Raw genomic sequence first — 144,179 nt, 5'->3', positions numbered from 1 at the left:
AAAGGTCTTCTAACAATCTTGAAGAAGTTCCCAGAGATACTAAGCACTTGTTGGCCCTTTTGCCTTCACTCTGCGGTCCAGCTCACCCCAAACCATCTTGATTGGGTTCAGGTCTGGTGACTGTGGAGGCCAGATCATCTGGCGTAGCACCCCATCACTCTCCTTCTTGGTCAAGCAGCCCTTACACAGCCTGTAGGTGTGTTTGGGGTCATTGTCCTGTTAAAAAATAAATTATGGTCCAACTAATCACAAACCGGATGGAATAGCATGCCGCTGCAAGATGCTGTGGTAGCCATGCTGGTTCAGTATGCCTTCAATTTTGAATAAATCCCCAATAGTGTCACCAGCAAAGCACCCCCACACCATCACACCTCCTCCTCCATGCTTCAAGGTGGGAACCAGGCATGTAGAGTCCATCCGTACACCTTTTCTGAGTCGCACAAAGAGATGGTGGTTGGAACCAAAGATCTCAAAATTGGACTCATCAAACCAAAGCACAGCTTTCCACTGGTCTAATGTCTATTCCTTGTGCTCTTTAGCCCAAACAAGTCTCTTCTGCTTGTTGCCTGTCATTAGCAGTGGTTTCCTAGCAGCTATTTTACCATGAAGGCCTGCTGCACAAAGTCTTTTCTTAACAGTTGTTGTAGAGATGTGTCTGCTGCTAGAACTCTGTGTGGCATTGACCTGGTGTGTAATCTGAGCTGCTGTTAACCTGCGATTTCTGAGGCGGGTGACTAGGATAAACTTATCCTCAGAAGCAGAGGTGACTCTTGGTCTTCCTTTTCTGGGGCGGTCCTCATGTGAGCCAGTTTCTTTGTAGCACTTGATGGTTTTTGCAACTGCACTTGGGGACACTTTCAAAGTTTTCCCAATTTTTCGGACTGACTGACCTTCATTTCTTAAAGTAATGATGGCCACTCGTTTTTCTTTACTTAGCTTTCTTTCTTGCCATAATACAAATTCTAACAGTCTATTCAGTAGGACTACCAGCTGTGTATCCACCAGACTTCTGCACAACACAACTGATGGTCCCAACACCATTTATAAGGCAAGACATCCCACTTACTAAACCTGACAGGGCACACTGGTGAAGTGAAAACCATTCCTGGTGACTACCTCTTGAAGCTCATCAAGAGAATGCCAATAGTGTGCAAAGCAGTCATCAAAGCAAAAGGTGGCTACTTTGAAGAACCTAGAATATAAGGCATAATTTCAGTTGTTTCACACTTTTTTGTTAAGTATATAATTCCACATATGTGTTATTTCATAGTTTTGATGCCTTCAGTGTGAATGTACAATTTTCATAGTCATGAAAATACAGAAAAATCTTTAAATAAGAAGGTGTGTCCAAACTTTTGGTCAGTACTGTATAGACATACATATATATATATATATATATATATATATATATATATATATATATATATATATATATATATATATATATATATATATATATATATATATAAAGCTGAATATGTGTGTGTGTATGTATGTGTGTGTGTATGTCCGAGATTGGCATCTGCACCGTCGCAGCTACAGCCACAAAATTTTGCACAGTCACAAGTCTGGACCCCGAGAGCGTCATAGGCTATGTTGTGAGGAGAAATTTGAACCCCGTGCTTTCCAATTCACCAAACAATTTTGCCCCTATCTACATAATGGGGAAAAAGTGAAAGGAAAAGTGTTGGAGGCAAACTGACAGCTGCCAGATGTGAACAAGGGGGACTTAAAGAATAAGAGCGATGGTGCCAAAGAATATATACCATACAGTTGCTAAGGTGGAGCCCCGACATGGGATACTCACCACACACGGGGATATGAACACACACACAAAATGCACCACACACTACCAAGTGCTTGAACACATATACTACCCTCAGCACACATTTCACGACAAATACACCAACCTCGCCACATAAAAGACAAAACACAAAAGTCAGCGCTCAAAACTCAACACGCGCAAAATTTGCCACATGCAAAACTAGGCTCACGCAAACCTAGCCACAAGTCTAAAACTCACCTCATGGAAAACTCGCCACACGCAAAACTTGCACACGCGGAAAAATTGCCACATGCACAAAAGTTGCAACACATGCAAAAGTTGCCTCACACAAAACTTGCACATGCTCAAAACACATCACACATGAAACTCGCCATGCACAAAACTCGCCATGCGCAAAACTTGCTGCACACAACTTGCTACACTAACCTGTCACATGCAACTCGACACACAATAAGTTGCTACATGCATGTCGCCAAACGCAACTCAGCACACACAACTTGACACATGAAACTCGCCCTAAAACACACACAAGTCTGGTATTATCCTTCAAAAATAAAAATCTGATTAATAAGCAGATAAACTACAAGAGCAACAAATGTACCATATAGGAAATACGGCAGCTGTCAGTCACATGACCTGTCTATTATGTGTATGTGTGAGCTAATATATACTGACAGGGGGTGGGCTTACTGTTGGCTGGGGATTTATCAGGCTGCCAATTTAGCTTACAAATACTGAGGTAAAAATACTGACCAAATAACATATGAACGAGGTCTAATACAGGAGGAGATGACATACAGGTACATACTATATACAGGGGAGATGACACACAGGTATATACTATATACAGGAGCAGGTGACACACGGATATAAACTATATACAGGAGGAGATGACTTACAGGTATATACTATATACAGGAGGAGATGAGATACAGGTATATACTATATACAGGAGGAGATGACACACGTATATACTATATAGAGGAGGAGATGACATACAGGTATATACTATATAGGAGGAGATGACATGCAGGTGTATATTATATACAGAAGAGATGACATACAGGTATATACTATATACAGGAGGAGATGACACAAAGGTATATACAATATACAGGAGGAGATGACATACAGCAGGTATATACTATTTACAGGGGAGATGACATATAGGTATATACTATATACAGGAGATGACATACAGGTGTATACTATATATAAGGGAGATGACAAACATGTATATACTGAGGTGAAAATGAGAGATGTGAGGTGAAAATGAGAGGTGTGAGGTTAAAATGAAAAGGTGTGAGTGCAAAATGAGAGGAGTGAGGGAAAATAGTGGAGTTATCGGAAAATGACAGATGCGAGGTCGAAATGATAAGTGTTAGGGGGGAATGAGAGGAGTGAGGGGCGAATGAGAGGAGTGAGGGGGAAAATGAGAGGTGTGAGGGAGAAAATGAGAGATGTGAGGGAGAAAATGAAAGATGTGAGGGGGAAAATGAGAGGGGTGATGGGAAAATAAGAGAAGTGAGGTGCTATAACTAACCACAGATATTTACTATGCCCAGGCAACGCCGGGCTCTTCATCTCTTCAGCTATGAAAACTAACTATGAAAAGAACAAGTTGTCCCCTTGTCCTGTAATGCAACTAGTTAAGTCCAAGAAAATAACAAAATAAGATTTTCTAGCACCATGTGCAAAATGGTCAATGCTAATTAAAAACACAAATATCTATCCCATAAAATAAAAACTGAAATAAATAAACATCAAAATAGCAGAATAATTTTTTTTGCAATATAAATGGGAAGAAAAAAAAAATTCATAACTTGTATGGACCCCAAAATGGTAACAATAATAACTAAAGATTGCCTCCAAAAATAAGAAAAAGAATGGAGATTTTAGACAATTAATAGTTTTTAAGTATTTTTAAAGGTAAAAATAAAAAAGGTAACCGTACTGACTTGTAGTGCAAAGGTACTTTGTATTTTAATGTAACTTAAATTGTGCACAAACATCAACAATATTTTTCAATGAAATACAAATTGGATTTTTTTCCATTTCTTTTGCACATTATATGATAAAACAAATGAGCTCATTCAAAACGATAACTTATCCCACCAAGAACAAGTCCTCATATGGCTATGTCAATGAGAAATTTTAGGAAAAGATCTGAAAATGTAAATATTATAAGTAAAAGGGGAGAAGCCAGCGCTGCTTGTGTTCAGAACGCAATACAAAAGAGCACATGCACATATTAATTTCTAACTGTATATCAAAATGAGACATTTAGCAAACAATTGATCAATTCTTTGAGCCACCCCGCCGCGCCAAGGCATTCTCATAATGGGGTAGTCCTACTCTACAATTTATATATTCAGTGTGCCATTACGGCCTCCTAAATGTGTTGGAAGCAAGACCACATTAATCCCACTTTATGTTTTTTATATTCGCTGTGCCATTACAGCCTCCTAAATGTATTAAAAGCGGGTCCATATTGAATGAGAACTGTACCTGTAGCATTTCGGAATCACTCCCATGGTGCCAGAAAGGGTATGCGCAGATAAAGGTTGACCAGGTCCAAACATAGACATTTCAGATATGACCTTCACAATGCCTGACCAGTGCACTGGGTTATGCACGCCATTCTTTCTGTGTTCAGTGTGACTGATCTGGACTGCTGTACACAAATACAGCAGCCCTGCTCTGCCCTAGGCTCTGTTTGATTGTCTAAAGTTCACAGAACAAATGCGGCAGCACTCACCGATCCTGTAGTTAGAAGTACCTTTATTCAAGCATAGAAAAACATCTTCACGGCTTGGGGGAGTGTGCAGGGAGAGACGACGGCCGTTTCGCACTAGGAACAGCGCTTCTACGGGTCTGTTTGATTGTCTACCTGGGTCTAAGCCTGTCTCACCCTTCATCTGTGGTGCTGTTTAGGCAGTGTGGAGGTTGGACCTGAAATATCTATGTCCGGACCTGCTCAACCTTTACCTGCGCTTGCCCTTTCTGGTGCTATGGGATTGATTCAGAAATGCTTCAGGTACAGTTTGCATTTAATGTGGTTTTGCTTTTAACCCCTTAAGCCCCAAGGGTGGTTTGCACGTTAATGACTGGGCCAATATTTATAATTCTGACCACTGTCCCTTTATGAGGTTATAACTCTGGAACGCTTCAACAGATCCTAATGATTCTGACACTGTTTTCTTGGGACATATTGTAATTCATGATAGTGGTAAAATTTCTTTGAGAAGACTTTGTGAAAAAGTGGAAATTTGGCAAAAATGTCGCAATTTTCCAACTTTGAACTTTTATGCCATTAAATCACAGATATATGTCACACAAAATACTACTTTACATGAGCACAATTTTGGAACCAATTTTTTTTTGTTAGGGAGTTATAAGGGTTAAAAATTGACCAGCAATTTCTCATTTTTACAACACCATTTGTTTTTAGGGACCACATCTCATTTGAAGTCATTTTGAGGGGTCTATATGATAGAAAATAACCAAGTGTGACACCATTCTAAAAACTGCACCCCTCAAGGTGCTCAAAACCACATTCAAGAAGTTTATTAACTCTTCAGGTGCTTCACAGAAATTTTTGGAATGTTTAAATAACATTGAACATTTAACTGTTTTCAAACAAAATTTAGTTCAGCTCCTATTTGATTTATTTTACCAAGGGTAACAGGAGAAAATGGACCGCAAAAATTGTTGTACAATTTGTCTTGAGCACGCAGATACCCCATATGTGGGGGTAAAACACTGTTTGGGCGTATGGCAGAGCTCGGAAGGGAAGGAGCGCTATTTGACTTTTCAATGCAAAATTGACTGGAATTGAGATGGGACGCCATGTTGCGTTTGGAGAGCCCCTGATGTGCCTAAACATTGAAACCCCCCACAATTGACACCATTTTGGAAAGTAGACCCCTTAAGGAAGTTATTTAGATGTGTGGTGAGCACTTTGACCCACGAAATGCTTCACAGAAGTTTATAATGCAGAGCCGTAAAAATAAAAAATCATATTTTTTCACAAAAATGATCTTTTCGCCCCCAATTTTTTTATTTTCCCAAGGGTAAGAGAAGAAATTGGACTTTAAAAGTTGTTGTGTAATTTGTCCTGAGTACGCTGATACTCGAAATGTGGGCATAAACCACTGTTTGAGCGCATGGCAGAGCTCAGAAGGGAATGAGCGCCGTTTGACTTTTCAATGCAAATTTGACAGTAATTGAGATGGGACGCCATGTTGCGTTTGGAGAGCCACTGATGTGCCTAAACATTGAAACCTCCCACAAGTGACACCATTTTGGAAAGAAGACCCCCTAAGGAACTTATCTAGATGTGTGGTAAGCACTTTGAACCACCAAGTGCTTCACAGAAGTTTATAATGCAGAGCCATAAAAATAAAAAATCATATTTTTTCACAAAAATGATTTTTTGCCCCCAATTTTTTTCCCAAGGGTAAGAGAAGAAATTGGACCCCAAAAGTTGTTGTGCAATTTGTCTTGAGTACGCTGATACCCCATATGTGGGGGTAAATCACTGTTTAGGTGCATGGCGGAGCTCGGAAAGGAAGGAGCGCCGTTTGACTTTTCAATGCAAAATTGACAGGAATTGAGATGGGACGCCATGTTGCGTTTGGAGAGCCACTGATGTGCCTAAACATTGAAACCCCCCAAAAGTGACACCATTTTGGAAAGTAGACCCCCCTAAGAAACTTATCTAGATGTGTTGTGAGAGCTTTGAATTATTTTTTTCCCACAAAAATTATTTTTTAGCCCCCAGTTTTGTATTTTCCCAAGGTTAACACGAGAAATTGGACCCCAAAAGTTGTTGTCCAATTTGTCCTGAGTACGCTGTTACCCTATATGTGGGGGGAACCACCGTTTGGGCACATGGCAGAGCTCAGAAGGGAAGGAGCGCCATTTGGAATGCAGACTTAGATGGATTGGTCTGCGGGCATCACGTTGCGTTTTCAGAGCCCCTGATGCAACTGAACAGTAGAAACCCCCCACAAGTGACCCCATATTGGAAACTAGACCCCCAAGGAACTTTTTTAGCCCCCCAAATTTTTATTTTCCCAAGGGTAACAAGAGAAATTGGACCTCAAAAGTTGTTGTCCAATTCCTGAGTACACTGATACCCCAAATGTTGGGGTAAACCCCTGTTTGGGTGCACAGGAGAGCTCAGAAGGGAAGGAGCACTGCTTTACTTTTTCAATGCAGAATTGGCTGGAATTGAGATCGGATGCCATGTCGCGTTTGGAGAGCCCCTGATGTGCCTAAACAGTAGAAACTCCCAATTCTAACAGAAACCCTAACTCTAGCCCCAACCCTAACCCTAGCCCCAACCCTAACACTAACCCTAGCCCCAACCCTAGCCCTAACCCAAGCCCTAGCCCTAACCCTAGCCCTAACCCTACCCTTAACCCTACCCCTAACCCTAACCCTAACCGTAGCCCTAACCCTAGCTCTAATCCTAACCCTATCTCTAACCCTAACCCTAATGGGAAAATGGAATATATACTTTTTTTTATTTTATTTTTTTCCCTAACTAAGGGGATGATGAAAGGGGGTTTGATTTACTTTTATAGCATTTTTTTAGCGTATTTTTATGATTGACAGCCGTCACAGACTAAAAGACACTTTTTATTGTAAAAAATAGATTTGCGTCTCCACATTTTGAGAGCTATAATTTTTCCATATTTTGGTCCACAGAGTCATGTGAGGTTTTTTTTTTTTGCAGGACGAGTTGACGTTTTTATTGGAACTGTTTTCGGGCGCGTGACAGTTTTTGATCACTTTTTATTCCGATTTTCATGAGGCAGTATGACCAAAATATAGCTATTCATGAATTTCTTTTGGGGGAGGCATTTATACCATTCCACGTCTGGTAAAATTGATAAAGCAGTTTTATTCTTCGGGTCAGTGCGATTACAGTGATACCTCATTTATATCTTTTTTTATGTTTTGCTGCTTTTATACGATAAAAACTATTTTATAGAAAAAATAATTATTTTTGCATCGCTTTATTCTGAGGTCTATAACTTTTTTATTTTTTTGCTGATGATGCTGTATCACAGATCATTTTTTGTGGGACAAGATGACGTTTTCAACGGTACCATGGTTATTTATATCCGTCTTTAAGATCGCGTGTTATACCACTTTTTGTTTGGCGGTATGATAATAAAGCGTTGTTTTTTGCCTCGTTTTTTTTTTTTTACCACGCTCACTAAAGGGGTTACCTAGCAGGACAGTTTTATAGGTGGGGTCGTTACGGATGTGGTGATACTAAATGTTTGTACTTTTGTTTTTTTTTATTATTTGATTAAAGAAATGTATTTATGGGAACAATTTTTTTTTCTTTATTAGGATTTTTTTTTTTTTTTTTTAACACATGTGAATATTTTTTTTACGTACAACATTGCCCCAGGGGGGGCATCATGTTATAGGGTCAGATCGCTGATCTGACACTTTGCACCAGCACTGTGTCAGATCAGCGATCTGACATGCAGGGCTGCAGGCTTACCAGCGCTTGTTCTGAGCAGGCGCTGGTAAGCCACCTCCCTGCAGGACCCGGATGCAGCCCCTCAGCCATTTTGAATCTGGGGCCTGCATGGAGAAGAAGGTAGGAGACCCTCGGAGCAACGCGATCACATCGCGTTGCTCCGAGGGTCTCAGGGAAGCACGCAGGGAGCCCCCTCCCTGCACAATGCTTCCCTGTGCCGCCGGAACACTGCGATCATGTTTGATCGCAGTGTGCCGGGGGTTAATGTGCCAGGGGCGGTCCGTGACCGCTCCTGGCACATAGTGCCGAATGTCAGCTGCAATAGTCAGCTGACACCCGGCTGCGATCAGCCGTGCTCCCCCCGTGAGCACGGTCGATTGCATATGACGTGCTATCCCGTCACTGGGAATTAAGTCCCAGGTCACCTCGACGGGATAGTTCATCATATGGGATTAAGGGGTTAATACATTTAGGAGGCCATAATGGCACAGCAAATATAAAAAACGTAGAGTAGGACTGCCCCATTATGAGAATGCCGTGACATGGCGGGGTGGCTCAATTATTTGCTAAATGTCTCTTTTTGAAATACAGTTAGAAATCAATATGTGCATGTGTAGTTTATGTATTGGGTTCTGACCATAAGCAGCGCTGGCTTCCCCCTTTTTGTTTAAATATTTTAAGTACAGAACTAAGTTTGTCAAACTAAAGTTCAGTATAGAAAAGCTGGGTTTGTCACAGAGTCTAATATCACAGTATTAGTGAATATTATTTGGTTTTTTAGAGAGAATACTAAAGTACATTTTATATATGTGGAAATCTTTCCTACATGCCTTTATTTCATGATTACACCTGAGACACTGAGTTTCCCCAACAGATGTTCTCTGCTTTGATTTATTGTTTGCATGAGAGGTTCTCTAATGACAAACTAATAAGTGTGTAACTGGAGAATCTCAGATTTTTCTTCTCATTAGTGTAAATGGATATTGCTAATTCTGTACTATTGTACAGTTGTTGTAATGGCAGGTTATCATGTGGTTAAAGCAGAAAACGGCATGAAAAATCTCTCAAGCTGAAAATGTTCTCATAATGTCTTAGTTTTACTTGTACAAATTGCTTCTTTAGAGAGGAAGAAGCCTAGAACTTTAGTGCCAGCTATTGGAAGTAGCCATCTTAAAATTCAATATCGACCTTTTACCGAGACTTGCCATATGACTTAGGATAAAATCCTAACCATAATCTCAATTTTCAGACAGTGTTTTGGGGTAGCAGGGCTGAGTGGCCACATCATGCCACCACTCAACAGTGCACCCAGAGAAACCAGAGTTGGAGCTTGTCATGGGACATATAGATTATTGGTGGACAGGTGAGGAATACTGTGATTTTTCATTTTTATTTTATTTATTTTACATCTTTTTCCAATAGATGCTCATTAAAGGATTTAACCACTCATTCAAATAATAGATCCTCTAAGTTGTCATGTCTTGCAACATCAACTGCTGACTTAGATGAGGAGTGGTTAACTTGCGTGACTGCTGTCTTACTTGAATATGGTACCCATTTGCCTGCCACTTCAGATTCAAACCCTGATTCACTGTACTCCAAGGACACCATCTAGTAACGGAGCCCATGCAGCACAGGGGGCTGGGAAGGGAGAGCGGCTTGCTGTACAGGGTGGGGTGAATGGTGTCTAGAGGATATTTGGCCACCTTGCATTGCAGAGGTGTATCTAGTTCTTCTGGCAACCGGGGCAAGAATTCAGTTTGGCGCCCCTCTCCAAGTACATATGTACTTAGTATATATGTACTTAGTACACACTTAGTCATGTACCAACGAGCTCCTCTCCCTAATGCTCTCAATGATCAGTGAAAAACTTAGAGCAGCAGGAAGAGAAGCTCGTTACCAGAGGACCATAAGTATGAAAATTGCATATGAGTGAAGAAGCCATGTGATGACTACTGGAACCAGCAAGCAGAGCTGAATCCTGACAGTGAGGATATTACACTCTGTTAGGATTCACTACAAGGCTTCACTTTATAACTAAAGGGATCGTCAAGGTTTGAGATGATAGTCTGCAGTCTCTCTATGTGACTGCAAGCTTCTGAATTCTTGCAGCACATGCACTGCACACTTTTAGGATTCTTGCTTGCTGATGGCAACAGTGGGTGGTTATGTCAGCACAATTGTGTGATTTGTGTACTTCTGGCCACATTCCAACTAGTCATGTCTGGCATCGCTCAGTTAATTTTCAGTGAGTGAGGTAATGCATGTCGAGTCGGCACCTGACCGCATGTATGCAAATTGCCGTCATCAGATAATCCTCACAGCATGCAGTGCCCACTGAGAAATCAGAAGTCTGCAGTCACATAGACTTATTACAAACTTGAAAGTAGAAGATAAATGGAACTACCAATCCAGAAATAGTAAACAGCAAGGTAGTGGTAAGATTAAAAAATAACTTTTATTTAATCCTTAAAATAGACCCTAAATCTCAATGAGATAAAAAGACAAACATAACAGACATGTAAACATATAAAGTGTATAGTATAGGGATTAGTATAGGACTCCAAAATTAGGTGTATAGAAGGGGGGGGGGACATTTGACCTCTTTTAATCTACACTGGGGAGACCTGTATGTCAATTGGACAACAGGAATCCCTTAGAGTACCTAATTATATCCCATAAACCCGAATGGAAAAGACCATATCGTTGTATATCAATAGAAACTGACAATACTCGTACCAAATCTGGCTTTTGCTATTAGAATGTCTGTGCAATGAAAATCACAGTATGCTACGCAAAACAGTATACCAGTGTTAATATACCAATGTTCACTCTCATGCAAAGAAAAAGAAACGTTCTGAAAAAGGAACAATTTCACTCGGTTGCATTCATAGATCAGCCAAGCTATGTTCCAGACTAAAAGAGGTCAAATCTCCTTCTATACACCTAATTTTGAAGTCCTATACAAATCCCTATACACTTTATATGTTTACATGTCTGTTGTGTTGTCTTTTTATCTCATTAAGACTAAGGGTCTATTTTAAGGATTAAATAAAAGTTACCTTTTAATCTTACCTTATTACAAACTTAGACAACCCCTTTAATGTTCCTAACATAAATAGCAATATGCGAATTAGTCAGTATCACAAATAACAATTACATCCAGGTACCTTATAGATGATTGTTATGATCACCTGGTGGTTAGGAGCACTAGGAATGACCTGATGAGCAAACTAGTAATACAGGACAAGCTCTGGGAAGTGGGAGCTCTGCTGACCGCAACCCCTAATCCTATCACAACAACTAGAAATAGCCGTGGAGCGTACCTGACTCTGCCTAGACGCCTCTTCACAGCCTAAGAGCTAACTACCCCTAAGATAGAAAATAAAGCCTAACTTGCCTCAGAGAAATTCCCCAAAGAAAAAGGCAGCCCCCCACACATATTGACTGTGAGTTAAGATGGAAGTCACAAACACAGGAATGAAATAGGTTTCAGCAAAGGAGGCCAGACTTAACTAAACAGATTTAAGGATAGAAAAGGTATCTTTGCGGTCAGCATAAAAAACTACCAAAAACCACGCAGAGTGTGCAAAAAAGACCCCGCACCGACTCACGGCGTGGAGGTGCCACTCTGCATCCCAGAGCTTCCAGCTAGCAAGGCAAAATCATGATAGCAAGCTGGACAAGAAAACAGTGGTAAACAAATAAGCTAGCAGGGACTTAGCTTTTGCTGGAGTAGACAGGTCATCTGAAAGATCCAAGAGAGAACTGAACCAGTACTAGGACATTGACAGCTGGCATCAAGTAACGCTCTAAGTGGAGTTAAATAGAGCAGCCAGCCAGGACTAAACGAGGTCAGCTGAGGAAGGAACCTCAGAACCAGCAACTCCACTCACAGCCACCAGAGGGAGTTCATGGACAGAACTCGCCGAAGTACCATTCATAACCACCAGAGGGAGTTAGAGAACAGAATTCACAACAGATGATGTCATCTTTGGAGCCATCCTCTTACTTTTCTTCATCTTGTACAGACCCCATGATGACTTTTCTCATCCACAGTTTGTCTTTGCAGACTTCCATCTTCATCGGTCTTCTGCAGCACAACCCCACACAATGCCCTTAAAGACAGCAGTGTGATTATTCTGAATAAAAATATCTGCTCTATGCTGAGCCCCTAATAAATAATTGCCCCTCACTATATTCCTTGCACAAAGTATGACTCCAAACTCTCCTTCTTATGGTACATAGGGTAGAGGCTGCCCCCTCCAGGATATGCCTCTGATGCATTGTCAATTAACATTTCCAAGGCAATGCACAAGGTCACTCGGGAGAGAGGTCTGTGTGGCACCTTTGTCAGGCTTTCCATGCATTCCTTTATGGATTCACAATTTTATGGCAATCTATAGCCAGAAATTCTAAAAATGTGATTCTTTATTAAAAGTTTCACTGTAAAATCCGTTTGTCCGTGGTGGTTGTGGTACAGGGCCTCATCTTCAACCCTTTTTTTTTTTTAATCCAATTCACTTCAAACTTTTTATATTTGTCCAAAAATGTGTCGTATTTTGGGGGTTTCTATGTTATTTTAAGTAATTTACCTATCTAAATTTATTTCCAGGGCACTTGTTCTGCTTTTACCCCCATTTCCCCCCTTTTGCTCCTTAGCCCTTACAATGCCCATTTTACAACCATTTTAAAGCAGCGAAGTTCAGGTCGCCGCTGACTTCTATTGGGTTCAGGTTTGGGGTCAAATTCGCATACTGAACCAAACTTTTAACTTTAGTTTTCCCGAACCCGACAGACCCCAACATCCACAGGTCTGCTCATCTCTTGTCATAGTTCAACAGGCAGGAGACACAACCACAAAGCAACAGGTCACTGGATCGAGCCCCCAAACCAAGCCATGATGTTGGTAGATGAAATTACTAGAACCAACACCATTACATGACTATGTCACCAGAACCACCACCAGTACATGAATATGTCACCAGAGCCACCATCCGTACATGAAAACATCATTAACTTAGTACAACAATCAATTGTCATGTCAAGTCAGCCCACAAACAATTGTTTTGCATGAACATGCAACCCCAAGACTACCAATATTTGCCATATTACCATAATAATAGCAAGGAGGTACTGGGAGTTGTTGTTTTTATTTATTTATTTTACTCATTTATATAGCGCCATTAATTCCACAGCGCTTTACATACATTATTGGCAATGTCCCAATTGGGGCTCACAATCTAGAATCCCTATTAGTATGTCTTTGGAACATGGGAGGAAACCCACGCAAACACAGGGAGAACATACAAACTCCTTGCAGATGTTGTCCTTGGTGGGATTTAAACCCAGGACCCCAGCGCTGCAAGGCTGCAGTGCTAACCACCGAGCCACCGTGCTGCTGTTACCTGTTATCATCAGACTGCGGACCATACATGTACCACAGTACTGATCAGATGCAATCAGTATCACAAACATTTACATCCCGTTACCTTATAGATGACATACTCTGTGGAACCTTTTTCTTGTTATTGTGTCTTGACGCCATGAGGACTTTTCCCATCCAAAGCTCGTCTCTGCAGACATCGCTCTTCTACGTTCTACTGCAACACATCCCCAAACAGTAACATGAAATATACCATATTTTGCAGGTTAAAAGACGCACCGGATTAAAAGAAACACTCCAAATTTTGAGGAGAAAAATAGGTAAAAAAACTTTTTTTAATAAAATGGTGCGCTTTATTGCTTACCGGGGGTGGTGACTGCGGTGAAGCGGGGTCCCAGGGTAACTGCTGGCAGAGGCAGGAGTGGGACAATGCAGCGGACCCCTGACTGGAAGAATGGGGTGTTTGGATGTGCAAACCTGCGGGTGTTGGGTGGTGCGGGGGCTCCACCGACATTTTGTGAAAGCTCGGAGCCCCCGTACTTCCATGGTTTACTTTGCAGTGGACTCCGGGAAAATGGCTGCCGGGACATTGCATGCGCAGATGGAGATCTTGATGCTGAGATTTCATCTCCCGAGATCTTGGTGCTGAAATTTCCTTCTGTGCGTGGGGTGCCCCCTCAGCCATTTTCCTGGAGTCCGCCGCCATGTAAACCATGGAACTGCGGGGGTCCCGGGCTTTTACAAAATGTCGGTGGGGCTACCTCCAAGCGTCTCCTTATCCCAGCCTGCGGCCTGCAGCAACTTGCCAATCTTGCCTCCTCCAGCTGTCACCCTAGGACCCTACTCCCCCGCATCCGGTAAGGTATATTCAAATTATAAAGCGCAAAACCATTTCCCCAAAAATTTGAGGGGAAAAAAGTACATCTTATAATCCGAAAAATACTGTAAGTATTTTGAAAATGCCTACTGCGTAAAAAGATGTCAATACTGTACTCTAAATATGCTTCCATTATCAGCATAAGCATCCCACCATCCACCTTTATGAACCATGGCATACACCACTGCATTCCATTCTCAAATGCATGATATCCACCAGAAGCACCTAACTAGTATGGTCACTGCAGCCCCTAATATACTTTGCTGTTGCGTGCACAACCCTTTTTTTTGCTTTTCCCCTCCACAGCCCCTCATTTATGGACCTCCCCCACACAGCCCCCCTTTCATAGCCTCTGTACAGACCCTCATTTCATAGCCCCTATGCATATCCCCTCATTTTATGGCCACCCTTCACAGATTACAGCTCCACTGCTCCTGTCCTGGTGGATGCACAACCATTGTATTTGCATATTATTGATGCAAATACAACTGTGTGCAAAGAGGGAGCGACATCTGGGGGGCAGGCAGAGAGAGGGAAGAGCAGTGTCAATGTTACTACTCACCTCCTTGCCTGTACCCTGGCCATCACTGTGCTGAATAGCTGAGTCCGAAAGAAGGTGACCGTGGCAGCAGGTTTACAGCCATTGAGTGCTGCTGCTCAGCTTACTTGTAACCAGAATCCCCCGTCCTTTTTCTGTTCTGTAGTCCTAAGTATGGTCCCATCTAATGTATGTGCAGCAGTAGGAATATTCCATCCTTGGTGCATTGCTTTACATTTATCTACATTAACTCCTTTGAGACGAAGCCTATTTTCACCTAAATGATAGGGCCAATTTTTACAATTCTGACCACTGTTACTTTATGAGATAATAACTCTGGAACGCTTCAATGGATACCGGTGATTCTGAGAATTTCTTCTCCTGGCAAATTGTACTTTATGACAATTGTAAAATTTCTTCGATATGACTTGTGTTTACTTGTGAAAATAATGGAAATTTGGTGAAAATGTTGCAATTTTCCAAACTTACATTTTTATGCTCTTAAAGGGAACCTGTCACCTGAATTTGGCGGGACCGATTTTGGGTCATATGGGCGGGGTTTTGAGGTGTTTGATTCACCCTTTCCTTACCCGCTGGCTGCATGCTGGCCGCAATATTGGATTGAAGTTCATTGTCTGTCCTCCGGAGTACACATGTCACGGGGGTACTGGGCATAATAAGGCTGGTTACCCAGGCTCCTGCGATATCCCTCAGACTATGGAAAACGCTGTCTGTCCCTCTCCCGGAATTTACACTAATGGTGTGCTTGTCTGGGCCACCAGGCCTGGCCCTGACTCCTGTTTCAGCCCTATGCTGAAACCTCCACCCACCACCCAGTGATTAGACCACACACCAACCTCCACAGAAAGCACAGACAGGGAAAACTAAAAATGCACCACGCCGCAGACACACAGGAAAACACTATAACGTGCACCGGGCAAAACAAATACAAATATAGGAAGGAGAAATATGACAAAGGATAATACACCACCAGATATGATATTTCTACTCCAAGACCACCACTCCAGACCGGAATCACTAGGCATGAGGCATAAGCTATAATCGGCGACGCCCAAAGTCCAGCAGAACTATTTAAAGGCAGTGGGCGTGACCCAGCCTCCAACCCGAGTACCAGCTAAATTAACCCCGGACAACCTAGATAAAATCTAGTAGGTGCCACTGAGCGTATAGTGGACAAATGCGGAATTACCGCTGTCTGTCGGACGCCCTAGTGTGAATAGCGTCTGACATGACAGTACCCCGCCTTCTACGAGGGACCCCAGGGCCCTCACGACTTATAGGACCCGGCTTGTCCGGATGGCGGCGGTGAAACATACTGACCAGCCGGTCCGCATGAATGTCCGAGGCTGGTACCCAAGACCTCTCCTCCGGCCCATAACCATGCCAGTGTACCAGGTACTGTAATGTGTGGCGCACTACACGAGAGTCAACCACCTTGGAGACTTCAAATTCCAAATTGCCATCCACCAAAACTGGAGATGGCATCGGTGTCGCATCCACGGAACCCACCACCTTTTTTAATAACGATCTGTGGAACACGTTATGTATCTTATAAACCGTAGGAAGCTCCAATCGGTAGGCTACTGGGTTAATGATGGCGGTGACCCTAAATGGACCAATAAACCTTGGACCTAATTTCAGGGATGGTATTTTGAGTTTCATGTTTTTTGTGAACGACCACACCCAGTCACCCACACTCAGTCCGGACCAGGCACCCGTCTACTGTCAGCCACACGTTTGTACCTAGTACCCACACTCAGCAAGCACTGTTTCACTCTCCTTCAGACAGAAGACAGTAGTGCTCCTAACTGGTCCTCCCCCGGGACGCCAGCAGAGCCCCCCTGACGCAGAGTACAAAATTGAGGATGATGCCCGTAAACACAAAAGAACGGGGACTCCCCAGATGATTCCTGGCGGTGATTATTTATGGCAAACTCCGCCAAAGGAAGGAACCACTCCTCCTGATTATCAGAAACAAAGCAGCGTAAATACTGCTCCAAATTCTGGTTCATACGCTCGATCTGACCATTTGACTGAGGATGAAACGCCGAAGAATGCGACAACTTGATCCCCAGCCGTGAGCAAAATGCTTTCCAAAACTTTGCCCCAAACTGAGTACCCCTATCAGACACTATGTCAGATGGGACCCCGTGAAGTCTGACCACCTCCTGCACAAAAACCTGAGCCAGTCTTCGCGTTAGGCAATGAAGGCAAGGACACAAAGTGCGACATCTTTGAGAACCGATCAACAACCACCAAGATGACCGTGTTCCCAGCTGAGGAGGGCAGGTCTGTAATAAAATCCATGGAGATCTCCGTCCATGGCCTACTTGGTACCCCTAGAGGATGTAATGTGCCAGCAGGACGAGAGTGAGGCGTCTTAGCCCTAGCACACGTGGTACATGCTGATACATACGAGACCACGTCCTTTCGAATTTTGGGTCACCAAAACCGATGCGAAACCAACTCCAAGGTACCCCTAACTCCTGGATGGCCAGCCAGAACAGTATCATGATGCTCATCCAACACCTTTAGGTGAAGATGGAGAGGTACAAACGATTTGTTAATGGGAAGCTCTGGTGGTAGTTCCTCCTGAGCCTCGGCAATCTCAGCCTCAACCTCTGTCGTAAGAGCCGAGACCAATACAACCTTTTGGAGGATGGGTACTGGATCTTCCCGAGGTTCTCCCCCCGGAAAACACCTGGATAAAGCATCTGCCTTAGTGTTCTTAGACCACGGTCGGTAAGTAACAAAAAAGTTGAATCGCGTGAATAACAACGCCCAGCGAGCCTGCCTGGGGGACAGACGCTTAGCTGACTCTAAATAAAGCAGATTTTTATGGTCGTGATAACTGTAACCTGGTGGACCAACCCCACCAAGAAGTGTCGCCATTCCTCAAAAGCCAACTTGATAGCCAAAAACTCCCTGTTGCCGATATCGTAGTTACGTTCGGCGGGCGACAGCTTCTTGTGACAGCACCGCCCCCACTCCAACCTCAGATGCATCGACTTCCATGGTAATTGGTTTTGATACGTCTGGTTGCACCAGAATGGGGGCTGAAGCAAAACTGTTCTTCAGAAATTCGAATGCGCGCACAGCAGCCTCAGACCAGGCGGAGAAATTGGTACCCTTTTTCATCATGTCAGTAAGCGGTTTAGCAATGGTAGAAAAATCTTTGATAAACTTTCTATAAACTTTCTATAATAGTTAGAAAGCCCAAGGAACCGCTGAAGTGCTTTTAGGTTATCAGGCTGTTCCCAACGCAGCACTGCTTGCACCTTAGCGGCGTCCATTTTAAACCCTGAAGCAGACACATTATAACCCAAGAAAGGCAACTCCTGAACCGCAAATACACATTTCTCAAGTTTTACATAGAGCTTATTCTCTCTGAGTAGCTGTAACACCTGCCTCACTTGCTCTAAATGAGTATCACGGTCGCATGAATAAATGAGAATGTCATCTAGGTACACAATAACGAATTTCCCCAGGACATGCGAGAACACATCATTTATGAAATGTTGAAATACAGCAGGCGTGTTTGTCAACCCAAATGGCATCACCAAATTTTCAAAATGACCCTCAGGAGTATTAAAAGCCGTCTTCCACTCATCACCTTGATGGACTCTTATGAGGTTGTACGCCCCCCTGATGTCAAGCTTGGAGAACCACTTAGCACCAGCCACCTGGTTGAACAAATCAGGTATCAGTGGCATAGGGTATGGATCACGAACCGTAATCTGATTTAACTCCCTGAAATCCAGACACGGGCATAGTCCTCCATCTTTCTTCTTAACGAAGAAGAACCCCGCTGCCACAGGCGAGGACGAAGGCCTGATGTGCCCTTTGCTCAAACTCTCAGCAATGTAGTCTTTTAAAGCTTGCTTCTCAGGACCAGAGATGTTAAACATCCTTGCTTTCAGCAATTTGGCCCCTGGTTTAAACCTAATAGTACAGTCATAGGGGCGATGTGGTGGCAATTCTGAGCAACCCTTCTCTGAGAACACATCCGCAAAATCCAGCAGTGACTCAGGAATGCTAGGAGTCACAGCGGACACACATGTGGCCAGGCAATTCTCCTGGCAGAATCCGCTCCACTCGATTATTTCCTGAGTTTTCCAGTCAATCACTGGGTTGTGCATAGATAACCATGGAAAACCCAAAACCATTTGTGCAGGAAGATTACTGAGTACCCTACATGTAACCTGCTCGAAATGTAGGACCCCAATATGGAGTTTCACCTCAGCCACAAACTCAGTAATCTTCCCCAGTGGGAGAGGAGCAGAATTGATGGTGACCACCCAGATAGGTTGAGGCAGTTTTTCGACCGTGAACTTGGCCGTGCGCGCAAACTCCTCATCAATGAGATTAGTGGCCGAACCACTATCCACAAAAACAGTGATTGAGCTCTCTGCCAGTGACCATAACTTTGGCAGGAAGCATACATTGAGAGACCACAATGGAAGATATGGATAAGCTCAGATTGGCCTCTTCCACACCCTCTGAGCTTAGTAGTTTTCCGCCGTTGTGCTTTTCTTAGATAACAGAGGACAAGCATTTACATAATCCCCATTTTTACCACAGCAAAAACAGGCTCCCTGCTTCCTGAGCGAGGGGGCTCGATGATGTGACACCCCTGCGATTTGCATAGGCTCCGTGGGCTCACCTGCAGCAACCTCACGTGCACCTACGCCCTCCTCCATAGGCGGCGTCTCTTGCGCCCCCTGACGCAAGCGGTGATCAATGCAGACAACAAGTATCATAGCAGACTCTAGAGAAGCAGGAGTCTCATACATCAGGAGGGCTTGTTTAACCCTTCTCAAAACCCCATGAACAAACTGACTCCGCAGCGCGGGGTCATTCCCTTGTGTGTCCACCGCCCAGCGGCGAAATTCAGAACTGTAATCCTCCGCCATTCGTTCCCCTTGGCGGAGAGCGCAAATTTTATTTTATTTTAATTCTTTATTTTTTACATGAATATGGATCCCAGGGCCTGAAGGAGAGTCTCCTCTCCTCCAGACCCTGGGAACCATACACTGGGAACTTCCGATTCCGATTTCCGATATCACAAAAATATCGGAACTCGGTATCGGAATTCCGATGCAGCAAATATCGGCCGATACCCGATACTTGTGGTATCGGAATGCTCAACACTACCCACAGGTTCTTCCCAGAAGTTTATAACGTAAAGCCATGGGGAAAAAAAAAAATCACATTTTTCTCAAATATTTTTTTTTTAGCTCCATATTTTCATAAGAGTAACAGGAGAAATTTCTGCATAAAAACGTTTGTACAATTTCTCCTGAGTATGGCGATACCCCATATGTGGGGGAATACTACTGTTTCGGTGCAAGGCAGGGCTTGGAAGGGAAAGAGCACCATTTGACTTTTTTAATGCAAAATTTCATGGAATAATCAGCGGATGCCATGTCGCGTTTGAAGAGCCCCTGATGTGCCTAACCAGTGGAAACCCCCACAGGTGACAAGTTTTAGAAACTAGACCCCTTAGGGAACTTATCTAGATGTGTATTGAGCACCTTGAACCCCCAGGTGCTTCACAGAAGTTTATAGCATTAAGCCATGAAAAAAAAATCAAATTTTTACGTCAAAAATCTTTTTTAGCTACAAATGTTGTATTTTCACAAGGATAAAAGGAGAAAATGGACCTCAACGTTTGTTGTGCAATTTCTCGTGAGTTCACCGATACTCTAAATTTGGTCAAAAACTACTTTTGAAGTACAGTGCAAAGCTCAGAAGAGAAGTAGCAGCATATTGCAGTGCAGATTTTGCTGCACTTGTTTGAGGGTGCCATGTTACATTGGCACAGCCCCTGAAGTGCCAGAACAGCAGAAACTCCCATAAGTGATCCCATTTTGAAAATTATAACTCTTTGGGAATTTATCTACAGATGTAGTGACAATTTTGACTCCATGGGTGTTTTCCAGAAATAGGCAGCATTGGATGTTGCTGAGGGAAAATTACAAACTGCCATTGTAGTGACCAGTACATTATGCCCAGCTCATGCTTCTGGAGACGAGCACCTGTAAATTACATGGGCTCTCATCACTGCAGAAATGCCAAACATGTGGGTGCTATATGTGGTTTAGGCACACTGAGCTCAGAGGGGAAGGGGGCATTTGGATTTGGTAACTCAGAATTTGCTGAATTTCTTTTGGTGGATGAGGAGCCATTTCGCTTTTCCAGAGCCTTTGTGCTACCAGTAACGTGGAAGCTCCCTATATTTCCATTAACAGATCTGATAATCTGATAATCTGCTTTTTTTGTGAACATTTTACATAACATTTGGGATCTGACGTGATTCAGATGAAACCCCGATGGATCCATTCACTATAATGAGGCAACACTGTTACTCTGGACTCCATCTGGCCTCTATACAGCGTTGTCCTTCTTTTCAGAAGTGCACAAAACTGTGGCCGACGGCACATTTATGCAATCCTAAAAAGACGGACACTGCCAGATCACAGGTCAGATGGTGTCCACAGTGCCTACATCTGCCTCATTATATGGAATCTTCAGCCAGAGGTTCTGTCTGAATCACATATTTCATAGATTTACACAGACTTGCCGATGTACACGCTCAGCGCAGAGCGCAGGATAAATGTGCGCCGAGCCTTAATGCGATCTTTGGGAAGCAGAATGAAAAAGATCAACAGCATGTGAAGAATTGGTTTTATTTATTTTTTATGTTGTTGCTCATTCAGTATAAGTGATTAGGCGACTTTATTTTTCTGGTCTGTGCGATTACAGCGATACCAGATTTATATCGGGTTTTTATGTTTGGCTGCTGTCACACACTAAAAGACGCTTTTTATTGCAAAAATTAGTTTTTGCATCACCATATTTTGAGAGCTATAATGTTTTCATATGTCAGCCGACAGAGTCATTTGAGGGCTTGTTTTTTGCTGGACACGCTGACGTTTCTATTGGTTCGATGTTTGAGCACATGACATTTTTTGATCGCTTTCTATTCTGATTTTTGGGAGACAGAATGAATAAAAATAGCAATTCAGGACTTGCTTTTGTTTTTTGTTCTTAATGTGGTAAAATTAGTGAGGCAGAATTATTCTTCGGGTCAGTACGATTACAGCTATACCTCATTTATATCTTTTTTAATGTTTTGGCGCTTTTACACAATAAAAACTATTTTATAGAAAAAATAATTATTTTTGCATCGCTTTAGTCTGAGAGCTATAACTTTTTTATTTTTCTGCTGTTGTTACTGTATGGCAGCTTGTTTTTTGGGGGCTAAGCTGACATTTTCAGCAGTACCATTTTAATTTGCATCCGTCTTTTTGATCGCGTTTTATTGTACCTTTTGTTTGGCGGTATGATGACAAAGGGTTGTCTTTTGTCACATTTTTTATTTATTTTTTACGGTGTTCAGTTCACTGAAGTGGTTAACTATTGGGACAGTTTTATAGAGAGGGTCATTACGGACACAAATATACCAAATATGTGTATTTTTATTTTTTTTTACTTTAATAAATGTTTTTATTGGAGAAATATTTATTTATTTCTTTTATTTATGTAGGGATTTTAAAAAAATATATATCTTTACACTTTATAATTTTTTTTTTACTTTATTACATTGTCCCAGTATGGGACATTACTATATTACAGCAGATCACTGATCTGACACTTTGCATAGCAGAGTATCAGATCATCGATCTGGCAGGCAGGGAAGGAGGCATGCCAGCACCTGTTCTCAGCAGGCATTCACAAGCCCCCTCCCTGCAGGACCCAGAAGGATCCCGGAGCCATCTTGGTGCCAGGGGGTCTCCATGGAGACCATCAGAACAATGCAATTGCATTGCGTTTTTCTGACAGAAGCACGCAGGGAGCCCCCTCACTGCGTGATGCTTCTCTATGCCACGGTCATTACAGACAGTGGATTTAGAGGTGTTAAATTCCCACAATCAGTGCTAGCACCCCTCATGGGTATTGCTGTGGGGTGTCAGGTGTCATATGCAGCTGACAACCGCACGTGATTGCCGCGGCATACAAGTACTGATCTGGGCACAAACACACCTCCCGCAATGCAGTACTAGTACGGCGCATGTCACAAGGGGTTAAAGTGAACCTGTCATCAGGTTTGGCTGATAAAAGATACAACCATCACCTTTCAGGGCTGATATACAGCAAACATCTATAATGCTGTATATCTGCCCCCAATCAGACCTGCAAGAGAAGATAAATAACTTTTATTATACTCACTTGTGGGGCAGTCAGGTCCAAGGGGTGTTGCTTTTCTTGGTCCGGCGCCTCCCTTCTTCTTGCGATGCCACCCTCCTGCTTGCTTTGTTTGGATGAAGCACCTCGATGACACCGCACTCCTGTTCAGGCGCACTTCTCTGCCCTGTTGAGGGCAGGGCAAAGTACTGCAGTGCGCAGGGGCCGGGAAAGAGTCCTGATGCAGGCGCACTGCAGTACTTTGATCTGACCTCAACAGGGCAGAGAAGTGCACTTGCGCAGGAGCACGGTCCCAAGAAGACTGTGTGGATGATGAAGCGATGTGTCATCCACAAGAAGCAAGCAGGAGGACAGGGATCATAAGAAGATGGGAGGCGCTTCACCAAGACCTGTGATGCCCATATGACCTTACCGCCCCACAGGTGAGTGTAATAAAAGTTATTTTTCTTCTCTTACAGGTCAGGTTTGGAGCTTATATACAGCATTATAGAATGCTGTATATCAGTCCTGAAAAGTGATGGCCGTATCTCTTATCAGCCAAACCTGGTGACAGGTTCACTTAAATCTCATCTGACGAGTGTTTGCCCATCAGACGTCTTATTCAGATCATTCTGTAATATTGTAATGTCAAGGTCAGATTTTAACATCCTACATAGTTTGGTGTCATCAGCAAAGACTGACACATTACTCTCAATCCTATCTACTAGGTAATTAATAAAGAAATTAAAAAGAATAGCTCCCAGCACAGATCCCTGTAGTCCTCACTGCTCCAAGTACAGATCTCTGCAGTCCCCGCTGCTCCCAATACAGATCCATGCAGTCCCTGCTGCTCCCAGTACAGATTCCTGCAGTCCACATTGCTCCCAGTACAGATCCCTGTGGTCCACACTGCTCCCAGTACAGATCCCTGTGGTCCACATTGCTCCCAGTACAGAACCCTGCGGTCCCCACTGCTCCCAGTACAGATCATTGCGGTCCACACTGCTCCCAGTACAGATCCCTGTGGTCCACACTGCTCCCAGTACAGATCCCTGCGATCCTCATTGCTCCCAGTACAGATCATTGCAGTCCCCACTGCTCCCAGTACAGATCCCTGCAGTCCACACTGCTACCAGTACAGATCATTGCAGTCCCCACTGCTCCCAGTATAGATCCCTGTGGGCCACATTGCTCCCAGTACAGATCTCTGCAGTCCCCATTGCTCCCAGTACAGATCCCTGCAGTCCACACTGCTCCCAGTACAGATCCCTGCAGTCCCCATTGCTCCCAGTACAGAACCCTGCGGTCCCCACTGCTGCCAGTACAGATCCCTGTGATCCCTATTGCTCACAGTACAGATCACTGCAGTCGCCAGTGCTCCCAGTACAGATCCCTGCGGTCCACACTGCTCCCAGTACAGATCATGGCGGTACCCATTGCTCCCAGTACAAAACCTTGCGGTCCCCACTGCTCCAAGTACAGATCATTGAGGTCCCCATTGCTCCCAGTACAAAACCTTGTGGTCCCCACTGCTCCAAGTACAGATCATTGCAGTCCCCACTGCTCCCAGTACAGATCCCTGCGGTCCACACTGCTGCCAGTACAGATCCCTGTGGTCCCTATTGCTCACAGTACAGATCACTGCAGTCGCCAGTGCTCCCAGTACAGATCCCTGCGGTCCACACTGCTCCCAGTACAGATCATTGCGGTCCCCATTGCTCCCAGTACAAAACCTTGCGGTCCCCACTGCTCCAAGTACAGATCATTGCAGTCCCCACTGCTCCCAGTACAGATCACTTCGGTCCACACTGCTGCCAGTACAGATCCCTGCGGTCCCTATTGCTCCCAGTACAGATTACTGCAGTCGCCACTGCTCCCAGTACAGATCCCTGCGGTCCACACTGCTCCCAGTACAGATAATTGTTGTCCCCACTGCTCCCAGTACAGATTCCTGCAGTCCCCATTGCTCCCAATACAGATCCCTGTGGTCCCCACTGCTCCCAGTACAGATCGCTGCGGTCCCCACTGCTCCCAGTACAGATCCCTGTGGTCCCCACTGCTGACTATATCCATTTAGACAATGTATCATTTACAACTCTTTGTTTCATACCATTCACATTGGAAAAATAGTTATGCATTGGAGTAATGCAATCAATGAAGATTTTGAGTTTTGCTAGCAGCAGGGTGAGGTATGGTACATTATTCTAGAGAAGTAAGTCTTTTAAATGCATGTACTTGGCGCTGACAAGATCGGGCAATAGAGAATAAATAATTTGCACAATCTACAACCTTAATCGCTACAGTTCTTCTGTGTAGGTGACATCATTGGCTCCCCAAAGAGTTGGTGCTTTATAAACCTCCTCGCACCATAAGGAGAAACATTACCCCTTACACCCCAGTCCAGAGCCTCTCACCTAGCCAAATCAGTTCTCATGCTTCGCACTGACGACGGCCAACAGCCCGAAACACCGTGTCTGCGAATTGAGATACTGATTTGGCTTTTATCCTAAGTCATATTGCACGACTCGTTAGAGGGACAATGGGGACACAACACTCAAGCATTGAATTCTGAATTTTCTTTCAACCCTATTGCCATTTATGTAAAAAAAAATTTCACCGCACATTGCAGTCTTCCTTTACTAACCTTCCTAAAGAATGGGACAATCTAAAAAGCTCACTGAATTTGTGAGTGGTAATTTCCTTGGATGCCATCTTTGTGGATTATTTCAGTGGCAAAAATTGCAATCCACTTTGAACGATACAGCTCTTCACGCTCAGAGCTGAGGATTCATCATTCGTGGTCCTGATAAGATGCAATGAAGACCGGAAGGGTGATGCTGAGATGCTGAGAGGTGAGCGGTAAGGGGAGTAAATATATATATTACTTTTTACATTTTTGATGGCCCAACACAGTTTAGCAAAATGGTGGTTAGCAATTTGGCAAATGCAGATTTTGGTAATATTCAAGTAGAATTCAATTCCACTGAAAAATAATTGCTCATCTCTGCTGGGTGTCACTCAGTAAACAGAAGAAATCACACAAAATATGATTATTAAATGAATTACTTTTTAATGCACTTTATGCACCAATCCTTACACTCTTTACATTGTTATATAATGGCAGAGCATGCAGAGATTAGCAGTATAAAATAAATCAGAAAAATATCATTTATATTTTCATCTGTTTTATCAGATGAATTTATTTCAGAAACTCATAGCATCATCATAATTCTCATCATTTGAAGGCAGAGTGATGTCTTGATGCTCAGATTCACCCAAGTGTGTATCTAGAAAAACAAAAGAAATATAAAGGCTATAATATATTTGTCACATTTTTTTTTCTTGCTTTTAAATTCTAAATTTAAAAAGTTCACTTCAATAAGGAAGAAGGTCCTTTACAAGGATAGAAAAAAGAAAATAGGAGAAATCTTGATAAATAGCTGGAGATCTGAATGAAACTTTATTATCTTTATTTCTGAACACCACTGTGGAGACATTATCTTGTAAAGTTTCTATGTCAGTGACTCCTTTAGTCAAAGGGGTGTTAGGTTTTTGGGGAGTGCTTACTTTTCCAATCATAAGCAGGCAATAATATACAGGAAAATAAAAGAAAACTCCCTTTAAGAAGGTCAGAACTGGCTTTTATAGTGTGACATATTAAGATTGACATGTCTAATCAGGGCACACCGAGATCTCACGGCTGACACCTTCTCTGATTCAATCCATCATAATGATACCCCATAAAATCATCTATACTTTATTGGAACTTATATATTAAAAACAGACCTAACGCACATAAAAAAAAATTACAATTTTTTTCTGTTGCAAAACGTGATACAGCCTGCCGTATCCCATGTTGTAATTTTATGGCAGTGACATGAAGCTGTCTGCAGACCTAACGCACATTAAAAATATATATATATATTTTTTTCTGTTGCTAAATGTGATACAGCCCGCTGTATCCTAGGATGTCATTTTGTGGTGGTGATATGAAGCTGTCTGTACACCTAAAATATATATTTTTTTTCTGTTGCTAAACGTGATACATCCCGCTGTATCCAACCTTTTCATTTAGTGGCATTGAAATTATGCAGAGCTGTTGCACATTCAAATTTATTTATTTTTTTTACAAACGTGATACAGCAGGCGAGACCTGAGTTTGAAATTGTTTTGAGTCTATCTTCTACATTATTATCATCTTTGGCATCCAAAATCATACGATCATCTTTTATGCCTAGCTGGAGATGTGCATCAGTTAGGCTAGTTTCACATTTACGGTCGGGAGGGCTGCAGATGGCAGAATACAACCTCCCTTCTTCCGCCTTGAATTTTGAGTTTCCATGCCGTCACCGTGGATGCATCCGCATGCAATGCACGTCCCTCCATAACCAATGTTAAAGATAGGCACACAGGGCAACGCAGGACGCATGGAGCAGTAGGCAGAGCGTAGGTGGGGCTTCAAGGAGGAAGAAGGGAGGAGGTTTGCTGCCATCCGCAGCCCTTCCAACTGCCAATGTGAAACCAACCTTACACCTATCTTCTGACGAGCATCAAACACTCTCTTGTTATTGGGTATTGGGGTGTGATTGAATCTGGTGAAAGCTCCTTAATCATACCCATGCCTAGCATTGTTGCATGTACTTGGGTGATTGAGCTATCTAGCACCAGACTGTGCCATCCAGCACTAGGCACGAGTATATTTCGTCTATTAGCAGCGACTGCCAGTGCGGAACCGTGCGCAACTAGTGCGCTACCGTGCGCAACTAGTGCGCTTTCTTGGCCCTAGTTAGGGTGGTTAGTGGTGTCCACCAGAGCGGTGCTGTATGCACTTAGTGCAGGAAAACTATATTTAGTTTTTCTCTGGCATCGCACTTGCGGCGCAGAGCATTTGTGGTCTAGAAGGACTCTAACCCTGTGTCCTTGGGGCAGAGTCCTGTGACCTAATACTAGTGTTCACTCTGCGGTATTGTGGCTCCGTAACACAACAGGGTTCACCTCCTTACATACCAAGTCAAGCTAACCAGCATGTGTTTATGTTATACCACTATATACTGCCGCCATTACCGAGCAGCAGGTGTCATCTCTGCACGGTGGACCCTGGGCTGCGAACACAAATTTTATCTTCTTTATTATTATTTGGTGTATTTCGCCAGCCCTAACAACTTCTTACACTACACTATTTGCAATGAGCAATGTTCTCCATCTTTTGGCAGCGTAAGAATGGCAGAATGTTCTCTTAAAAATGTGTCTAATTGTTTATTCTTTATAGGTCGAGGTAAAAAGTAAAAATAGGAGTGAAGTCAGATTTTGTACAACATCCTGGTGTCAACCTGGAGCTCACATTTATCTTCAAAATGTAGTTCCAGATTTTAGAGGCTGTGCAGTTCCATGTACTGTCTCACTATTTTATTTTTTAATCTGAATCTTTTAATTCTATATTTTACAGGCTATGTGAGGTTGTCTGAATCTTTTGTACCTGTGATGGACACCGTATCAGACTCACCACCAGAGACTGTACGCATGTCCAAAGATGTGCTGTGGAAACTCGAGGAGTTTTTGCAGTGGAATGTGAGCATGGCTGAAACAGTGCTGCAGGAGGAACAGGACCTGTAACACGTGACCACTGGGGGAGTGACTGAAGGCAGAACTAGGTCCCGGACTGCTAGCAGGGATAGTGGGACCCAGTAGAGCTGGGAGGATAGTCAATAGAGTCAAGACCAGACCAGAGGGCAGCGCAGTAACAAGTGGGTAGCACGAATAGAGTGGTAAGAAGCTAGCTGGGAGTCAGAAGCCAGAAAGAGCAACGCAGTACCAGGGGAACAGGCAGGCGAGAAGTCAGGGACGTAGCCGGGGTGGAACCAAGAGTAACACAGGAAGTACAGAATCAGCAGACAAATATCAAATAGGAAACAGACCAGATAATACACAAAGCAATCGTACAGAAGCAGGCAATATACACATGTATACAAGGGTCAGCTACTCTGCCAGGGACAGACTTATCACTGACAACAAGCATAGCACCAGTGCGGTTACTTATAGCCCTCCCCAAACCAAAGAGAGGCCAGATAGGATTAACCGTAGAAGGACCGTAAGAGAAACTCCAGACCATGACAGTGCCCACATTTTTATTTTATATTTGTATAGATATGCAATATTCCTAGACTTAAAGCCATGTATGCAAGCTCAAAAGTGTCCACTCTCAAAACAAAAGTACTTTTTATAGTATTTATGTATTTAAGCATACTATGAAACTGAATAGTTGTATATTTTTTTACTTGAATTTTTTTAACAAATGTAACTTTTTACTTCAGATTTGCTACTTTTTAACAATAAATAAATTTTATAGTACAATTTGTCATCCTTTCATCTTTTATTGTGAGTCATCAAATAATGTGCTTTTAAGAAAATAAATTATGAATGTATATTTTAAAGTGTAAACTATAAATGTATCTAGAATACACATAATAAAAATATTTACTATAAACAGATACAAACCATTATAAGAATTTGCCTTGCTTGTTTTGTTCTCTAGAACCCCATTGTTAATATTGGGCTCAGACAAAAAGTCATCAACATCATCATATCCATTTACTTGCCCAAGAATAACATTTTAATATTTTATGTTATGCAGGTGTACTTTTTTTATCCTAGCAATATAGCAAAATAAGCTTTGTAGAAAGTCTGACAACACTATGATAAAGGATGTAAGCATGTATTGAAAAAACAGACACCAAAGAAATTTAGTCAATGTGACCCAATGGAACAGCAGGGAGCCAGGGAACCACCGCACCAGACACGTTTCACTTAGAAAGCTTTGTCTGGGGTGTTTTGGTGCCGGAATGTAGAATATTTAGCAAACATATAACCAATGAGAGATAAAATACAGATATATTAATGCGGCCTTCTGTAGCGCTACTGCCTGCTCCCCCGTATAGTGTCCCTTTCTCCCTCTATGCAGGAACGCCGGCTTACTCACTGACCTGGCGTTAAGCGCGGCTGTCAGGACTCTGAACATTTTTATTACCTTTTGTGCATTACTGCCCTTTTCCAAGATGGCGTCTTTGGTCTCATGTGCACTGTGTCTTCCTGCTATAAAACTCCACCCCAGCCTTCATTCTGTGCTAGAGTATTCTGCCTTGCATCCAGCTCCTGACCTCTGATTACTCCCTGGCTATACACCTGCTCCTGTGATCCTGTGTGGTGATCCTGCTACTCTGCTCTGAGTTCCTGCTGCATACACCAGTTTCCAGTAATCCTCCTTCATCTGCTGCTCATGTTACTTCCATCTGCATTTGCTGGACATGTAAGCTGTTGCTGCTCTGCAAAAACCTGAGACTATTAACCAGGCCTCCCTGGTTTAGCTAAGATATGATTTGAACTGCCTTATAAACTTATCTATCTGTGTTCTGGACTAAGACAAGGATTTATTCGTGTCAAGTATCTTCAAGAATAACTGTGCTTCATAGACAGTCTGCTTGATTGCATTTTCCTCTGAAGTTTCCTATAGACTGCTAAGCTGCGTTTAATATTTACACCAAGTGTTGTGGACTTGAGTTTCTCTCTGCACCTGTTTGAATCACCATGTGGTAATATAGACTTTACCACTTATAAAACTGTGTCCTGTAGTTGTCTTGTTCCACGCAAAGAGTCTCCTGAATTATCCCCCATAATTATTAGAGGATACTCTAGCCTAAAGAAAAGGAGACTGCTGGAACAATGACTGCAGAAAGCAGATTAGAGCAGGTGTTTTCCATAATTAGATCACTGCATAAAGATGTGGAAGGTCTGCAAAACAGGTTTGGAAGCTTAGAACACAGTCAACAAGTGTTTGGACAAACTTTGCAGGACTTAAGCAACTGCATGGCAGCCCGGAAAAACAAACTTGCTGGCATAGAGTCCTAGTATGGATGGGCTTTTCAGGACATAAGCACGCAAATAGCTACACAAGTGACGTTACCCTCTGGGCAACCGCCACCAGCTAGCCCACCTAAGTTGCCCCCATTCAGATTTAATGGTGATCGCGACAAATTTCGTGGCTTTGTGAACCAATGTATGCTATATTTTGATGTGCATGCTGACCGTTTTCTGTTGTGAGTTTGGTTTTTGGGCTCCCCCGGTGGTCACTGGTGGTACTGGACTTGTGTGCTTCACTTTCTCTGTTCACCTGTTTCCATCAGGATATGGGTGTATCCTATTTAGCCTTGCTGCTCAGTTATTCTAGTGCCGGCCATCAATGTAACCAGAGCCTTTCTGTTGCATGTTCCTGCTTCTAGACTACTATCAGCTAAGTTGGACTCTTAGTCCTAAGTTTGTTTTGCATTTTTGTTCCAGTTCACAGTTATGTTATTTTTCTGTAGCTGGAAGCTCTTGTGGGCCGAAATTGCCACTCCGGTGTCATGAGTTGACACATGAGTCTTAAAGTAATTTCGGGATGGTATTTTAATAGGGTTTTCAGCTGACCGTGAAGTTCCCTATTGTATCTTCTTGCTATCTAGTAAGCGGACCTCGCTTTGCTGAACCTACCTTCATACTGCGTATGTCTTTTCCTCTGAACTCACCGTCAATATATGTGGGGGGCTTCTGTCTCCTTTTTGGGGGAATTTCCCTAGAGGTAAGCCAGGTCTGTCTTTTCCTCTATTAGGGTTAGTTAGTCCTCCGGCTGGCGCTAGGCGTCTAGGGATAAAACGTAGGTACGCCACCCGGCCACTGTTAGTTGTGTGGTAGGTTTAGCTCACGGTCAGCTCGAGATTCCATCACCCAAGAGCTGTTCTGTTATTTATGTTCTCTGACGTTCCCTTGCCATTGGGAACCATGACAGTATGGCCGGCCCAGTGTTAAAACCGTTGGCAGAAGAAAGGAGAGAAAAAGAAGTCTGCAGATTTTTTTTTTTTTTCCCTCTGAGCTTGCTCTATAGTTGACTTAGTTGCATTTCTGCTCTAATTGCAGCCTTTGTCTCTCTCTCTCCTTCTAATCCTTGAATGGCTCTGATCTCACCTGATTAAAATGGATCCTCAGAGTTTGGCTACAGGTTTGAATAATCTTTGTTATGGTTCTCAATGGCAAGAGAACATAGCCCAGCAAACATAAGAACTAGCTCTTGGAAGGATGGAAACTAAACTGACCATGAACTAAACCTGCCGCACAACTAACAGTAGCCGGGTAGCGTAGCCTGCGTTTTATCCCTAGACGCCCAGCGCCGGCCGGAGGACTAACTAATCCTGGCAGAGGAAAATATAGTCCTGGCTCACCTCTAGAGAAATTTCCCCGAAAGGCAGACAGAGGCCCCCACAAATATTGGCGGTGATTTTAGATGAAATGACAAACGTAGTATGAAAATAGGTTTAGCAAAATTGAGGTCCGCTTACTAGATAGCAGGAAGACAGAAAGGGCACTTTCATGGTCAGCTGAAAACCCTATCAAAATACCATCCTGAAATTACTTTAAGACTCTAGTATTAACTCATAACATCAGAGTGGCAATTTCAGATCACAAGAGCTTTCCAGACACAGAAACGAAACTACAGCTGTGAACTGGAACAAAATGCAAAAACAAACAAGGACTAAGTCCAACTTAGCTGGGAGTTGTCTAGCAGCAGGAACATGCACAGAAAGGCTTCTGATTACAATGTTGACCGGCATGGAAGTGACAGAGGAGCAAGGCTAAATAGCGACTCCCACATCCTGATGGAAACAGGTGAACAGAGAGGATGATGCACACCAGTTCAATTCCACCAGTGGCCACCGGGGGAGCCCAAAATCCAATTTCACAACAGTACCCCCCCCCTCAAGGAGGGGGCACCGAACCCTCACCAGAACCACCAGGGCGATCAGGATGAGCCCTATGAAAGGCACAGACCAAATCGGAGGCATGAACATCAGAGGCAGTCACCCAAGAATTATCCTCCTGACCGTATCCCTTCCATTTGACCAGATACTGGAGTTTCCGTCTGGAAACACGGGAGTCCAAGATTTTTTCCACAACGTACTCCAACTCGCCCTCAACCAACACCGGAGCAGGAGGCTCAACGGAAGGCACAACCGGTACCTCATACCTGCGCAATAATGACCGATGAAAAACATTATGAATAGAAAAAGATGCAGGGAGGTCCAAACGGAAGGACACAGGGTTAAGAATCTCCAATATCTTGTACGGGCCGATGAACCGAGGCTTAAACTTGGGAGAAGAAACCCTCATAGGGACAAAACGAGAAGACCACCACACCAAGTCCCCAACACAAAGCCGAGGACCAACCCGACGCCGGCGGTTGGCAAAAAGCTGAGTCTTCTCCTGGGACAACTTCAAATTGTCCACTACCTGCCCCCAAATCTGATGCAACCTCTCCACCACAGCATCCACTCCAGGACAATCCGAAGATTCCACCTGACCAGAAGAAAATCGAGGATGAAACCCCGAATTACAGAAAAAGGGAGACACCAAGGTGGCAGAACTGGCCCGATTATTGAGGGCAAACTCCGCTAAAGGCAAAAAAGCAACCCAATCATCCTGATCTGCAGACACAAAACACCTCAAATATGTCTCCAAGGTCTGATTCGTCCGCTCGGTCTGGCCATTAGTCTGAGGATGGAAAGCAGACGAGAAAGACAAATCTATGCCCATCCTAGCACAGAATGCTCGCCAAAATCTAGACACGAATTGGGTACCTCTGTCAGAAACTATATTCTCCGGAATACCATGCAAACGGACCACATTTTGAAAAAACAGAGGAACCAACTCGGAAGAAGAAGGCAACTTAGGCAGGGGAACCAAATGGACCATCTTAGAGAAACGATCACACACCAGCCAGATGACAGACATCTTCTGAGAAACAGGAAGATCCGAAATAAAATCCATCGAGATGTGCGTCCAGGGCCTCTTCGGGATAGGCAAGGGCAACAACAATCCACTAGCCCGAGAACAACAAGGCTTGGCCCGAGCACAAACGTCACAAGACTGCACGAAGCCTCGCACATCTCGAGACAGGGAAGGCCACCAGAAGGACCTTGCCACCAAATCCCTGGTACCAAAGATACCAGGATGACCTGCCAACGCAGAAGAATGAACCTCAGAAATGACTTTACTGGTCCAATCATCAGGAACAAACAGTCTACCAGGTGGGCAACGATCAGGTCTATCCGCCTGAAACTCCTGCAAGGCCCGCCGCAGGTCTGGAGAAACGGCAGACAATATCACTCCATCCTTAAGGATACCTGTAGGTTCAGAATTACCGGGGGAGTCAGGCTCAAAACTCCTAGAAAGGGCATCCGCCTTAACATTCTTAGAACCCGGCAGGTAGGACACCACAAAATTAAACCGAGAGAAAAACAACGACCAGCGCGCCTGTCTAGGATTCAGGCGTCTGGCGGACTCAAGATAAATTAGATTTTTGTGGTCAGTCAATACCACCACCTGATGTCTAGCCCCCTCAAGCCAATGACGCCACTCCTCAAAAGCCCACTTCATGGCCAAAAGCTCCCGATTCCCAACATCATAATTCCGCTCGGCGGGCGAAAATTTACGGGAAAAAAAAGCACAAGGTCTCATCACGGAGCAATCGGAACTTCTCTGCGACAAAACCGCCCCAGCTCCGATTTCAGAAGCGTCGACCTCAACCTGAAAAGGAAGAGCAACATCAGGCTGACGCAACACAGGGGCGGAAGAAAAGCGGCGCTTAAGCTCCCGAAAGGCCTCCACAGCAGCAGGGGACCAATCAGCAACATCAGCACCCTTCTTAGTCAAATCAGTCAATGGTTTAACAACATCAGAAAAACCAGCAATAAATCGACGATAAAAGTTAGCAAAGCCCAAAAATTTCTGAAGACTCTTAAGAGAAGAGGGTTGCGTCCAATCACAAATAGCCTGAACCTTGACAGGATCCATCTCGATGGAAGAGGGGGAAAAAATATATCCCAAAAAGGAAATCTTTTGAACCCCAAAAACGCACTTAGAACCCTTCACACACAAGGAATTAGACCGCAAAACCTGAAAAACCCTCCTGACCTGCTGGACATGAGAGTCCCAGTCATCCGAAAAAATCAAAATATCATCCAGATACACAATCATAAATTTATCCAAATAATCACGGAAAATGTCATGCATAAAGGACTGAAAGACTGAAGGGGCATTTGAAAGACCAAAAGGCATCACCAAATACTCAAAATGGCCCTCGGGCGTATTAAATGCGGTTTTCCACTCATCCCCCTGCCTAATTCGCACCAAATTATACGCCCCACGAAGATCTATCTTAGAGAACCACTTGGCCCCCTTTATGCGAGCAAACAAATCAGTCAGCAGTGGCAACGGATATTGATATTTAACCGTGATTTTATTCAAAAGCCGATAATCAATGCACGGCCTCAAAGAGCCATCTTTCTTAGCCACAAAGAAAAAACCGGCTCCTAAGGGAGATGACGAAGGACGAATATGTCCCTTTTCCAAGGACTCCTTTATATATTCTCGCATAGCAGCATGTTCAGGCACAGACAGATTATATAAACGACCCTTAGGGTATTTACTACCCGGAATCAAATCTATGGCACAATCGCACTCCCGGTGCGGAGGTAATGAACCAAGCTTAGGTTCTTCAAAAACGTCACGATATTCAGTCAAGAATTCAGGAATCTCAGAGGGAATAGATGATGAAATGGAAACCACAGGTACATCCCCATGCGTCCCCTTACATCCCCAGCTTAACACAGACATAGCTTTCCAGTCAAGGACTGGGTTATGAGATTGCAGCCATGGCAATCCAAGCACCAACACATCATGTAGGTTATACAGCACAAGAAAGCGAATAATCTCCTGGTGATCCGGATTAATCCGCATAGTTACTTGTGTCCAGTATTGTGGTTTATTGCTAGCCAATGGGGTGGAGTCAATCCCCTTCAGGGGTATAGGAGTTTCAAGAGGCTCCAAATCATACCCACAGCGTTTGGCAAAGGACCAATCCATAAGACTCAAAGCGGCGCCAGAGTCGACATAGGCATCCGCGGTAATAGATGATAAAGAACAAATCAGGGTCACAGATAGAATAAACTTAGACTATAAAGTGCCAATTGAAACAGACTTATCAAGCTTCTTAGTACGCTTAGAGCATGCTGATATAACATGAGTTGAATCACCGCAATAGAAGCACAACCCATTTTTTCGTCTAAAATTCTGCCGTTCACTTCTGGACAGAATTCTATCACATTGCATATTCTCTGGCGTCTTCTCAGTAGACACCGCCAAATGGTGCACAGGTTTGCGCTCCCGCAGACGCCTATCGATCTGGATAGCCATTGTCATGGACTCATTCAGACCTGCAGGCACAGGGAACCCCACCATAACATCCTTAATGGCATCAGAGAGACCCTCTCTGAAATTCGCCGCCAGGGCGCACTCATTCCACTGAGTAAGCACAGCCCATTTACGGAATTTCTGGCAGTATATTTCAGCTTCGTCTTGCCCCTGAGATAGGGACATCAAGGCCTTTTCCGCCTGAAGTTCTAACTGAGGTTCCTCATAAAGCAACCCCAAGGCCAGAAAAAACGCATCCACATTGAGCAACGCAGGATCCCCTGGAGCCAATGCAAAAGCCCAATCCTGAGGGTCCCCCCGGAGCAAAGAAATCACAATCCTGACCTGCTGAGCAGGATCTCCAGCAGAGCGAGATTTCAGGGACAAAAACAACTTGCAATTATTTTTGAAATTTTGAAAGCAAGATCTATTCCCCGAGAAAAATTCAGGCAAAGGAATTCTAGGTTCAGATATAGGAACATGAACAACAAAATCTTGTAAATTTTGAACTTTCGTGGTGAGATTATTCAAACCTGCAGCTAAACTCTGAATATCCATTTTAAACAGGTGAACACAGAGCCATTCCAGGATTAGAAGGAGAGAGAGAGAAAGGCTGCAATATAGGCAGACTTGCAAGAGATTCAATTACAAGCACACTCAGAACTGAGAAAAAAAAAAAAAAAAAAAAATCTTCAGCAGACTTCTCTCCTTTCTCTGTCAATTAATTTAACCCTTTGAGGCCGGTCAAACTGTTATGGTTCTCAATGGCAAGAGAACATAGCCCAGCAAACATAAGAACTAGCTCTTGGAAGGATGGAAACTAAACTGACCATGAACTAAACCTGCCGCACAACTAACAGTAGCCGGGTAGCGTAGCCTGCGTTTTATCCCTAGACGCCCAGCGCCGGCCGGAGGACTAACTAATCCTGGCAGAGGAAAATATAGTCCTGGCTCACCTCTAGAGAAATTTCCCCGAAAGGCAGACAGAGGCCCCCACAAATATTGGCGGTGATTTTAGATGAAATGACAAACGTAGTATGAAAATAGGTTTAGCAAAATTGAGGTCCGCTTACTAGATAGCAGGAAGACAGAAAGGGCACTTTCATGGTCAGCTGAAAACCCTATCAAAATACCATCCTGAAATTACTTTAAGACTCTAGTATTAACTCATAACATCAGAGTGGCAATTTCAGATCACAAGAGCTTTCCAGACACAGAAACGAAACTACAGCTGTGAACTGGAACAAAATGCAAAAACAAACAAGGACTAAGTCCAACTTAGCTGGGAGTTGTCTAGCAGCAGGAACATGCACAGAAAGGCTTCTGATTACAATGTTGACCGGCATGGAAGTGACAGAGGAGCAAGGCTAAATAGCGACTCCCACATCCTGATGGAAACAGGTGAACAGAGAGGATGATGCACACCAGTTCAATTCCACCAGTGGCCACCGGGGGAGCCCAAAATCCAATTTCACAACAAATCTTGCTACGAAGGTTCAAAATTTACAGGATTTTGTTATTCATGCTCCTATATCTGAACCTAGAATTCCTATACCAGAATTTTTCTCCGGGGATAGATCTCGTTTCCTGAATTTCAAAAATAATTGTAAATTATTTCTTTCCCTGAGATCTCGCTCTGCTGGAGATCCCACACAGCAGGTTAGGATAGTAATTTCCTTGCTGCGGGGTGACCCTCAAGACTGGGCATTTGCATTGGCACCCGGGGATCCTGCGTTGCTCAATGTGGATGCGTTTTTTCTGGCTTTGGGGTTGCTTTATGAGGAACCTAACTTAGAGATTCAGGCTGAAAAAGCCTTGATGGCCCTATCTCAAGGGCAAGATGAAGCTGAAATATACTGCCAAAAATTTCGTAAATGGTCTGTGCTTACTCAGTGGAATGAGTGCGCCCTGGCGGCGAATTTCAGAGAGGGTCTCTCTGATGCCATCAAAGATGTTATGGTGGGGTTCCCTGCACCTACAGGTCTGAATGAGTCCATGACAATGGCTATTCAGATTGATCGGCGTTTGCGGGAGCGCAAACCTGTGCACCATTTGGCGGTGTCTTCTGAGAAGGCTCCAGAAAATATGCAATGTGATAGAATTCTGTCCAGAAGCGAACGGCAGAATTTTAGGCGAAAAAATGGGTTGTGCTTCTATTGCGGTGATTCAACTCATGTTATATCAGAATGCTCTAAACGTACAAAAAAGGTTGATAAGTCTATTTCAATTGGCACTTTGCAGTCTAAGTTTATTCTGTCTGTGACCTTGATTTGTTCATTATCGTCAATTACCGCGGATGCCTATGTCGACTCTGGCGCCGCTTTGAGTCTAATGGATTGGTCCTTTGCCAGGCGCTGTGGGTTTGATCTAGAGCCTCTGGAAGTTCCTATACCTCTGAAGGGTATTGACTCTACACCATTGGCTAGTAATAAACCACAATACTGGACACAAGTGACTATGCGTATGAATCCAGACCATCAGGAGATGATTCGCTTCCTTGTGTTGTACAATCTACATGACATTTTGGTGCTCGGATTACCATGGTTACAATCTCATAACCCAGTCCTTGACTGGAAAGCAATGTCTGTGTTAAGCTGGGGATGTCAGGGGGCTCATGGGGACGTACCTTTGGTTTCCATTTCGTCATCTATTCCCTCTGAGATTCCGGAATTTTTATCTGATTATCGTGATGTTTTTGAGGAGCCTAAGCTTGGTTCACTACCTCCTCACAGAGATTGCGATTGTACCATAGATCTGATTCCGGGCAGTAAATTTCCAAAGGGTCGTTTATTTAATCTATCTGTACCTGAACATGCCGCTATGCGAGAATATATTAAGGAGTCCCTGGAAAAGGGACATATTCGTCCTTCTTCATCTCCCTTAGGAGCCGGTTTTTTCTTTGTATCTAAAAAAGATGGCTCTTTGAGGCCGTGTATTGATTATCGACTCTTGAATAAAATTACAGTCAAATATCAGTATCCTCTGCCACTGCTGACTGATTTGTTTGCTCGAATAAAAGGGGCTAAGTGGTTCTCTAAGATTGATCTCCGTGGGGCGTATAATTTGGTGCGAATTAAGCAGGGGGATGAGTGGAAAACCGCATTTAATACGCCCGAGGGCCATTTTGAGTATTTAGTAATGCCTTTTGGTCTTTCAAATGCCCCTTCAGTCTTTAAGTCCTTTATGCATGACATTTTCCGTGAATATTTGGATAAATTTATGATCGTGTATCTGGATGATATTTTGATTTTTTCGGATGACTGGGATTCTCATGTCCAACAGGTCAGGAGGGTTTTTCAGGTTTTGCGGGCTAATTCCTTGTGTGTGAAGGGTTCTAAGTGTATTTTTGGGGTTCAAAAGATTTCTTTTTTGGGGTACATTTTTTCCCCCTCTTCCATTGAGATGGATCCTGTCAAGGTTCGGGCTATTTGTGATTGGACGCAACCTTCTTCTCTTAAGAGCCTTCAGAAATTTTTGGGCTTTGCTAATTTTTATCGTCGATTTATAACTGGTTTTTCTGATGTTGCTAAACCTTTGACTGATTTGACCAAAAAGGGTGCTGATGTTGCTGATTGGTCCCCTGCTGCTGTGGAGGCCTTTCGGGAGCTTAGGCGCCGCTTTTCTTCCGCCCCTGTGTTGCGTCAGCCTGATGTTACTCTTCCTTTTCAGGTTGAGGTTGATGCTTCCGAGATCGGAGCTGGGGCGGTCTTGTCGCAGAAAAGTTCCGACTGCTCCGTGATGAGACCTTGTGCGTTCTTTTCTCGAAAATTTTCGCCCGCCGAGCGAAATTATGATATTGGTAATCGGGAGCTTTTGGCTATGAAGTGGGCTTTTGAGGAGTGGCGTCATTGGCTTGAGGGGGCTAGACATCAGGTGGTGGTATTGACCGATCACAAGAATTTGATTTATCTTGAGTCTGCCAGGCGCCTGAATCCTAGACAGGCGCGCTGGTCGTTGTTTTTCTCTCGGTTTAATTTTGTGGTCTCATACTTACCAGGTTCTAAAAATGTGAAGGCGGATGCCCTTTCTAGGAGTTTTGAGCCTGATTCCCCTGGTGATTCTGAACCTACAGGTATCCTTAAGGATGGGGTGATATTATCTGCTGTTTCCCCAGACCTGCGACGGGCTTTGCAGGAGTTTCAGGCGGATAGACCTGATCGTTGCCCGCCTGATAGACTGTTTGTTCCTGATGATTGGACCAGTAGAGTCATCTCGGAGGTTCATTCTTCTGTGTTGGCAGGTCATCCCGGGATCTTTGGTACCAGGGATTTGGTGGCTAGGTCCTTCTGGTGGCCTTCCCTGTCTCGAGATGTACGAGTTTTTGTGCAGTCTTGTGATGTTTGTGCTCGGGCCAAACCTTGTTGTTCTCGGGCTAGCGGATTGTTGCTATCTTTGCCTATTCCGAAGAGGCCTTGGACTCACATCTCTATGGATTTTATTTCTGATCTCCCTGTTTCTCAGAAAATGTCTGTCATCTGGGTGGTGTGTGACCGTTTTTCAAAGATGGTTCATTTGGTGCCCTTGCCTAAGTTGCCTTCCTCATCCGAGTTGGTTCCTCTGTTTTTTCAAAATGTGGTTCGCTTGCATGGTATTCCGGAGAATATCGTTTCTGACAGGGGGACCCAGTTCGTGTCTAGATTTTGGCGGGCGTTCTGTGCTAGGATGGGCATTGATTTGTCTTTTTCGTCTGCGTTCCATCCTCAGACTAATGGCCAGACTGAGCGAACTAATCAGACCTTGGAGACTTATTTGAGGTGTTTTGTGTCTGCGGATCAGGATGACTGGGTTGCCTTTTTGCCGTTGGCGGAGTTTGCCCTCAATAATCGGGCTAGTTCTGCCACTTTGGTTTCTCCTTTCTTTTGCAATTCGGGGTTTCATCCTCGTTTTTCTTCCGGTCAGGTGGAGTCTTCGGATTGTCCTGGAGTGGATACTGTGGTGGATAGGTTGCATCGGATTTGGGGACAGGTGGTGTACAATTTGGAGTTGTCCCAGGAGAAGACTCAGCATTTTGCTAACCGCCGTCGTCGTGTTGGTCCTCGTCTTCGTGTTGGGGACTTGGTGTGGTTGTCTTCTCGTTTTGTCCCTATGAGGGTTTCTTCTCCTAAGTTTAAGCCTCGGTTCATCGGCCCGTATAAGATTTTGGAGATTCTTAACCCCGTGTCCTTTCGATTGGACCTCCCAGCATCTTTTTCTATCCATAATGTCTTCCATCGGTCATTATTGCACAGGTATGAGGTACCAGTTGTGCCTTCCGTTGAGCCTCCCGCTCCGGTGTTGGTTGAGGGTGAATTGGAGTACGTTGTGGAGAAGATCTTGGACTCCCGTGTTTCCAGACGGAAACTTCAGTATCTGGTCAAGTGGAAGGGCTACGGTCAAGAGGATAATTCTTGGGTGACAGCCTCTGATGTTCATGCCTCTGATTTGGTCCGTGCCTTTCATAGGGCTCGTCCTGATCGCCCTGGTGGTTCTTGTGAGGGTTCGGTGCCCCCTCCTTGAGGGGGGGGGTACTGTTGTGAGTTTTGTTTTTGGGCTCCCCCGGTGGTCACTGGTGGTACTGGACTTGTGTGCTTCACTTTCTCTGTTCACCTGTTTCCATCAGGATATGGGTGTATCCTATTTAGCCTTTGCTCTCAGTTATTCTAGTGCCGGCCATCAATGTAACCAGAGCCTTTCTGTTGCATGTTCCTGCTTCTAGACTACTATCAGCTAAGTTGGACTCTTAGTCCTAAGTTTGTTTTGCATTTTTGTTCCAGTTCACAGTTATGTTATTTTTCTGTAGCTGGAAGCTCTTGTGGGCCGAAATTGCCACTCCGGTGTCATGAGTTGACACATGAGTCTTAAAGTAATTTCGGGATGGTATTTTAATAGGGTTTTCAGCTGACCGTGAAGTTCCCTATTGTATCTTCTTGCTATCTAGTAAGCGGACCTCGCTTTGCTGAACCTACCTTCATACTGCGTATGTCTTTTCCTCTGAACTCACCGTCAATATATGTGGGGGGCTTCTGTCTCCTTTTTGGGGGAATTTCCCTAGAGGTAAGCCAGGTCTGTCTTTTCCTCTATTAGGGTTAGTTAGTCCTCCGGCTGGCGCTAGGCGTCTAGGGATAAAACGTAGGTACGCCACCCGGCCACTGTTAGTTGTGTGGTAGGTTTAGCTCACGGTCAGCTCGAGATTCCATCACCCAAGAGCTGTTCTGTTATTTATGTTCTCTGACGTTCCCTTGCCATTGGGAACCATGACAGTTTTCCTATTGATAGATCCAAAGTATTGTGTGTAATAATGCTACTGACCTCACGAGCGCTCGCCTGGGCGAATCCGATGATTGAGTCTTGTGACCCACGGTTAAATAACTTGGATGATTTCTGTCTGTCTAGTATTGTAAAAGATGAACTAGCTTGCTCTGAGTCACCACAAGAGCTAGAGACATTTATACATCATTGTGTGCGCATAGACATTCTCCTTACTGAGCGTAGGCAGGAGAAATTTGCTGCATATAACCGTATTTCTAACTTTTCCCTTCCTTCCAAAGAGCCTGCAGGTAAAACCTCTTGGGAGGTGGAGGAGGTGCCCATGCAAGTTGATTCCATTCAGAGGCGCGAGATTAATGAGCGCCTAGAGCATTGCCTTCATGAAAGTCTATGTTTCTACTGCGGTCAGTCTGACCACTTTTTAATCAACTGTCCCAAGTGTCCCAAGTGGCCTAACAAGGTGCTAGCAGCGGTAGGAGAATATGACAACTGTGATGATGAATCTGACATCTCTGAATGTAGCCTGCCTTTAAAGCTGTATTCCATTCACTTTCTATGACTTCACCCCCAAAGGAGCTGAAAGAGAAGAACTCTCACTGTTCTCTCCCTATTAAGATCCTGTGTTCAGGACAGTGGATTTCCAGTGCAGCTATGATTAACTCTGGTGCAGGTGGCAATTTCATGGATATCGCATTTGCCAAGGAACATGGTATTGAAATTCAGCAAAGCGCCCCTCCAATTACCATGGAAACAGTGGATGGGTTTGCATTTTCCTCTAAAGTTTCCTATAGACTGCTAAGCTGCGTTTAATATTTACACCAAGTGTTGTGGACTTGAGTTTCTCTCTGCACCTGTTTGAATCACCGTGTGATAATAAAGACTTTACAACTTATAAAACTGTGTCCTGTAGTTGTCTTGTTCCACGCAAAGAGTCTCCTGAGTTATCCCCTATTATTATTACAGCGGCCCCCGGAGTGCTTCTGCTTCCTGCTTCCTGTGTGCACGACACAGTCCCAACTTTTAACTTTCAAAGTGTAAATTTTTCCTGCAGATGTTCTGTCTTTTCGTTTCTCTGAATCCTTTTGCCTTTTTTTGTCTATACTAAAACCACATATTTCCCTTGCTATTCATGTGTGTTGGTGAGTACAAATTTCTACATTGTTAGTTGTTTTTAGGATTTAAATAAATAGTACAATGGCAGCTCACCCCTCTTGAGTCGCAAATCCTTGGGATGCCATAATGCATAAAAACAGGTCAATCCAGGATGGTTTAGTATTTAATCAACACTTAAGTAGCAAAATAAATTCAAGGAAGCATCAACAACACAACCATATGGCACTCAGGCGTCATAAAGCAAGAGGGCTCCTGGCTCACGCGTTTCAGATCATGGTGATCATAATCACAATCTTATGACCAAAAATCATGATCTGAAATGCGTAATCCTCTAGCCTTCTACTTTTTCTGTCATATGAAGCTATAGAGGTATATGATTATTTCTGCTGCCTTTTGTATTTTTAATTGTGTTTTGTATTGTGTTTTGCTCATACGTACAAGGTTTTAATACAGAATAAACTGCTATATGTTGATTTAAAGAGAAAAAGTAATTTCATTTATGTAAATGAAGTACTGCAATAATTGTAAAGACAGATTTGCCTAGAAAAAGTTAACTAATGCAAAATATGCTTTTTAAAAATCTCTTTTGAAATGTAATATTTAAGCTAAATGCAGTATGAAAATATACAGACCTTTTTTGTTGTCTTCTACACTGTCTTTCCCTTCAGAATTAAAGGACAGTTTATCATCCACATCATCATATCCATTTTCCAGCTCTAGAACACAAATTATAATAATTGGTATAACACAATTGACCCAAAAAGTTGATTATAAGGGAAAACCAGTTATATTTGCAGTGCAATACAAATGTATTTAATTTGTGAGATTCACCCTAAAGTAGCTTATACTAATCATTAACCCCTTAGTGACAGAGCCAATTTGGTACTTAATGACCGAGCCAATTTTTACAATTCTGACCACTGTCACTTTATGAGGTTATAACTCTGGAACGCTTTATCAGATCCTGTTAATTCTGAGACAGATCCTGTTAATTCTGAGACTGTTTTTTCATGACATATTGTACTTCAAGTTAGTGGTAACATTTCTTCGATATTACTTGCGATTATTTATGAAAAAAATGGATATATGGCAAAAAATTTTAAAATTTTGCAATTTTCAAACTTTGTATTTTTATGCCCTTAAATCAGAGAGATATATCACAAAAAATAGTTAATAAATAACATTTACCACATATCCACTTTACATCAGCACAATTTTGGAAACAAATTTTTTTTTTGTTAGGGAGTTATAAGGGTTAAAAGTTGACCAGCAATTTCTCATTTTTACAACACCATGTTTTTTTTAGGGACCACATCACCTTTGAAGTCATTTTGAGGGATCTATATGATAGAAAATAACCAAGTGTGACACCATTCTAAAAACTGCACCCCTCAAGCTGCTCAAAACCACATTCAAGAAGTTTATTAACCCTTTACGTACTTCACAGGAACTAAAATAATGTGGAAGAAAAAAATGAACATTTAACTTTTTTTTGCAAACATTTTACTTCAGAACCATTTTTTTTAATTTTCACAAGTGTAAAAACTGAAATTTAACCACAAATTTTGTTGTGCAATTTCTCCTAAGTACGCCGATACCCCATATGTGGAGGTAAACCACTGTTTGGGCGCACCGCAGAGCTTGGAAGTGAAGGAGCGCCGTTTGACTGTTTCAATGCAAAATTGGCTGGAATTAAGATCGGACGCCATGTCGCGTTTGGAGAGCCCCTAATGTGCCTAAACAGTGGAAACCCACCACAAGTGACACCATTTTGGAAACTAGACCCCTTAAGGAACTTATCTAGATGTGTGGTGAGTACTTTGAACCCCCAAGTGCTTCACAGGAGTTTATAACGTAGAGCTGTGAAAATAAAAAAGCGCATTTGTTTTCACAAAAATGATTTTTTTGCCCACAAATTCTTATTTTCACAAGGGAAACAGGAGAAATTAGACCACAAAAGTTGTTGTGCAATTTCTCCTGAGTATGTCGATACCCCATATGTGGGGGTAAACCACTGTTTGGGCGCACCGCAAAGCTTGGAAGTGAAGGAGCACCGTTCACCATTTTCACCATTTTTCCACAAAAAAGATTTTTAGCCCCCAAGTTTTTATTTTCACAAGGGTAACAGGAGAAATTGGACCCCAAAAGTTGTTGTCCAATTTATCCCGAGTACGCTGATGCCCCATATGTGGGGGTAAACCACTGTTTGGGCGCACGGCAGAGCTCAGAAGGGAGGGAGCACCATTTGACTTTTTTAGCGCAAAATTGTCTGTCGTGTTTGGAGACCCCCTGATGTACCTAAACAGTGGAAACCCCCCAATTCTAACTCCAACCCTAACTCCAACACACCCCTAACCCTAATCTCAACCCGATCCATAATCCTAATCAGAACCCTAACGATAATTACAACCCTAACCCCAAAACAGCCCTAATCTCAACTCTAACCATAACCCTAATCAAAACCCTAAATCCAACACACCCCTAACCCTAATCTCAACCCTAACCTCAAACCTAACCCTAATCCCAATACACCCCTAACCCTAATCCCAACCCTAACCTTAACCCTAATCCCAACCCTAACCCTAATCCCAACCCTAATCCCAAACATAACCCTAATCCCAACCGTAACCCTAATACCAACCCTAATCCAAACCCTAACCCTAATCCCAACTCTATCCCTAACTTTAGCCCCAACCCTAACCCTAACCCTAATTTTAGCCCCAACTCTATCCCTAACCCTAACTTTAGCCCCAATCCTAACCCTAAATTTAACCCTAACCCTAGCCCTAACTTTAGCCCCAACCCTAACCCTAAGGCTACTTTCACACTTGCGTTGTGTGGCATCCGTCACAATCCGTCGTTTTGGACAAAAAACGGATCCTGCAAATGTGCCCACATGATGCCTTTTTTGTCCATAGACTTGTATTACCGACGGATGGCCACACGTCACGTACATCGAGCACTGGATCCGTTGTGTTTTGGCGGACCGTCGTCACAAAAAAAGTTCAATGTAACCTTTTTTTTGTACGTCGCGTCCACCATTTCCGCGCATGCGTGGCCGTAACTCTGCCCCCTCCTCCCCAAGACATAGACTGGGCAGCGGATGCATTGAAAAACTGCATCCACTGCCCACGTTGTGCACAATTTTCACAACGTGCGTCGGTACATCGGGCTGACGCATTGCGACCGCCCCGTACCGACGCAAGTGTGAAAGAAGCCTAAGGCTACTTTCACACTAGCGTCGTACTCGGCCCATTGCAGTGTGTCGGGCCAACGTACCGACGCTAGCGTTGTAAGCGCCGCACAACGGGTGCGGAGGATGCTGTTTTTTCAACGCATCCGCTGCCCCATTGTGAGGTGCGGGGAGGCGGGGGCGGAGTTCCGGCCGCGCATGCGCGGTCTGAAATGGCGGACACGTTGCACAAAAAAAGTTACATGTAGCGTTTTTTTGTGCCGACGGTCCGCCAAAGCACGACGCATCCGTCGCACGACGGATGCGACGTGTGGCAATCCGTCGCAATGTGTCGCTAATGCAAGTCAATGGAGAAAAAAACGCATCCTGCAAGCACTTTTGCAGGATGCGTTTTTTCTCCAACGACGCATTGCGACAGAAGCCAAAAAACGCTAGTGTGAAAGTAGCCTAACCCTAACCCTAGCCCTAACCCTAAATTTAGCCCCAACCCTAGCCCTAACCCTAGCCCTAACCCTAACCCTAACCCTAGCCCTAACCCTAGCCCTAACCCTAACCCTAGCCCTAACCCTAACCCTAGCCCTAGCCCTAACCCTAGCCCTAACCCTAACTCTAACCCTAGCCCTAACCCTAACCCTAATTTTAGCCCCAACTCGTCTCTCCTGCCGGCCGGCAGATGGCAGCAGATGGCGGGCGCACTGCGCATGCGCCCGCCATTTTCTTTGCAGAGGAAGAAGCCGGCTGGCAAGAGGAGACGCAGGAGGACCCGGGGACACTGGGTGAGTATGATAGGGTCCCCGAATCCCCCTATTTCTCTGTCCTCTGATGTGCGATCACATCAGAGGACACAGAATTACAGATCGCTTTTTTTTTTTTTTTTGCGGTCGCCGGTAAACAGTTAATTACCGGCGATCGCAAAACAGGGGTCGGTAAAAACCGACCCCTATCATGTACTTTGGGGTCTCGGCTACCCCCGGCAGCCGAGACCCCAAAGAACTTCCGGGTGCCGGGCGGCGGGCGCACTGCGCATGCGCCCGCCATTTTTTCCCGGAAAAAAGATGGCGGCGCCCATCGGGAGCCACGAGGAGCACCGGGGGAGATAGGTGAGTATTGGGGGGCTATTGGGGGCCATCGGGGACACTATTTCTCTGTCCTCCGATGTGCGATCACATCGGAGGACAGAGAAATTAAATGGCAAATCGCGTTTTTTTTTTGTTGCGACCGCCTTTAAACGGTTAATTACCGGTGATCGCAACTCGGGGGTCGGTAAAAACCCCCTGATCATGTTCTCTGGGGTCTCGGCAACCGAGACCCCAGAGAAAATCCGACTCTGGGGGGCGCTATTCACTTTTTCCACAGCGCCGTTAATTAACGGCGCTGCGGTTTAAGTACTTTTAGCGGCCGCCGTTAAAAGGCGTATCGGCGGTCGTTAAGGGGTTAATTAGCTAATTATTAAATGCTGGTTCTCATTCATTACTTTCCTTCTGTTAAAGACAAGCCATAAAAAAATATATTAATAACTGTTAGTGACAGGAAAGATATATATCTTGGTACCGTGTTAGCTACCAGATAGAAAAATCCATGTTTGTTTCTTTTATTTTTCTGTGCTGTGTTGTGCATAAATATGTGATTCTCCAGAATTTCTTTTAGTCTATGCCTGATGAAGAGACCTGTGTAGTCTTGAAAGTTTGCAATGTGTTACCATCTATTCAGTTAGCCATTAAAAGGTATCAACCACTGAGGACTCTAAATTCTAAATATTTTTCTAATTGTTAGTGAGTGTATTATTTTTTTTGCAATAATTTTATACTTTACCATATAGCAATCTATGTTAATTTAATATATTATCTTTGGAATTTTCACCCTGGCCAATGGTGCATTTATAAACTAACTTCCTGTTTCAAAAATGTCACATGTACATTAGCCACCATGAACAGACTCGTACTTTATCTTATATTAAAACATCTAATCAGCATGTGCAAAGATCATTGTGAAGGGAGATATAGCTGTGACATCAACCACTGACATTGTCAAGTTATAAAGAGGTGTTACCAGTTATTATAATACTGGAAGTTTTGCTGAAAACTCTTCCTGAAATGACAGGATTTTATAGGAGACTAAAATTGTTAGGAAAATTAAAAGTTTTAGCAAAATGTAATTCCAAGAGATGTTCTCATGGCACAAAAGAATATTTGTAGATTTGTACGTCTCAAACACCTGTTTCGGGGAGAGAGATAGAATGAGACTGCGACCTTGGATTTTTCCAGGACTTGTGCTGTCAGCACTCGAGGGTTAGATAAGCAGGCATATTGGGGGTAGAGATTTTAAGAGATCATCACTTCACGTATCTTTTTGTATAACTAATATCATACGAAATTAATTACACAAATAGATATTAACCAATAAGAAAGACAAGTATGTGGGTGACTCTATTGTAGTCTAAGAATATGAAAAGTCTGATGATGTACAATAAGTTTGGCAACGCTTATGACCAATACCTTGTCCAGTTGCTGCAAGATAAGAATAAAGAACTACCTTGTTTCAGATGACACCGTGCCTGAGTGAATATATTTTTGTGACAAATATAGCACAATTGGTTGTTAGTTTTGGCTTTTAAAAAAAATTCTAACGTATATTTTAAAGTGTATAGTATAAATGTATCTAGAATACATGTCACGCCGCTATCGCTACCGCTCCCTGCGCCCCGCCATACTCACCTGTCCTCGGCGTCCCGGCACGACTCCTCAGCTGCAGCGTCCTCTTCTCAGCGCTCACTCCCGGCTTCTGCTGCTCTTCGGGTGTGCGCGCGCGCCAGGTTTAGTACTGCGCGCGCGCACTTCTAAATTTCTTCTGGCACTTCCTTCCTGTCCTCTCTATCACCTTGGAGGACTCTCATCCGGAAGTACTGCGCAGCATCGCTTTATTAATCGCTTCCTTCCTCTCCCCTGTGCCTGATGATCATTTGTGATTTCAAGTGTTCTGGGCCTCACGTTCACCTTGTTATCTCCCTTGCTTTCCTTACATCCAGTCCTGTGTCACCGCATACCTGCCAGTCCTGTGTCTCTGCATACCTGCCAGTCCTGTGTTTCAGCATACCTGTCAGTCCTGTGTCTCTGCATACCTGCCAGTCCTGTGTCTCTGCATACCCGCCAGTCTTGTGTCTCTTCATACCCGCCAGTCCTGCATCTCTGCATATCCACCAGTCCTGTGTCTCTGCATACCTGCCAGTCCTGTGTCTCTGCATACCCGCCAGTCTTGTGTCTCTTCATACCCGCCAGTCCTGCATCTCTGCATATCCACCAGTCCTGTGTCTCTGCATACCTGCCAGTCCTGTGTCTCTGCATATCCATCAGTCTTGTATCTCTGTATACCCGCCAGTCCTGTATCTCTGCATACCTGCCAGTCCTGTGTTTCGGCATACCTGTCAGTCCTGTTTCTTTGCATACCTGCCAGTCCTGTGTCTCTGCATACCCGTCAGTCTTGTGTCTCTTCATACCCGCCAGTCCTGCGTCTCTGCATATCCACCAGTCCTGTGTCTCTGCATACCTGCCAGTCCTGTGTCTCTGCATATCCGTCAGTCCTGTATCTCTGTATACCCACCAGTCCTGTGTCTCTGCATACCTGCCAGTCCTGTGTTTCTGCATACCTGTCAGTCCTGTGTCTCTGCATACCTGCCAGTCCTGTGTCTCTGCATACCTGCCAGTCTTGTGTCTCTTCATACCCGCCAGTCCTGCATCTCTGCATATCCGCAAGTCCTGTGTCTCTGCATACCCGCCAGTCCTGTGCCTCTGCATATCCGTCAGTCCAGTACCTCTGCATATTCTCCAGTCCTGTTTCTGCATACCCGCCACTTATGTGTCCCTGCACGCCTGCCAGTTCCGTGTCCTCTCTGTTCTCGCTAGTTCTGTGTTCCTGCCTAATCCGCCCGTACAGTGTCTCTTGCACTCTCGCTAGTCAGGAGTCTATGTGGACTACCTTCTTGTCCATCTTGGTCTTCCAGCTGCTGTGGCCATAGTACCCCACGGGCCTGCCCCTAACTCTCCCTGTATAGGGGACGGTCTATCTGGTCAGCTTGTCCGTGGGAGGGTCGTCGTCACGGTCCAGTGGGTCCACTTTCTGCTTTTTTCTTTAGTATCCTCACAGTATCCTCACAATACACATAATAAAAATATTTACTAAAACAGATACAAACCCCATCATTAATATTGGGCTCAGACAAAAAGTCATCAACATCATCATATCCATTTTCTTGCACTAGAATAACATTTTAATATTTCATGTTATGCAGGTGTACTTTTTTTATCCTAGCAATATAGCAAAATAAGCTTTGCAGAAAGTCTGACAACACTATGATAAAGGATGTAAGCATGCCTTGAAAAAAACATTCACCACAGAAATTTAGTCAATGTGACACAATAGTACAGCAGGGAGCCAGGGAACCACGGGACCAGACACGTTTCACTTAGAAAGCTTTGTCTGGGGTGTTTTGGTTCCGGAATGTAGAATATTTAGCAAACACATAACCAAAGAGAGACAAAATACAGATATATTAATGCAGCCTTCTGTAGCGCCACTGTCAGCTCCAGTGTATAGTGTACCTTTCTCTCTCTATGCAAGGATGCCGGCTTACTCATTGAATTGGCCTTAAACGCAGCCGCCAGAGTGCTCCTGCTTTCTGCTTTCTGTGTGCGCGCCACAGTCCCAACTTTGAAATTTCAAAGTGTAAATTTTTACTGCAGATGTTCTGTCATTTCGTTTCTCTGAATCCTTTTGCCTTTTTTTGTCTATACTAAAACCACATATTTCCCTTGCTATTCATGTGTGTAGGTGAGTACAAATTTCTACATTGTTAGTTGTTTTTAGGATATAAATAAATAGTACAATGGCAGCTCAACCCTCTTGAGTCGCAAATCCTTGGGATGCCATAATGGCATAAAAACAGGTCCATCCAGGATGGTTTAGTCTTTAATCAACACTTAGGTAGCAAAATAAATACAAGGAAGCATCAACAACACAACCATATGGCACTCAGGCTGTAACAATATATAGGTACTAAGGAATCTGATAGCGTGGGATAAAACCAGTCTGAGAGCAAAGCTGCAGTAACAGATGTATTTAAACAAAACAGAAATGCAAACAGAACCAACATAGATATTCCTGCAATTGAAACGACGTGCTCAGCATAATATGGTAAACAGGAAAGCAAACAGAACTAACACAGATATTCTTGCAATTGTAACGAGATGCTCAGCACAATATAGTAAATCACAGCACAGTGGATTGCGGGACGCGACCGCTAATATGAACCAGTCCAGCAAGGATATGACGAGGGGGCAAACAAGACACTTGACAAGGAAGTCCAGTAGGTTATTAGTGGAAATGCACACAGTACTTAAACTAGGGAATCCAGGAGAAGTGAAGTAGAAATGCCCACAGTACTTAACAAGGAAATCCAGCAAAACTTGATCCCACGTGCGCACAGCACTTGTTTGTGGAAGTTCAATAATATGCAGGTGGTGCATTGAGCATGAAGTCCTGGTGAAAGAGGATGAAGGGAAAAAGAGGGAGAGCGCTATCTAAGCGTAGTAGATGAGTACAAAACTCTCTTGGTGAGAAAAGCAACACTGGAATCTTGCTCACCTCGTGTGGTTGTGCAAAGAGGCACAACACTGGGAAAAGCTTAGCAAACAAGGGAAATCCTTCCACAGGTGTGCTGCCAGTCGCAGCAGTTCCAGAGGTGAGATGCAGCTCAAAGGGACGAGGCAGACTGCTGATTAGTGAGCAGCTGAAGCAGGGAGTTCCCCAGAACACAGGCAGAAGCTCAGGAGCCAGCAGCACAAAATACTCAAGCACAGAACACCACATGACTCGAACTTAAATAATCAGGACAGACAGGAAGTTCCATGACAGGGTGAGATCCAAGACTCCATCTTGGATCAGGGCGAACAGGAACAAGGGAAGTCCGGAATCCTTACATTACTCCCACCTCAGAAGCGGCCTCAGGACGATCCAGGACAAGGCTTGTCAGGATATTTCTGATGGAACAGAGCAATTTTTTAGGGAGCACAGATATTGCCCACTGGCCCCCAATAGTTCTCCTCAGACGAATATCCTTGCCATTTGATGAGATACTGCAGTCGATTCCTGCAGATCTTAGAGTCCAGAATCTTCTCCACAATAAACTGTTCTTGTCCGTCCACTAACACAGGCTGAGGAGGAGGTGTAATACGACCCTGAAAAGTATTTGGAGACACTGGTTTTAACAGGGAGACATGAAACACAGGATGTACCTTCAAGGTCCTTGGCAACTTCAGATGACAGGCGACGGAGCTTATGATCCCAGAGATCTTGAAAGGACCGATGAATGTTTGTCCCAGCTTCTGTGAAGGCACATTCAATTTTAAATTCTTGGTGGATAACCACACAGAGTCTCCTACCTTAAACATAGGTGCAGGTCTCCGGAACCTATCGGCAGATTTCTTTTATCTTTCCTGTGCGGTAGATAGTGATTCTTTCAGAGTTTCCAGATCTTGTCTCATCCTTGCCAACCTCTCATCTATTGCGGGCACTGGAGCCTCAACCGTGGATCTGGGGAGAATACTAGGATGAAATCCCAGAATGGCAAAGAAGGGTGTTACCTTAGTGGATGCATTCTGCGAGTTGTTATAAGAGAATTCTGCTAGAGGAAGCAACTCCAGCCAGTCATCCTGCGAGTGGTTGATATAACACTGAAGGTACTGCTCCAGCGTCTGATTAGTCCGCTCCGTTTGCCCATTGGTCTGAGGATGAAATGCTGAGGACAGACAGACATTGATACCAAGTGCAGAACAAAATCCCTTCCAGAATCTGGAGGTAAACTGCACTCCCCGATCAGAAATAATCTTATCCGGAACTCTATGCAGACGGAAAACATTCTGAATGACCAGCTCAATCGTCTCCATAGCCAAGGGAAGCCCAGTGCAAGGGATGAAGTGAGCAGCTTTAGTAAGACGATCCACCACCACTAGAATGGTGTTCTTTCCACCAGAGGTGGGTAATTCCACTATAAAATCAATCGAAATAGACCCCCAAGGGCGAGAGGGGACTGGTAGTGGTTGCAGCAAACCCATAGGTGTTACACGAGGGGTCTTAAAACGTGCACATACCTCACAAGATATACAGTGGGTCAAAAAAGTATTTAGTCAGTCAGCAATAGTGCAAGTTCCACCACTTAAAAAGATGAGAGGCGTCTGTAATTTATATCATAGGTAGACCTCATCTATGGGAGATAAACTGAGTAAAAAAAATCCAGAAAATCACATTGTCTGTTTTTTTAACATTTAATTTGCATATTATGGTGGAAAATAAGTATTTCGTCAGAAACAAACAATCAAGATTTCTGTCTCTCACAGACCTGTAACTTCTTCTTTAAGAGTCTCCTCTTTCCTCCACTCATTACCTGTAGTAATGGCACCTGTTTAAACTTGTTATCAGTATAAAAAGACACCTGTGCACACCCTCAAACAGTCTGACTCCAAACTCCACTATGGTGAAGACTAGTGTTGAGCGATACCGTCCGATACTTGAAAGTATCGGTATCGGAAAGTATCGGCCGATACCGGCAAAGTATCGGATCCAATCCGATACCGATACCCGATACCAATACAAGTCAATGGGACTCAGGTATCGGATGGTATTCCTGATGGTTCCCAGGGTCTGAAGGAGAGGAAACTCTCCTTCAGGCCCTGGGAACCATATAAATGTGTAAAAGAAAGAATTAAAATAAAAAATATCGCTATACTCACCTGTCCGACGCAGCCGGGACCTCAGCGAGGGAACCGGCAGCGTTGTTTGTTTAAAATTCGCGCTATTACTTGGTTACGTGAATTCCCGGCTTGTGATTGGTCAGGTCGGCCATGTTGCCGGGACGCGGACCAATCACAGCAAGCCGTGACGAAATTACGTCACGGCTTGCTGTGATTGGTCCGCGTCCCGGCAATATGGCCGCCCTGACCAATCACAAGCCGGGAATTCACGTAACCAAGTAATAGCGCGAATTTTAAACAAACAACGCTGCCGGTTCCCTCGCTGAAGTCCCGGCTGCGTCGGACAGGTGAGTATAGCGATATTTTTTATTTTAATTCTCTCTTTTACACATTTTAACATTAATGTTGTTGCGATACCCGATACCCGATACCACAAGAGTATCGGAATCCCGGTATCGGAATTCCGATACAGCAAGTATCGGCCGATACCCGATACTTGCAGCATCGGAATGCTCAACACTAGTGAAGACCAAAGAGCTGTCAAAAGACACCAGAAACAAAATTGTAGCCCTGCACCAGGCTGGGAAGACTGAATCTGCAATAGCCAACCAGCTTGGAGTGAAGAAATCAACAGTGGGAGCAATAATTAGAAAATGGAAGACATACAAGACCACTGATAATCTCCCTCGATCTGGGGCTCCACGCAGAATCCCACCCCGTGGGGTCAGAATGATCACAAGAACGGTGAGCAAAAATCCCAGAACCACGCGGGGGGACCTAGTGAATGAACTGCAGAGAGCTGAGACCAATGTAACAAGGCCTACCATAAGTAACACACTACGCCACCATGGACTCAGATCCTGCAGTGCCAGACGTGTCCCACTGCTTAAGCCAGTACATGTCCGGGCCCGTCTGAAGTTTGCTAGAGAGCATTTGGATGATCCAGAGGAGTTTTGGGAGAATGTCCTATGGTCTGATAAAACCAAACTGGAACTGTTTGGTAGAAACACAACTTGTCGTGTTTGGAGTAAAAAGAATACTGAGTTGCATCCATCAAACACCATACCTACTGTAAAGCTTGGTGGTGGAAACATCATGCTTTGGGGTTGTTTCTCTGCAAAGGGGCCAGGACGACTGATCCGGGTACATGAAAGAATGAATGGGGCCATGTATCGTGAGATTTTGAGTGCAAACCTCCTTCCATCAGCAAGGGCATTGAAGATGAAATGTGGCTGGGTCTTTCAACATGACAATGATCCAAAGCACACCGCCAGGGCAACGAAGGAGTGGCTTCGTAAGAAGCATTTCAAGGTCCTGGAGTGGCCTAGCCAGTCTCCAGATCTCAACCCTATAGAAAACCTTTGGAGGGAGTTGAAAGTCCATGTTACCCAATGACAGGCCCAAAACATCACTGCTCTAGAGGAGATCTGCATGGAGGAATGGGCCAACATACCAACAACAGTGTGTGGCAACCTTGTGAAGACTTACAGAAAACGTTTGACCTCTGTCATTGCCAACAAAGGATATTTTACAAAGTATTGAAATGAAATTTTGTTTCTGACCAAATACTTATTTTCCACCATAATATGCAAATAAAATGATAAAAAAACAGACAATGTGATTTTCTGGATTTTTTTTTCTCAGTTTGTCTCCCATAGTTGAGGTCTACCTATGATGTAAATTACAGACGCCTCTCATCTTTTTAAGTGGTGGAACTTGCACTATTGCTGACTGACTAAATACTTTTTTGCCCCACTGTAACATAGCTCTTCACGTCCTTCAGACAGGTAGGCCACCAGAAGAAACAACTTAGGAACTCTTGTGTCTTCTGTACCCCCCGATGACCAGCCAACTTAGAATCATGGACAAACTTGAAAACCTGAAGCCTTACGACGTCCGGAACATATAAACGTTGATCTCGAACCCACATACCGTTCTTAAGAACTAGATTCACATCATCAGTAGGGTTTGCAAGGAATGGATCAGTGTCATAGGCCTCCTTAATAGTCTACCATAAGTCCTTATCTTGGATGACACCGACAAAATTGGCATCAGACAAAATTGTCTTGGACGGGGTCCCAGGTACGGAATCTGTGGCATGGATTTGGGACAAAGCATCCGCTTTCCCATTACGTGAACCTGGGCGGTATGAAATGACAAAATTAAATTGGTTCAAAAACAAACTCCAACGAGCCTGACAAGGAGAAAGACATCTAGCAGACCTCAAAAATTCTAGGTTGCGATGATCCGTGAGCACAATAACTTGCTGTGCTGCCCCCTGCAGATGGTGTCTCCATTCTTTAAATGCAGCAATGATGGCTAGGAGCTCCTTATCTCCCACATCATAGTTCTTCTCTGCAGCAGAAAGTTTACGGGAGAAAAAGGCACATGGATGTAACAGACCTTTCTCCCCTGTTCTTTGCGAGAGTATGGCCCCCAATGCACAATCCGAAGCGTCCACCTCCACTATGAAAGGATGTGCTGGGTTAGGATGAATCGACAGCGGTGCGGATGTAAAATGAGACTTAAGACAGTCAAAGGCCTCCTGAGCCAGTGTAGACCACAAGAAAGTCTCTTTTTTTTGGTTAGTTGGGTAATCGGTCAGACAATCTCAGATAAATTATGGATAAATTGTCTATAAAAATTAGCAAACCCGATAAAGCGTTGTACCTCCTTGACATTTTTAGGTGCAGGCCAATCAAGAATAGCCTGAATCTTACTTGCCTCCATGTTAAGCCCCTGTGGCGAGATGACGTAGCCTAAAAATTTAATCTCAGTGCGGTGGAACTCATACTTCTCCGGCTTGATGTAGAGATGATTCTCTTTCAGGCATCTTAAAACAGTCTTAACATGTTCTTGATGCTCCTGCAAAGAATCGGAGAAAATCAAAATATCATCCAGATAGATTACGACAAATTGATCTAGTAAATCTCTAAAGATGTCATTAGCCAAGTGTTGAAAGGTGGCCGGAGCATTGCAGAGACCAAAAGCTATAACAAGGTACTCAAAGTGCCCATAACGACATCTAAATGCTGTCTTCCATTCATCCCCAGAACGGATCTGAACTAAGTTATATGCTCCTCGGAGGTCCAACTTAGAAAAAATCTTGGCGTGTCGTACTCTTTCCAGCAACTCGGGAATTAATGGTAAAGGGTATTGGTTGCAAATGGTTACCTTGTTGAGCTCCCGATAGTCAATGCACGGTCTCAGGGTTCCATCCTTTTTCTTTACGAAAAAGATGGGTGCTCCTGCCGGTGATGAAGAGGGGCGGATGAAACCCTTAGCCAGATTTTCATCAATGTATTCTTTCAAAGCCTGCAGCTCCGGAGCTGCTAGTGGGTAAACATTTTTAAACAGAATAGCTGCCCCTGGAAGAAGCTCAATAGGACAGTTATCGGATCTATGAGGTGGAAGCTGATCTGCCAACCTTTTATCACAGATATCAGAAAATTCGTTGTAAATGGGTGGTAAAATAGGTACTCCAGTGATGCATTCTGCATCCCGAGAATTTACCTGACCTTTTACTGGTGTATCCTTTGGTGGGAAAGTGCTCTCCTTGGTTTCCCAGTTGATGATTGGGTTCTGTGCCTGAAGCCAGGGAATTCCTAAAATCAAAGGAAAATGTGGCGAAGAAATTAGCATAAAAGAAAGCACCTCCCGATGATTGGGCTCTATGTAAATCTCTAGGGGTACCGTCTCCTGATCCACCAGTCCAGAGGCTAAGGGGGAACCATCTACTGTTTCCATGGTTACTGGAGTGGCTCGCTGTTGACACTGTATGCCATGCTCCTTGGCAAATGTGATGTCCATAAAGTTACCCCCTGCTCCAGAATCCACCATAGCTGCACATGAGATCCATTGGCCCGATAACAAGATCTTAATGGGAAGGGAACAATGTGTATCCTTATCTTGTCTTGGGAGCTGCAGTCATTGCTAGGGAAGGAAACGCAGCATTCATAGAAAAGCTGGACTCAGAAATGACAGATTCATCATCACAATTCTCATGTTCCCCTACAGCAGCTAGTATCTTGCGGGGCCGCTTAGGGCAGTTTATAAGGAAATGGTCAGACTGACCGCAATAAAAACATAAACTCTCACGAAAGCGATGCTCCCTGCGCTCGTTACTCTCACGGCGCTGTAAAGCATCCACTTGCATAGGGACTGGTTCTGCTTCCCAAGAGGCTTTGCCTGAAAGTTCTTTGGAGGGAGGGGAGAGTTAGAAACACGGTTAGAGGCTGCAACGTAGGTTCAGTGACACGTATGTCAGTGCGCACACAATGTTGTATGAATGCCTCTAACTCTTGAGGAGAATCTGCATGGGCTAATTCGTCCTTAATCACACTAGAAAGTCCCTTCTTAAAAATGGGTAATTGAGCATAACAGTCCCACATCGTATCCACTGCTAACTGCCTAAATTCAGTGGTGTATTCAACAACGGAACGTTTACCCCGACGTAAAGACAACAATGCAGTTTCAGCTGTAGTGCGGCGATTTGGATCATCAAACATCACAGACATTGCAGCAAGAAAATCATCCAGATTATTTAAGCGAGGGTCACGAGTCTCAATTAGTGGATTCGCCCACGCGAGAGCTCGGGAAGTAACATAATTATACACAAAACCTTGGATCGATCTGTGTGAAAGTGGGCAGCATGTACATCAAAATACAAAATGCATTGATTTATAAACCCACAAAATTTGTAGCGTTCACCATTAAATCTAAACGGCGGTAACTTGGGAGGACTAGTTGGCAGTAACTGTCCCTGAGGCGGAGACGCCCGTGCTGTTACTTGATTACCTAAATCCTGCAGCGCCTGCCCGAAATGGGCCTCCCAGTGAGTCACCTTGTTTTGCAGAGTTTCTACGTCCCCTTGTAAGGAGTTGATCATAGAAAACAACTGATCCAACTTTGTCTCAGCCGGCATTATCCCAACTGATTCCTAAATGGCTTGAGTATCCTGTAACAATATACTGTATAGGTACTAAGTAATCTGATAGCGTGGGATAAAACCAGTCTGAGAGCAAAGCTGCAGTAAAAGATGTATTTAAACAAAACAGAAATGCAAACAGAACTAACACAGATATTCCTACAATTGTAACGAGGTTCACAGCACAATATGGTAAACAGGAAAGCAAACAGAACTAACACAGATATTCCTGCAATTGTAACGAGATGCTCAGCACCAGTGGCGTAACTACAAAGTTATGGGCCCCGGTGCGAACTTCCAAATGGGGCCCCCCCCCCTACCTCCGTGACGCCCCCCCACCCCCTTCCCCTAGATACGCCTCGGACTGTTGCAGGAATCTCCTGCACTGCAACATGGTGTTGGGTGCCAGCACAGCCCGCACAGTGGTATATCCAGCACAGCCCGCACAGTGGTATATCCAGCACAGCCCGCACAGTGGTATATCCAGCACAGCCCGCACAGTGGTATATACAGCACAGCCCGCACAGTGGTATGTACAGCACAGCCCGCACAGTGGTATATCCAGCACAGCCCGCACAGGGGTATATACAGCACAGCCAGCACAGGGGTATATCCAGCACAGCCCGCACAGTGGTATATACAGCACAGCCCGCACAGGGGTATATACAGCACAGCCCGCACAGTGGTATATACAGCACAGCCCGCACAGGGGTAAATACAGCACAGCCCGCACAGGGGTAAATACAGCACAGCCCGCACAGGGGTATATACAGCACAGCCCGCACAGGGGTATATACAGCACAGCCCGCACAGGGGTATATACAGCACAGCCCGCACAGGGGTATATACAGCACAGCCCGCACAGGGGTATATACAGCACAGCCCGCACAGTGGTATATACAGCACAGCCCGCACAGGGGTAAATACAGCACAGCCCGCACAGGGGTAAATACAGCACAGCCCGCACAGGGGTATATACAGCACAGCCCGCACAGGGGTATATCCAGCACAGCCCGCACAGTGGTATATACAGCACAGCCCGCACAGGGGTATATACAGCACAGCCCGCACAGTGGTATATACAGCACAGCCCGCACAGGGGTAAATACAGCACAGCCCGCACAGGGGTAAATACAGCACAGCCCGCACAGGGGTATATACAGCACAGCCCGCACAGGGGTATATACAGCACAGCCCGCACAGGGGTATATACAGCACAGCCCGCACAGGGGTATATACAGCACAGCCCGCACAGGGGTATATACAGCACAGCCCGCACAGTGGTATATCCAGCACAGCCCGCACAGGGGTATATAGAGCACAGCCCGCACAGGGGTATATACAGCACAGCCCGCACAGGGGTATATACAGCAGAGCCCGCACAGGGGTATATACAGCAGAGCCCGCACAGGGGTATATACAGCAGAGCCGCACAGGGGTATATACAGCACAGCCGGCACAGGGGTATATACAGCACAGCCCGCACAGTGGTATATACAGCACAGCCAGCACAGGGGTATATAGAGCACAGCCCGCACAGGGATATATACAGCAGAGCCCACACAGGGGTATATACAGCAGAGCCCGCACAGGGGTATATGCAGCACAGCCAGCACAGGGGTATATAGAGCACAGCCAGCACAGGGGTATATAGAGCACAGCCAGCACAGGGGTATATAGAGCACAGCCAGCACAGGGATATATACAGCACAGCCCGCACAGGGATATATACAGCACAGCCCGCACAGGGATATATACAGCACAGCCCGCACAGGGATATATACAGCAGAGCCCGCACAGGGGTATATGCAGCACAGCCAGCACAGGGGTATATAGAGCACAGCCAGCACAGGGGTATATAGAGCACAGCCCGCATCTCATCTCCCCCCCCCCCCCCCGATAATGGCCCCACAGTCCGGTGAAAAAGAAAAAAAAAAACTCTCCTCACCTTTCCTTTTGCCCGCGCTGCTCCTGGTGGCTGCAGTCTGCCCAGGACACTGCAGGTGCGCGATGATATGACATCATCGCGCACCCGCAGTGTACTGTCAGAGGCAGAGCGGGGAATGATGGGAGAGGGAGCGTCAGGTGACGCTCTCCTCCATCATTGCATTGAACTATACCGGTGTCATAGACGCCGGTATAGTTAAATGCGGCGGCGGCGGGGGGGAGGAACAGTGCAGCGGCCCACTACTGGCATCGGCTCTTCTGGCATTTGCCAGAAGTGCCCGATGTCCAGCCCGGCCCTGCCCTGCCGGCCCGGGGCCCCTGACCTGCGGGGCCCGGTCGCAATGGCGACCGCTGCGACCGCGGTCGTTACGCCCCTGCTCAGCACAATATAGTAAATCACAGCACAGTGGATTGCGGGGGACGCGACCGCTAATATGAACCAGTCCAGCAAGGATATGACGAGGGGGCAAACAAGACACTTGACAAGGAAGTCCAGTTGGTTATTAGTGGAAATGCACACAGTACTTAAACTAGGGAATCCAGCAGAAGTAAAGTAGAAATGCACACAATACTTAACGAGGAAATCCAGCAAAACTTGATCCCACGTGCGCACAGCTCATCTACTACGCTTAGATAGCGCTCTCCCTCTTTTTCCCTTCATCCTCTTTCACCAGGACTTTATGCTCAATGATGCATTGAGCATAAAGTCCTGGTGAAAGAGGATGAAGGGAAAAAGAGGGAGAGCGCTATCTAAGCGTAGTAGATGAGTACAAAACTCTCTTGGTGAGAAAAGCAACACTGGAATCTTGCTCACCTGGTGTGGTTGTGCAAAGAGGCACAACACTGGGAAAAGCTTAGCAAACAAGGGAATTCCTTCCACAGGTGTGCTGCCAGTCACAGCAGTTCCAGAGGTGAGATGCAGCTCAAAGGGGCGAGGCAGACTGCTGAGAACTTAGCAGCTGAAGCAGGGAGTTCCCCAGAACACAGGCAGAAGCTCAGGAGCCAGCAGCACAAAATACTCAAGCACAGAACACCTCATGACTCAGACTTAAATAATCAGGACAGACAGGAAGTTCCATGACAGGGTGAGATCCAAGACTCCATCTTGGATCAGGGCGAACAGGAAGCAGGGAAGTCCGGAATCCTTACACAGGCATCATAAAGCAAGAGGGCTCCTGGCTCACGCGTTTCAGATCATGGTGAACATAATCACAATCTTATGACCAAGAATCATGATCTGAAATGCGTAATCCTCTAGCCTTCTACTTTTTCTGTCATATGAAGCTATAGAGGTATATGATTATTTCTGCTGCTTTTTGTTTTTTGAATTGTGTTTTGCATTGTGTTTTGCTCATACGTACAAGGTTTTAACCCTAGAACGCATACCCATAGAAATCTACACATTTACGCACCTGGGGCCCTTTAAGGTACCGTCACATTTAGCGACGCTGCAGCGATAGCGACAGCGATGTCGATCGCTGCAGCGTCGCTGTTTGGTCGCTGGAGAGCTGTCACACAGACAGCTCTCCAGCGACCAACGATGCCGAGGTCCCCGGGTAACCAGGGTAAGCATCGGGTTGCTAAGCGCAGGGCCGCGCTTAGTAACCCGATGTTTACCCTGGTTACCAGCGTAAAAGTTAAAAAAACAAACAGCACATACTCACCAGCGCGTCCCCCAGCCTCTGCTTCCTGACACTGACTGAGCTCCGGCCCTAACAGCACAGCGGTGACGTCACCGCTGTGCTTTCACTTTCAGTTTAGGGCCGGCGCTCAGTCAGTGTCAGGAAGCAGAGGCTGGGGGACGCGCTGGTGAGTATGTGCTGTTTGTTTTTTTAACTTTTACGCTGGTAACCAGGGTAAACATCGGGTTACTAAGCGCGGCCCTGCGCTTAGTAACCCGATGTTTACCCTGGTTACCAGTGTAAAATATCGCTGGTATCCTTGCTTTTGCTGTCAAACACGGCGATACACGGCGACCTAGCGACCAAATAAAGTGCAGACCTTCTAGCAGCGACCAGCAATTTCACAGCGGGATCCAGATCGCTGCTGCGTGTCAAATACAGCGATATCGCTATCCAGGTCGCTGCAACGTCACGGATCGCTGGCGATATCGCCTAGTGTGACGGTACCTTAAGGCCTGTTTACAATTATCATGGAATAACTCAAATAAAAATACATTTCAAAATGTACTTTACAATTGCAAGGTAAGGATGCATTCCAACTAGCGCTGGGGTCCGCCAGGAGGGGATCCGTAATGGATCTGACCTCCTGGGGACCCCAGCTAAGGCTGGTGGAATCCTGGAGTTACCAGGAGGTCAGATCCATTATGGATCCCCTTCTGGCGAACCCCAGCGCTACTAGGAACACAGCCTAAGATGTGTATATTTCAAAACATAATTATGTGCATAAAACAACAAAATAGTAAGTAAACGGGCATGCCAAATATAGGCATTCTATATGCAATTTTTTTATGAAAAGTTTTTTTGGTTGTAGCAAACTTGGTGCAGGAATATTTATGTGTAACTTTACATATTCCCCCTACAATTTTCGCATATTAATTTTTCAGCTGAATGTTCCTTGCATACATTTTGTCCGCAAGTAGACCAGAAACGCTCCGATTTTCTTTCCTTCTTTGCTGGACAAATATAGCAGCGCTTTGTTTTTTTTTCTCTTTGCTCTGCATGTTCCAGAAAGCGTATTCCACATCGGATCATTGACTCCGTAATTTGCCTTGATAAGCAAATCTGTGTATCACATGTAAACCTAGTACAGGCCTAAAATGCCCCAGGTGCGTGAATATGGGGTAGTCCCAAAAAAAGGTTGTTATACCGAAATGTCTGTAACATAAAAATATATGAATAACTGGAAATTACTAACAACTATATACCTGAGGATTACCTAGATTTTCAAAATTCTAACTAAAGTACTTTTACAGAAAATAGAAAACAAGTAACCTGGCAGGCCTGCGAGGCCCCAGGTATGCGTTCTAGGGTTAATCTACTATATAATTGTCTAAGGGTCACTTCCGTCTGTCTGTCTGTCACGGATATTCATTGGTCGCGGCCTCTGTCTGTCATGGAAATCCAAGTCGCTGATTGGTCGTGGCAAAACACCTACGACCATTGCCACGACCAATCAGCGACGCGCACAGTCCGGCGCCCGCATACATCCCTCACCGCTCACACAGGGTTAATGCCAGCGGTAATGGACTGCGTTACCGCCACTATTAACCCTGTGTGACCAAGTTTTTACTATTGACGCAGCCTATGCAGCGTCAATAGCAAAAACATTTAATGTTAAAAATAATACAAAAAATAAAAAATCATTATATACTCACCTTCCGCCGCCTTTCCCGCTCCTCAGGATGCTCCGGCCGGTCCATGCAAACGTCACGTTCAGGTGGCAAGGATGGTCTGAGAGAAGGACCTGCCATGACGTCACGGTCATTTGACCGCGACGTCATCACAAGTCCTTCGCGAGAAGGACCTTCCGTGACGACACGGTCATGTGACCACGACATCATCACAGGTCCTGCGCGATAAGGATCTGCCTTGACATCACGGTGATGTTACCATGACGTCATCACACCCTGGGACCGGAAGCTTCCGCCTGCACCCCACACAGGCGACAGAACTACAACGTGCCTGCGGAAGGTGAGTATATGTTTATTTTTTATTTTTTTAACCTGTGACATACGCGGCTGTGCAATATACTACGTAACTGGGCAATATACTACGTGGCTCTGTGCTGTATACTACGTCACAGGGTAATATACTACGTGGCTCTGTGCTGTATACTATGTCACTTGGCAATATACTACGTCAATGGGCTATATACAACGTCGCTGGGCAATATACTACGTCACTGGGCAATATACTACGTCACTAAGCAATATACTACGTCACTGGGCAATATACTATACTACATCGCTGGCCAATATACTACGTCGCTGGGCAATATACTATGTGGTTGGGCAATATACTACATGGCTGGGCAATATACTACGTGGACATACATATTCTAGAATACCTGATGCGTTAGAATTGGGCCACCATCTAGTACAGAATAAACTGCTAAATGTTGATTTAAAGAGAAAAGCAATTTCATTTATGTAAATGAAATACTGCAATAATTGTAAAGACAAATTTGCCTAGAAAAAGTTAACTAATGCAAAATATACTTTTTTTTTAATCTATTTTGAAATGTAATATTTAAGCAAAATGCAGTATGAAAATATACAGACCTTTTTTGTTGTCTTCTACACTGTCTTTCCCTTCAGAATTAAAGGACAGTTTATCATCCACATCATCATATCCATTTTCCAGCTCTAGGACACAAATTATAATAATTGGTATAACACAATTGCCCCCAAAAGTTGATTATAAGGGAAAACCAGTTATTTTTGCAGTGCAATACAAATTTATTTAATTTGTAAGATTCACCCTAAAGTAGCTTATACTAATCATTAATTAGCTAATTTTTAAATGCTTCTGTTAAAGACAAGCCATAAAAAATAAATTAATAACTGTTAGTGACAGGAAAGATATATATCTTGGTACCGTGTTAGCCACTAGATAGAAAAATCCATGTTTGTTTCTTTCTTTTTTTTTCTGTGATGTGTTGTGCATAAATATGTGATTCTCCAGAATTTCTTTTAGTCTATGCCTGATGAAGAGACCTGTGTAGTCTTGAAAGTTTGCAAGGAGTTACCATTAGTGTTGAGCATTCCGATGCTGCAAGTATCGGGTATCGGCCGATACTTGCTGTATCGGAATTCTGATACCGGGATTCCGATACTCTTGTGGTATCGGGTATCGGGTATCGCAACAACATTAATGTTAAAATGTGTAAAAGAGAGAATTAAAATAAAAAATATCGCTATACTCACCTCTCCGACGCAGCCGGGACTTCAGCGAGGGAACCGGCAGCGTTGTTTGTTTAAAATTCGCGCTATTACTTGGTTACGTGAATTCCCGGCTTGTGATTGGTCAGGTCGGCCACGTTGCCGGGACGCGGACCAATCACAGCAAGCCGTGACAAAATTACGTCACGGCTTGCTGTGATTGGTCCGCGTCCCGGCAATATGGCCGCCCTGACCAATCACAAGCCGTGACGTCACGGGAGGCTGGACACGCGCCCATTTTAAAATGAGCGCGTCCAGCCTCCCGGCTTGTGATTGGTTGACCGCGGCGCAACCAATCACAAGCCGTGACGTCACGGGAGGCTGGACACGCGCCCATTTTAAAATGAGCGCGTCCAGCCTCCCGGCTTGTGATTGGTTGACCGCGGCGCAACCAATCACAAGCCGTGACGTCACGGGAGGCTGGACACGCGCCCATTTTAAAATGAGCGCGTCCAGCCTCCCGGCTTGTGATTGGTTGACCGCGGCGCAACCAATCACAAGCCGTGACGTCACGGGAGGCTGGACACGCGCCCATTTTAAAATGAGCGTGTGTCCAGCCTCCCGTGACGTCACGGCTTGTGATTGGTCAGGGCGGCCATATTGCCGGGACGCGGACCAATCACAGCAAGCCGTGACGTAATTTCGTCACGGCTTGCTGTGATTGGTCCGCGTCCCGGCAACATGGCCGACCTGACCAATCACAAGCCGGGAATTCACGTAACCAAGTAATAGCGCGAATTTTAAACAAACAACGCTGCCGGTTCCCTCGCTGAAGTCCCGGCTGCGTCGGAGAGGTGAGTATAGCGATATTTTTTATTTTAATTCTTTCTTTTACACATTTATATGGTTCCCAGGGCCTGAAGGAGAGTTTCCTCTCCTTCAGACCCTGGGAACCATCAGGAATACCGTCCGATACATGAGTCCCATTGACTTGTATTGGTATCGGGTATCGGTATCGGATTGGATCCGATATTTTGCCGGTATCGGCCAATACTTTCCGATACCGATACTTTCAAGTATCGGACGGTATCGCTCAACACTAGTTACCATCTATTCAGTTAGCCATTAAAAGGTATCAACCACTGTGGACTCCCAATTCTAAATATTTTTCTAATTGTTAGTGAGTGTATTATTTTTTTGCAATAATTTTATACTTTACCATATAGCAATCTATGTTAATTTAATATATTATCTTTGGAATTTTCACCCTGGCCAATGGTGCTTTTATAAACTAACTTCCTGTTTCAAAAATGTCACATGTACGTTAGCCACCATGAACAGACTCGAACTTTATCTTATGTTAAAACATCTATTCAGCATGTGCAAAGATCATTGTGAAGGGAGGTATAGCTGTGACATCAACCACTGTGATTGTCAACTTATAAAGAGGTGTTACCAGTTATTATAATCCTGGAAGTTTTGCTGAAAACTCTTCCTGAAATGACAGAATATTATACGAGACTAAAATTGTTAGGAAAATTAAAAGTTTTAGCAAAATGTAATTCCAAGAAATGTTTTCATGGCAGGGACAAAAGAATATTTGTAGATTTGTACGTTTCAAACACATGTTTCGGGGAGAGAGATAGAATGAGACTGCAACCTTGGATTTTTCCAGGACTTGTGTTGTTAACACCCGAGGGTTAGATAAGCAGGCAAATTGGGGGCAGAGATTTTAAGAGATCATCAATTCGCGTATCTTTTTGTATAACTAATATCATACGAAATGAATTACACAAATAGATATTAACCAATAAGAAAGACAAGTATGTGGGTGACTCTATTGTAGTCTAAGATTATAAAAAGTCTGATGATGTACAATAAGTTTGGCAATGCTTATGACCAATACCTTGTCCAGTTGCTGCAAGATAGGAATAAAGAACTACCTTGTTTCAGATGACACCGTGCCTGAGTGAATATATTATTGTAACAAATATAGCAGTGTCACTCGCATACAGTAACGAAACACATACACTGCAATAGAGCTGCGTCACTTGCACACAGCAATGGAGCAGATGCTCTGCAATAGAACTGTGTCACTCGCACACAGTAATGAAAGATACTGTATGATGCTAGACACGATCCCTGTTAACCTCACAGAGGACTGAAGCTCACTAACAGTGCAGGTAACATACAGTGGTCATACAATCAGCAACAGCACTCAAACAACTCCTCTACAGAGGTGCTGGAATGCTAATGACTATGTGCCAGCCCTGAATTTATACAAAAAACTCCTCTCCAGGGGTGCCGGAATTCTAATGGCTTACAGCAGATCCCGAGCACATGCTGACACAGACCAAACAGTAGCAAAGTTCATAAACACATGAATATAAGTTGACACTAATGCACCCGCGTGTGCCTTTGAAATCCTTTTATATGTACAGCTCAGTCTAGTCAGACAGGACCTTGCCCGTGGACCAATCTGGAGCTGCCACATCACCAGAGCAGCTGACGACCGACCACCAATGAGACGCCACCACATCACGAGCATGTTTAGAAGGGTAATTTCTTGACTTAGCCTCAAGAGCGGCCGTTTGTTGCTGCCTACCTCTGGTTACCATAGGCTTGGCTGAAGAGTAGCCAGTAACCAGACGAATAGCACCAGTGTGAGCAAGACGCTGGGACCGACATCTATGCTCAGCACCACCTGCAGCGGTAAAAGCAGAATAGGAGACTACAGATGCAAGCAAGGCTTGGGATTTACCCTGTGCAGCGGGAAAATCCCAGTGCCTAACATTGGCCATTGTGAAATTTAATAGATTATTTTTTTCTTTTTAATAAAATTTGTTATAAAAAAAGTAAAAAAAATTGAAAACATGCAACTTAGACATATGATTTAAATATATTTTTTGAGATAGTTTCTTTGTAAACCTTAATTACCTTTCACTCTTTTACTACTTAGACTAAACATAATAAAATCTCTCATTTATGGTTAAAACCTGGTTAAAACCTATTAATTTGTGACCATGCAGACACTGTTCTATTAAATGCCATCTGTCACCATAGCCTACCTGCTCAGATATAACTGCCATGAAGTACTATATCAGCTAGCACATCATTAACATTCCAAGACAGCATGTTCCTAATATAAGGGCATCCTTAACATTGAAATTATCAATGCGCTTGGAAGTGTGACTAAGAATGTTGGTTTTTGAAGGACCTTAATCGCTAGTTGATGGCCCTTATCCAGGTGGCAACAATAAAATCCATTAACAGCCTGCAGTGTAGAATCTATCATACTTTAGACCAGTCAACATGTGTAGAAGACAAAAGAACTCCATATCTGAGTAACCCCATCAAATTTAGAGTCATGTCTTCATGCAGGCCTACTAGAGAAGGACACAACAAAAATCTTATTCTTATCACCAGACATCTAGGAAAGCATTAGTTATCAAATGATACACAGTCCCATAGATTCATTAATTGTAAATCTCAACTTGTAAATTTAGTTACCCCCCACTATATCAGGTCATAGATTTCAGAGATATCAGTACAGTGTGTTATTTGATTCTCCCTGCTACATTACACAACATCTAAAACATGTTTGTGGTTGTGAAAAAAACACAATGGTATGTGCACATTGAGTCTTTTACTGAATTTTTGATGTGGAATCTGAATGAGAAATTTTCATTTGAGATATTGAGTTTTTTGGAGACTTTCTGCTCAGTAGCTATGTGTGCACGGAGTATTTTTTTTTTTTGAGCTGTTAAAGCTGAAACTTAGCGTAAACTATTTAAATCCTCATTAAAAATACAAAACGCCTCAAAAACCTTGAAGGGTCTGCTTAATTTCTTCTGAAAAACTCATCAGAAAAACTCTGTGTACACTGCTAGTCTCTGCTCAACAGATTCCTAAAAAAAACTCAATGTGAATAGTACCCTAAGGCTATGTACACATGGAGGTTTTTGAAGCATTTAAAAAACATGAGATTTTTTTTTTTTAGCAAAAATCTATTGAGGGAACTCCTTTTTGAAAGAGTTTTTGCTTTTCCTGAAGCATTTAATGAAACCGTTTTTAAATGGCTTTCGAGGAGTCTTTTCTTGCAGTGTTCGTTAGGTTCTACTTAAACAGTTGGTATGTGCAGCAAAAACTAAACAAACTAAGCTCGATGTTTTCAAGGAGAATTTGGAGAGATTACTCTCAGTTTTTGCTCAGTTTCTACAACAAAAAGACTTCCTGTGCACTGGGATTTGCTGAAAAAAGTGGCAATGCGCTCTCTCAGCAGGTGTGAAAGAAATGGTTAATGTCTGTTCTTTTAAACTGAATAAAATGCAAGAAAATAGTGATATGCAAGAATGACTTATGTTCCAAGCTATCATCTGTCTACGAACTGATATTTTTATGGCCTTTTTTATGGTTTTTCTTACAATTCCCAGAAATTGTCAAGGACACATTGTGGTTTCCAAATTTAATGATAACATAGGACAACCACCCAAAATTCTGAGGATTCAGCCCAAATTCTCTTGAACCAGGTCACTCTGACAAATGGAAAGTTCCCCCACATTCTCTCATGTAATTTATTTTGTATCCCAGGATGTTTTGACAACCCATTGTATAACTCATATTTCTGCCAAATTATTGTGTAATGCCTCAATTCCCTTTGATCTTGTTTTCTGAGAGATCAACATATCCAAAAATATTCAGAGACTATTTGGAAAGACAAGGACTCGGTACTCTGAATATTACTCATAGCTTGGGTACCTAAGACAGAAAAAAACTAGGAGTAGGAATAGAAGTCCCGACTACGACAGGCACTTTTCCTATCCTCATCTAGGAGAAAAAAATATTCCTCATATTACAGCAATGTGAATTTCCAATAGACATGAATTACAAGGGTTTTTCGGGAGTCTATGAAGCTGTTCATAAACCGGATTTAAGAGGATTCAAAAACTCTTCAAAACACCTAATACATCTTCTCACGTCTCCAATTACGGTAGATTCCAAGCTAATAAATATAACAATATTAAACTTACCAGATTTGTGAGAGAGCTCGTTTTTTCTTATCAAGTTTAAGTGAACCTCTTCATACACTGGTTCAGAAGGAAGAAATGGTTGAAGAGCTAATATAATGTTAAATAAAGCAAGATTAATACATTTAGAAGTAAGTTTATTTTAAAATGAAAATGAAACACTGGAATTACTAAGAAAATATAAAAAATAAAAAATTGAATACATTTTTATGTACTAAAGATACCTGTTTGCATTGTATTTATACGTACCCAAAGTCCTGATAATTAAAACTGATATTTTGTACCTCAGTCTTAAGTGTGTGAATTAGTAAAGTAGGCCAAATTAATTAAGAGTTATAACCATGACTCCACAAAGTGATACAGAAAGTTAAAGAGATGGTTATATGATGCCAGCATGGACAGGAGCATGGCTGATAAAACACTAATTATACTCACATACAGTTGTGCTCAAAAGTTTACATACCCAGGCAACATTTTTGCTTTCTTGGCCTTTTTTCAAAGAATATGCATGATAGCACCAAAACTTTTTCTCCACTCATGGTTAGTCTTTGGGTGAAGCCATTTATTGTCAAACTATTGTGTTTTCTCTTTATAAATCACAATGACAACCCAAAACATCCAAATGACCCTGATCAAAAGTTCACATGCCTAATTTCCGGGCTGATGATTGCAAATTTACCTCTAGTATTTACTGATAACTTGTTGCATTCATCTTCCCTTCAACTTTGTCCATGTTTCCTGTGCCTTTGTAGCTCACACATCCCCAAAACATCAGCGATCCACCGCTGTGCTTTACATTAAGAAAGGTGTTCCTTTCATAATTGACCTTGTTGACCTCTCTCCAAGTGTAATGTTTATGGTTGTCGCGAAAAAGTTCAATTCTGTTCTCATCACTCCAAATTACCTTATTTCAGAAATTTTGAGGCTTGTCTCTGTGCTGATTTGCGTATTGTAGGCGATGTATTTTTTGGGGCATTTGCACAGTAATGGCTTTCTTCTGGCGACTCAACCACGCAGCTCATTTTTCTTCAAGTGCCTCCTTATTGTGCATCTTGAAACAGCCACACCACTAGTTTTCGGAGAGTCCAGTTTCTCAGCTGATGTTATTTGTGGGCTTATATTTGCAACCCGAACATTTTTGCTGGTAGTTGTGGATGAACTTTTTGTCTACTTGACCGTTGTTTTGTTTTTATAGAGCCCCTGATTTTCTATTTGTTAATCACAGTGTGAACACAGGAAAATAGCATTATCAATTCCTTGGATATCTTTTTGTATCCCTTTTCTGTTTTACCTATTCCCTTAGATCCATTGACAATTCTTTTGCTTTCTACATAACTCACAATCCAGAAACATCAGTGGCTGGATGAAAGATGCAACAGTCTGTCTGGATCCCAGAAACTCACTCAGCTTGTATCACACAAACTGATTACAAGCAAACAGGTCACAGGTGACGATGTTACCTTTAGTAGCCATTCAAACCCATTTGTGTTAACTTCTGTGTATGTTATCAGGCCAAAATCACCAGAATATGTAAACTCTTGATCAGGGTCATTTGGATGTTTTGGATTGTCATTATGATTTAAAAAGAGAAAATGTCATCCTTTGACAATAAATGGCTTCACCGAACCACTAACCATGAGTGGAGAAAAAGTTTTGGTGTTATCATTCATATTCTCTGAAAAAAAAGCCAAGAAAGCAAAAGTTCTGCCAAGGTATCTAAACTTTTGAGCACAACTGTACATGATACCTATCTTGCGGTAAAATAAAATAAATTCACGGGTGTGATTCTCTAAGATGGTTTCAGTTTCCAAAAGCCATTGAAAAACAATGAAACATGGATTCCACAGCAATGTAAAACCAAACCTGGTCCATTTCTCGTGAATGTAAAAATATTCACAGATGTGTGAATTTAGCCAAAAATGTATTAGACATCTGGTTACATATATTCTAGCATGAAAAGGAAACTGGGAATGAAAGCAAACTGCAATCCTCTGCAGTGCAAATTTTTCATAAATCTGTTTAAAACATAATTGACGGTACAAATGGCAGCACAAAAACGATCTTACATCTCCCTCCAAGTCACGTTTCTGTAAAAACTAGAATTCTTTTGTAACATGACAAATTTCCACACAATGGACTCTACAGAGGATTATAATGAATGTTCTCACCTTTCTTGTTTCTCCTGGAATATTTTATCAAGCTCCCTATAATAATAATCGCCAAGCCACAAAAGAATGAAAAAGTAATGACGAGAATAAGGAGCACATTTGGAGTGGAGGTATGTGTGTCAGCATCTAAGTCAAGCAGTTCCAAAAAATTAGGAAAAAGAAACAAATATACATTAGAACAGTGTAATTTTCTGTGAAGTCCATCTCTAACATGATATTTGGCTCTACTGCTCACCACCTATGAATTTGGTTATTCACAAAGGAAACCTATAAATCATCCAAAGGACCGGTCTGATGACCTCGGCCCCACTGTTAGGGTCTTCAATGATCATTAGAACAGGCCACTTACTACATGACCACAGAAACATTGAGTAGAACAGAGGAAAGCATGAATGATGAATCCACTTCTCAATGCAGTCATCCAATAAGAGTGAACAGAGGACTTGAGATTGTGATCACCGTTGCCTTGAAGGCAGGCGGGGGACCACTGGCTGTACATAAATGCCAGAAATGTTTTTTGATCATTACACCTTCCCAAAAAAAGCAATAAAAAAATCATAGTTAAACCTAAATAGTACCAATGAACACTACAGCTCATGCAAAAAATAGATCATGAAAACAGCTACGGCAGTTAAAAAGAAAAAAAAAATGGGTCTTGCATAAAGAGCGGCAAACTCATGTTAATTTTTTTTAACCCCTCTGTGTTTTAGTTTTTCTCTCTTCTTATCAAAGCTATAACTCTTATTTTTCTGTCCACATAGATAAGTGAGGACTTGTTTTTTTGCAAGACAAGTTGCACTTTAGAGCGACACCACTCAGTTTACCACATAGTACTCAAATAAACAGGAAAAAATTCCAAGTGGGGAAAAATTGTGAAATAAAAACAAATTTGACAGTTTTTTGAGAATTGTTTTTATGGTGTACATTTTGTGGTAAAAAATACATTGACATGTGATTCTACTCATCAGTATAATTACAGTGATACCAAAAGTGTCAAGTTTTTTAATTATTTGAGTGGAGAAAAAAAATCATAAGTTTGGGTCATATTTCATTTTTCCGAGACCTGTAAAGTTTTTATTTTTCTGTCGATAGAGCTGTATAATGGCTTATTTTTTGCAAGATGAAATGTCGTTTTAAGTGATACCATATTTGGATAGATGTGACCTTTTCATCGCTTGATACAGCATGTTTTCTGGAATTGCAGCAACCAAAAAAAATTTAATTTTGGCAATCTTGATTTTTCTTCATTTATGGTGTTTACCGATCATATTAATAATTTATATATTTTGATAGATCAAAATTTTCTGAACATGTGTATTTTTATTTTTTTAATGTTTATTTTTAATAGGAAAAAAGGAGGTGATTTAAAAACGTTTTAAAAAATATTTTTTAAAACTTTTTTTTTACTTTACACTTTTCTTGTTAGTCCCCATAGGGGACTTGAAGCTGCAATAATCTGATTGCTTGTGCTGTATACATCAATGCCACAGCATCGCTGTATATAGCAAGAATAACAGTCTCCTTTGAAGCCCAGCCACAGGCAGATTTTCAAAGAAGCTTCATAATGATGAGCATGTGGATCTTCAGCAGACCTCTGGTTGTCATAGCAGCCCATCAATGAACAGCAATCATGTCACGGGCGTGTCGATTGGCACATGTACTGATGCACACCCCAATGCCACCTTGTGCTAAATGCCACTGTCAAAGCTGGACAGCGACATTTAATAGGTTAACAATCACTGGAGGAGCTCCACTCGACCCACAATTCCTAGATTCAGGTCCTGGATGTAACACATAGCCATGATCAGGCAGGTCCATCCCGTGTGCCCACTTATTACACCCACTTCCGACAGTGGATATCATGGAGAGGTTAAAGTAGTAAAATATAAAGTAAATGGCTGTTTTTTTATCAATGTAATAATATATATATGAAACAGTATTATTTTTTGACATTTTTACTGCATATTGAATACTGCAAAAACCTAAAAAATATTGAAATAGCATTTTATAATACACTATGTAATAAAATGAATGACAGCATAAAACTACAACTCATCCTGCAATTAATCATATGGTTATATAGACAGAAGAATAAAATGTTATGACACTTGTAAAAGGAGGAAAAACTGAAAGAGCAAAGGCAAATAGCAAAAATGCGCTTGCAAGATTAAAGCTGAACTTCAACAAAATGACCATGCACCACCTCACTATTTACTATGCATTAGGAGGAAGATACACCTTGTTTTCTTGAATATTTACACATCCCACTCTTTTTAGTTTTTCACTGAAAATTAATTAACATAAAAATCTTATATTTTTTTACAGAATTCAGCCAAAGATATGTTATGCAGTTTTTTTTTTTTTAATATAACATTTCTGGTAAGAAATTAGCATATTTAAAAGTAGTTTGAATTTGTCAAATTCTGGTGAATTTGCTGAACATGGTAAAATCAAACAATTTGCTATTTTATTTGATTAAGTAAACCAAAGACCACTCACATTTTACACATTACAGAAGTCTGCATCAGCCAGAGAAGGATCACATTGTGTTAGTATTGTTAGTATTGGCCCACCGGCTAACCCATAATGTCTTACATGAATCACATCACATGGTACAGCACAGCAAAAAAAAAACAGGGACTATCAGCCTGTATAAAAGCTGGAGCAGGAAATGCGACAGCCATTTTCTGGTTTATCTGGATGGTGATGAAGCATCACAAAGATAGAAAAGTTGCATACTGAAGAAACTATATCTGTGACAGCACAGCAGTGAAGAAAAGAGCTGTCATATATATCTTATTGCTTGTGAAGGTTTAGGAATACTTTCAATGTATAGCATATACAGCTCTGGCAAAAATTAAGGGACCACGGCAAAATGTTCAGTTTGTCTGATTTTTCTCTTTATAGGTATATTTTTGAGTAAAATATAAATTGTTCTTTTATTCTACAGTATAAACTTATGACAACATGTCTCCAAATTTCCAAGTAATACATTTTGTATTTTTTTTCTGAAAAGGAGAAAAGGTCAAATAAAAAACAACAGTGCTTTCAGACCTCAAATAATACAAATAAAACAAGTTCATAATCTTTCAGAAACAACAATACTAATGTTTTAACTCAGGAAGAGTTCAGAAATCAATATTTTGTGGAATAACCATGATTTTTAATCACAGCTTTCATGCATCTTGGCATACTTTCCACCAGTCTTTCACACTGCTTCTGGGTGACATTATGCCACTCTTGGTACAAAAATGTAAGCAGTTCTTTGTTTGATGGCTTGTGACTATCCATCATCCTCCAGAGGTTTTCAATGGGGTTCAGGTCTGGAGATTGGGCTGCCCATGACAGGGTTTTCATGTGGTGGTCTCTTAATTTTTGCCAGAGCTGAATATCAATTTGAATTTCTTATAAAAATATAAAATTTTACTGATTGTGGTGAACTCAATTTTAAAGAGATTTGCTCGTCTTTATGTTGCAAATATTTTTTTCTGACATTTAACTCGTAAGAGTCACATTAAAATTGTGAAAACATCCTGAAAAAACCTTTTTGGGAAACATTTGTTTAGGTCTCATGTATAAGTAGTAAATGCATAATTTGGGATCCTTCAAAACATCAATGTAGCAATGTGGTTTTGTTTTTTGAAGGACGAGCTATAGATTCTTGAGGTTGTTCCCACATGTGAAAACGCATCAAAATCCCCAATTACAATCTGCTGGCATTATTGCATTTCTACTGCTTTTTTAATGCATTTTGTTTTTTTGATCATTAAGTGTTGATTTGAAACTGTTTGTGTCTGTTTTCTTAGTACAGAAATGTGGAATTCTGCACTGAATGTAACTAGAGTTTTAGATGCCACTTTATAGGCTCCATATACACTGCCGTTCAAAAGTTTAGGATCACCCAGACAATTTTGTGTTTTCCATGAAAACCCATACTTTTATTAATTAAATTAGTTGCCAAATGAATTGAAAGTCTAGTCCAGACATTGATAAGGTTCTAAAAAAAGATTTTTATTTGAAATAATAATTTTCTCCTTCAAACTTTGCGTTCGTCAAAGAATGCTCCCTTTGCAGCAATTACAGCATTTCAGACCTTTGGCATTCCACGTAATCTGGAGAAATTTGACCCCATGCTTCCAGAAGCCCCTCCCACAAGTTGGTTTGGCTTGATGGGCACTTTTTTGCGTACCAAAAAAGTCAGGCTGCTCCCACAACAGCTCAATGGGGTTGAGATCTGGTGACTGCGCTGGCCACTCAGTTACAGATAGAATACCAACTGCCTGCTCCTTCCCTAAATAGTTCTTGCATAATTTGGAGGTGCGCTTTGGGTCATTGTTCTGTTGTAGGATGAAATTGGCTCCAATCAAGTGTTGTCCACAGGATATGGAGTGATAGCCTTCCTTATTCAAAATCCCTTTTACCTTGTATAAATCTCCCACCTTACAGCATCAAATCAACCCCAGACCATCACATTACCTCCACCATGCTTGACAGATGGGGTCAGGCACTCTTCCAGCATCTTATCAGTTGTTCTGAGTCTCAAATGTTCTTCTGTGTGATCCAAACACCTCAAACTTGGATTTATCAGTCCATAACACTTTTTTCCAATCTTCCTCTGTCCAATGTCTGTGTTCTTTTGCCCATATTAATCTTTTCCTTTTATTAGCCAGTCTCAGATGTGGCTTTTTCTTTGCCACTCTGCCCTGAAGGCCAGCATCCCAGAGTCGCCTCTTCACTGTAGACGTTGACACTGGTGGTTTGCATGTACTATTTAATGAAGCTGCCAGTTGAGGACCTGTGAGGCATCGATTACTCAAACTACATACTCTAATGTGCTTGTCTTGTTGCTCAGTTGTGCAGCAGGGCCTCCCACTTCTCTTTCTACTCCGGTTAGAGCCTGTTTGTGCTCTCCTCTGAAGGGAGGAGCACACACCGTTGTAGGAAATCTTCAGTTTCTTGGCAATTTCTCTCATGGAATAGCCTTCATTTCTAAGAAAAAGAATGGACTATCGAGTTTCACATGAAAGTTCTTTTTTTCTGGCCATTTTGAGAGTTTAATGGAAGCAACAAATGTAATGCTCCAGATTCTCAACTAACTCAAAGGAATGTCAGGTTTATAGGTTCTCTAATCAGCCAAACTGTTTCCAGCTGTGCTAACATACTTGCACAAGAGTTTTCAAGGATATTCTAACCATCCATTAGCCTTCTAACACAGTTAGCAAACACAAAGTACCATAAGAACACTGAAGTGATGGTTGTTGGAAATGGGCCTCTATACTCCTATGAAGATATTGCATGACAAACCTGACATTTGCAGCTAAAATAGTCATTTACCACATTAACAATGTATAGAGTGTATTTCTGAATCATCAATGTTAGCTTCATTGGAAAAAACTGTCCTTTCTTTCAAAAATATGGAAATTTCTAAGTGACCCTAAACTTTGGAACGGTAGTGAATAACACCAAAGAAATGAGCTGGAACATATAGGAGAAAACATCCTGAAAGTGCACTGCTCAACAGAGTCTTTAAATGAACAGTGGACACTAGTTTTCATGAAATCATATTTACTTTGTTCTCCCTGTTAAAGGCAGATTTTCTGCAAATAAAATGCAGCAAAAGCCACAATATTTGTGCTACGTGGGAACATGGCCTTAGGATATACTTTTATGGACCATGTATAAAGCACAATGCACGAGGAAGCACGGTGGCTCAGTGGTTAGCACTGCAGCCTTGCAGCACTGGAGTCCTGTGTTAAATTCCCACCAAGGACAACATCTGCAAAGAGTTTGTATGTTCTCCCCGTGTTTGCGTGGGTTTCCTCTGGGTTCTCTGGTTTCCTCCCACATTCCAAAGACATACTGAGAGGGAATTTAGATTGTGAGCCCCATCGGGGGCAGGGATGATAATTTGTGCAAACTATAAAGTGCTGCAGAATATGTTGGCGTTATATAAAATAAAAAGATTATTATTATTCAATGTGTCTTGTACAAAAGATTTTCCCTTCAATTACTGTTTATTGTACATTTATTCTATACTGAATGTGTTAATCAGGATGTGGCAATATTTTATCTTCTCTTCTTATAAGAAGATCAATCCATTCATAATGTTACCTTCATCCTTTTTCAATATGATTGTCGTATTCTTGTACTCTGACCCTGTTGATGACAATCAGAAGTTATGAAAAGCAGCAGAGATTTTCCATTATTCCTATGAAAGAAGCTTTGGAAACTCATAACATTTCGGCACAATGCGGGGCTGTCTGCAGTCGCTCACATTATATTGTCATTGCACATCACCTCTGCAGCTTATCTATGGTGATGGGCTGCAGAGTTCCAGCAGACTTAATTCAATCTGTGTGAAGCATTAGCCCTGCAGTCCATCAGTGGCCGATGAGAGGCTGCAAATGCAGCGTCCCAGAGTCCTGGTCGTTGCAGTACTGTGGCTCCGCCACTAAGGGGAGCTATGGTACGTCCGATGGCACTGAAGGAGTTCATCTGACCAGGTATCACAGACACCAATACATTTCACAGTCGGGTCACCAGGGGGAGCTAAGGGTTCTATTCATTAGGCCACTCCCCACCATTGTGGGTAAACTGGGGGTCAGGCAGGAAGTTAGTTCAGAAAGCTGACTGGGTTGGAACCAGGCAACACCTTGTGGCAGGGGGTGTTGTGGGAGAAGATTCGGTAGGGTCCCTGTCAGGGGTGGGATCCTGACAGAGGCCTGGCTACAAGAAGGAATGTAACGGGACCGTGCCTGCTCAGCATAGTGGCGGTGCCCAAGGAAGGATTAGAAGCGAGATAGATTGTGCTGAGTGAGAAATGAGATCAAAGCAAGAAGGAGAATACCAGTAGGAGTCGTGCTGTGAGACCGAGGCAACATCCTACTGAGGCGCACAACCGGCGGCCGGAACGCCGAGGGAGTATTACAATATTCAGCTTCAGGCAATACTCTAAACCAACGGCAGGACAGTCAGTCTAAGGCGGGCTGTCTCACCCAAATCACCTATGCAGCCTTGGGGGGCAACTTGTGGAGAGGGGTGACTCTAGGGTCCCGGAAGAGCTCCGAGCCTACCCGTCATACGGGTGCCGTCCTAACCGTAACATCAGGGAGGGACGGAGGATTAGCAGAACATCATCTAATCGAGTTGTGAGGGAACTTAAGAAACAGACACAACAGTTGTGGGGACTTTCCGTAAGCACAGCAGGGAAGGACCGCAACACCTAGCGCTAGAAGGAAGGCACAGATTTCCACCTGTTAAGAGAACTCTGGAGGTGCCATTGGACCGGCCGGACTTGCGCAGCCTGGTTATCTGGATTCCGGACTGAGGACCCAGAGATCTTCAGTAAAGAGGTAAAGAGACTGCAACCTGGTGTCCTCGTTATTTACTACGACCTTTACTGCACCGCACCACCACCACCATCCACATCCATCATATCTATTATTCACTGTACGCCCCTCGGCAGGGTCACGGACCGGGCCTAGCCACCGTGACAACCCCAGAGCAGAGACTCAGAGGCCCGGTACTGGGTACTCCTCGGCCCTGCGGCAGTGGGGGCGCTACAGCAAAGACCATGTGAAATTACGGGCTAATATTGCTGGAATGGTACAGATCAGGAACACGAGTATGACTTTTTTTTATAATTTTTATATTCTGGACCGTTGCATTCGAAAAGGGGCTGTCCAAGTAGTGAACAATCCTGTAAGAAACCATGCTTGTGATTTTTGATGATCAAATAACAGACTAGGTGTTAAAAGTGCAACCTGTATTGCAATCTTCTGTATTGTAGTGTATTGTGACTATCAGCGGTAACCTATTAAGTCCTGCCTCTGGCTGGACCTAATAGGACTGGTACGATGGTAGACCTGGGAGTCCTTCTTAGATGCTTGGCTGCACTCTGGATATTTTTAGTCATCTCTGATCCTGGCCATTGCTGCTATGTGTCAACTGCAGCAGAGGTCTATGGGCTCAGCACTTTCTGCATTAAACATACCAATGGTGCCAAGATATCAGTGTTAAAAAGCTGCTTCTTACAGCCATCGTGTTTAGTCTAAAAAATTAACAGGTCTTGGCTGTAAGCTGTATTACTATACTGAGTGTTGCATCCAAAATCCAAGCTATTTAGAGAGATCCCTTCATCAAGATGGTTTCATTGGATGTGAGACAGATGAACATGTTTCCGGTCTATATGCAGAAGGGACTGCACAAGGACCAATTTTGATGAATGTACATTTATATACTTATGATTGGCAGCTTTCTTTCTGACTGTAAATGTACATGTTATGGGGCTATTCACACATCACTTTTTTTGATATGGTCCACATAGAAAAACTGGATTGGGGACACCTCATATACTAGTTTATTTTTTCAGACAGATCTCTCCCATTTCATGACATCCAAGTGCTGCCCCTTATTCAGCAAAGCGGTGTCTAGGAGAAGCTAGGGAAAGCTATTCAATTTTATTTTGGAGAGCAAGAAAACAGATGGCTATCTTATGGCAAAAAGGAAGAAAATCAGACCATCCCAGAGATCCTTATTTTTGGAAAAACAAAATGGGCACAGACATATGAATAAGACCCAATTTTGGGAGAGCTTACAATGTAGTCATTTTTTTGCCAGCAGATCTCCCTCATCTCAAGTGACATTCACATGGGTTTAGTTTCTGGAATGTATCTAATTTAAAAGGGTCCATACCAACACATATGACTCCAGCATCCTCCTTGTGGAGACAATTGCTTTTATTCCAGCGCGTAGACCAACAATCCTGTAGTGCCCGCTCATATCCTTTACATTGCACCTCACTCAGCCATATTGGACCTGTTCCTTTTCCAAACCTCGCTTCTGTAGTAGCGTTTGTAGCTGAACCACATCCCATCTGTCTACAGATGACATCAGCGTCCTTGATATCCCAGTCATCGTCACACACTGTTCCCCACTGTCCCTGGAAAAACACTTCCACTCTGCCGGAGCAGTTTTTTCCTTCCATAAGACGTACCATGTCATTCTCTAGTAAATCACAAAAGTAACAGATAAGTAATAAGGTACATAAGTCATGAGAAGAACAGTTATGCTCTCTTTGAAGTCTTTGGATTTACGAATCAGGACAAATTAAAAAAAAAGGTGCTTACAAAGTCTTAGAATTAGGTAAATATGACCTTAGACGAAAAACATGCCAACTATTTAACAAACTAGATGAAAATGCAGAAGCAGTATAAATAAATAAGTACACCCTTACTAATTCAGTAGGAATTAATGGGTCAAGTAGCCAAGTGTTTATGAACAATCAAGGACATTTGATCAGCAACAAATGTAACCACCTCTATACCCACAGAAGTTTGGGAAGTTTGCTGGTTTGAAGAAATCAAGCAAGTAGTAACAATGCTAAATAGGAGAGACATCAACAATTATCTAAGACACAAAACTTAATTTTTCTGCCTGTCAATCTGGGAGGGGTTATAATTCTATTTACAAACAATTTGTCAACATTAATTCTGTAATGAGATTCTTCACAAGTGGAAAACATTCAAGACAGATGGAAATGTTTCCATGAGTGGGTGTCTCAGCAAATTCAACCCTAGGTCAGACTGTGCAGTTTCCAGAAAATTTTAAAAAATACCAGGAACTAAAAGTTCAGACCCTAAATGTCTTAATTAGCAAGTTCAATTCTAAAGTTCATGACCGTATATTTAGAAAAATTTAAACAGTATGGCTTCCTTGGAAGGGTTATCAAAAGTAAGCCTCATTTGAAAAAGAACTTGACAGTACATCTAAGCTTTGCAAAGTTGCATGTTAACAAATCACAAAACTTCTGCAAAAATGTCCCTTGGATGGACAAAATTAATGGTGTGCACCATGATTGGCAAAAGATCCCATACATATCAGCACATATGTGGCACCCCAGGAGTCCTGTTGCCACAGTGGCATTGCCTCCCCCACAGGGGGTGATGTCATGCCTGGAAGCAAGGAGGGTTCCCCTTAATAGGTAACATCAGCATCCAACATATATTCCTTACTCCAGACCAGAAGGGGGAGCTCTAACACCTGGTTTCAGGGGAGCTTCCCTATAAGTTATGGCCTGGAGGCGGAGTTAGTCAGTCTGAGTCTGAGAGAGGAGAGACATTGAGGAGAACCTAGGGAGTGGAGCTGTTACCAAGCTCACCCCAGAGCCCACAGCGGAGTCTGTGGTTGCTTGGGTACTGAAGTCCTGGCAGCTAAATCTGGAGGGCAGGAGACTGCAGGTCTCCTGGTCCATCTAACACCCAGCGGCACAGCAGCATGTCAGAGTCCAGAGCTGCCACGAAGGAGCGACACCTGTAATAGGCTCAAGCAGCCTGCCATGTGGGTACAGTTTTATTTTACTGCCAGACAGTGAGAGGAACTTGAGCAGAGTTTAAACAAGCAAGGCCCTAACAGGACAGCGCAGTAGGAAGACCTCTGAACCCACCTGGCTAGGTGGATCCTAGATTGCTTCCAGCCTGCCTGGATCTCCATTACCATCTGCTACCCATACCCCAGATGACACCCTCAGCCATCAAGTAAAGGTAAAGAAATCTACAGCCCTTGTGTCCTCCAGTCATTTCTTGACCCTCAGTCCTGCACCCCAATGCCCACGAATTCTTACAACAATACCGGGAGCCCTGGGGCCCCGCTCCACCTGTGGGGAGCAGAACCATCCCAGCTGTGTCACCATTGGCCCCAATGGTGCCGTTAAGCAGCGTTGGCCATCCATTGCCTAACACTACAGGTAGCGTCATGTTAAATCCCCTATAAACTTTCCCTCATTATTTTATTGCATGCCCAGGGCAATGAACCGGGCCACTGCTTCCATGACAACCCCCTAAAGAACTGCCCGACTTGGACCGAGTACCCCACGGCCCTAGCGGGCGTCGCAAAATACATCTTATTCTAACTGTCAAACCCAGTGGTGAGGGCTGATGGTTTATGCTTGTTTTGCAGCCATCGAACATGGACACCTTGGAGTCATGGAGACATCCATGAACTCCTCTCTACACCAACGTATTCTAGAACCAAATGTGAGGCCATCTAGCCATAAGTTAAAGCTTGGTCTAAGCAGGGTTATATAACAGGACAATGATCCAAAGCACACCTGAATATCTACATCAGAATGGCTGAAAATGCAAAGAATCAAGGTGTACAGTAACACTGACTCAGTGAAAGTCAACCTTAACTCAAAGGAAATTATGTTGGGGAACCATAAGATATCTGTGCATAAATATTTATCCACAAACTTCACTCAACTTAAGAAACATTGTAAAGAAGAGTGGGCTAAAAATCCTCAGAACTATGTGAGACTAAAAGTCATACAGGGAATAGGGAATGATAACTTCAAGTTACTGCTGCTAGAGATAGTTCCACAAGTCACTCATGGGGTGAAGTTAATTTGTCACCTACTGCTTTTGCATTTTGGTTCATTTTGGTAAAGTAATATTACAATATAATTTGTCATGCATTCATCTCGTTTCAATTAATTTTTAGACCTTATAAGGACAAGAGGTATTTTCAATATGTCCCAATACATAAATCCATACAATTCAAAGAGGGTATATGGTATTTCTTTATTTTTTTTAATTCTAATTTTGCAGATGATACATGCATGCTATTCGCATTTTTACATTTTTTATGGGTTTTTTTGCAGAAAGGATTGTAAATTACTGACACTGATGAAAAATGAATCAAGCACACTGCAAAGTCCAAATTTCACATATGGGAATAAAATGGATGTGTGGAATTGGTCTAAGGATAAGAACAACTGCTTTGTTTTTCAACCCATTGCAGCATAATGGGTTTATTTTGTACCTTTGGTGATTACTAAAAATCCATGGGCCTTCATTATGAATTATCTATTATATCAGTGTTCCCCAACTCCAGTCCTCAAGACCCGCCAACAGGTTACGTTTTCAGGATTTCCTTTGTATAGCACAGGTGATGGAATTATTGCCTGTGCAGGTGATGCAATTATCACCTGGGCAATACTAAGGAAATCCTGAAAGCATGACCTATTGGTGGGCCTTGAGGATTGGAGTTGGGGAGAACTGTATTATATTGTGTTTGGTTGGCAGGCTACAATATAGCAGCACTCTGTAATAAAAGTAATTATTAAAATACACTGCTCAAAAAAATAAAGGGAACACTTAAAGAACAAAATATAACTCCAAGTAAATCAAACTTCTGTGAAATCAAACTGTCCACTTAGGAAGCAACACTGTTTGACAATCAATGTCACATGCTGTTGTGCAAGTAGAATAGACAACACATGGAAATTATTGGCAATTATCAAGCACATTCAGTAAAGGAATGGTTCTGCAGGTGGAAACCACAGACCACATCTCGGTACCAATGCTTTCTGGCTGATGTTTTGGTCACTTTTGAATGCTGGTTATGCTTTCACACTCGTGGTAGCATGAGACGGACTCTACAACTCACACAAGTGGCTCAGGTAGTGCTGCTCATCCAGGATGGCGCATCACTGCGAGCTGTGGCAAGAAGCTTTGCTCTTTCTGTCAGCGTAGTGTCCAGAGGCTGGAAGTGCTACCAGGCGACAGGCCAGTACACCAGGAGACATGGAGGAGGTCATAGGAGGGCAATAACCCAGCATCAGGACTGCTACCTCAGCCTTTGTGCAAGGAGGAACAGAAAGAGCACTGCCAGAGTCCTGCAAAATGACCTCCAGCAGGCCACAATGTGCTTGTGTCTGCACAAATGGTTAGAAACCGACTCCATGAGGATGGTCTGAGAGACCGACATCCACAGATGGGGGTTGTGCTCACAGCACAACACTGTGCAGGATGCTTGGCATTTGCCACAGAACACCAGGATTGGCAGATTCACCACTGGTGCCCTGTGCTCGTCACAGATGAAAGCAGGTTCACACTGAGCACATGTGACAGAGGTGACAGAGTCTGGAGATGCCGTGGAGAGCGATCTGCTGCCTGCAACATTGTGAAACCATATGCTGGTGTGGTTGGCTCTGGGTTCCTCCTAATGCAGAACAATTCCAGACCTCATACGGCTGGAGTTTGTCAGCAGTTCCTGCAAGATGAAGGCATTGAAGCTATGGACTGGTCCATCCGTTCCTCAGACCTGAATCCGATTAAACACATCTGGGACATCATGTCTTGCACCATCCACCATCGTCACGTTGCACCACAGACTGTCCAGTAGTTGGCGGATGCTTTAGTCCAGGTCGGGGAGGAGATCCCTCCGTAGACCATCCGCCGCCTCATCAGGAGCATGCCCAAGCATTGTAGGGAGGTCACACAGGAACGTGGAGGCCACACACACTACTGAGCATCATTTACTTGTCTTGAGGCATTTCCACTGAAGTTGGATCAGCCTGTAACTTCATTTTCTACTTTCATTTTAAGCATCATTCCAACTCCAGACCTCCGTGAGATATTAGTTGTGATTTCCGTTGCTAATTCTTTAGGTTTTAGTCTACTATGTAATGAATAAAGATTTACAACTGGAATATTTCATTCAGTGATATCTATGATGTGGGATTTTAGTTTCCCTTTATTTTTTTGAGCATTGTATTACACAAGTAGAACAAAAATCACTTAAATGGAGAGGACGCTAACAGAATATTGTGGCTTTTATAAATTTGAGGTTCTTATTTCAGCTCAATTATATTTCCTTCAATAGAACAAAGCTTCAATACTGAATGCTGCTTGTGAAAATAGGTAGCAGTGCTCAGTCAAAACCACTTTTTAAAAATCTTGTGCAAATTTATTAGAGTTTAAATGGGTTTTTTTTAAATAAGTGTGACCATGAGCTACTGCTGTAACAATGGTTTATTTAGATAAACCAATTAGCATTTACATGTTACAAACAAAAGATAGGAGCCTAAAGGCCCCGTCACACACAGCGACGCTGCAGCGATACAGACAACGATGCTGATCGCTGCAGCGTCGCTGTTTTGTCGCTGTGTGGTTGCTGGGGAGCTGTCACACAGACCGCTCTCCAGCGACCAACGATGCCGAGGTCCCCGGGTAACCAGGGTAAACATCGGGTTACTAAGTGCAGGGCCGCGCTTAGTAACCCGATGTTTACCCTGGTTACCAGCGTAAAAGTAAAAAAAAAACAAACACTACATACTTACCTTCCGCTGTCTGTCCCCCGGTGTTCTGCTTCTCTGCACTGTGTAAGAACAGCGGCCGGAAAGCAGAGCGGTGACGTCACCGCTGTGCTGTGTATTCCGGCTGGCCGGCGCTCACAGTGCAGAGAAGCACAGCGCCGGGGGACAGACACAGGAATGTAAGTATGTACTGTTTTTTTTTTTTTACTTTTACGCTGGTAACCAGGGTAAACATCGGGTTACTAAGCGCGGCCCTGCGCTTAGTAACCCAATGTTTACCCTGGTTACCAGTGAAGACATCGCTGAATCCGTGTCACACACACCGATTCAGCGATGTCAGCGGGACCTCAACGACCAAAAAAAGGTCCAGGCCATTCCGACATGACCAGCGATCTCACAGCAGGGGCCTGGTCGCTGGTACGTGTCACACATTGCGAGATCGCTACTGAGGTCGCTGTTGCATCTAAAAACTTGTGACTCAGCAGCGATCTCGCTAGCGACCTCGCTATGTGAGACGGGGCCTTAAGATGTTATCAACTTATATACCATATCACATGGCCTAGAAATTACAATCCCTCTACTGTTATCTAAAATTGTCCTAACCTGAGCATGGGTGAGAAAATGGACAGCTTTGTAGGACCAGGGTTTCGCTTTCATTACCTAGAAATGAAGTAAGAAAATTATTACTTTGTCAAATCATATAATCTTCAACATCTTGGCCTAACGCAAAGTCAAGATTTGCACTCAGCTTCTCTGGTCTTTTGTCACATTAGACCTTCAGTCTTCTTCAAAGGTCCCATCTGGACTTCAGTACTTCCCATTCTTATTATGCGTTGCAATGTCATGATGTGCGTGAAGTGTCGTATTATGAAGTCTGACGTTATGAGGCATACTCAACTCCTGAGGTGTTGAAGACTAAGTGGAAAGGATGGAGACATGCTGTACTTGGAAGACCAGATATAAACTGTAAGAACCATGTGGGGAGATGCAGGGAAAGAGTGAGGCCCAGAAAGAGGGAGTTGTACTTTTTTAATCATCCCAGCCCCTTTTGAACCAGCAAAACAGTAGCCAAGCTGATGGCCATTTTGCTGGAACCCTGCAAAGCAAATTGCTAAAAATTGGTCTGCGCATTTTTGCTAAATCCTTTGGCAAGGTACCGTCACACTCAGCAACTTTGCAAAGAGAACGACAACAATCCATGACGTTGCAGCGTCCTGGATAGCGATCTCGTTGTGTTTGACACGCAGCAGCGATCTGGATCCCGCTGTGCCATCGCTGGTCGGAGCTAGAAGTCCAGAACTTTATTTAGTCGCCAGGTCGGCGTGTATCGTCATGTTTGACATCAAAAGCAACGACGCCAGCAAAGAGCATAGGGGGCATCGCAGCATCCCCTTCTAGCCAGTCGGTACACTCTGGCTGTTTGACATGGAGCTAACAACCAGCGAGAACGAGAAGTGAGTCGCCGTTACGTCACTGGATCGCTCCTGCATCGTTCTGGAGTTGCTGTGTTTGACGTCTCTAACCTAAACAGCGATGCTCCAGCGATCTAGTTTAGGTCGGCTCATTGGCTATATCGCCGCAGCGTCGCTGAGTGTGACGGTACCTTTAAAGAACTCAGCTAAATCAGATAAATAGGATTATCAAGTTGTTTAAGATTACTAAGATGGAAACAGCGCTTTGAAATGATTTACTTCAAAGAAGTTGTTTAGCCTTTGAAAAAATTAAAAACTGTACAAAGCCATAAAATTTAAATATACCCATCTTACAAATCTCCCACCAGTCTGTTGTTCCTCACTCCAAATCATATACAGTCTAACCACGTGACCACTCCAACTCATCACTGGTTGGCTGTAGATTAGACAATTTGTAAAGTAGCAGTCCTACCCTAGTGATAATCATGCACCATCTAGCCATATGACTAGTGATTGGCTGCAGTGGTCATGCAGTTTGACTGTGCAGAAGTCAAGTATAGAAACTAATAGGAATTGGGGTAGTTTTGGGATCAATAAAATAAGATTTATTTTTAGAATATACTAATCAACCTTTTTTCAGATTTTTACTGCTGGACAACCTCGTTAAGCATTTTACATATGTTGAGTAATGTTGAGTAAGTGTTGGGAAATGATAATTGCAACACATTATCTTTCTGGGATGATTTAAAATTCAGTCAAATAACAGAAGACTTAAAAAATATGATACTTACATTTTAATGAAGTAAGTTCTGCATGAGAACAAGAGTTCTTATTCCACGGTGATGATTGACATTCCAATAATGTGGTGCTACGCTTAGTGCAATTAATATGATCTATCCAGTAGGGCCATTCTCCAACACCATACACATTGGATGTCTCCACATATCCCACTGATCCACAATTGAGTTGATTGCAGATGACAGATACTGACATTTGTGTCATGATATTATTGCATACGGAGCCCCAGCTTCCATTATAATAGATTTCCAGCCGCCCTTCACATTGATGCTGCCCACCAGCCAAATGAATATCTACAAATTCTGTAATATATATACGGTTACATAAGTGATATCAATATTTTATTTGTTAATTTCATTGTATTTATTTTGTTGTAGTCTCACAATAAACTAGTTCATATGTGAATGACTATCTTCAATTCTGAAAAACGCTAACGTTTAAGCGTACATCACTTAGAATTAAAGGGCTACAAGTCAATATATACATTACACAGCTTAATGAAGATCTATCGTTTGAAATGGCAGACTTCTATAAATTTCATATTTTATTTTAAAACAATTAAAAAAATAATTCAGTGAATGTGCTGAAATTTGTCTCTTGAATTTGCTTTGCATTGAAGAATTTGATGTCAAATGAATCAACTGAGAATGGTGGGAATGGGTGTTAGGCGACAGGTTCCCACCACTGCACAGGGGGAATCTCGAACCATGTCATCTGCAGTCTCCCATTCTTCCTCAGCAGATTCTGCTCAGCAGAGACGTCAGTCCCAGCGTCTTGCTCAAGCTGATACTGTGCGTCTGGTTACTGCTGCCATCCCAGGTCCAGCTATTGTAACCAGCATTAGTTAACGGCGAGCAGACACTCCTGGGACTAAGTCCCGCTTTTTGCCTACTGGGTATGCCCGTGAGACCACCTCTCATTGGAGTTTGGAGATCCCATGTCCAGGTCCTCAAGCGGCTCTGATTAGACCACTGGCAATGTCCCGGAACGCTACGATTCTGCTATGCGCTAGTATAACTTGCAATCATAATGTGTGTGGTTGCGTGTATTTTCTGGTGAAAGCTCCTAATTGAGTGGGCATTGTGCACGAATTTACCAGCATCATTTAGTGGCGTTCGCCAGTGCAACGCCGTCCGCAATTATTGCGCTTTCCTACCCTAGTTAAGGCGGTTAGTGGTGTTCGCCAGCGCCACTCTGCGTGCACTCAGTGCGCTAAATTTACTAGAAAGTTCTCTAGGCATCGCAGTTTTGGTGCCGTGCACTTGTGGGTCTAGAAGGACTTTTACCCCACGTCCTTGGGGCTGAATCATGTGACCATACACTAGCATCCTCTCAGCCGAGCTCTGTGAGTCCTAACAGGCTATGGCATTTACATTCTGCGGTATTGTGGCTCTGTGAAGCAACAGAGTCCACCTCTGTACACACTGGGTGACATTAACCCATGTATGTTCATCTATTATGCCGTTATATGGTGTCCGCCATTACCGGGCAGCAGGTAACATCTCTGCATGGTGGACCCCGAGCTGTGAACGCACCTTAACTCTACCTTTATATTATTTTGTGCATTCTGCCAGCCCTAACATTATACTAGCACCAGGGTCTGGCGGTCGAGCAGTGACTGCAGCGGTACATCCAGCAGCTGGAGGGCAGGTTGGCGTCTCTTGAGAACACAACCTCAGCTGTGGATGTTACTGCAGTAGCTGTTCAGGCTGCAGCCCGTATGTCTGCTGCAGCCCCTGTTCTGACCTTATCCTGCCTCCCGCTGCCAGATAAGTTCACTGGCGATGGCAAGACATGTAGGAGATTCATGAACCAGTGTGCAATACACCTTGAGCCCCTGGCTGCATATTTCCCCTCAGAGCGGGCTAAGGTGGGATACATCATATCCCTCTTGTTGGACAGGAAGTGGAAGCACGATGATCATGTGGTGCAGCGTGCTCCAAGTTTCTGAGCACTCTGAAACCATGCCCTCTGCAGTCTCCCATTCTTCCTTAGCAGATTCTGCTCAGCAGAGACGTCAGTCCCAGCGTCTTGCTCAAGCTGATACCATGCATCTGGTTGCTTCTGCCATCCCAAGTCCAGCTATTGTAACCAGCATTAGTCAGCAGCGAGCAGATGCTCCTGGGACTAAGTCCTGCTTTTTGCCTACTGGGCATGCCAATGAGATGACCTCTCATTGGAGTTTGGAGGTCACATGTCCAGGTCCTCAAGCGGCTCTGATTGGACCACTGGCAATGTCCCGGAAGGCTACGACTTGGCCATGCGCTAGTATAACTTGTAATCGTGCTGTGTGTTGTTGCGTGCATGTTCTGGTGAAAGCTCCTAAATGATCCCCTTCCCTAGCATTGTTGTTTGAGTGTGGGTGATTGGAGCTGACATATCGCCAGTCAGTGCAATCCAGCGCTGTGCATGAATTTACCAGCGTCATTTAGTGGCATTCGCCAGTGCGATGCAGTGTGCAATTAGTGTGCTTTCCTACCCTTTTTAAGTATTAGTGGCGTTTGCCAGCGTGATCTAGATTTACTAGAAAGTTCTCTAGGCATCGCAGTTGCGGCGCCATGCGCTTGTGGGTCTAAGAGGACTCTTAAGCCACGTCCTTGGGGCTGAGTCCTGTGACCATACACTAACGTCATCTCAGCCCGAGCTCTGTGAGTCCTAACATGCTACGACATTTACATTCCGCGGTACTGCAGCTCTGTGAAGCAACAGAGGCCGCCACTGTACACACTGGGTGACGTTAACCCACGTGTGTTCATCTATTATACCGCTATATATTATCCGCCATTACCGGGCAGCAGTTAACATTTCTGCACGTGGACCCCGGGCTGCGAATGCACCTTATCTCTACCTTTACATTATTTTGTGCATTCCGCCAGCCCTAACATTACATTTAAAAATGTTCTTCATTGGGCCTTCTTGTACTTGTCCTGCTGCTGCCACTGGTCTTTTAAACTACTACTCTGCCTTTTAGTCCGAGAAACTCACACAATTCTCTCACATCAATTCACCGTCACTGCCACCGGCACTCTGAACGGAGCGTTCAGCTGCATAGAAATACATGCAGACGCACACTCCGGTCCCGAGTGTCGGCGGACTTGCTTGGAGGACTTGTGGTTGATGCGGGACAGATATGAGTAGGGTCAAGGGAAGCTAAGATTTTTGTTAAAACCTTTCCTATTTTCTATGTTCTATCAAAGTGCTATCTAGCTGTACCTTTTCCAGAGGCGAATTGGAAAAAAGGAAAGTTCCTGTCAAACAATTTTTGTTATACCTACTCAAAAATTAGTGAATAAACCAAATGAAAAAGAATATATATCAAACAGAAATTTTGTTTATTTAATCATCATATTAAAATATAGAGGACACAGAAATTTTTTTTCATATATGCATGTTTGCTATACTTATTCATAATTACTCAAATAGCCTATTTATATGGGGTTTTGAATTTCTATTATCATGTCATTTAGTCTTTGTACTAATTACAATTATTTATGTGCTGTGGTTTTTGCATATTTTGCCACTTGATTTCCCTTTTTCTGTGTCCGCTATATTTTAATATTATGATCACATTTTTTTAAATATTTTATATATATTCTTTTTTTTACTTGGTCTATTCACTAATTTTTGAGTAGACATATTTAGTGTTCTTCAGTGAATATCCATGTTTGTGCTATAATATTATTGTGAGCTAGTCTCACTTAGGTGAACAATTTTTGCTGCACAATTTGTTGTATAATTTTAAACAAAGACCTTCCACGACAGCACACAGGAGGTTGCCTCCACCTCCTTATTAGGGACAGGAAACAAGAGGTTTAAATAGCCCTCCCATTCCATCCAATCCCAGTGTTTTCCAAGGACCAGACAGAATGAATGCTTGAGTTTTTTATTTACACTAAAGAATCCAGTGAACATCACTTATTGAGGGGGGAATTACCTGTGCTGTCATGGAGGGTTTTAGAAACCCAATTATCGGTAAGTGTAATTCTATTTTCTCTAATCCCCTCCACGACAGCACACAGGATAAATACCAAAGAATAATGGATAGGCAGGGACAACAGAATGCAGGACTTTCCTGCAAAAAGCTAGATCTCTTGTAGACATTAGATCTAATCTGTAGTGTTTAGTGAAGGTATCGACCGAGGACCAGGCAAATCTTCTCGATGGAAGCATTGGACCATTCCGCCCAGGAGAAGGTGACAGCTCTAGTAGAATGGGCTTTTAATGATTCAGGAGGAGAACCGTCCATCATACATCCAGAGAATGGAATCCTGCTTCTCTCTCGTCTCTTGGATTGTCACAGAAGGAGGGCAAAATTATTTCCTCGGACCTGTGGAAGTCAGGTGTCACTTTTGGCAATAAAGACGGGTCTAGGAGGAGTATTATTCTGTCATCCAGAATTCTTAAATAAGGCTTCCTGATGGATAGGGCCTGAATCTCGTCCACTCTTCTGGCCGTTGTAATGGCTACAAGTAGTGCCGTTTTCCAGGCCAGTCTGTCTATCTGGATCTGGTCCATAGATTAGAACAGTGGAATAGTTAGACCTTTCAGTACTACATTCAAGTCCCAAGATGGAACTAAGTTGGATTTTCTTGGACGGGTTCTGGAGGCAGCTGACATGAATCTCTTTATCCATTGATGGTCTGCCAGGTTCTCGTCGAAGTAGAAGCTCAGGACCGACACCTGGACTTTCAAGGTACTTGGTTTTAGTCCTTTGGATAAGCTGTAGAAAGTCTAGGATTTTTGCCATCTTAGGGTGAAATGGATCTATGGGGTGGATCCATACCATACCGAGAAGGTCTTCCATACCTTGGAATAGATATCATTTATGACCTGTTTTCTACTTTTCTGTAAAGTGGATATGATGACATCTGACAGGCCTCTGGTTCTCAAGATTGTGGTTTCAGAAGCCAGGCTGCCAAGCATAGGCTGTGGGGAGCCGGGTGACAAATGGGACCTTGACGTAGAAGGTTGTGGTCCAGTGGTAGGGTCAGTGGTTCTTCTGAGCTCATCAGTTTCAGGGCTTCGAACCTGCTCCTCTTTGGCCAGAGGGGGGCAATGAGGATGGTTTTGGCCCTGTCTGTTCTGATCTTCTGCAGAGTCCTTGGTAGCAATGAAATTGGAGGGAATGCGTAGGTTAGCCTGAAGCTCCACTGGTGAGCAAAGACATCCACCCTTGATTGGTTTTTGTTTGGACCTATGGAGAAGTAATGCACTAATGCTTTGTTTTGTATTTTCTCAGCTTGTGAACAGGTCTACCTGTTATATCCTGGAATACTCTCATATTGAGGCTCCATTCCCCTTGGCCTATATCTGTCCTGTTCAGAAAATCCACCTCGACGTTGTGGTATCTTTTTAGGGGGAGAGCCGATAAAGAAAAGAGTTGACATTCTGCCCAACAGAAAATTCTCACTAAGACCTGCTGAAGACGCTCGAATTTCGTGCTGGCCTGAGGACGTAGATGGGCAACGGTGCTCATGTTGTCGGAGTAAACTCGGACATGAGTTCCCTGGATGATTGTCTTTGCTGCTCTCAGGGCTTCTTCTACCACTTTCAATTATCTGAAATTGCAGGACTGGTCATTCATCTTTTTGGGCCAAATTCCCTGAAAGACTCCCTGAGATGTCACAGCTCCCCAACCGCGTTTGCTGGCATCTGTTGTAACTGATGACATTGGATATTGAATCCAAGGTATGCCTTTTGCCAGATTTCCTTGGCTGAGCCACCAGTTGAGGGATAGCTTTATGTGATGAGGAAGAGAGATTCCTGTACCGAGTGTATCTGGGGTTCTGTTCCAGCTGGAGACGATAAACATCTGGAGTATCCTTGAGCGAGCTTGGGCCCAGGGAATTGCCTGAATACATGATGTCATCGAGCCCAGTACTGACATTGCAAATCTTAGGGTCACCGTCTTCTGGGTTTTTAGGGTGCGAACCTTTGATCTTACGTATAATTGTTTGGAGACCGGAAGAAAGGACTTCTGGTTTTGGGAATCTAGGAGGATTCCCAAAAATTCTTTCTTGGTTGATGGGTTCATGTCTGATTTTCCCTGATTTACGATCCAGCCTAAAGATGTTAGGGTATGTAGGACTGATTGAAGATGCCTTCTTAGAGTGCCACTGGAAGGATCCATAATGAGAAGGTCATCCAGGTAGGGGACAATTGTCAAATATCCTGCTTCCCCCTCCCTGATAGGTTCTTTCCTCTGGCGCCTCGTGGAAAAAAAATCTAATTTCCCGCCAAAATGGCGGTGCGTTCCACCATGGAATGCAAGGCAAAAGTGACGTAGAGCCTCCTCTCCTGGTGGTGTATTTCACTTCCTGTGTATGCCCTGGATTGCCAGGAACTGTGCAAGTCACCGCCGGCATGCAGGTGCAAGGGGGAGAGTGCTAGGAGACTGGCAGCTTATGGGAGGCCCCCAGCCACATCCTCTTCATCCAGCATTGCCAGCGGTGCCAGTGGATGGTGTGGTCCTGACATGGCAGGAGCAGCAGAGGGAGGAAGGTCCAGGACGATTAACCCATGCTGTCCAGCTTAAAGGTATATTTCCAGAAAGTGTCGCTGGCCCACCCTCAGGAGCACACAAAAAAACCTCTTCATCCCTTAGGGACAGGAAAACACTGGGGATTGAAAGAAGGGGAGGGCTATTTAAACCTCTTATTTCCTGTCCCTAATTAGGATGGGGAGGCATCCTCCTGTGTGCTATCGTGGTGGGGATTAGAGAAACAAACACTCATGTTATTTCTAACCACATGATCAAGATGTAATCAATAAGAAGATCTCCAAGATGATGCTCTGTGATACGTTCCAACACTAATAGGAGACAATCTAAGGTGGGCAACCAGCATGAGGCAGGCAGACAAGGATTACAATAGGTAGCTCTCTTGGTTAGACTCTTGGATATGTTCAGATACAGAACACAGTTTGATATCCAGTATAGTTGGTGTCCAGGTGACCGGTATTACCTTGCAAGCCATGGTTTGTAATTCTATATGCATTTCCAACTGATAGCTCTGGTGATTTTTGAGTGCAGATTATACATGTTCCACTTGATTTTGATAGTTTTGCATGTTTTTGCCCCAATTAGGCTCTATTAAATAAAATAAGCCTTTTTTTACATTATTTTTTTTTTAGAAATTATATTGTTAAATTACAGAAAAGGTATTAAGTTTGTGCGTATACCGCCTTTAAAAGTATTAAAAATAGAATAGAAAATTGTAAAATGCTCTAAAGGTTTTCCCACACATTTATCTCTGCAATGATATTCTTGAAGATTTAACACACTGTGCGCACAATATTGATTTATTATAAATATTCAAAAAGCAATGATGAGTGGCCTTTAATCCAAATTTCATTCTGCAGCAAAAATTGCAGCTAAACTTTTGGTTGTTCGAGTTCCATCTTTATGCATCCTTTTCTAATCAAAATTACCCCTTTCCTACTAATTACACCCTCCTGTTGAGTAACTATGGGTATTTCATGGTGCATATGTGAACCAGTCTGGCAGTGAGTCTCCCAATCGGAATGTAAATGCTCATATTTATCTGACCCATGATCGGTCCAGGTTTGAGGTCCTTATTGGGATTATGAAATATGCTTACGTGAACTCAGACACAAAATGTATCTAAATGACATAGCAAATGATTTGCAGAGTGTGTAATTCTCTTACCTGAGCATATTACGCCGGCATCTTCTTTATGACCACAGTTATGATCAAACTGCTTTGAAGGACAGTTCAAGATGTGTGTTTCATTTCCTACACATTCTACATCGTCCAGCAAGATGTCCCCGGTTCCTCTCCCATAATAGGCTCCTGTTGTAGCTTTTATAGCAGAACCACAGCCCAGCTGCCTACAAACCACATCTGCATCTGCTTTATCCCAGGAGTCATCACAGATCGTCCCCCATTTTCCACTGTGATACATCTCCACTCTTCCAGCACATTGGCCAGGACCATTCACCAGTCTTAGATAGTGACTTTCTGCATTATGAAACATACTTTAATTTACTCTAGAGCAAAACATTATCATTTTATCCAAATTAAAAACGGAATGTTATGAGGAGGAGCCATCTCTTTTTCTCATGTGTCATATTTGGCAATTAATTGGTCTAGTTATGGTCTTAAAAATACAATTTTTTTCATCTTGGAGTGAGAACCTGACCATATTGTATATCCATTAAAGTGAACTTTTCAGCAGGATTTTTCCAAGTAACCTACAGACAATTCCAGGTTGACAATGTAAGACTGATTAAAATTGATACCTGAGGTGAACAAATCTGTCTTGCAGTTCTTGTGTAATCAGTGTTAGAAGTTTGCAGCTAATGATATGCTCCTAGGTGGGACTGTAGGCAGAGTCTTATCTTCCTGTTCTCTCCTGCTCTAAGCCAGAAAAACCAAGGAGATACATGCCCACAGGATGCCCCAAAGCACAAACATATTCCTCATCTTAAGGTACCTTCACACTAACCGACTTTGCAGCGATAACGATAGCGATCCGTGACGTTGCAGCGTCCTGGATAGCGATCTCGTTGTGTTTGACACGCAGCAGCGATCTGGATCCTGCTGTGATATCGTTGGTCGGAGCTAGAAGGCCAGAACTTTATTTGGTCGTCAGATCAGTGTGTATCGTTGTGTTTGACAGCAAAAGCAACGATGCCAGCAATGTTTTACAATGGTAACCAGGGTAAATATCGGGTTACTATGCACAGGGCCGCACTTAGTAACCCGATATTTACCCTGGTTACCATTGTAAAAGTAAAAAAAAAAAAAACAGTACATACTCACCTTCTGATGTCTGTCACGTCCCCCGGCGTCCGCGCTGCTCCTCAGAGTTTCCTGCACTGAATGTTTCAGTGCCGGCTGTAAAGCAAAGCACAGCGGTGACGTCACCGCTGTGCTTTAGGGCCGGCGCTTACACAGTGCAGGGAAGTGGACACCAGGGGACGCGACAGGCATCGAAATGTAAGTATGTAGTGTTTGGTTTTTTTATACATTTACACTGGTAACCAGGGTAAACATCGGGTTACTAAGCGTGGCCCTGCGCTTAGTAACCCGATGTTTACCCTGGTTACCCAGGGACTTCGGCATCGTTGGTCGCTGGAGAGCTGTCTGTGTGACAGCTCTCCAGTGACCACACAATGATGGAACAGCGATCGGCATCGTTGTCTATATCGCTGCAGCGTCGCTTAATGTGACGGTACCTTAAGACACATAATGGTTGTGCTTTAGGGCAGCCAGTGAGCAGATCTTTCCTTGGTTTCTCTGGCTTAGAGCAGGAAGATAAGACTTTGCCTACAGTCCCACCTCGGAGCATGAGCATGTCATTAGCTGCAAACTTCTATGACTGATTACACAAGAATTTTAGATGGATTTCTTCACCTCGGGTGTCATTTTAATCTGTTTATCACTGCCAAACTGATGGTGTCTATAGGTTACTTAGCAAAATCCTGTTGACAGGTTCACTTTAAATAAAACTTAATATATCAGAAAAAAATAGCACAAAGGTTTCCAAGAATGAAAGGTACATACAGTGGGGAAAATAAACATTTGATACATTGACAATTTTGCAAGTTTTCTTTCCTATGAAGAATGGAGAGGTTTGTAATTTTTATAGTAGGTACACTTCAACTATGAGATACAAAATCCAGAAAATCACATTGTATGATTTTTACATAATCAATTTGCATTTTATTGCATGAAAAAAATATTTGCTAGAATAAAAAAACAAGCTTAATATTTGGTACAGAAACCTCTGTTTGCAATTACAAAGGTCAGACGCTTCCTGTAGTTCTTGACAAAGTTTGCCCACACTGCAGGAGAGAGTTTGTCCTACTCCTCCATATATATCTTATCAACATCTTTCAGGTTTCGGGTTTGTCACTGGGCAACACTGAAGGTACCGTCTCACAGTGGCACTTTGGTCGCTACGACGGCACGATCCGTGACGTTCCAGCGATATCCACATGATCTCGCTTTGTCTCACACACAGCAGTGATCAGGGACCCTGCTGAGAATCGTACGTCGTAGCAGATTATTTGAAACTTTCTTTCGTTGCTGAATCTCCCGCTGTCATCGCTGGATCGGTGTGTGTGACACCGATCCAGCGATGCGTTCGTTTGTAACCAGGGTAAACATCGGGTTACTAAGCGCAGGGCCGCGCTTAGTAACCCAATGTTTACCCTGGTTACCATTGTAATTGTAAAAAAAAAAAACACTACATACTCACCTTCTGATGTCCGTCAGGTCCCCCGCCATCAGCTTCCCACACTGACTGTGAGCGTCGGCCGTAAAGTATAAGCAGAGCACAGCGGTGACGTCACCGCTGTGCTGTGCTTTACGGCCGGCACTTACACAGTCAGTGCGGGAAGCAGACGGCCAGGGACCTGACGGACATCAGAAGGTGAGTATGTAGTGTTTTTTTTTTTTTTAGTCTGTGTGACAGCTCTCCAGCGACCACACAACGACTTACCAACGATCACGGCCAGGTCGTATCGCTGGTCGTGATCGTTGGTAAATCATTTAGTGTAACAGTACCCTGAGCTTCAGCTTCCTCCAAAGATTTTCTATTGCGTTCACGTATGCAGACTGGCTAGACCACTATAGCACCTTGAAATGCTTCTTACAAAGCCATTAGTTGCACTGGCTGTGTGTTTCTGGTCAGGTTCCGACCTTCCTATAAATGCAGGCTTTACCATAATATTAGCCAGAGGTAAGTGATCACACTAGGCAGTCAGGTCAGGGACCCATCCGATCCATGAGATTACCTTGACGTTGGTGGATGGGCTCACATTTTTTGGCCAAAATTGTGCTAAGCATCTCATGTATTTTTTCATAGATTTCACGAGCCATAATGCTATTCACATTTCATGTATTACACATTTCCTTGCTTTAGTACAATTGAGTGCAGCAATTTATCTATTTGCTATGTAAGTTGTTTTTGGTTATGCACCAGTTCAGACTAGTTGGTTGTTCAGTCAGTTTACCATTACTTGCTATGTTTCTGGTCATTGTCATACTGAAAGACCCAGCCCTGACCTATCTTCAGTGCACCAAAATCTCAAGATAAATGACCCCATTAGTCCTCCCTTCAATACGGTGCAATATTCATGTCCCCTTTGCAGAAAAGCACCCCCAAAGTAGGCGGTTTCACAATTGGGATGACATTCTTGTGGATGTACTCATCTCCCTTGCTTCAACAAACACAGCGAGTGGGGTTGATGCCAAAAAGTTCTATTTTGGTCACATGACCTCCTCTCATGTTTTCTCTGTGTCATGCATAAGCAAGGTGACCTTGCGTGCCCTGCCGGATTATAATCCATAATGGCATAGTGTGTTACTAGCGGTAATGTTTGAGACTGTGGTCCTGGCATCTTGTCGTTGAACAGGTCCTCCAATATAGTTCTGGGGTGATTGCTGACCTTTCTCAAAATCATCCTTGCCCCCCGAGGCAAGATCTTGCATGGAGCCCAAGATCGCGGAAGATTGACAGTCATCTTGTGTTTTATCCGTTTTCTAATGATTGTGTCAACAGCTGTTGCCTTTTCACCAAGCTGCTTGCCTGTTGTCCTGCAGCCCATCCCAGCCTTGTGCAGGTCTATAATTTTGTCCCTGATGCCCTTTGACAGCTCTTTGGTCTTGGCCATGGTGAAGAGGTTGGAGTGTGAGTGTGTGGACAGGGGACTTTTATACAGTTAAAGAGTTCAAACAAGTGCAATTAATACAGGTAATGAGTCTGTGAGATACAGTATTCTTGCTGGTTAGTATGTGATCAAATACTTATTTCATGCAATAAAATACAAATTAATTATGGAAAAATCATACAATGTGATTTTCTGTGTTTTTATTTTTAGATTCTGTCTCTCACAGTTACAGTTATTTTCTCATAAAACCATATCAAGCTGCTCATTTAACCTTATTCTATAATATTGCTGCTTGAAGACACTTAAGTATTTTATCATTTATTATACTAATTTTATTGACATATTAAGAGAAAAAAAAATAATATAGTTTACTTTAAGGAGCTTTCATAATCAAATTTTTACATAATCTTAATGTAACTATTCTACTGAAGCCAGCATGTGTCCCTGTGCCTCTCCATTACTAATATGTGATCCCTTTCTTCCTGGTCTCTATAATACGTGGGTTTGATCTTGAGTGCTTTCTCCTATAAAGCCACATCCCGTTGGATAACCTGTCAACATTTATACACAGGGAATAGGGGATGATTTCAGGAATGGAGAGATACAGGAACAAAATAAAATGTGCCAGGTTTAGGGGAACATCAACATCTCTACACAATAGAAAAACGATTTATGTCAACTAAAAAGTCCTCTTTAAAGCTTGTTGGGTTTCAATAGGAATTTAACCTGTTATCAATATGTCACAAAATTATTTGCAAATATTCACTTTTCCCTTCTAACAAGCTAAACTCTTAATGATTACTAATATGAAGGAACCAAGTTTCATCTTCAAAGATAGAAAAGAGTGACCGAAAATAATGTAATAGTTACAGTACGTACACTGAAAGATATTTTAAATTTTTGACCAGATGTATGCTTTTTATTTTCCCATGACATTGCATAATTATTCTACTATACCTGAGCAAAGTATTTCTACACCCTTTCCCCGACCAGGTTGTGTCTTTATAGTCGATAATCCAACAACAGCACAATCTGTTATTCGGGTCTCATTTCCTTGACATTTTCTACTGAAATACACATGACCATTGGTTCTTGTTGGGGCGGTTGTAATAAATGAACCCACTGCCTGACCACAATGTAATTCTCTACACACAATTTGGGCCTCATTATTGCCCCATTGGTCACTGAAGGCTCTCCTCCATCTATTATTTATGAGGATCTCCAGTCTTCCTGCACAGCGATCAGATCCATCCATCAGCCTCACTGTATCCTCTTTCCCTGTGAAAACATGAGATGTTTGAATATTCTACATTTAAAGAAAATACAAAAAATGGCAATAATTTTAGGTGTAAAATGCTGTGACATAAAATAATGATAATTAACTCACCAGTAATTTAATTTTCCTGAAACCCATGACCGCAACACAGAGAGAGAGAGAGAGGTCCGCCAAAACACAGGACTGGAAGTGAAGAGTAAAAAATAAATAGGCAACTCCCTCTTCCTCCTTCATTGGTTTCCAAGAAGTCAAGTAAGAGCCACTCAAAACTGTTATAATACTTATTCATGTTATGCTTTATTCATTCACTCAAGCTCATTCTTCACTGTGAGAGGAGAAAGACTGAAACCTCAACCACCAGAAGCCAGAAAGTGAAAATAAATAGGGGTGCTGTCATTAATTTCAGGAAAATCAAATTACCGTTAAGTAATTATCACTTTTCCCTTTACTCATGACAGCACCTGAGACAATGACAAAGAAATCCCCTGATAGGGATGGAGTCCCTTTATAAGATCTTACATCAGAAGAAAGATCCCAACAATATTCCCTTATTGATAGTGCTTAAGGAAAGCAGATAATGAAAGTTCTAGATATTATTCCATCAAGACACCTGGTCCAACCCCCTGCTCAAAGCAGGATTCATTAAATCATCCCAGATAGGTGTCTGTCTAGCCTCTGTTTGAAGACTTCCATTGAAGGAGAACTCACAACTTCTTGTGGCAGCCTGTTCCACTCATTGATCACCCTAACTGTCAAAAAGTTTTTTCTAAAATCTAATCTGTGTCTCCTCCCATTTAGTTTCATCCCATTGCTTCTAGTCTTTCCTTGTGCAAATGAGAATAAAGATGATCCTTCTACAATGTGACAGTCCTTGAGATATTTGTAGACAGCTATTAAGTCTCCTCTCAGTCTTCTTTTTTGCAAGCTAAACATTCCCAGATCCTGTAATCGTTCCTCATAGGACATGGTTTGCAGACCAGTCACCATTCTGGTCGCTCTTCTCTGAACTTGCTCCAGTTTGTTGATGTCTTTTTTAAAATGTGGTGCCCAAAACTGGACGCAGTATTCCAGGTGAGGTCTGACCAAAGAGGACTAGAGGGCAATAATGACTGCGTGATCCAGACTGTATGCTTCTGTTAATACATCCCAGGATTGCATTTTCCTTTTTTGCTCCTGCATCACACTGTTGACTCATGTTCAGTCTATGATCTATTAGTTAACCTTTTTCACATGTGCTGTTGCTGAGCCCTATTCTTCCCATTCTGTATATGTTTTTTTTTTCATTTGTATTGCACAGATGTAGCACTTTGCATTATTCCCTGTTAAAAATAATTCTGTTAGTTGCTGCCCACTAGTTTATTTATATATTTTTTAATCCTCTCTCTCTTCTCTAGTATTAGCTATCCCTCCTAGCTTTGTGTCATCAGCAAATTAAATCAGTTTTACTGTGGGCAGACTGGTCATTTTATCAATGTCTGCCCAGCTCGTGCCAAAATTTCTGTTCCATCTAAAAAGCCGCGTCCCCCTGGTTGTTTGGAAGGAAGCGACCAGGGAGTGTATATTTCCTCCATTTTCTCGTCTCAGTGTATCTTACCTGCTGAGGTGGTTGTTGGTGGGGTAACTGAGAATGTTCTGGTGCTTGTGGACAGTGGAGCAGGAGTCAATTTGGTGGATGCTCATTTTGTCCAGACCCATGGCCTGATGAGTAGGATGCTAGCGAGACCCTTAAGGGTCAAGGCCATTGACTCTGCCCCGCTCAGCCAGGGGAGCATTACCCAAGTCGTAGACAATATACATCTGCGTATAGGGGCTTATCATGAAGAGTCCCTGTCATGCTATGTCTTGGAGAGCATACCAACTCCCATGGTCTTGGGTCTCCCTTGGTTGAAAAGACACAACCTGGTTATAGACTGGCGGTCCAGAGAAGTAGTCAGCTGGGGTCAGTCGTGTGAGGACTGCTGCCCGGGAACTACGATCTCTGCCATCCTTCTACAACCTACCCCTTCTTCTCCAGTGGGGGCAGTAGAGGTGCTTCAAAGGAGTAGGGGCAAGACTCTACCCTCACTACATTCTAACCCGGTATGTCAGAGACCTCTTAGGAGGAGGGGTCAGAAGAGGGTGGTGATTCCCTCGATGCATAGTGGGGGAGTGAGTTTGGTGACACAGGGGGATGCCTCTGTTGTCGGTTCTGTAAAGAGTTCACCATCTTGTGGCAGACGCATGCGTGAAAACAAACGTTCAGGTCCGGACCTGTGTGTGAATGATTACGTATTGGTGTCCACCAAAAATATCAGGTGGAAGTGTGGAACTGGAATCTGGAGTTCAAGGGTAATCGGGCCATATCGGGTGTCAGCCATTGTCAGTCCGAAGACTTACCAGTTACCCTCAGTAATGCCCATACACAACTCATTTCACAGGTCGGTGCTCTGGAGATTTGTACCGCCCACGTTGTCATCTCCATCGTGCTGTGTCTACCATAAAGCTGAGGGTCAGGTGATTGAGGAGATGAACTCTGGTGTATCGAGATGTTCTCACTGTAGGTTGTTTACTGGTGAGGTCCAGTGTTGAGGGTCCAGAGGCCCCTCATTGAAAGGGGGGTACTGTCACAATCCAATTTTGGATTTGTGGCACATCTGGTTTGCCTCAGTTTAAAACCTTTTTTCCTTTCTGGTCATCGGGGGTTAATGCAGTTTCCCCCCCCAGTGGCCGCTGGTGTTATTGCATTGCTGCTGGGTCAGCTGATGCTTGTGGTGACCACTCCCTCCATCCTTTAAGAAGTCACCTGGTTCATCAGCTGACTGTCGGTGTTAGTTCATTCTTCATTCACCAAGCTGGGAGTAGGAGCTTGCTGGGAACTGTTGTTCTACTGCTGTGTCCAGTGAATCTAGTGTTTCTTCCTGCTGTGCTGTTCCTTGCTGCATTAAGTTAAGTGTTGTTTTGTTTTACCTTGTCTGTATTTCCTTACCCCGTGTTGTATTAGTGCAGCGGTGGGACCAGTGCTCTCACCTGCCAGTTCCCTACTTAGGGATAGGTGCAGGGCAAGTGAGGGACCAGGTATCCTGGTCGGCGACAGGTTGAAAGAACCCATATAGGGACGGTAGCAAGATCAGGGTACATCTGCAGGCCAGTGCAGGAGTTGCCCATTCCCCCAGTCCCTACCGACAGGGCCCACCGTTGTAATTGTGTCCCCGGTGTTCCCTTGTGTGTTGTGCTGTTCTTGACAGACCTACTGTTGGGTCGAGTTATACTAGGTCAGTCACTCTGTGACAATTGATGATGTGACACAGGACATAAGCAGCCGAATGAATTCTGAGGCAAACTGTGTGCTTAGATCCAGCCAAATGCAGCCAAACTGATTGGTCGTCGTTTCATACTACAGATGGACAATGACCCAAAACATAAAGCCAAAGCAACCCAGGAGTTTAGTAAAGCAAAGAAGTGGAATATTATTGAATTGCCAAGTCAGTCACCTGATCTCAACCCAATTGAGCATGAATTTCACTTGTTAAAAACTAAACTTCAGATAGAAAGGCCCACAAACAAACAGCAACTGAAAACTATTGCAGTGAAGGCCTGGCAGAGCATCAAAAAGGAGGAAACACAGTGTCTGGTGATGTCCATGAGTTCAAGACTTCAGGCAGTCATTGCCAACAAAGGGTTTTTAACCAAGTACTAGAAATGAACATTTTATTTAAAATTATTTAATCTGTCCAATTACTTTTAGTCCCTTTAAAAACAGGGTGGCATATGTTAAGGAGCTGAAACTCCTAAATCCTTCATCTAATTTTAATTTGGATACCCTCAAATGAAAGCTGAAAGTCTGAACTTCGACTGCATCTGAATTGTTTTGTTTAAAATTCATTGTGGTAATGTCTATATCCATAATTGGAAAAATGTTGTCTCTGTCCAAATATATATGGACATAGCTGTAGGTTCTGCACCTATCTTCGAGCAGGACGGGAAGAGAGCGAGAAAAACGAGTCAATCTTCACTACAAATAAAGACAGATGGGATAGATGTCAGATGAAGACCTTTGGTAACCACTACCCCAGCTACAGAGGATGCAGAAAGGGAAATGCAGAGGACTCTTACCCGCAGGTACAAGGGGTTGAGGGTCCGGTGTCTATCGTAGGTATCAGTAGCCAGGAGCCCGGACCCGAGGAGAGTGGAGTTGATCTGGAATACTTTGCACCAACAAGACCTGCGGTCATGTGACCGCACTTCAGAGAAGGGGCGGAGCTACTGCAAAGCCCCACTGGGAGCCGACAACAGCGCAGGAAAGAAAAAGTGAAGAGGAAGAAACAGTAGTCAGGTCAGCAAAGCAACAATGTTATACACTGAGAGGGTGGTGAGGTACAGCAGGAGTAGTCGGTTGGAGGTCAGCACATAGCCGAAGGTCATACACAAAGAGGGCGGCGAAGTACAGCAGGGAAACCAAAGGATGATCAAGATGTAGCCAAAGGTCATACACAATGAGGGCGGCGAGGTACAGAATCAGCAGATGGAAGACTTTAACAGGGACGAGACCAGATCAAAAACCAAGCAGGCATACAAAGATAGGCACGAAGCACAGGCAGAACAGGGTCAGACACATTCAGCTCAGAGTATAAACCACAGAGAATGACCCCACAATGAGGCTATAAAAACCCTCCCAAGGTTCCAAAGAGAGGCCATCCACATTAACTCTTAAGGTACCGTCACACTAGGCGATATCGCCAGCAATCCGTGACGTTGCAGCGACCTGGATGGCGATATCGCTGTATTTGACACGCAGCAGCGATCTGGATCCCGCTGTGAAATTGCTGGTCGCTGCTAGAAGGTCTGCACATTATTTGGTCGCTAGGTCGCCGTGTATCGCCGTGTTTGACAGCAAAAGCGACGATACCAGCGATATTTTACACTGGTAACCAGGGTAAACATCGGGTTACTAAGCGCAGGGCTGCGCTTAGTAACCCGATGTTTACCCTGGTTACCAGCGTAAAAGTTAAAAAAACAAACAGTACATACTCACCTGCGCGTCCCCCAGCCTCTGCTTCCTGACACTAAAGCGCCGGCCCTAAACTGAAAGTGAAAGCACAGCGGTGACGTCACCGCTCTGCTGTTAGGGCCGGAGCTCAGTCAGCGTCAGGATGCAGAGGCTGGGGGACGCGCAGGTGAGCATGTACTGTTTGTTTTTTTAACTTTTACGCTGGTAACCAGGGTAAACATCGGGTTACTAAGCGCGGCCCTGCGCTTAGTAACCCGATGTTTACCCTGGTTACCCGGGGACCTCGGCATCGCTGGTCGCTGGAGAGCGGTCTGTGTGACAGCTCTCCAGCGACCACACAGCGACGCTGCAGCGATCGGCATTGCTGTCGCTATCGCTGCAGCGTCGCTTAGTGTGACGGTACCTTTAAACCACCTAACCTGCAAACCCAGTGAACCATGACAATAGACAAGGGGAACACTTATCTTGAATAGACTCAGAAAAATAACACAGCACCAAAGAGGAAGATAGCCAACTGCTATAGCTCCAAACCTCAACAGGGGAAAATGGAAATATCACCGTCAATTCCCAAAAGCAAACAGGAAGTCTTTAAACACCCAGCCTATGTGTGGCAATTAGAAAAGGGGGAAGGTTGCCAGTGGGTGGAAGAGTCAGAAGGTTTAGGAAGGCATCTGCAAAGCCGACCGCAGAGACCTTTTGCCAATGATGGGACAGTAGTAGTCCCATCATCCGGCTAATGTGTTGAATGTAAAAAAATAAAACACAAACATACAAACTACATACTACATACATACAACATACATACTACATACATACAACATACTACATACTACATACATACAACATACATAATACATACATACTACATACATACTACATACATATTACATACATACATACAGTACATACTAAATACAAACTACATACATACAGCATACATACAACATACATGGTACATAAATACATACAACATACATACATACAACATACTACATACATACTACATACATACAGTGGGGCAAAAAAGTATTTAGTCAGTCAGCAATAGTGGAAGTTCCACCACTTAAAAAGATGAGAGGTGTCTGTAATTTACATCATAGGTAGACCTCAACTATGGGAGACAAACTGAGAAAAAAAAATCCAGAAAATCACATTGTCTGTTTTTTTATCATTTTATTTGCATTTTATGGTGGAAAATAAGTATTTGGTCAGAAAAAACAATCCTCAAACAGTCTGACTCCAAACTCCACTATGGTGAAGACCAAAGAGCTGTCAAAGGACACCAGAAACAAAATTGTAGCCCTGCACCAGGCTGGGAAGACTGAATCTGCAATAGCCAACCAGCTTGGAGTGAAGAAATCAACAGTGGGAGCAATAATTAGAAAATGGAAGACATACAAGACCACTGATAATCTACCTCGATCCGGGGCTCCACGCAAAATCCCACCCTGTGGGGTCAGAATGATCACAAGAACGGTGAGCAAAAATCCCAGAACCACGTGGGGGGACCTACTGAATGAACTGCGGAGAGCTGGGACCAATGTAACAAGGCCTACCATAAGTAACACACTACGCCACCATGGACTCAGATCCTGCAGTGCCAGACGTGTCCCACTGCTTAAGCCAGTACATGTCCGGGCCCGTCTGAAGTTTGCTAGAGAGCATTTGGATGATCCAGAGGAGTTTTGGGAGAATGTCCTATGGTCTGATGAAACAAAACTGGAACTGTTTGGTAGAAACATAACTTGACGTGTTTGGAGGGAAAAGAATACTGAGTTGCATCCATCAAACACCATACCTACTGTAAAGCATGGTGGTGGAAACATCATGCTTTGGGGCTGTTTCTCTGCAAAGGGGCCAGGACGACTGATCTGGGTACATGAAAGAATGAATGGGGCCATGTATCGTGAGATTTTGAGTGCAAACCTCCTTCCATCAGCAAGGGCATTGAAGTTGAAACGTGGCTGGGTCTTTCAACATGACAATGAACCAAAGCACACCGCCAGGGCAACGAAGGAGTGGCTTCGTAAGAAGCATTTCAAGGTCCTGGAGTGGCCTAGCCAGTCTCCAGATCTCAACCCTATAGAAAACCTTTGGAGGGAGTTGAAAGTCCGTGTTGCCAAGCGAAAAGCCAAAAACATCACTGCTCTAGAGGAGATCTGCATGGAGGAATGGGCCAAAATACCAACAACAGTGTGTGGCAACTTTGTGAAGACTTACAGAAAACGTTTGACCTCTGTCATTGCCAACAAAGGATATATTACAAAGTATTGAGATGAAATTTTGTTTCTGACCAAATACTTATTTTCCACCATAAAATGCAAATAAAATGATAAAAAAACAAACAATGTGATTTTCTGTTGAGGTCTACCTATGATGTAAATTACAGACGCCTCTCATCTTTTTAAGTGGTGGAACTTGCACTATTGCTGACTGACAATACTTTTTTGCCCCACTGTATATACAACATACATACTACATACATACTACATACAACATACATACAACATACACACATACATGCTACATACATACTACATACATACAAACAACATGCATACTACATACATACTACATACATACAACATACTACATATATACTACATGCATGCTACATACATACATACTACATACATACAAACTACATACATACAACATACATGCTACATGCATACTACATACAACATACATACAACATACTAAATACATACTACATACATACTACATAAATATATACAACATACTACATACATACTACATACATACAACATACTATACACATACTACATACATACAACATACTACATTCATACTACATACATACTACATACAGTACATTCATACATTACGCACTATATTCCTCAGTCGCTGTAAAAATATAGTCCCTAGTCTATGGATGAAACGTGTGGCCATCAGGCGCAATCCGGCGCTAATACAACTCTATGAGAAAAAAACAGATCCAGCGGAAAAAAATGGATCCTGCAAATGTGTTCGCAGGATGCGTTTTTTACCCATAGACTTGTAATAGCGATGGATCGTGACAGATGGCCACACCTTGCATCCGTCGTGCAACGGATCCGTTGTGTTTTGGCGGACTGTCGGCACGAAAAAACGTTCAAGTGAACTTTTTTTGTCCATCACGTCCGCCATTTTCTACTGCGCATGCGCGGCCGAAACTCCGCACCCTCCTCCCCGGACTTCAGAATGGGCAGCGGATGCATTGAAAAACTGCATCCGCTGCCCACGTCGTGCACAAATTTCACAACGTGCGTCGGTACGTCGGCCTGAGGCATAGCGACGGACCCGTACTGACGCAAGTGTAAAAGAGGCCTTAATGAGTGTTTAATTTAAAAAAATACGGAAAAAAATGGCGTGGGCTCCCGTGTAATTTTCTGCACCAGAGGGGGAAAGCCGACGGCCTGGGCCAATATTTGTAGCCTGCTATGAATATCATCCCGCAGCTGTCTGCGTAGCCTTTACTGGCTATTAAAATAGGGGGACCCAAAAACAAATGACGTGTGGTCCCTCTATATTTTATAGCCAGAAAGGTTACGCAGACAGCTGCGGGATGATATTCATAGCCTAGAGAGGGGCCATGGATATTGTCCCCCCGGCTACAAATACCAGTCCGCAGCCGCCCCAGAAATGGCGCATCTGTAAGATGCACCAATTCCGGCACTTAGCCCCTCTCTTTCCACTCCCATGTAGCAGTGGGATATAGGGTAATAAGGGGTTAATGTCACCTTGCTATTGTAAGGTGACATTAAGCCGGGTTAATAATGGAGAGTCGTCAATAAGACGCCTATCCACTATTAATCCAATACTAGTAAATGGTTAATTAAACACACACATTTTTTTACAGCGGTGGAGGAATGCAGTGCAGAAGGATACCTTCCTCCCCGTCATTGTATTCCTGGAGCCCCTAGAGAGCAGTCGCATCAGCTGATGCTGCCGTTCTCCACAGGAGATCGTCGTGGGACACTCGTGGATTTCTGTGGATCAGGGAGTATATTGTTTGTTTGTTATTTTAATGTTTTTTACAGATGACACTGGCTTTGGGGAACAAAGTGACAAGTGATGGTGAGTATGTTCTCTATGTTATAAGTACTGTATGTCTATATGTATGTATTGTATGTAATGTATGAATGTATTGTATGTTGTATGTATGCAGTATGTATGTTGTATGCATGTAGTATGTATGTAGTATGTATATAGTATGTATGTACAGTATGTATGTAGTATGTATGTACAGTATGTAGTATGTATGTAGTATGTTGTATGTATATTGTATGTATGTAGTATGTATGTTGTATGAATGTTGTATGTATGTATGTATGTTGTATGTATGTTGTATGTATATAGTATGTATGTAGTATGTATGTAGTATGTACTATGTATGTAGTGTGTATGTAGTATGTATGTATGTATGTAGTATGTATGTATGTAGTATGCATGTTGTATGTATGTAGAATGTATGTAGTATGTATGTTGTATGTATGTATGTAGTATGGAGTATGTATGTTGTATGTATGTTGAATGTATGTATGTAGTATGTTGTATGTATGTATGTAGTATGTATGTAGTATGTTGTGTGTATGTTATATACACTCACCGGCCACTTTATTAGGTACACCATGCTAGTAACGGGTTGGACCCCCTTTTGCCTTCAGAACTGCCTCAATTCTTCGTGGCATAGATTCAACAAGGTGCTGGAAGCATTCCTCAGAGATTTTGGTCCATATTGACATGATGGCATCACACAGTTGCCGCAGATTTGTCGGCTGCACATCCCAAAGATGCTCCATACAAGGCAGGATGGATCCATGCTTTCATGTTGTTTACGCCAAATTCTGACCCTACCATCCGAATGTCGCAGCAGAAATCGAGACTCATCAGACCAAGCAACGTTTTTCCAATCTTCTACTGTCCAATTTCGATGAGCTTGTACAAATTGTAGCCTCAGTTTCCTGTTCTTAGCTGAAAGGAGTGGTACCCGGTGTGGTCTTCTGCTGCTGTAGCCCATCTGCCTCAAAGTTCGACGCACTGTGCGTTCAGAGATGCTCTTAGGCCTACCTTGGTTGTAACGGGTGGCGATTTGAGTCACTGTTGCCTTTCTATCAGCTGGAACCAGTCTGCCCATTCTCCTCTGACCTCTGGCATCAACAAGGCATTTCCGCCCACAGAACTGCCGCTCACTGGATTTTTTTTCTTTTTCGGACCATTCTCTGTAAACCCTAGAGATGGTTGTGCGTGAAAATCCCAGTAGATCAGCAGTTTCTGAAATACTCAGACCAGCCCTTCTGGCACCAACAACCATGCCACGTTCAAAGGCACTCAAATCACCTTTCTTCCCCATACTAATGCTCGGTTTGAACTGCAGGAGATTGTCTTGACCATGTCTACATGCCTAAATGCACTGAGTTGCCGCCATGTGATTGGCTGATTAGAAATTAAGTGTTAACAAGAAGTTGGACAGGTGTACCTAATAAAGTGGCCAGTGAGTGTATATGTATGTTGTATGTATGTATGTAGTACTAGCTGTTTCCAGCCAGCTAACGCTCAGCACGCTCATTGCTATCTAATTAATGCTGCTGGTGATTAAACTAAAGTAAATAATGACAACATTCAACAGCACTTACGCAGGTGGTAAATTAACTTAAAATGAAGTTAATAACAATAATAATCATAAAAAATCTGAATAATACTAATAATACATAATGTGGGGGGACGAAGCCTCGTGTGGTAATGTGTGGGGACGGAGCCTCATGTGGTAATGTGTGGGGACGGAGCCTCGTGTGGTAATGTGTGAGGACGGAGCCTCGTGTGGTAATGTGTGGGGACGGAGCCTCATGTGGCAATGTGTGGGGACGGAGCCTCGTGTGGTAATGTGTGGGGACGGAGCCTCGTGTGGTAATGTGTGAGGACAGAGCCTCATGTGGTAATGTGTGGGGACGGAGCCTCGTGTGGTAATGTGGGGGGACGGAGCCTTGTGTGGTAATGTGTGAGGACGGAGCCACTTGTGGCAAGGTGTGGGGACGGAGCCTCTTGTGGTAATGTGTGGGGACGGAGTCTCGTGTGGTAATGTGGGGGGCGGAGCCTCATGTGGTAATGTGTGAGGATGGAGACTCATGTGGTAATGTGTGGGGATGGAGCCTCGTGTGGTAAGATGTGGGGACGGAGCCTCATGTGCTAATGTGTGGGGACGGAGCCTCATGTGGTAATATGTGAGGATGGAGCCTCATGTGGTAATATGTGGGGACGGAGCCTCGTGTGGTAATGTGTGGGCACAGAGCCTCGTGTGGTAATGTGTGAAGATGGAGCCACTTGTGGTAAGGTGTGGGGACGGAGCCTCTTGTGGTAATGTGTGGGGACGGAGCCTCTTGTGGTAATGTGTGGGGACGGAGCCTCGTGTGGTGGGGGGCGAGATTGTGAGGTACTGTGGTGGGGCCGGGATTATGTGTGGTAAGGTGGTGGGCGCGGGATTATGTGTGGCAATGTGGTGGGGGGGCGGTATTGTGTGTAGTAATGTGGTGGGTGGCAGGATTATGTGTGGTGATGTGGTGGGGGGGCGGTATTATGTGTGATAATGTGGTGGGGGGGTGGGATTATGTGTGGTGATGTGGTGGGGGGTGGGATTATGTGTGGTAATGGGGTGGGGGGCGGGATTATGTGTGGTGATGTGTTGGGGGGGCGGGGTTATGTGTGGTAATGTGGTGGGGGGCATGATTATCTGTTGTAATGTGGTGGGGTTGCGGGATTATGTGTAGTAATCTGGTGGGGGGCGGGATTATGTGTGGTAATGTGGTGGGGGCGGGATTATGTGTGGTGATGTTGTGGGGGGCAGAATTGTGTGTGATAATGTGGTGGGGGCGGGATTATGTAAGGTGGTGGGGGCAGGATTATGTGTGGTAATAGGGTGGGGGGCAGTATTATGTGTGATGATGTGTCACATGTAAAGCACCATGGAATAAACGGCGCTTTAACAATAAATAATAATATAATAATAATGTGTTGGGGGGCTGGATTGTGTGTGGTGATGTGACGGGGGTGGGAGTATGTATGCTGATGTGGTGGGGGACGGGATTATGTGTGGTGATGTGGTGGGGGGCGGGATTATGTGTGGCAATGTGAGGGGGCGTCATTGTGTGTAATAATGTGGTGGGGGGCAGGATTATGTGTGATGATGTGGTGGGGGGCGGGATTGTGTGTAGTAATGTGGTGGGGGGTAGGATTATGTGTGATGATGTGGTGGGTGGCGGGATTATGTGTGGTACTGGGGTGGGGGCAGGATTATGTGCGGTGATGTGTTGGGGGGCAGGATTATGTGTGGTGATGTGGTGGGGGGGCGGTATTGTGTGGTGATGTGGTGAGGGGGCGGGATTATGTGTGGTGATGTGGTGGGGGAGCGGTACTGTATGTGGTGATGTGGTGGGGGCAGTATTGTGTGGTGATGTGGTGCGGATTGTGCGTGGTAATGTGGTGGGGGCGGGATTGTGTGTGGCAATGTGGTGGGGGGGCGGGATTGTGTGTGGTAATGTGGTGGGGCGGGATTATGTGTGGTGATGTGGTGGGGGGCGGTATTGTGTGGTGATGTGGTGCAGATTGTGTGTGGTAATGTGGTGGGGGCGGGATTGTGTGTGGTGTTGTGGTTGGGGGCAGGATTGTGTGTGGTAATGTGGTGGGGGGCGGGATTGTGTGTGGTAATGTGGTGGGGGGGTGGGATTGTGTGTGGTAATGTGGTGGGGGCTGGATTATGTGTGGTGATGTGGTGGGGGGCGGAATTGTGTGGTGATGTGGTGCGGATTGTGTGTGGTAATGTGGTGGGGGCGGGATTGTGTGTGGTGTTGTGGTGGGGGGCAGGATTGTGTGTGGTGATGTGGTGGGGGGCGGGATTATGTGTGGTGGTGGGGGGCGGGATTATGTGTGGTGATGTGGTGCAGATTGTGTGGGGTAATGTGGTGGGGGGTGGGATTGTGTGTGGTAATGGGGTGAGGGGGCGGGATTGTGTGTGGTAATGTGGTGGGGTGGGGGCGGGATTATGTGTGGTAATGTGGTGGGGGCGGGATTATGTGTGGTGATGTGGTGGGGGCGGTATTGTGTGTGGTAATGTGGTGGGGGCAGGATTGTGTGTGGTGTTGTGGTGGGGGGCGGGATTGTGTGTGGTAATGTGTTGGGGGGGCAGGATTGTGTGTGGTGATGTGGCGAAATACTTCCGGGACATACTGCGCCGGCGCATGCACACTAATGCTTTTCGGCTTTGCCCGCAGTTGGGCAAAGCATACTGCGTGTCTTGCCTTGCGCAGGCATGTACTACGGAGGACAGAGAATGAACTTCAAGCCAATATTGCGGCCACCATGCAGCCAGCGGGAAAGGAAAGGGTGAATCAAACACCTGAAAACTCCCCCCATCGGACCGAAAACTGGTCCCGCCAAATTCAGGTGACAGGTTCCCTTTAAAGGCATTTAGCAGCGTGAGCCATGACAGGGGGAAAGTGAAACCCACAAGCATACAGTGCGAGCTACACAAAGAAAACGATCATCTGGCACACTTTTTATATTGGGAGGAAACCAATGGACAGGTCTGCTTCCATGAAGATTTACTTTGAAAACACAGTTAGTTTTTCAGGTGATTGATACTTATTACTCTTACCTGTGCAAATTACACTTGCAGTATCCCAGGATGGACACTTGCTATATCCCAGGGTTGTGATGTTACAGAACCCCAAGTGATGTTCTGTGCCTGTACAATGAAACCTGTATGGGATAGTAAGATTATTTTTTCCAAAATAGCCTCCATGAGGAAGAGAGGCAACCTTTCCACAGCTTAATTGCCTGCACAATATGTTAGCGGCTTGTAAATTCCACTGTGATTTGCACAGAGCCTTCCATTGTCCTTGATAAAGCACATGGACTCTTCCAGAGCAGCTTTCACTTCCATTTACTAATTTGTAATTATTAAATAATCCTAAAAATATATAAATAGGATCATAACATAAATATTTTAATTGCAAAATTAACCACAATTTTTTTTTTTTACAAAACTCATCTTTCATCCCTTTAGCTTGACCATATTTTGAATCTTCATTTGTTTTAATTAAGCTCAATGTTTGTACAAATGTAAGACCACTTCTTTTGTGCATTAGAAATATAATTTTGAAGTAGACACTAGGGTTGAGCGACTTTCATTTTTTTAAGATCGAGTAGGGTTTTGGGAAACCCGATTTTGTCCAGAGTCGAGTCGAGTGCAGTCGGCCGATTATCGCTAAAAGTCGGGGATCGACCGAAACACGAAACCCAATGCAAGTCAATGGGGAAGCATAGTCGGCAGTGAGTGGAGGCCAGGAAAACACCTACAGTGCCCATTTTAATGCCAAAAACATCCATTCTTGTTTCTGAAGCTTGTCAATCTTAATTAACTTTATAATAATAGTTGGGCATAGGGAATTGGGGGTCATTTGGCAAAAGTTGTGGGGGGAGTAGGGCCGGCTCAAGTTTTTCGTGGGCCCAGGAAATGCGGACTACGTCACGGCGGTGTTGCAGGGAAAGGTAAGTATTTAAAAGTTGCAAGTGCTGTGATCCTGAGCAAGCAGGGGGGGGGCCCACTCGTTCGCATTGCCACTGGCACAGGGCCCCTCAAAGTACGGCGGTGTGTTTGCATGGCGGGGGCGCCTCCCACCAGCAGCGACACTTTTGCGTACTCTGAGGGGCCCTGTGCCAGTGACGTCGCCAACGAGTATGCCCCCCCACCTGATGAAGGAACCTGCACTTTCATCTGCACCTTCCTCTTTGTCCCTGTGTAAGGTGGTATAACATGCGGGAAGGGGAACCTTACTTTCAGCAGGGACAGATTCTGGCTGTGTAGAGTACAAGGGGAATGTAGTGGTCTAGGTCAATGTACCAGCAGACTCATTTAGCAGTGGCTGGGCAATGGGCAGGATGAGGAGGAAACAGATATAGGGCCAAAGAATAAAGTAGGCTACATGCAGTTCAAAATTGGTAACAGGACTAAACAGGCGGCATTGCTTTGTTCAGTGGAGTAGCAAACCCAAGAGCAGCAGACACTGTTTCAAGGGCCTAACCACACTAGTAGGCCAAATGCAGTTTAATATCTGATAGTATAGGGCGAAAGCCAGAATGTGGAAGCTCAGCTTTGTTCAGTTGAGGACAACACCAGGGAGTGGCAGACACCTTTAGTAGGCCGGAAAAGCCTATTGCATTTTTTAAAATGGTAATTTGGAGCAGAAGGTTGAAGCTCAGCTTTATTTAGTTGAGGGCAACACCAGGGAGGGGCAGAAGCCGTTAGTAGGCCCTAACCACCATTTTTTTTTTAAAACCACTTAATGAGAGCCGGAAGGTTGAAGCTCAGCTTTATTTAGTTGAGGACAACACCAGGGAGGGGCAGAAGCCGTTAGTAGGCCCTAACCACCATTTTTTTTTTTAAAACCACATAATGAGAGCCGGAAGGTTGAAGCTCAGCTTTATTTAGTTGAGGACAACACCAGGGAGGGGCAGAAGCCGTTAGTAGGCCCTAACCACCATTTTTGTTTTAAAACCACTTAATGAGAGCCGGAAGGTTGAAGCTCAGCTTTATTTAGTTGAGGACAACACCAGGGAGGGGCAGAAGCCGTTAGTAGGCCCTAACCACCATTTTTTTTTTTAAAACCACATAATGAGAGCCGGAAGGTTGAAGCTCAGCTTTATTTAGTTGAGGACAACACCAGGGAGGGGCAGAAGCCGTTAGTAGGCCCTAACCACCATTTTTGTTTTAAAACCACTTAATGAGAGCCGGAAGGTTGAAGCTCAGCTTTATTTAGTTGAGGACAACACCAGGGAGGGGCAGAAGCCGTTAGTAGGCCCTAACCACCATTTTTTTTTTTAAAACCACATAATGAGAGCCGGAAGGTTGAAGCTCAGCTTTATTTAGTTGAGGACAACACCAGGGAGGGGCAGAAGCCGTTAGTAGGCCCTAACCACCATTTTTGTTTTAAAACCACTTAATGAGAGCCGGAAGGTTGAAGCTCAGCTTTATTTAGTTGAGGACAACACCAGGGAGGGGCAGAAGCCGTTAGTAGGCCCTAACCACCATTTTTTTTTTTAAAACCACATAATGAGAGCCGGAAGGTTGAAGCTCAGCTTTATTTAGTTGAGGACAACACCAGGGAGGGGCAGAAGCCGTTAGTAGGCCCTAACCACCATTTTTGTTTTAAAACCACTTAATGAGAGCCGGAAGGTTGAAGCTCAGCTTTATTTAGTTGAGGACAACACCAGGGAGGGGCAGAAGCCGTTAGTAGGCCCTAACCACCATTTTTTTTTTTAAAACCACATAATGAGAGCCGGAAGGTTGAAGCTCAGCTTTATTTAGTTGAGGACAACACCAGGGAGGGGCAGAAGCCGTTAGTAGGCCCTAACCACCATTTTTGTTTTAAAACCACTTAATGAGAGCCGGAAGGTTGAAGCTCAGCTTTATTTAGTTGAGGACAACACCAGGGAGGGGCAGAAGCCGTTAGTAGGCCCTAACCACCATTTTTTTTTTTAAAACCACATAATGAGAGCCGGAAGGTTGAAGCTCAGCTTTATTTAGTTGAGGACAACACCAGGGAGGGGCAGAAGCCGTTAGTAGGCCCTAACCACCATTTTTGTTTTAAAACCACTTAATGAGAGCCGGAAGGTTGAAGCTCAGCTTTATTTAGTTGAGGACAACACCAGGGAGGGGCAGAAGCCGTTAGTAGGCCCTAACCACCATTTTTTTTTTTAAAACCACATAATGAGAGCCGGAAGGTTGAAGCTCAGCTTTATTTAGTTGAGGACAACACCAGGGAGGGGCAGAAGCCGTTAGTAGGCCCTAACCACCATTTTTGTTTTAAAACCACTTAATGAGAGCCGGAAGGTTGAAGCTCAGCTTTATTTAGTTGAGGACAACACCAGGGAGGGGCAGAAGCCGTTAGTAGGCCCTAACCACCATTTTTTTTTTTAAAACCACATAATGAGAGCCGGAAGGTTGAAGCTCAGCTTTATTTAGTTGAGGACAACACCAGGGAGGGGCAGAAGCCGTTAGTAGGCCCTAACCACCATTTTTGTTTTAAAACCACTTAATGAGAGCCGGAAGGTTGAAGCTCAGCTTTATTTAGTTGAGGACAACACCAGGGAGGGGCAGAAGCCGTTAGTAGGCCCTAACCACCATTTTTTTTTTTAAAACCACATAATGAGAGCCGGAAGGTTGAAGCTCAGCTTTATTTAGTTGAGGACAACACCAGGGAGGGGCAGAAGCCGTTAGTAGGCCCTAACCACCATTTTTGTTTTAAAACCACTTAATGAGAGCCGGAAGGTTGAAGCTCAGCTTTATTTAGTTGAGGACAACACCAGGGAGGGGCAGAAGCCGTTAGTAGGCCCTAACCACCATTTTTGTTTTAAAACCACTTAATGAGAGCCGGAAGGTTGAAGCTCAGCTTTATTTAGTTGAGGACAACACCAGGGAGGGGCAGAAGCCGTTAGTAGGCCCTAACCACCATTTTTTTTTTAAAACCACTTAATGAGAGCCGGAAGGTTGAAGCTCAGCTTTATTTAGTTGAGGACAACACCAGGGAGGGGCAGAAGTCGTTAGTAGGCCCTAACCACCATTTTTGTTTTAAAACCACTTAATGAGAGCCGGAAGGTTGAAGCTCAGCTTTATTTAGTTGAGGACAACACCAGGGAGGGGCAGAAGCCGTTAGTAGGCCCTAACCACCATTTTTTTTTTTAAAACCACATAATGAGAGCCGGAAGGTTGAAGCTCAGCTTTATTTAGTTGAGGACAACACCAGGGAGGGGCAGAAGCCGTTAGTAGGCCCTAACCACCATTTTTGTTTTAAAACCACTTAATGAGAGCCGGAAGGTTGAAGCTCAGCTTTATTTAGTTGAGGACAACACCAGGGAGGGGCAGAAGCCGTTAGTAGGCCCTAACCACCATTTTTGTTTTAAAACCACTTAATGAGAGCCGGAAGGTTGAAGCTCAGCTTTATTTAGTTGAGGACAACACCAGGGAGGGGCAGAAGCCGTTAGTAGGCCCTAACCACCATTTTTGTTTTAAAACCACTTAATGAGAGCCGGAAGGTTGAAGCTCAGCTTTATTTAGTTGAGGACAACACCAGGGAGGGGCAGAAGCCGTTAGTAGGCCCTAACCACCATTTTTTTTTTTAAAACCACATAATGAGAGCCGGAAGGTTGAAGCTCAGCTTTATTTAGTTGAGGACAACACCAGGGAGGGGCAGAAGCCGTTAGTAGGCCCTAACCACCATTTTTGTTTTAAAACCACTTAATGAGAGCCGGAAGGTTGAAGCTCAGCTTTATTTAGTTGAGGACAACACCAGGGAGGGGCAGAAGCCGTTAGTAGGCCCTAACCACCATTTTTTTTTTTAAAACCACATAATGAGAGCCGGAAGGTTGAAGCTCAGCTTTATTTAGTTGAGGACAACACCAGGGAGGGGCAGAAGCCGTTAGTAGGCCCTAACCACCATTTTTGTTTTAAAACCACTTAATGAGAGCCGGAAGGTTGAAGCTCAGCTTTATTTAGTTGAGGACAACACCAGGGAGGGGCAGAAGCCGTTAGTAGGCCCTAACCACCATTTTTTTTTTTAAAACCACATAATGAGAGCCGGAAGGTTGAAGCTCAGCTTTATTTAGTTGAGGACAACACCAGGGAGGGGCAGAAGCCGTTAGTAGGCCCTAACCACCATTTTTGTTTTAAAACCACTTAATGAGAGCCGGAAGGTTGAAGCTCAGCTTTATTTAGTTGAGGACAACACCAGGGAGGGGCAGAAGCCGTTAGTAGGCCCTAACCACCATTTTTGTTTTAAAACCACTTAATGAGAGCCGGAAGGTTGAAGCTCAGCTTTATTTAGTTGAGGACAACACCAGGGAGGGGCAGAAGCCGTTAGTAGGCCCTAACCACCATTTTTTTTTTAAAACCACTTAATGAGAGCCGGAAGGTTGAAGCTCAGCTTTATTTAGTTGAGGACAACACCAGGGAGGGGCAGAAGCCGTTAGTAGGCCCTAACCACCATTTTTTTTTTTAAAACCACATAATGAGAGCCGGAAGGTTGAAGCTCAGCTTTATTTAGTTGAGGACAACACCAGGGAGGGGCAGAAGCCGTTAGTAGGCCCTAACCAAAGTTGAAGGCCAAATGCAGTTTAATTTCTGATACTATAGGCCGAAAGCCAGAAGGTGGAAGTTCCGATTTAGACAGTGGAGGACAATTTGAATTAGGGACTGCAGACAGACTTAGTAGGCTGTCCCCTGTGGACCATGCATCCACCACATTAACCCATTGCGCCGTAATGGACACGTAATCTTCCGTGGCCATGCCTACAGGTCCATGCGTCTGTTGTCAGGTGCACCTTTGTACTCACAGATTGCCAGAGTGCATGGACAATGCGGTCTTCTACATGCTGGTGGAGGGTTGGGATGGCTTTTCTCGCAAAAGAAGTGTCGACTGGTTAGCTTGTAGCGGGGTACAGCGTAGTCCATCATGGCCTTATTAATAGTAAATAAAATATATAACTAGGCTCTATGAACTTTTAAATAGGTTCCAGGGGTACACGGGCAGCATTGGTGTGGTCAGTGGAGGAGTATTGCAAGTAGGGGCTGCAGACAGGCTATCAAAGGCCTAAAATAACAAACAGTAGGCAGTCATGGCAGTTTTACATCGGTTACATGGATACACAGGCAGGCACTCCAGGCAGCATTGTGGTCAGTGGAGGAGTATTGCAAGTAGGGGCCGCAGACAGGCTATCAAAGGCCTAAAATAACAAACAATAGGCTCATGGCAGTTTCACAGCGGTTACATGGATACACGGGCAGGCAGCTTGGTGGTGGTGAGTGGAGGAGTATTTAAAGTAGGGACCGCAGACAGGCTTCAAAGGCCTAACATAAGAAAATGGGCTGGCTGTAGGCACTTTATAATTGGTTCCAGGGGTACACGGGCAGCAGTGGTCTGGTCAGTGGAGGAGTATTTAAAGTAGGGACCGCAGACAGGCTTCAAAGGCCTAACATAAGAAAATGGGCTGGCTGTAGGCACTTTATAATTGGTTCCAGGGGTACACGGGCAGCAGTGGTCTGGTCAGTGGAGGAGTATTTAAAGTAGGGACCGCAGACAGGCTTCAAAGGCCTAACATAAGAAAATGGGCTGGCTGTAGGCACTTTATAATTGGTTCCAGGGGTACACGGGCAGCAGTGGTCTGGTCAGTGGAGGAGTATTTAAAGTAGGGACCGCAGACAGGCTATCAAAGGCCTAACATAACAAACAATAGGCTCATGGCAGTTTCACAGCGGTTACATGGATACACGGGCAGGCAGCTTGGTGGTCAGTGGAGGAGTATTTAAAGTAGGGACCGCAGACAGGCTATCAAAGGCCTAACATAAGAAAATGGGCTGGCTGTAGGCACTTTATAATTGGTTCCAGGGGTACACGGGCAGCAGTGGTCTGGTCAGTGGAGGAGTATTTAAAGTAGGGACCGCAGACAGGCTATCAAAGGCCTAACATAACAAACAATAGGCTCATGGCAGTTTCACAGCGGTTACATGGATACACGGGCAGGCAGCTTGGTGGTCAGTGGAGGAGTATTTAAAGTAGGGACCGCAGACAGGCTATCAAAGGCCTAAAATAACAAACAATAGGCTCATGGCAGTTTTACAGCGGTTACATGGATACACGGGCAGGCAGCTTGGTGGTGAGTGGAGGAGTATTTAAAGTAGGGACCGCAGACAGGCTATCAAAGGCCTAAAATAACAAACAATAGGCTCATGGCAGTTTTACAGCGGTTACATGGATACACGGGCAGGCAGCTTGGTGGTCAGTGGAGGAGTATTTAAAGTAGGGACCGCAGACAGGCTTCAAAGGCCTAACATAAGAAAATGGGCTGGCTGTAGGCACTTTATAATTGGTTCCAGGGGTACACGGGCAGCAGTGGTCTGGTCAGTGGAGGAGTATTTAAAGTAGGGACCGCAGACAGGCTTCAAAGGCCTAACATAAGAAAATGGGCTGGCTGTAGGCACTTTATAATTGGTTCCAGGGGTACACGGGCAGCAGTGGTCTGGTCAGTGGAGGAGTATTTAAAGTAGGGACCGCAGACAGGCTATCAAAGGCCTAACATAACAAACAATAGGCTCATGGCAGTTTCACAGCGGTTACATGGATACACGGGCAGGCAGCTTGGTGGTCAGTGGAGGAGTATTTAAAGTAGGGACCGCAGACAGGCTATCAAAGGCCTAAAATAACAAACAATAGGCTCATGGCAGTTTTACAGCGGTTACATGGATACACAGGCAGCTTGGTGGTGAGTGGAGGAGTATTTAAAGTAGGGACCGCAGACAGGCTATCAAAGGCCTAAAATAACAAACAATAGGCTCATGGCAGTTTCACAGCGGTTACATGGATACACGGGCAGGCAGCTTGGTGGTGGTGAGTGGAGGAGTATTTAAAGTAGGGACCGCAGACAGACTTCAAAGGCCTAACATAAGAAAATGGGCTGGCTGTAGGCACTTTATAATTGGTTCCAGGGGTACACGGGCAGCAGTGGTCTGGTCAGTGGAGGAGTATTTAAAGTAGGGACCGCAGACAGGCTTCAAAGGCCTAACATAAGAAAATGGGCTGGCTGTAGGCACTTTATAATTGGTTCCAGGGGTACACGGGCAGCAGTGGTCTGGTCAGTGGAGGAGTATTTAAAGTAGGGACCGCAGACAGGCTTCAAAGGCCTAACATAAGAAAATGGGCTGGCTGTAGGCACTTTATAATTGGTTCCAGGGGTACACGGGCAGCAGTGGTCTGGTCAGTGGAGGAGTATTTAAAGTAGGGACCGCAGACAGGCTATCAAAGGCCTAACATAACAAACAATAGGCTCATGGCAGTTTCACAGCGGTTACATGGATACACGGGCAGGCAGCTTGGTGGTCAGTGGAGGAGTATTTAAAGTAGGGACCGCAGACAGGCTATCAAAGGCCTAAAATAACAAACAATAGGCTCATGGCAGTTTTACAGCGGTTACATGGATACACAGGCAGCTTGGTGGTGAGTGGAGGAGTAGTGCAAGGAGTGTCTGTCCCAGTACTCCCAAAATATAAATAGATGTTAATGTCTCGCAAAACAACCAAAACAAAAAAAAAAGGTGGCATACTTAGGTACAGGGGTGGGCTCATCTACTGAGTTTCTGACATAGTAATTTGGCAGTAACTATTTAATGGTGCCAATATAGGACACAGACACAGACTACTTTAAGTTGCATCATAGATGTCTACAAATTTGTATTGTCAGTGCCAGACATTGAATGATGTCAGCGAATAGACTAAAGATTGGTGGAGCTGTGCGACATAATTTTGCACGTGGTAGAGCACATTTTGAGCTGGGGTAGGGGGGAACTCTCTTGAGGCCGGCGGGACCGCCCCAGGGCCCCTCATGTTACAACGGTGTGTCTGACGTTGGGTGCGCACCACCACCGCCAGAGACACTACATTGTACTATGAGGTACCCAGTAGCAATGCCGTCAACCAAAAGCGAGCACACCCACCTCTTCAGACAAACAGCAGTCTCACGGGTGCTTGCGCCAAGTCGCGATACCACGGCCCCGTGTGGGGAGTTTTGCCATTTAGGGAGGTGTAAACATGTCGTATGCTGTACAATCAGCTGCAGCAAATTAGACATTAGAAAAGTAATTCACAGGCAAGAGCTTTTCATAGGAAAGCTAGGTGTCGGCCGGGCAAGGTGGGGCAAAAGATTTCGAAATCCAGTTGTGGTTCATTTTAATGAATGTTAGATCGTCAACATTTTGGGTAGCCAGACGAGTCCTTTTTTCGGTTAATATTGAACCTGCAGCACTGAATACTCTTTCTGATAGGACACTTGCTGCCGGGCAAGCAAGCTCCTGCAATGCATATTCTGCCAATTCTGGCCAGGTGTCTAATTTGGAGGCCCAGTAATCAAATGGGAATGACGGTTGAGGGAGAACATCGATAAGGGATGAAAAATAGTTAGTAACCATACTGGACAAATGTTGTCTCCTGTCACTTTCAATTGATGCAGCAGTACCTGTCCTGTCTGCGGTCATAGCAAAATCACTCCACAACCTGGTCAGAAAACCCCTCTGTCCAACGCCACTTCTGATGTGTGCACCCCTAACACTCCTAGTCTGCTGCCCCCTGGAGCTTGTGTGAGAACGATCACGTGCGCTGTGTGCTGGGAATGCCTGAAGCAAACGGTCAACAAGAGTTGATTGTTTGGTTGCTAATATTAGTTCCAAGTTCTCATGTGGCATAATATTTTGCAATTTGCCTTTATAGCGTGGATCAAGGAGGCAGGCCAACCAGTAATCGTCATCGTTCATCATTTTCGTAATGCGTGTGTCCCTTTTTAGGATACGTAAGGCATAATCCGCCATGTGGGCCAAAGTTCCAGTTGTCAAATCTCCGGTTGTGATTGGTTGAGGGGCAGTTGCAGGCAAATCTACGTCACTTGTGTCCCTCAAAAAACCAGAACCCGGCCGTGACACGCAACCAATTTCCTGTGCCCCCGTGAAAGTTTCCGCATTAAAAATATACTCATCCCCATCATCCTCCTCGTCCTCCACCTCCTCTTCGCCCGCTACCTCGTCCTGTACACTGCCCTGACCAGACAATGGCTGACTGTCATCAAGGCTTCCCTCTTCCTCTGGTGCAGACGCCTGCTCCTTTATGTGCGTCAAACTTTGCATCAGCAGACGCATTAGGGGGATGCTCATGCTTATTACGGCGTTGTCTGCACTAACCAGCCGTGTGCATTCCTCAAAACACTGAAGGACTTGACACATGTCTTGTATCTTCGACCACTGCACACCTGACAACTCCATGTCTGCCATCCTACTGCCTGCCCGTGTATCCTCCCACAAATAAATAACAGCACGCCTCTGTTCGCACAGTCTCTGAAGCATGTGCAGTGTTGAGTTCCACCTTGTTGCAACGTCTATGATTAGGCGATGCTGGGGAAGGTTCAAAGACCGCTGATAGGTCTGCATACGGCTGGCGTGTACAGGCGAACGTCGGATATGTGAGCAAAGTGCACGCACTTTGAGGAGCAGGTCGGAGAACCCAGGATAAGTTTTCAATAAGCACTGCACCACCAGGTTTAAGGTGTGAGCCAGGCAAGGAATGTGTTTCAGTTGGGAAAGGGAGATGGCAGCCATGAAATTCCTTCCGTTATCACTCACTACCTTGCCTGCCTCAAGATCTACTGTGCCCAGCCACGACTGCGTTTCTTGTTGCAAGAACTCGGACAGAACTTCCGCGGTGTGTCTGTTGTCGCCCAAACACTTCATAGCCAATACAGCCTGCTGACGCTTGGCAGTAGCTGGCCCATAATGGGACAACTGGTGTGCAACAGTGTCATCTGCCGATGGAGTGGTTGGCCGACTGCGTTCTGTGGAAGAGCTGTAGCTTCTGCAGGAGGACGAGGAGGAGGAGGAGGGGGTGCGAACGCCTACAGCCAACTGTTTCCTAGACCGTGGGCTAGGCACAACTGTCCCTAAATTGATGTCGCCTGTGGACCCTGCATCCACCACATTCACCCAGTGTGCCGTGATGGACACATAACGTCCCTGGCCATGCCTACTGGTCCATGCATCTGTAGTCAGGTGCACCTTTGTACTCACAGATTGCCTAAGTGCATGGACGATGCGCTGTTTAACATGCTGGTGCAGGGCTGGGATGGCTTTTCTGGAAAAAAAGTGTCGACTAGGTAGCTCGTATCGTGGTTCAGCGTACTCCATCAGGGCTTTAAAAGCTTCGCTTTCAACTAAACGGTAGGGCATCATCTCTAACGAGATTAGTCTAGCTATGTGGGCGTTAAAACCCTGTGTACGCGGATGCGAGGATAAGTACTTCCTTTTTCTAACCAGAGTCTCATGTAGGGTGAGCTGGACTGGAGAGCAGGAGATCGTGGAACTTTCGGGTGTGCCGGTGTACATGGCAGACTGAGAGACGGTTGGAGACGGTATTGTTTCCGCCGGTGCCCTAGATGCAATATTTCCTCCTACTAAACTGGTGATTCCCTGACCCTGACTGCTTTTGGCTGGCAAAGAAACCTGCACAGATACTGCCGGTGGTGCGGAAAATGGTGGCCTTACAGTGACGGAAGGGATGTTGCGTTGCTGACTAGCTTCATTGGCCGAGGGTGCTACAACCTTGAGGGACGTTTGGTAGTTAGTCCAGGCTTGAAAATGCATGGTGGTTAAGTGTCTATGCATGCAACTAGTATTTAGACTTTTCAGATTCTGACCTCTGCTTAAGCTAGTTGAACATTTTTGACAGATGACTTTGCGCTGATCAGTTGGATGTTGTTTAAAAAAATGCCAGACTGCACTCTTCCTAGACTCGGATCCCTTTTCAGGGATTGCAGACTGAGCTTTAACCGGATGGCCACGCTGTCCTCCAACAGGTTTTGGCTTTGACACGCGTTTTGGGCCAGATACGGGCCCGGCAGATGGAACCTGTTGCGATGTTGATGCCTGCTGCGGCCCCTCCTCCACCTCCGCTTCTGAACTACTGCCGCCTGCACCCTGTTCCCCCAATGGCTGCCAATCGGGGTCAATAACTGGGTCATCTATTACCTCCTCTTCGAGCTCGTGTGCAACTTCGTCTGTGTCACTGTGTCGGTCGGTGGTATAGCGTTCGTGGCGGGGCAACATAGTCTCATCAGGGTCTGATTGTGGATCTGTACCCTGAGAGGGCAATGTGGTGGTCTGAGTCAAAGGAGCAGCATAGTACTCTGGCTGTGGCTGTGCATCAGTGCACTCCATGTCAGAATCTACTTGTAATGGGCATGGCCTGTTAAATGTTTCACTTTCTAAGCCAGGGACGGTATGTGTAAAGAGCTCCATGGAGTGACCCGTTGTGTCGCCTGCTGCATCCTTCTCTCTTGTTGTAGTTTTTGCTGAGGAGGACAAGGAAGCGACTTGTCCCTGACCGTGAACATCCACAAGCGACGCGCTGCTTTTACATTTACCAGTTTCGGAAGAGGAGGCAAAAGAGCTAGAGGCTGAGTCTGCAATGTAAGCCAAAACTTGCTGTTGCTGCTCAGCCTTTAAAAGCGGTTTTCCTACTCCCAGAAAAGAGAGCGTTCGAGGCCTTGTGTAGCCTGACGACGAAACTGGCTCCACAGCTCCAGACTTAGGTGGAATATTTTTATCCCCACGACCACCTGATGCTCCACTACCACTACCATCATTACCAGCTGACAATGAACGCCCACGACGACCTCTTGCACCAGACTTCCTCATTGTTTAAAAATCGTAACCAAACTAACTTTATTTGTTGCTGTCAAACAACTTACACGGTGAGCTATAACTTCAGTATGATTTCAATATCCCTTAACAGGTTGGTGAGACCACAAGGAAAATCAGGCACAATGTTACACACTCTGTTTTCTGTGACACCAAATCACAGAGATGACACACACGCAGGACTGTCACTCAAGCACTAATGTCAATATTAATCTCCCACCTAATATTTTTTTTTTTTTTTCTCTGTGAGACTTCAGAAACCAAATAATATTTAAAAAAAAACAAAAAAACAAGGCTTTCTATGGCCCACTGAATGAGAGATGGCACGCACAGGAGTGGCACACAAGCCCTGACTGAGGCCAATATTTTTCTCCCACTGATTGATGTAGTGTTTTTGTGTTGAGGTTGATTTTAAAACACAAATGAAGGAAAAAAATAAAAAGGCTTTCTATGGCCCACAATTAGAGAGAGAGGTGGCACACCCAGGAGTCAAGACTGGCACACAAGCTGAAATGGCAATATTACTCTCCCACTGTTTTTTTATGTATTTTTTTTTTATTTTCAGGGAGACTTTAGAAACCAAATAATATTAAAAAAAAAACAAAAAAACAAGGCTTTCTATGGCCCACTGAATGAGAGGGACAGAGGTGGCACACCCAGGAGTCAAGACTGGCACACAAGCTGAAATGGCAATATTACTCTCCCACTGTTTTTTTATGTATTTTTTTTTTATTTTCAGGGAGACTTTAGAAACCAAATAATATTAAAAAAAAAAAAAAAAACAAGGCTTTCTATGGCCCACTGAATGAGAGGGACAGAGGTGGCACACCCAGGAGTCAAGACTGGCACACAAGCTGAAAGGGCAATATTACTCTCCCACTGTTTTTTTATGTTTTTTTTTTTTTTATTTTCAGGGAGACTTTAGAAACCAAATAATATTAAAAAAAAAACAAAAAAACAAGGCTTTCTATGGCCCACTGAATGAGAGGGACAGAGGTGGCACACCCAGGAGTCAAGACTGGCACACAAGCTGAAATGGCAATATTACTCTCCCACTGTTTTTTTATGTATTTTTTTTTTATTTTCAGGGAGACTTTAGAAACCAAATAATATTTAAAAAAAAAAATAAATAGGCTTTCTATGGCCCACTGAATGAGAGGGAGAGAGGTGGCACACCCAGGAGTCAAGACTGGCACACAAGCTGAAAGGGCAATATTACTCTCCCACTGTTTTTTTAGTTTTTTTTTTTTTTTCAGGGAGACTTTAGAAACCAAATAATATTAAAAAAAAAAAAAAAAAAAAAAAAAAATAGGCTTGCTATAGCCCACTGAATGAGAGATAGCACACACAGCAGTGGCACACAAGCCCTGACTGAGGCCAATATTTTTCTCCCACTGATTGATGTAGTGTTTTTGTGTTGAGGTAGATTTTAGAACACAAATCACGGAAAAAATAAATAGGCTTTCTATGGCCCACTGAATGAAAGGGAGAGAGGTGGCACACCCAGGAGTCAAGACTGGCACACAAGCTGAAAGGGCAATATTACTCTCCCACTGTTTTTTTATGTATTTTTTGTTTTTTCAGGGAGACTTTAGAAACCCAATAATATTTAAAAAAATAAATAAATAGGCTTTCTATGGCCCACTGAATGAGAGGGAGAGAGGTGGCACACCCAGGAGTCAAGACTGGCACACAAGCTGAAAGGGCAATATTATTCTCCCACTGTTTTTTTAGGTTTTTTTTTTTTTTTTCAGGGAGAATTAGAAACCAAATAATATTAAAAAAAAAAAATAAATAGGCTTTCTATGGCCCACTGAATGAAAGGGAGAGAGGTGGCACACCCAGGAGTCAAGACTGGCACACAAGCTGAAAGGGCAATATTACTCTCCCACTGTTTTTTTATGTATTTTTTGTTTTTTCAGGGAGACTTTAGAAACCCAATAATATTTAAAAAAAAAAATAAATAGGCTTTCTATGGCCCACTGAATGAGAGGGAGAGAGGTGGCACACCCAGGAGTCAAGACTGGCACACAAGCTGAAAGGGCAATATTACTCTCCCACTGTTTTTTTATGTATTTTTTGTTTTTTCAGGGAGACTTTAGAAACCCAATAATATTAAAAAAAAAAAATAAATAGGCTTTCTATGGCCCACTGAATGAGAGGGAGAGAGGTGGCACACCCAGGAGTCAAGACTGGCACACAAGCTGAAAGGGCAATATTATTCTCCCACTGTTTTTTTAGGTTTTTTTTTTTTTTTTCAGGGAGAATTAGAAACCAAATAATATTAAAAAAAAAAAAAAAAAAAAAAATAGGCTTGCTATAGCCCACTGAATGAGAGATAGCACACACAGCAGTGGCACACAAGCCCTGACTGAGGCCAATATTTTTCTCCCACTGATTGATGTAGTGTTTTTGTGTTGAGGTAGATTTTAGAACACAAATCACGGAAAAAATAAATAGGCTTTCTATGGCCCACTCAGTGAGAGATGGCACACACAGGGATGGCACTGTAGCAGAAATGCCAATCTTAATCTCCCACAAAAAAAAAACAAAAAAAAAAAAAAAACTGTCCTACAATTACTATCTCCCTGCAGTAATGTAAGCCAGGTATGGCAGGCAGCAATAGGAGTGGACTGATGCACAAATTAAATAAAAAGTGTGGACAAACAGAAAAGATAGCTGTGCAGAAAGGAAGGAACAAGAGGATATGTGCTTTGAAAAAAGCAGTTGGTTTCCACAGTGGCGTACACACAGCAATACAGCTATCACGGAGCCTTCTAGGGCAGCCCAATGAGCTACAGCGCTGAGGGAAAAAAAAAAAAAAAATTGCTTCCACAGTCCCTGCACACCGAAGGTGGTGTTGGACAGTGGAAATCGCTGCAGCACAAGCGGTTTGGTGGTTAGTGGACCCTGCCTAACGCTCTCCCTGCTTCTGATGAAGCGGCAGCAACCTGTCCCTAAGCTCAGATCAGCAGCAGTAAGATGGCGGTCGGCGGGAACGCCCCTTTATAGCCCCTGTGACGCCGCAGACAGCAAGCCAATCACTGCAATGCCCTTCTCTAAGATGGTGGGGACCAGGATCTATGTCATCACGCTGCCCACACTCTGCGTTCACCTTCATTGGCTGAGAAATGGCGCTTTTCGCGTCATTGAAACGCGACTTTGGCGCGAAAGTCGCGTACCGCATGGCCGACAAGCACAGGGGTCGGATCGGGTTTCATGAGACGCCGACTTAGCCAAAAGTCGGCGACTTTTGAAAATGATCGACCCGTTTCGCTCAACCCTAGTAGACACTACATCAATAGCAAAGAAGTGTTCAGTACATGATATAATTATCTTTATTCAGTATCTACATAAATACATACTGTATGTATATATATATATATATATATATATATATATATATATATATATATATATATATATATATACACTGCTCAAAGAAATAAAGGAAACAATAAAATCCCACATCCTAGATATCAGTGAATGAAATATTCCAGTTGTAAATCTTTATTCATAGTGGAATGTGTTGATAACAATAAAACCTAAAAATTATCAACGTAAATCACAACTAATATCCCACGGAGGTCTGGAGTTGGAATGATGCTCAAAATCAAAGTGGAAAATGAAGTTACAGGCTGATCCAGCTTCAGTGGAAATGCCTAGAGACAAGGAAATGATGCTCAGTAGCGTGTGTGGCCTCCATGTGCCTGTATGACCTCCCTACAACGCCTGGACATGCTCGTGATGAGCAACACTGTTTGACAATCAATTTCACATGCTGTTGTGCAAATGGAATAGACAACAGATGGAAATTATTGGCAATTATCAAGACACACTCAATAAAGGAGTGGTTCTGCAGGTGGGGACCACAGACCACATCTCAGTACCAATGCTTTCTGGCTGATGTTTTGGTTACTTTTTTAAAGTTGGTTGTGCTTTCACACTCGTGGTAGCATGAGACGGACTCTACAGCCCACACACGTGGCTCAGGTAGTGCAGCTTATCATGGCTGGCACAACAATGCGAGCTGTGGCTAGATGGTTTGCTGTGTCTGTCAGAGTAGTGTCCTGAGGATGGAGGCGCTACCAGGAGACAGGCCGGCCAGTACACCAGGAGACGTGGAGGGGGCCTTAGGAGGGCAACAACCCAGCAGCAGGACCGCTACCTCAGCCTTTGTGCAAGGAGGAACAGGAGGAGCACTGCCAGACCCCTGCAAAATGACCTCCAGCAGGCCACAAATGTGCATGTGTTTGCACAAACGGTTAGAAACCGACTCCATGAGGATGGTCTGAGTGCCTGACATCCACAGATGGGGGTTGTGCTCACAGCCCAAAACTGTGCAGGATGCTAGGCATTTTCCACCGAACAACAGGATTGGCAAATTCACCACTGGCGCCCTGTGCTCTTCATAGATGAAAGAAGGTTCACACTGAGCACATGTGACAGACGTGACAGAATCTGGAGACTCCGTGGGAAACGATCTGCTGCCTGCAACATCAGCATGACCAGTTTGGCAGTGGGTCAGTAATGGTGTGGGTGGCATTTCTTTGGAGAGCCTCAAAGCCCTCCATGTGCTCGCCAGAGTTAGCCTGACTGCCATTATGTACCGAGATGAGATCCTCAGACCCCTTGTGAGACCATATGCTGGTGCGGTTGTCCCTGGGTTCCTCCTAATGCAGGACAATGCCAGACCTCATGTGGCTGGCGTGTGTCAGTAGTTCCTGCAAGATGAAGGCATTGAAGCTATGGACTAGCCCGCCTGTTCCCTAGACCTGAATACGATTGGACCGTCATGTCTCGCACCATCCACCAATGTCACATTGAACCACAGACTGTCCAGGAGTTGGCAGATGCTTTAGTCCAAGTTTGGGAGGAAATCCCTCAGGAGACCATATGCCATCAGGAGCATGCCCAGGCGTTGTAGGGAGGTTATACAGGCACATGGAGGCCACACACAATACTGAGCATCATTTAAAATTTTTGTACCAGGAGTGGCATAAGGTCACCTAAAACCAGTGTGAAAGCCTGGTTTAAAGCATGCCAAGACATAAAAGCTGTGCTTAAAAATCATGGTTATTCCACAAAATATTGATTTCTGAACTCTTCCTGAGTTAAAACATTAGTATTGTTGTTCTAAATGATTATGAACTTGTTTTTTTTTGCATCGTTTGAGGTCTGCAAGCAATACTTTTTGTGTTATTTTGACCATTTCTCATTTTCAGCAAATAAATTCAAATTTTTTTGCTTGTAACTTCGGAGACATGTTGTCAGTAGTTTTTAGAAAAAAAAAAACAATTTTCATTTTACTCAAAAATATACCTATAAAGAGAAAAATCAGTCAAACTGAATATTTTGTAGTGGCCTCTTAATTTTTGCTAGGGCCATATATATATATATATATATATATATATATATATATATATATATATATATATATATATATATATATATATACAGTACAGACCAAAAGTTTGGACGCATCTTCTCATTTAAAGATTTTTCTGTATTTTCATGACTATGAAAATTGTAAATTCACAATGTAGGCATCAAAACTATGAATTAACACATGTGGAATTATATACTTAACAAAAAAGTGTGAAGCAACTTAAAATACCCCACGAATGTGGGGGAATTACGCATGCGTTTATTTAGCGGTGTTCAAAGGGAGGGGGAGACTGTGACCCAGTATATGAGCATGCTACAAGAGATCCATACTGCAATTATTAAGAAAGACAGTGTAGGCGTAGGTTCTACTGACGTAATATTGCGGCATCAGTTGATGACAAGCTTACGAAATGCACTACTGAAACAGGCCCTGCGGGAGTGCTTGTGAGTAAATCCACGCAAGACCTTTCTAGAAGTTGGGGGCAAAGCGCGCACGAGGGAAAAGGAACATGGGTTGACAGTCCCAACGGGGAAGGTCCAGAATGGGGAGGTATCTGTGACCATGGCCACCGAACCAGGATGCGTAGACCTGCTGCGGAAAGAGATCCAGGATATATGAGATGTATTGTCTGAGTCAAAGAAAAAACCCACAGCATCATCAAACTTGTCCAGGGGTAGAACTGGCCCTGAGCCCCATAGGGAAGTGAGGATAACCCGCAGAGGAGAACTGATTACATGCTACAACTGCGGTGCAACTTGACATTTGGCTTTGGGTTGTGTAAGATGGGGGCAACCCCTTCAGTGCCATCTGTTAAACTAGGATGCTCCATCGCTGGGGGATGCCGCCCGGAGCCTGAGCTGTTAAGAAGGAGAATTAGAAGTCCCACAAGTCTAGTTTCCATGTGTCCTCTCCTTTGGCCCAAAATGGATGGCCGGGCCGTTGTTCGGTTGACACAGGCTCTCAAGTGACCATGATGCCTGAGACATACTTCAGATGACATTTCTCTGAAACAATGCGGCCAGAATGAAGCTCGGTGATAAAATGAATGGCTGCTAATCATTTACCCATCCCAGTCGCAGGGGTGAACTGGATGCAAGTTACTGTTTGTGGCAAAGATCTGGGTTGGAAGGGAGTGGTGTTGACCGCCGGAGATGCAGGCAACGGTCATGCTGTCACTCTGGGGATGAACGTCTTGAAGGAACAGGGGAGTCTTCTTATCAACGAGTAGACAGATGTGTTCCTGAAACAGTGGAGTCCTCGTAATCCTCAGAGGAGAATATTCCAGCAGTTGATCCGTGTGGCCCAAGTCCAAGAAACCTCTAGTGATGGGAAGATGCTGGGAAAACTGATTGTTCCAGCTGCATCCAACCTTGTTCTATCACTGGGCCAAACTGTGCTCACCCTGCTCAACCGGACTTGCACCCCCTGGAGGAAGTTGAGATTCAGATAGAGCTAGCTTTGATGGAGCAGTTACCTCCATGGCTCCTCCTTGTGTGAAGGTTAGCTACTGTGCATGACAGTGTGGTGTGTTAACTTGGGGGAAGGATACCACATGCTTCTGCCCAGGAGTGAAGTGGCGCAAATTCTGGGCATGCCAGAAGAACTGATACCACCACAGGCTGTTCAACTAACAGTGAAACAGGGAGATCCTTTGACAGTGGCAGTGGACATGTCTACTGTATCAGAACCCCAGCACCTACAGGAGGGGTGCTGAAACTTGGAACAAATGCACGCTGAACTCATGGAACTTTCACCTCAAGAGGTGGAAGCTCAGCGGAGGCGATATCAGGATGTATTCGCCCATCATGATGATGATATTGGCTGTACTACAGCAATCACCCATGATATTCCCTCTGGAAATGCCGAGCCCATTAGAGAAATATACCAACAGATCCCAACGCAGATGTGCCAAGAGGTGAAGGGGATGCTGACACAAATGCTAAAGAGTGGTGTTATTCGAGAGCCCGTGGGCGGCTCCCATTGTGCTGGTGCTGAAGAAAGATGGGACTCTGTGTTTCTGTATGGACTATCGGAAATTGGATGCCTGCACTGTGCGAGATTCATATCCTCCACCCAGGATTGAAGAGTCATTGTCTGCCCTGAGAAGCGTGAAATACTTCTCATCGTTGGATTTAGTGGCTATTGGCAAGAACCCATGTCTGAGCACGACTGAGCAAAGACAGCTTTCATACTACCTATGAGGTTGTTTGAATTCAATTGGATGCTGTTTGGCCTTGCTAACGCCCCGGGAACTTTCAGTGACTCATGGAGAGGTGTCTAGGCAATTTAAATTTTGAGGCCACTCATCTCTCTGGATGATATTATTGTGTACGCCGCCACGTTTGAGGAACACCTACAAAGGCTGGAGCAGGTGTTGAGTCATCTTCAGAAACAAGGTCTGAAAGTGAAGCCTCAGAAGTGTCATCTGTTTCACACTCAGATTGAGTATCTGGGAAATGTTGTCTCGGATGAAGGGGTGAGACCGTCTCATAAAAAGCATGCAGTGGTACAGGAATGTCCAACTCCCAAGACTGTGAAAAATGTTTGGTTGTTCCTGGGGCTTACCGGGTACTATCGGCGATTTGTAAAGAACTTCGTTCCCATTGTGAACCCACTGCTGGAGTTGCTAAAAGGGGTGCCTCTGGTGCGAAGAACAAGACTATTCATTGGGGAAATCGCCAGGAGGAGGCATTTTGGGCTTTGAAGGTGGCTCTGACTGAAGCAACGGTGCTGGCCTTACCAGATTTCTCCCTACCATTTATTCTTTACACCGATGGAGGTTTCTATGGGCACAGAGCTGTGTCATTGCAGATTCATGGCGGAAAAGAGCGTGTGATCACCTACGCGAGCCGGTCCCCCCATGAGCCTGAGCGAAATCCAGACATCTACGGTTCATTCAAGCTGGAGCTGCTGGCATTAGTGTGGGCCATGAATGAGAAGTTTGCAGAGTACTTGTCCGGGTCCGAAGTCCTGGTACGCACCGACAACACCTCTTTGGCTGACTTGGAAAACAGAAGGCTAGGTGCCTTGGAGCAGCGCTGCGTCAGGCTCGGATAGCGAAGTATCAATATAGAACTGCCTACGAGAGGGGGGCTGAGAACACTCATGCAGAGGCCTTGTCCCGAGTGACACACGAGAGACCTGGACCCAACCGGGACAAAGAACTGGAGGCTGAAGAGATTACTGAGTTCTGTGATTTTGCCAGGACGATGGCAACTACGCAGGAACAGATTCAGATAGCGTCTGAAGAGGGCATTCTGGGATGACCCCGTGATGACTGGGTTTAATTACAACAGGAAGATGGGGAACTCACTCAAATGAGACAGTAGGTAACCCTAAAACAACTACCCAGTCCGAGAGAAAGAGACGCCCTGTCCTCGGGGACTCTGCAGATCCTTCAACAATGGGAACGGCTCCACCTCAAAGATGGACTGTTATACCAGAAGATTCAGCTGCAATGGGAACTGGGTGTTACCTGGCAAATGGTGATTCCCGAGACGCTGCTTCATAAGGTGGTCACTGAGGCACACAAAAGAGGAGCTAATTTCGGTCAAGAGAAGACCTTTCAGTGGCTACAGAAGCTAGTCTACCATCCTCGACTAAAAGCTGTGGTAAAAGAAGCATGTCAGCAATGCAGAAGCTGGCTAAACCTCCTGAAGATCGAGCTCCCACGCAGACCATCATGACTTCTACCGCCGTGGAAGTGTTAATAATAGATTATCTGATGATAGGTCTGGCTTCCTTGGATATGAACACTGCCTGGTGATGACTGACCACTTCACCAAATTTGCTGTTGTGACTCTGACTCAGGATCAAACTGCTCAATCAGCGGCACAAACCACATCCAGGAATTTCATTCAAGTGTATGGATGCCCGAAGAGGATTCACTCTGATCAAGGCGCCTGCTTCCAGGGGTGAGTAATGGAAGAATTACAATGCATATATCAGCTTGGCAAGTTCAGGACGACAGCCTACCATCCTCAGGGAAATGGAGCCTGTGAATGGTTCAACCCTACTCTGATTCAGATGTTGAGGATGCTAGAGAAGACAGAAAGGCCTGTTGTCCCGTTGGCCTCAATTCGTAGCTGAATGAGTTTGGGTGTACAATAACCGAGTACAACGCACCACCAGGTACACCCCATATAGCCTGCTATTCAGCTGACTGGGAAGAGAGATTACGGAGCTGGAATTGGATCCAGAAGAGGACTATCCGCGGACGGGGGTATCCACCTGGGTTCGAGAACATCGTCACCGGTTGCAAACATTACACCGCCTTGTGCAGACTAAGTTTCGGGAACTTGAGCATACAGAAATAGCTCCCCTGTGAGGGACAGCTCTTCAGGCCGGAGACAAGTGCCCTCAGAACAAGCTGGAGTACTGATGGGATAAAAGTCGGTATCGAGTGAAATGAAGAATCAGCACCATAGGTCCTGTCTACGAAGTCCAATCTGAGTGTGAGAAATACACCCCTACTTGAGTGGTCCATCGGGACATGCTACGTCCTTGCCTATCCAGAAATCCTGATCAACTGGAGGAGGTACAGAATGCTCCTGAAGTACCTCCTCCTGCAGCTGTGGATTGTGAAGAAGAATTCCCTGATCTACTTCATGTAGTCCCAGTAGAGGGGCAAGCACCTGAAGTTCCTGAAGAAGTTGCTCCGATAGACGCTGGCACATCCCCACCCTCGCCTATTCAACCCGATTAGACTACTCAACCTGATTCATCTACTGAGCATGATTTGACTACTCCATCTGACTTACGGTGCACTGAACGAACAACGGCCAGAATACCTCCCAACAGATACAACCAAGACCAATTTATTTGGCAATGGATCGCCTAAGGAATAGGGCTATGTCAACGCTTGTTACTAGAAATCTCGCCCGTGGAATGGTGAGCGAAAGGAGAGAGAGAGTGTAAGAAGAAGGACCGGGGGTACCTCTCTTGTGCCGGGTCCAGAACTGTCGGGGCTGTCTCCTCTGTTGTCCGGGGGAAAGCTTAGAGACCCGGACAGACCTTTGCACTAAAGAGCAGGGGGCATGACTACTGGGGGAAAGCCTGAGTGCGCGCTTAAGCAGACAGACTTAGCGGGAAGAAACAGCGCACATCTGGTAAAAGTGAGTGCTCTACTTCTGAGCACCAGTATAGCGCAGGCCTGGGTTCATGCTCACCTGCGGTAACTCAAAAAGACTGTGACCAGTATCTTGCTGTGTGCCCTCTGCCTCCTGTGATGTGAGGTGCTAGATGCTTTGGGCCTGTGAGTAACATGTGGGGACTGCTCAGAAAGGACTGGTTGACTCACCATGAACTGTGCTCTTACTCCCTAGTGTACATCTGTCAAGCCACGTTAGGCCTGGTTAGTGTTGTGGACTGTTCTGCACCCAGCGCAGCAAACCCCAGACCAATAAACATGTTAAAGCTGCCGAGGACAAGCCCCTACCATCGGGATCCTATTCAAGGTTGCCCACAGGATGACACCGGATCCACCCGGCGCTGACCGTGTTGGCGCCACCATACGCACTGTGGAATCTTCAGTCAGGAAGCCCTCGGACTGATTAGTTAACCCCTGAGAACTGTTATTAACTCTATTACATACTGTACTTTGCCCCATTCCGTATGCCAACTGTTATACCCCAGTTTTTACCCTATATCCTCCCTACGTGGAATATACCCTCTTCAAGTAAAACCACGTTATCTCTTGTTCTGCCTCCTGTCTGTTACTGCATCCCGCTACCTGCTCACAAGTGCACGGAAAAGGTAACTATGCATTAAGGTCTTTCCAGATGTGTGTGCTAATGTGTAGGTTAAAAAATTAAATTGTGCTCACCTGTCCTCATTATTCCTGACATGCAGAGCACACCTATGACCATGCTAGACCTAGAAGCCTTAAAACAATAGGAGACAGGAGACCGAAATATCTAAAGTGGAAACAGACTGCAGCAGGAGTTGCAGAGACAAGCCTAGGTGTGGGCCTAGAAAAGTAAAATTGACTTTTTTTATCATTATTGTTGTTTAACCTCCACCCGCCTTCAAAATAAGTTTACCACTATTTTACTGTTTGTGTAAGGTATTGATCATAAAAAATTGATACTATTCTGAATCCAAATGTGTTGTGAAATTCATGATTTATTTGATGCATTAAAAATTGATGTGCTCATCTCTAGAACGGTCCAATATATTCTTTGGGAAAAAAAATAGTTATATTTTTTAAATACTCAAAAGGAATTGATTTAAAGGGAACCTGTCACCCCCCCCCCCAGGCGTTTTTAACTAGAAGAGCCACCTTGTGCAGCACTAATGCTGCATTCTGTCAAGGTGGCTCTTTTAGTTCAGGTCCCTGCCAGCGCTGCAATAATCACTTTTATAATGTGGTGCCTCATACCTCGAATTAGACCTGGGGGCAGGTCTTTCCCCCCTAACACAGACGTACCATAGCTGTCACTCAGGGCTTCTGGGTGCTGCCTCCTCTTCCTTCATTAGCATTCCCGGTGCCTGCGCTGTTATTTTTTTGGGGGGGCATACGCAGTTGCGCTGCCCTTCAAACTCACAGCATAGGCACCAGGGACGCTAATGAAGAAAGAGGAGGCGGCGCCCGGCACGCAGAGGCCCTGGGTGACGGCTGTGGTGCGTCTGTGCTAGGGGGGAAAGACCTGCCCCCAGGTCTAATTCGAGGTATGAGGCGCACATTATTAAAGCGATTATTGCAGCGTTTGCAGGGACCCAAACTGAAAGAGCCACCTTGACAGAATGCAGCATTAGTGCAGCACAAGATGGCTCTTTTAGTTAAAAACGCCTGGGGGGGTGACAGGTTCCCTTTAATAAGATTGTAAGTTATATAATGTGCCGGATGCTAAAATTGTCTTAAAAAACTCACCTACCTTTACACTGAATAGCAGGAGGATGTAGCTTTGTACAGTGCTTTGTGACACCAGGTTGTCTAGAACAGTCCAATAATCTGGACTCATTTCCAACACAGTGAATTTGCTCTGTCCATATTGGTCCGGGTCTTCTTGTATAGGTCTCTAATGATGGCACTGCTTCTCCACACTGAAGTTCTTTACAAATTACATTGGCCCCTCTTAGCTCTGAATCAAGGTCACATACAGATCCCCAAGTATCACCAAGCTGAGCTTCTAAATGACCTGAACATTCATCAGATCCATCAACCAATCTGTATTCTCTATAAGCTGAAAAATTAGGAATAGTCAATTAACCAAAAATGTTAGGTGTTGTCTAGTCTTCAGATAAAGGTCTGCAGTCACTGACTGCAGACTTTTAAATCCTCACAGCAATTGGAGCACACACTCTATGGATTCTCTGGTATTGAGAAGATTTTCATACTTGGAGATAGACCCCTTTATGGACTCCAAATTCTCAATAGGTCTAATTCAGATGCCTATTTTTCACCTATGTGATCTATCTGTATTTTTCACAGATAGAACATATTATAGACTATGCTGCCATTCACATGTTAATGCTTTTTGAGAATCATGGCCCCAATTAATCAAAGTGAAAAAAACTGATAAGTCGCTAAACTTTTGCTCAACTTGAGGCTTTCACACCAGTTTCACCAGACTCTGCCTAAATTGGACAGACCTGGGATGGGATGGGGTGGAATAGGGGCATGACACCACAGCTCATCTAAATCATCACGAGTTGAGGCATAACTTTACAATGGCAATATTACTCCAGTCACTCCCTCATCAAGACCTGTGTGAATGCCTGTCTTGATGAGTCAGGACTAGTGATGAGCGAATATACTCATTACTCAAGATTTCTCGAGCATGCTTGGGTGTCCTCCGAGTATTTTTTAGTGCTCGGAGATTTAGTTTTCTTTGCCGCAGCTGATTGATTTACATCTGTTAGCCAGCATAAGTACATGTGGGGGTTCCCTGGCACCCCCCACATGTACTTATGCTGGCTAATAGCTGTAAATCATTCAGCTGAGGCGATGAAAACTAAATCTCCGAGCACTAAGAAATACTCAGAGGACACCTCGGAGGAAATCTCGAGTAACGAGTATATTCGCTCATTACTAGTCAGGACACATGTGTCCACAAAAGAATCATAGAGACATGGGCATTTTGGCTTTGAGTCACACATCAAAATCCCCTATATACGTCTTGGGATCTGTAAAAATTACAAACAATACAATCATTTAATGGACGGGAAAAGCTTTCCAATTTTGTTTATGTGAAAAATAGCTGATGAAAAATTGAAAAACGAAGACACTGACTAAACCCTGATGGAAAGATGATTGAAAATATTGAATGACATTGACCATTTATTTCATGTACTTGAAAAAAGTTATGTATGAGGCCATTTAAAAAAAACAATACTTGCAACATTCTAGTTAAACCCTTGACAAGCAGCATAGATTTACCAAAACTTTGTGAGGGTATGTGCACACGTCAAGATTTTGTCAGGATTTTGTCAGGATTTTGTCAGGCTTTTTCATCAGGTTTTGGAGCCAAAACCAGGAGTGGGTGATAAATGCAGAAGTGGAGCATATGTTTCTATTATACTTTTCCTCTAATTGTTCCACTCCTGGTTTTGGCTACAAATCCTGATGAAAAATCCTGACAAAATCCTGACAAAATCCTGACAAAATCCTGACAAAATCCTGACAAAATCCTGAGGTGTGCACATAGCCTGACAGTTTAAAAAAAAAATCAACTGGTCATCTTGTTTCATATCTTAGCACATGTTAATTTTACAGTAAAAAGTACCTGTCAATATACATCTCCAGGTCAGTGTGATTACTGAGAAACCAAATATGTATAGTTTTTGTTTTATGTAAGTGGTGAAAAAAAAATGTAGAAAATTACAAAAAGGGAATCTGTCAGCAGGTTTTTGCTATGTAATCTGGGAGTCACATTATGTGATTAGAAATCCTAAATAATGATGTGTTATTTTATAGACTGTTTTGCTGTTTCAATCCAATCAGTGTTTTATCAGCAGGATATTATCACTTCATGCTTCCTAGTCCAGCACGCCTCCATCTCTAATTGGCAGCTTTCTATCGATATACACAAAGTTGCTAATTAGTGATGTGAGTGGAGTTTTACACAGCTCAACATCTGAGCTTTGCTAGATCTGCAGCAGAAAACTGATTCTATCACAGCAAGAACAACAGAAGAAGTGAATGAACACTGGAATGATTAATAAAATATAAAATTCTTTATTAACACCAAATGTAAAAAAAAACTGCATGTAAGCAGAAATGTAAAAAAAATATATTTATAGGGGGGGATGAAAATAGCACAGGAAAATCAAGGGAAAACGTATAGAAAATAGGTCTAATATTAAATAGCAATAGAAATCCCCAAAAGCAAGCAAAAAGAAATAACATCTAAGGATACCAAACATAGGTCCCTCAAAAAACACAGATGCAAAAATATATAAAGGTAAGTTACCATAAATAAATCTGCCTGACAGGTGACTTTTTAAGGAGCAATGTCTTTGCATTCAGTGTTGGACCGATGAGACGTCCGTATCAGTCCTATACACTTTGGCACAATGAGATAC

At 44.0% G+C, this 144,179-nt stretch overlaps 1 protein-coding gene and 1 long non-coding RNA gene across 2 annotated transcripts; both read right to left on the bottom strand.

Moving 5' to 3' along the window:
- Nucleotides 1-26,430: 26,430 nt before the first annotated feature.
- LOC143797325 (uncharacterized) lies at nt 26,431-59,793 on the bottom strand. The gene is made up of 3 exons (XR_013220451.1): nt 59,667-59,793; nt 44,567-44,650; nt 26,431-26,587 (listed from the first exon to the last, which is right to left on the bottom strand). It is a non-coding gene; the product is annotated as an uncharacterized LOC143797325 (long non-coding RNA).
- Nucleotides 59,794-79,860: 20,067 nt separating this feature from the next.
- On the bottom strand, nt 79,861-98,080 carry LOC143797309 (scavenger receptor cysteine-rich type 1 protein M130-like). Its single transcript, XM_077281063.1, has 5 exons — nt 97,753-98,080; nt 90,080-90,388; nt 88,480-88,536; nt 82,476-82,787; nt 79,861-79,937 (listed from the first exon to the last, which is right to left on the bottom strand). The coding sequence occupies exons 1-5, from the start codon at nt 98,078-98,080 to the stop codon at nt 79,861-79,863; spliced, it is 1,083 nt and encodes a 360-aa protein (XP_077137178.1).
- Between the last annotated feature and the right edge of the window lie 46,099 nt (nt 98,081-144,179).

The sequence above is a fragment of the Ranitomeya variabilis genome, chromosome 1 (assembly GCF_051348905.1).
Source record: "Ranitomeya variabilis isolate aRanVar5 chromosome 1, aRanVar5.hap1, whole genome shotgun sequence".
In the NCBI taxonomy this organism is placed as follows: domain Eukaryota; kingdom Metazoa; phylum Chordata; class Amphibia; order Anura; family Dendrobatidae; genus Ranitomeya; species Ranitomeya variabilis.
Note: the sequence above shows the minus strand (reverse complement) of the source record. Positions and strands in the feature narration are given on the sequence as shown.

Bases quoted from the DNA above. Each gene is read 5' to 3' on its own strand.
- LOC143797309 (XM_077281063.1), bottom strand. From the start codon at position 98,080: ATGTTTCATAATGCAGAAAGTCACTATCTAAGACTGGTGAATGGTCCT. The intron at 90,389-97,752 runs GTAAGAGAATTA...TATATATTACAG, and splicing joins TGCCGGCGTAATATGCTCAG to AATTTGTAGATATTCATTTG. The intron at 88,537-90,079 runs GTAAGTATCATA...CTTCATTTCTAG, and splicing joins AGAACTTACTTCATTAAAAT to GTAATGAAAGCGAAACCCTG.